Source organism: Crinia signifera, chromosome 4, assembly GCF_055691185.1.
Source record: "Crinia signifera chromosome 4, ASM5569118v1, whole genome shotgun sequence".
NCBI classification, from domain to species: domain Eukaryota; kingdom Metazoa; phylum Chordata; class Amphibia; order Anura; family Myobatrachidae; genus Crinia; species Crinia signifera.
The window spans coordinates 202,456,894-202,598,258 of NC_139220.1; the positions used below are offsets into that span (position 1 = coordinate 202,456,894).

Below are 141,365 nucleotides of genomic sequence, written 5' to 3' on the forward strand. Positions count from 1 at the left end.
TGCCATGACATTAGGTATACAATAATATGATTGTATGTCCCCAAAATAGGTTTAACGCACCCCTCCACTATCCACACCACCCCAAAGCGTGGCGAGCATAGCGAGCCCCACGAGGGGCTGCGGAACGCGTCCTCCGACTCATTACCCCACTATCCACGTCAGCGTGGAGTTGAATTTATATAGTGTGGCGAGCGCAACGAGCCACCGAGCCCGAAGCGTGGCGAGCGCAGCGAGGGGACGTGGAATACATGTGAAGTAATCCGCATCCCCTCGCCACGCTTCGGGCTCGGTGGCTCGCTGCGCTCGCCACACTATATACAATCAACTCCACGGCGACGTGGATAGTGGGGGAATGAAAAGGTCGGAGGACGTGTTCCGCCGCCACTCGCCACGCTTCGGGCTGGCGTGGACAGTAGGGGGGAGGTGCGTTACACCTATTTTTGGGACATACAATCATATTATTGTATACCTAATGTCATGGCATCCATCACACACCCTATAAAATCGCATGCGATCGCATGGTATTTTGCGGGACATGCGATGCAATGCAATACAATATAGTGGGGTACAATGAGCATAGCAAAAATTACATTAAAAAATCGCATTGCATGCCGTTACAATGGCACATGCGATGTGATTTCCCTACAGTGCCTTACGTAGGAAGTCTGGGCGCTGTGCTAGGAAACAAGTACCAATTTATCATTTTCTCTGTGTCTAATAGAGGTGGTAAAGGATACTAGGTTCTGTCTAATCTGTCCCCAAAAGAGTTATGTTTCAGCATAAGTTGATAAATCATGGAGATAAGGCCCTTAGAGGAGGAGCGAAGGGAGCACAATAATTTTATGGTGGACTTCACCAAAGAGTTATGCAAGTGTAGTGTCGTGGAGTGAAAACTGCGAAGTTGCAGGAATTGGAAAAAGTACTGAGAGGGGATATTGTATCTATCCTGCAATTCCGTACGTAAAGAGGCAATATCAGTAATAAGGAGTAAACCTTTAGAGAGCCAGTACAATAAACAAACAGAAATGTCCCAAGGCGCTATCATTACTTGCGGCCACAAATCCGATGGAGGACCACAACACAATCCTCACTAGAAAGTACACCAAAATGAAAAGACGGAAATGTTGGCGCTGAACTGGTCTGTAATCGAACTTCCTATGTGATTTAGGTTTAGATGATTTTTCTCACGATGTCAATATTTGTGAAAAAAAGGAAATATTTTTGTGTAAATTACAAAAAGTGTAAATAAAGAAATTAGGGGGATTCTCCTGGAACTCGTACCAAACTCACAGTATGTGAACGTGAATAGTGAGTAGGCTACACTGTCCATTACTTCCATATATACCAGGGATAGGCAATAAGCGGCCCTCCAGCTGTTGATGAACTACATATCCCAGCATGCCTTACCTTAGTTTTGCTATTTGGCCATGCTGAAACTGATGCAAGGCATGCTGGGATGTGTAGTTCATAAACAGTTGGAGGGCTGCTTATTGCCCACCCCTGATATACAGTATACTGTAAATGTGCCATTCATCTATTATCACTTCTTCACTTTTAATTGTGCACCTAGTGTAGACATACTGTCTGGTCTTTTCAGGACAGATTACACTATCAGGATTTTTGTCCGATTTTTTAATATGCAACGAGACGACCACAAACAGAGGATTAAAAATTGAAGGGCCCTATTACTTCATATTGTTGGGCTTATAAATAAATATAACACAGCTTTAAATGTCAACATTGTTCTGGTGATGCGTCATTATCCGATTTAATCCTTTTTGCACATCACCTGTTATGCTTGAGGATCTTGGGAGACAGGAACTGTCACAACCGATCAAGAAGAAATACACTGAAGAAAGCATGGGGTGAGGCAAAAAAAATTCCATATTTTAAAGGTTAACAAAAAAAACATGGTAAATGTTATTCAAAATGTTCTAAAAGTCCTTAGAATACAGTTTACTTTCTATTGGTTTCATCCAGACATCACACTCTGAGGCAGACAGCTATTTGTGCTAGCAAACGCAGTCCTGAGCCGAGCAAGCAGAAAGCAACCCACTGCAGCCCTATTCACCATTGAGATAGAATCAGGAGGTGCAACTCTGGGAGGCAATGGAATCATCTGCCGCCAGGCTTCTGCTCCCAAGGTTTGAAACAGTTAATTGAAAGCAGTGGATATCGCTTCTGTGGCTGATTCCCCCTCCTAACATAATTTTTCAAGTGTCACAATCTGTATTAGAACCCATGACTATGGATGCCAATCCCGGGGCATTTTTTCAATCCCGGGAATCGGGATTGAAAAATGCTCAATCCCGGGATTCCCGGGATCGGCATCTCTAAGTCAGTTTAGGCCAAAAAACAATAAAATAAGAAGCCCAGTCCCAGTCCCCCCCCCCCCCCCCCCGCTCCAGCCGCCCCGCTCATTCATTTACTTACACCAGCGGCCGGAAGCAGGGCAGACAGAAGCGGGAGGCGTCGGCGGCGGTAGCAGCAGCAGCAGAGCCGACGGCTGATGCTGCCAGGTCCGGTCCAGCGGGCGGCCGACGCTGCCAGTTCCGGTCCAGTGGGCAGGCAGCAGAGCGGGCGGCCGACGCAGTCCAGGTCAGAGATGATTCTGGAGCAGGTATGGGCAATCCGACCTGCGCAGCGTGATGGTCAGAGGTCACGCTGCGCAGGTCGGACTGCCCATACCAGCTCCAGACTGCAGTCTTGGGATCAGGAACTCCTGGGTAGCGTCTGAGCACTCGCTCAGACGCTGCCCGGCATTAGATATGCGCATGCGCATATAATCCCGAAATCCCGGGATTGGAAGATCCAATCCCGGGATTCAAATCCCGGCGTTTTCTAGGCAAAATCCCGGGATCCCGCCGATCCCGATCCCGGGATTGGCCACCCTACCCTATTTTTAAGTTCCATCTTTCAATTCAGTAAATAAACATCCGTTTTCCTCATTTCCATATTCTTTATTTAATGGCACTACAGCAGAATAACATATTGGAGAAAATCCACCAGCAAGTTTATACAGCAGAAAAGGCTTCCAGTCACAGAAGCGACAGATATACAGAATGACCACCTCCGCCGACTTCCGCCGCCAAAACGAAGCCGGAGGGTGTAGCAAGATGGAACCTATCACCTCCGCCGGCTGAATGATAACTTCCGCCGCCAGATGAAGCCGGAGGGTGGTGCATGACGAACCTGTGCATATCAACGCGATATCTTCCGGAAAGCTGACATCCGGGATCGCGTCATTTGCACTTCCGGCACCGCCGAGAGAACTTCCGATTAGCGGTGAAACATTCGGCCGCACCTCCGCAGTTTGGTGCACTATAGTAATCATTCTTGACATTTTTAAGTTTAGGGATTTATATATTTGACAATATATCCATTGGGGTATATTTATATGAAAAGCTCAACACACAGGAAATCACTTCCGGTGCGCGGCACCCGCAACCGGAAGTAGATGGGAGGATATAAGGAGCTCATCATACACACTTGCCTGGCATCCTGAGGAAGAGAGTTTTACCTCTCGAAACATGTTGATCCAGGCATAAGTGTGCAAACATCCGGAGAGAGGTAGGTAAAGTGATCAGTTACCCTGTGTTGAACTTGGTGGGTGATATCCGGACTTGATCCCTCTTAAGAATCACAGTGATGTCTGAGAACTAACCACCCTCATCCGCTTTTAAATTAACCTTTATATTTAAAAAAGTTTTTATTTGGAAAAATTTTTTATTGGAAATAAAACTACATGTTAAAAGATACCTTGATGAGAGTGATCTTACCTTACCGACTGTGAGTACGGGTACGAATCCCAATTCCTTTCCTGTTTAAAGAAACCTTGATGCGCTTTATACCAACCCCACATTCTGTGAGTTTGGTACGCCTTCCAACTATTGTATACCAAAAATCAGTATTATACCTTTAATTGCACTGATACAAAAAACCTAACAATCCTTCACATTGCCATATTTTCTCAATTTTTCATATTCCGATCCCTGGAGAGCGACACAAAATCTGAGGAGAAAAACGTGAAGTGGAACATACGAAAAACACAGAATATAGTCAGGGAAGTAAACATTACTTTCATACTCCTATACTAATACACCTTACTGTCCAAAATAAAAGGGAGCGCCCAGATATCTATACCACCCACCCCACCTAGTCTTATTGTTTTTCGGGGGTACACTTTGGGAAACCCCTCCAGGTATAGATCAGGCAGATCTCTAGTAGGGGCGCCACGTTACTCTACCCAAACCACAAAGAGATAGCATAGCATCCCTGTCAGAATGAGCGTAGTGTTCCTGCGGCCAGCGTAGTTAAAAGTAACGTAGTGTTTCTGCTAGCGTCCCTGTCAGAATCAGCATAGCTTAGTGTTCCGGCGGCCGTTTAACATAGCCAGTGTCCCTGTCAGAGCCAGCATACTGTTCCCACGGCCAGTGTAGTCAGTCAGCAGTACGCAGTACATTGTATTAGTTATGGCTGCCTACAAATTAACCATTTTTAACCTGCCGCAGATGGAGGAGTAGTCAGTGAATTGCTTGCAGTTACTCAACTTTCTCCCTGAGACCAAGACATGTCCTAATGGCCATCCACGTCGGCGTGGAGTTGATTTTATAAAGTGTGGCGAGCGCAGCGAGCCCAATGCGTGGCGAGCTGGCGTGGATAGTGTGGGTTTCAAATGGAGGCATTTGCCAGTATGTAACATGGAGCACTGGCAAATGCCTCCTTTATTGTGCATGAGACGCACTTGCGTCTGCACCCCCTCTTTGTGCAGGAGACGCATGCGATACCGAGCCCCTAACCCTGTCGGGAGGGTTTCTGTACCCTGCTACAATAGTTACTCAGAAGCAGGAGCGTATTAGGCGCTCCTGCTTCTCTGAGCACCTCTCACACCTCTCCGCCGGCGCCCGCATGATCCCCATTCCGCCGAAGAGGGGATCATGCGGGAGCCGGCTCTGTGTGAGAGGTGCTCTGAGATGCAGTTCCCGGCAACAGTACTGAGTAGCTGCCTCACGGGGCACTACACTGACTATGCAGGGTTACTGCGGAGTCATTACACTGACTACGCTAGGCAGCCGTTGGGCTACGCTGATAACGTAGCTTAGGCTGTCGCCATGAAACTACACAAGTAAGGCAGCTGTTGGGCTACGCTAAAAACGTAGCTTCAAACATAGCATAAGCTGCTGCCATGAACGTAGCTTCAAACGTAGCTTAAGCTGCCGCCGTGAAACTACACAAGTACCCAATTGACTTGTCGTACAGCAATAAGAACCATGGTTGGGCCAAGTACATTAATTTAAAACTCCATCATGAGGAAATCCACAAGGGTGAAACACGTATATAGGAGATTAAGGACCTTATTCTGGAACTTATGTGTTCGTTCGCACGGGGCCAATGTTTCTTGTTTGCGTATGCGCACCCATCCTTCTGAGCGGAGGGCAGGGGGGACAGACCATCAGCATATGGGAACATCCAGCTTTTCATGGGCGTTCCCATGAAAACATTGTGCATTCTCATTGTAATGGTACGATGACACGGGTGCGAGGGGTGGGCGGCTGACATCAACTTCCCTCAGAATGTGCACGCTCTGAGCAACCTTAGATCTGCATGCACGTTCCACATCCTTCGATGGTCGTCGACCATGGAACGATGTGGGTATTCCCCCGCAGGTTGCAAATGGATATTTATGTAAAACATCAATTCGCAGCCAGCGAACGTGCGTGCCTTGAAAATGGTGGGCCGGTGTACCACCACTTGCAAGGCGGGATTTGGTTGACACGCAAGGATGCAAATTCGCATCCGAGCGAATTAACCAGAATAAACCTCCTAAATCTGGATTTTGGAGTGAGAGTTCTTTTTAATTCCTCAATGAGTGCTCCTTTGTATAAATTGCTAAATGTTCACATTCTTTTTATTAGTTATTTATTATTATAATTTTGAACTTTCATTTTTATATGTATAATTTCTTTGGCTCTTAATAAGAGGTGTTAACATTCTCTAATGTCATAAACTTGTAATGGGCAGAAAGAAAGGTAGTAGAGATGTTAGGGTAGAACAGAATATACTAAGGCAAAGATTTCCAAACTTTTTTCAATCACGGCACCCTAGAGTATCAGAATATTTTTCAGGGCACCCCTAGGCCAATGTTTGTTACCAAGAATAATTTTATTTTTTTATTTTAATGAAATAAGTTATGCTTAAATGTCATCCTTATTTCCAGTAATGTGGTGAGGAACACGATTCACTTCTGTTTCCCCACATATTTTATAATTGGAAGCCCCATGCACTGATTTTGCTGGTTTCATTGGCCATAAATAATTTTAATTGGTTCTGGACCACCAACCCGAGGCACCCCTGCAAGTACTCCGAGGCACCCCAGGGAGCCTAATCGCACAGTTTGGGAACCACTGTACTAAGGCATTAGGAGTAAAATGCCCACTCGAGGTGTATCATATATATATGACACACACACTGTTTTGTAAGTATGGTTTTATGTTGTGTACCGGTACCGGTATTAGCAGCTACCAGAACATAGATTGAATAGTATACTGTTTTAACATTGCAATCAGCACAAAGAATGTGTGAATTTTTTATCTACCGTATTTTATACATTTACTATCAGAATAAACAGATTGAATATTCGATAAACTATGACTTTTTTGTATTTCTAATACAAGCTATTTTTTAAATATTTTTGACCATCTATGAGCTAGTGGAGAAGAAATCTATTAGTGTAGCTTTGTAACATGTGAAGATTTTACTGCTGATATGTTACCAATGGGGAAAATTTGGACTAGAATATATGTGTTCTTATGTTTTATTTTTATTTTGGCAAAATGTATTTGAGTTAGGTAAAATATGTTTTATGCGACCGGAGACAGCCCAGAGGGACGGACACGAGATGTAGTACTGCACAATGCTTTGTGTTGAGTGTTACAGTACTGCGTGGGACTACCTGATACCACTGATACTGCTGTATGGTTTGAACACTGCTGTGTTTGTTACAATGTGTGGTCTAAACTCCATTTCACATTTCTGTAGGTACCTACTATAAAACTCCTAGGTCAGGCATCCCCAACCCGGGTCCTCAAGGCACACTATAGTGCAAGTTTTAGAAATATCCAACCTGAGGTACTGATTAAGCACAGGTGACTTAATCAGTACCTCAGTTTTTATGATTTAACCTTCTGTGCTGAGTGTGTGCCTTGAGAACCGGGTTTGGAAATGCTTGCTGTAAGCAGTTGCTACCTTCAGCTCACCCTATAACCTGGCTACTCCCTCACAACTTCCTCCTTCCTTCTCCAGATCACCTATTCAACAGGCATATTTCCTTCCCCCTTAAAAAATGCGGTTAAACAACCTTATTAAAAACAAACATACCTTTAGCTCTCCAAGTATTGTTGTTATTCTCTTAACCTTTGACTCAAAAACACTTGAGGGACTTGTGTACAGCCCGAGGAAGCTGAGGCAGCACTGGTGGAATTCAAAGCTAATAACAATCTAACATGTAACAAACATACCCTCCAACATGACCCATTCCATTCGGTACACAATGCTCTATTCCTGGACATCCCTGGTAATGTATGATTGTCATCACCTGTGGTGAAACATCCTTCTCTTCAATTACCTAGCTCCCCACAGGTGCTGGCAATCATACATTACCAGGGACGTCCAGGAACAGAGCCTTGTGTACCGAATGGAATGGGTCATGTTGGAGGGTATAGTAACAAATACTAATAATTGTGGGAGCACAGAGTGATGGGTGGAGTCAAATATACCATAACCCATCACATGTGTAGTCAGCAGTCAGCACATACATGGAAGCATTGTGGGAGCACAGAGTGATGGGAGGAGTCAAATATACCATAACCCATCACATCACATGTGTAGTCAGCAAACAGCACATACATGGCAGCATTGTGGGCGCACAGAGTGATGGGAGGAGTCAAATATACCATAACCCATCACATCACATGTGTAGTCAGCAAACAGCACATACATGGCAGCATTGTGGAGGCACAAACTGATGGGAGGAGTCTGAAGTAACAGACAATTCAACAGATTTATCAGACTCCTTCAATCAGTGACTGAGATTAGAAATGTCATCAGCCTGATGGCCAGCAACATGGAGTCGCTTACCCATGCTGAGAAGGTCGGGACCCACTTTGGGGTCAGGACCCACAGTTTGAGAACCGCTGCTATAGGGTAATGCTGTTGATAATGCACATTACCCCAGCTCAATATTTAATGGACATATTATTCATATAATAGAAAAAATGCTGAGATGCAGCAGGCAATTGCAGTGGCACAATAATGGAGGCCAGTGTCCCTGCCCATAGGTGAATGACAGCTCAGCCACTAATGTGGTCTTCGTTTGCTCACAAGTACTTGTAAATCCTGGGCTCCTCGCTGCTGCAGCTCTGAATGGGATGGGTTGAGCAGTGTCAGTACAATTGGAAGTGTGTGGACCCAGCCTCCCGGTCATCCATAAAAAAATGTGTGTAAGGTAAAGAGACAGCTTAGTTCATCTATAGACTACTGATGTATGTAACACTTGGCTTCTTTTTTGCATGGACAATTTCACAAATACATTTCTTTTGATTTGTGTACATCTGCTCCAAGTCTGTCTGTTGTTACCCAGGTTGTCTTATCACTGTCTACTATTGTAAAGCGCAACGGAATCTGCTGCGCTATATAAGAAACTGTAAATAAATATATAAATAAAATATCATCACACCTTTTAGAAGGATAAATCTCCATTCTCTCCTCACACTTTCTCCTCTGTCTGCAACTGCACTTTTGCCCTCAGAAACTGACAGAGCTAGACTACTGACACTGCCTACTGTACGTAGAGAACGGTTTACTTTTCTGAGTTCAGGTGTGGTTTACACATCAGAGACGATAGGCACAATAACTACCATCATTAACAATATTTTCATACATATCCTCCACTGTATATGCACTATATTGAGCTTCATGGAGTTCAAGGGAAATCATGAACAACATTGTATCATTTGCAGTGTCATCCAATACAGTGCTTCCCAAACTTTTTCAGTCGAAGGCACCCTTAAGCCGGGTGCCGGACAGGGTCCCGACAGCCGGCCACCTGCTATTTTCCGTCGTGGGGGTCCACAACCCCCACAGAGGGAGAATAGGTGGCTCACGTAGCGAGCCACCATGCCTGCAGCGTGGCGAGCCCGCAAGGGGCTTAGTTGCGCAAACCATGCTAACTCTCTCTGCACATGTTACATCAGCCCCACCTGCAGCGCATATGGTTTTGTCCATTAGAGAGTGATTGTGCCTTTCTGAGTGAATCAGAATAATCCCCATAGTGATGCTGAAGCATTCTAATCGATGCTAGATCACTCAGAATACTTGAGCATGATTGCTCAGCACACAGTAATGTGTCAGCGTTGTGTGCTTAACAATCTGTCATGGCCAGTGTTTTTACCAGAGAGCATGTTGGATATTAACCTTTGGGCGATAGCGACGCTATGGCCCCTACATACGGATTTAGGGTAATTTTCTGGGCAATCTAGTGAGAACACTATGTGTGTAGGCTCTATTATTCAGCAAATTACCGGGTTGAAATTTATAATATGTCACTTATACCCCTTTCACATTGCAGATGCCAGTGCACTTTGCCACAATGAACTACAGCTAGTTTAAAATCAAATAACTTTATATATATATATATATATATATATATATATATATATATATATAAAATGTATACACACACTGTAAATAAAGATGGCGACCCTCACGGAATTGAGGTGAAACAAAATCTTTCTTTGGTGAAAAGTTGATCACAAAAACATAGTTCCAACGTTTCGAGGCTGCACGCCTCTATATCAAGGTGTGATACAATATTAAATTCAATGAAATGTGCATACCTTAAATAGGGGGTGAAAAGGGGGAGTGAGGACACCAGACCGGAAAGCATTCTTCGTAGCGCCTGCCCGCTGCATCATGTGTTCTCCAGCGCGTCCTGCGCTGTTTGTTTCCGGGAGCAGAAGGGCGGCACTGGCGGACGTCCTAAGCTTGACTGTTGACTGGATGAGCCACAGTGACGCCTGCTGACCCGTGGTTGTCATGGTGATCCCTGGATGCTTCCCCTCTGGTTTGGCATACCTGGCACTTGGGATACCGCTGCTGCCGCCCGGCTCAATCCAGTCCTGACACTGCTAAAGGACTCCCTTGGAGATGCTGTGAATAAAAATTTTATATAAATGTGCAATGGAATATGGCATATTCCACTGCTAGATTCAGGAGGCGGTCCGCATCTGTCCTTTGCGGTCCAGAGATGGACCCCGGTCCGCCAGTTGCCTACCGCTGGTTTAGAGGAACATGTATCCTAACAAACAGGCTCTTTAAATATATATTTACTTTTGTTTGTGTTTCCTGGCAATTTCTCATTTAAGAATGCACTAGAATAATCTCAAATGTTTTGTCTCGCCCTTTTCCATATTATTTGGTAATTTCCGGGCATTTTTTTTATAGGTCTTCACACTGTTTTCAGGGGAAATGCAGGGCTAAGATACTGTAGGTGATAAAAAAATCCCAGCACCCAAGGTAACAGCGCCTGGAAACTGAAAACCAGCCACATCTTCTGGGAAACTGCTCCTCTTCCACAGGGCTGAAACCTAGGGCCGGGGCAAGAGTACTTGGCATAACCTACCTTCTTACTGAATATGGAGTGGACATAGGCAGCATCTTCTCTTTTGGAGTGTGGTAGGTTCAGACGTCACAGGAAGAAAAAGGTTACGCTGTGCACTGGATTGCAGTGATATCCTATTGTTCTCTGGTAGTAAATATATACAGTAATATTAGATTAATACTCATGTTAGTAGTCAAGGTGGGTGCTATAGACAAAACTGTGTGTAACAGAACGGTCTATGAAAGGAAGTAGAGGAGACTGATGAATAGCGATGTACTTTGTATATTATTATTTTTTTAAATCAAAATTTACTTTTATTATAGCCAATTAATATTAATTACCTCTGTTCTTCTGCCAGCATAATATTAAACACAGTACATAGTTGTAGAGTGAAAACCTTAGAAAAATTATCTAAAAACAAAGTTCTACTGTAGCTCTATGACAATGTAATAGTATCCCTAGTAGTTATAGTCCTTATTAGGGCACGATTTGGCTAGTCTCATTTCTGGAGCCAACTCTTCCGATGGTACTCATTAAGTTCAGAAAATCTTTATATATTTTATAATTATTACACCAAATATTCTTGGCTATCAACTGTAATCTTTGCAAGAGCCATTGAGTCAGACATCTATGATCTGTTTTCCATATGGCAGTGGCAACTGCTTACGAGCTTATGCTAATAAGAGAAGCCACCCTTGTATTGTGAGTATCTATGTGTCGACATGTGTAAGTCCATCCCACCTCCTGCTTCTATATATTCACAGCAGTCTTTTTTTTATAGTATCAGAACTTGCTTCCACTCGATGCCGAGTACAACACATCCTGGGCATGCAGACATAGAACAGGCATACTTTACCACATATAAACTATTATTATAGAATACAGCATATTACCACATTCAATATAAAATACTTCTACTTACATACAAAGCCATGACTCTGACAACAACGTATATCTCTTCGCTTATCTCAAAATATATCCCCAGATCTGAGTCGCTCATTACTCGCTCCCACTTACACTGGCAGGATTTTTGTCGGGCAGCACCCACCCTATGGAATGCCCTTCCACATACATTAAGACTCTCCTCTAGCCTCCAAATTTTTAAGTGTTCCCTGAAAACTCACCTCCTCAGGCTAGCTTCATATTCAGGAACCCCCGCATAACCTCCAGTAGCATATCTACAGTAAATGCATCCCATCAGGATTGTCTTGTAACCTGATAGGACTGCCATGCTATGGAATCCTATCCTTATGTATCCCTCCTATTATCCCTATAGATTGTAAGCACGTGAGCAGGGCCCTCCTACCTTGATTGTTTTTCCAGAGAAAGGGGACATTGACTTCTTAAGCTTTAGTGTTGTGTTAGATTTATTGGTATATTATTTGTGTAACAGTTATATAATGTTAAAATATATGCTTATTTTAATCATCTTAAATGTAGGATTATTGCTAATGTAAAGAGGAAGGTTGCCATTTACCTTATTTAACAATTTTATAAAAAAAAAAAAAAAAAGTTTAATACTAAGGGATCCTTTTTTCATTCATTGCATGTAGTCCTAATTCTTAAAATGCGTGAGAAACCACATTTTTTGAATTTACCAGGTATAATTGAGTTTATTCTTATTATACTATAAAGATAATTTTTTTCCCCCCTGTATTAGATTCTCTGTGTAATGTTAGTTACAAGAACATTTATTTTATAAATATTAAACCAAGCTTAAAAACTCATGGTATTTAAATAAATATACCAATATGATCATAATTAGTGCTGTACCGAAGAAAAAATGTACATTTACGCCTATATAAAACAAACAATTGTTTTAAAGGTTATAACTTTTACTCAGTCATTACATGTAACATTATTTACAGTAAGCTAGACTAGACAGGATTTTTTTGTTTTTTTTTGTTTCTCAAAACATACAGCAGATATGTTTTATATATCTCATACATATCTACATAGAAAATGACACACATAACATTTATAACAGAACATAATAACCTATCATTCACACATACATAGTTCTATTGGATCAGGGATTGATACATTTCAAGAATTTTTTTTTTTTAAGTTGTCTGTTCAAGCAAGGAAGCAAGACATAAAAGAGAATAAAAAGGAAGAAAAAAAAAAAAAAAAAGTACCTTTAACACCATATTTATATACATCATAATTTGCTTATGGCCTCCCAGAAGGCGTCTTCCCCACATTCAGTAAATTGTTTCCAAATATTCAATTTTTTCCGTTATTTAATATTTTCTAATTGTATCATTTGTCTCCATTCTGTATGCATAATTTATTTTATTAATTATCAATGATATTCCTGTCTCCAATACTGGGCTATTGCTGTTTTTGTCACTATAAAAACTTGATTTAAAAAGTATATATTTGGTTGTTTTATACCTTCTGAGGGGTCAAATCCACTTCTTCTCCTGACTTGTAGGATCAATCTCTCTTCTACTCCCCACAAATCTCTTAATCTCTTACAGGTCCAGAAAATATCTATAAGATCTGCTCTCCCCTCCCCGCATCTCCAGCAAACATTTATCTGTGCTGGGCAGATTGTGTTTATTCTATCTGGAGTGTAATAACTTCTATAGAATAGTTTCATATATCTTACAATATGCGATACCGATTTAGTCATCTTATGTATAATGGAAAATACCTTCTCCCACTGATCTTCATCTATTGATATGTCTAGACCAGGATTTTTAATCAATCTAAGCTACTCAAAAAAAAAAAAAAAAAAGTTTAATCTTCTAAAAACACAAAAACAACTCGGATGTAGCAGCGCTGTAAACTGTTATATGTTTAAAAAAAAAAAAAAAAAAAAATATTAACCCCTTCACGACATTTGACGTATATATACGTCATGGCCGGGAAGTACTTCCCGACACATGACGTATATATACGTCATGACTTTAAACTGTCACTGCGTCTCGAGACGCAGTGACAGAGGGACGATGTCTGCTGTCCCTGACAGCAGACATGTCCCTGCATGCCCAGGGGGGGCTGCGATGTCGCCCCCCCGTCGGCGATCGCTGTGATTGGCTGTTCAGTGTGAACAGCCATTCACAGCGTTTTCCTGTGTTACCAGCGAATCAGACGCTTGGTAACACAGGTGTCAATCACCGCCGGGCGTCAGGGGGCATGAGGGGGTCATCGGTGACGATGACACCTCACCCCACCCTCACCCCACCTGCCCCCAAGGCTGTGATTGGTCCGTGGGACCCACGGACCAATCACAGCCAAGGCGCGACATTTAAACTAACGGTGACTGCGCTGCAGACGCCATTCCGGTCTGGAATAGCGTGCAGAACGGTCACCGTGCCTGTCTGCCGTGAATACCGACCTGATCCTTGCTAATACTTACCTGATCCTTGCAAATACCTTACCTGATCACCTGCTCACTGCTTGTAGCGTGCTGGACGCTTCCTGGATCTGACTTCCTGAGACTTCCTGCTGCTGCTGCAGTGTGATAGAGAGATAGAGAGATAGAGAGAGAGAGATAGAGAGAGATAGAGAGATAGTGACAGAGAGAGCTATATTTTGTGTCTGCTACCCCCCCTTTTTGGGGGTGCAGGGGTTTTTTATATATAAATAACTGTCGCTGCTGCTGCAGTGTCATAGTGATAGATAGTGATAGATAGTGAGAGATAGTGATAGATAGTAATAGATAGTGAGAGATAGAGAGATTTGTGTCTGCTACCCCCCTTTTTTGGGGGTGCAGGTTTTTTTTTTATATATATATAACTGTCAGTGCTGCTGCTGCAGTGTCATAGTGATAGATAGTGATAGATAGTGAGAGATAGAGAGATAGAGAGAGATAGTGACAGAGAGTGTATATTTTGTGTCTGCTACCCCCCCTTTTTGGGGGTGCAGTTTTTTTTTTATACATATAACTGTCAGTGCTGCTGCTGCAGTGTGATAGATAGTGATAGATAGTGATAGATAGTGAGAGATAGAGAGAGATAGTGACAGAGAGTGATAGAGAGTGTATATTTTGTGTCTGCTACCCCCGCCTTTTGTGCTGATCACTATATCTGAGGTGATCAGCAACTTTTTGGGGGTGCAGAGGTTTTTTTTTTTTATATATACCTGTCAGTTGCTGCCAGTTGCACCAAAGGTTGTGCACCTGCTGCCCCTCACTGGTAATCAGTGTCGCATCACTGATCACCTTTTTTTTTTTTTGTGGGTGCTGTGTGGTCTTTTTTTAATTTTTTTTTTACACACACTGTGATTTTGTGGGTGTCCTGTGGCCACTGTGCGCTGATCAGTGACGTACATCACTGATCAGCTTTTTCGGCACAGGGTTGATCTATTTTTTTTTTTTTTTGATCAAATTCCTGTTGCCTTTGAGCGCTGTTCAGTGACAGACGTTACTGACCAACATCTGTGCTCAATTTTTGGTGCAGGACCTTTTTTTTTTTTTTTTAACCCCTTCATTTTTTTTTTTTAACCCCTTCAATTTTTTTTTTTTTTAACCCCTTCATTTTTTTTTTTTTGTATAAAGTATTTTTTTTGTTCTGCACTACATACACACAACACACTACATACCCCCCGGGTTGAAATAAAGTTTGTACCCCCCCCTACACTATACACGTGTTGAAACATTTCACTACCAGTAACACAAAAATAAAAATGGCATCCCAAATGTCCTCCCAAATGTCATCCCAGTCATCCAGAAGAATGTATTCAGTGGAGGAGGCATATGCCATGCTTGCCTCTGATTCTGACACAGCCAGTGAGGCAAGCGGGGAATTTGAAGGATTCGTCTTAAGCTCCTCTTCCTCCTCTGGTGATGAGGGACCCCCTCAAAGACGCCCCCGTAGAGCAGCTGAGACCCCCCCCCCAATAATTGATCTCGTATGGACCCCACCACCAGACAATTTTGAGCCCCAGGTTCCTGAGTTTTTGGCCATGCCAGGAATCCAATTTGATTCCACAGGTCTCAGAGAAATTGACTTTTTCAAATTATTTTTCTCTGATGATTTTATAAATTTAATGGTGGACCAAACTAATTTATATGCCCAGCAGTTTATTGCTCAAAACCCCACGTCATCATTTGCTAGGTGGACCCCTGTAGATGCAGTAGAGATGATGACGTTTTGGGGTCTGGTGTTTCATATGGGCATAGTAAAAAAGCCACAAATTAGGCAATATTGGAGTACAGATGTTCTGTACAGCACCCCATTTTACCGTATGGCCATGACTCGGACTCGTTTTGAGGCAATCCATAAATTTATACATTACACCGATAATGCACAGTGCCCACCCAGAGATGATCCCACCTTTGACCGGCTATTCAAAGTCAGGCCGGTCATTGATCATTTCAGTGCCAAATTTGCAGAGCTATACATCCCTGAAAAATTTATTTGTATTGACGAGTCCCTTATACATTTTAAAGGAAGGGTTAAATTCCGCCAGTACCTTCCCAGTAAGAGGGCAAGGTATGGCATAAAAATGTATAAGCTGTGTGAAAGCACCACAGGGTACACCCACAAGTTTAGGGTATATTAAGGGAAGGATTCAAGAATTGAACCGCCAGAATGCCCCCCCTCCCTCGTAGGTGTTAGTGGCAAAATTGTCTGGGATTTAATGCACCCCTTCCTGGATAAGGGTTATCACCTCTATGTGGATAACTTTTACACCAGCATCCCCCTGTTTAAGGCCCTTGGTTCAAGAGGTACAGCAGCTTGCGGTACTGTGCGCAAGAACCAAAGAGGCCTCCCCAAAACGCACATTGCCCAAGTAATGAGAAGGGGTGAAAGCAGGGGAATATGCACCGAAAATATGTTGTTGGTCAAATATAAGGACAAGAGGGATGTCCTTATACTGACAACAATTCATGGAGACAGTACCACCTCCATCCCTGTACGAGGTACCAGTACCCACACCTCAAAACCAAATTGTATCCTAGATTACAATAAGTACATGGGCGGAGTGGATCTTTCAGATCAGGTACTGAAGCCGTACAGTGCCCTGCGGAAAACAAATATCTGGTACAAGAAGCTGGCCGTGTATATCATCCAGATGGCACTGTATAACGCTTACGTGCTATTCCGTTCTACCGGCCAGAGGGGGACATTTATGCACTTTCAAGAGGAAGTCATAAAGGGCCTAATATTTGGGAACCAGCAGGCAGAGGGCCCCAGTACTTCTAGTACTGGGCCCCGTATTGTATCAGGGCAGCATTTTCCCAACGAAATCCCCTCCACTGCAAGAAAGGGCAGGACACAAAAAAGGTGCAAAGTTTGCTATAAAAAGGGAATAAGAAAGGAAACTATTTTCCACTGTGAAACTTGCCCCGACAAACCCGGCCTATGTATAAAGGAGTGTTTCAAAATATACCACACATCGATGGATTATTAGGTTCATCATTTCACCGTGCATCGGGGGTCTTGCTAATGCCACATAGCACCCACCATTCATTCCACCAGAATCTGAGCTGCAAAATCCAAAAATCACTCCTTCCCTTCTGAGTCCTGCCATGCACCCAACTGGTATTTTTTGGTCACATGTGAGGCATTGCCGTACTCTGGAGAAATGGGGGCACAGATTTTGGGGTGCTTTGTCTCCTTCATTCCTTGTGAAAATGAAAAATTTTGAGCCAGAAGTACATTTTTGTGTAAAAAAATGTAATTTTTCATTTTCACAGCCCAGTTGTACCAAAATTGGTGAAACCCCTGGGGGTTTGAAATGTACACTATACCCCTAGATGAATTCCCTGAGGGGTGTAGTTTGCAAAATGGGGTGACTTGTGGGGGGGTTCCACTGTATTGGTAATGCAACATAGCACCCACCATTCATTCCACCAAAATCTGTGCTGCCAAATCCAAAAATCACTCCTTCCCTTCTGAGTCCTGCCATGCGCCCAACTGGTATTTTTTGGTCACATGTGAGGCATTGCCGTACTCGGGAGAAATTGGGGCACAGACTTTGGGGTGCTTTGTCTCCTTCATTCCTTGTGAAAATGAAAAATTTTGAGCCAGAACTGCATTTTTGTGTAAAAAAAATGTAATTTTTCATTTTCACAGCCCAGTTGTACCAAAATTGGTGAAACCCCTGGGGGTTTGAAATGTACACTATACCCCTAGATGAATTCCCTGAGGGGTGTAGTTTGCAAAATGGGGTGACTTGTGGGGGGGTTCCACTGTATTGGTAATGCAACATAGCACCCACCATTCATTCCACCAAAATCTGTGCTGCCAAATCCAAAAATCACTCCTTCCCTTCTGAGTCCTGCCATGCGCCCAACTGGTATTTTTTGGTCACATGTGAGGCATTGCCGTACTCGGGAGAAATTGGGGCACAGATTTTGGGGTGCTTTTTCTCCTTCATACCTTCTGAAAATGAAAAATTTTGAGCCAGAACTGCATTTTTGTGTAAAAAAATGTAATTTTTCATTTTCACTGCCCACTTGTATCAAAATTGGTGAAACCCCTGGGGGTTTGAAATGTACACTATACCCCTAGATGAATTCCCTGAGGGGTGTACTTTGCAAAATGGGGTGACTTGTGGGGGGGTTCCACTGTATTGGTGCTTGGGGGGTCTTGCTAATGCGACATAGCACCCACCAAAATTCCACCAGAATCTGAGCTGCAAAATCCAAAAATCACTCCTTCCCTTCTGAGTCCTGCCATGCACCCAACTGGTATTTTTTGGTCACATGTGAGGCATTGCCGTACTCGGGAGAAATTGGGGCACAGATTTTGGGGTGCTTTTTCTCCTTCATACCTTCTGAAAATGAAAAATTTTGAGCCAGAACTGCATTTTTGTGTAAAAAAATGTAATTTTTCATTTTCACTGCCCACTTGTATCAAAATTGGTGAAACCCCTGGGGGTTTGAAATGTACACTATACCCCTAGATGAATTCCCTGAGGGGTGTACTTTGCAAAATAGGGTGACTTGTGGGGGGGTTCCACTGTATTGGTGCTTGGGGGGTCTTGCTAATGCGACATAGCACCCACCAAAATTCCACCAGAATCTGAGCTGCAAAATCCAAAAATCACTCCTTCCCTTCTGAGTCCTGCCATGCACCCAACTGGTATTTTTTGGTCACATGTGAGGCATTGCCGTACTCGGGAGAAATTGGGGCACAGATTTTGGGGTGCTTTTTCTCCTTCATACCTTCTGAAAATGAAAAATTTTGAGCCAGAACTGCATTTTTGTGTAAAAAAATGTAATTTTTCATTTTCACTGCCCACTTGTATCAAAATTGGTGAAACCCCTGGGGGTTTGAAATGTACACTATACCCCTAGATGAATTCCCTGAGGGGTGTACTTTGCAAAATGGGGTGACTTGTGGGGGGGTTCCACTGTATTGGTGCTTGGGGGGTCTTGCTAATGCGACATAGCACCCACCAAAATTCCACCAGAATCTGAGCTGCAAAATCCAAAAATCACTCCTTCCCTTCTGAGTCCTGCCATGCACCCAACTGGTATTTTTTGGTCACATGTGAGGCATTGCCGTCCTCGGGAGAAATTGGGGCACAGATTTTGGGGTGCTTTTTCTCCTTCATACCTTCTGAAAATGAAAAATTTTGAGCCAGAACTGCATTTTTGTGTAAAAAAATGTAATTTTTCATTTTCACTGCCCACTTGTATCAAAATTGGTGAAACCCCTGGGGGTTTGAAATGTACACTATACCCCTAGATGAATTCCCTGAGGGGTGTACTTTGCAAAATGGGGTGACTTGTGGGGGGGTTCCACTGTATTGGTGCTTGGGGGGTCTTGCTAATGCGACATAGCACCCACCAAAATTCCACCAGAATCTGAGCTGCAAAATCCAAAAATCACTCCTTCCCTTCTGAGTCCTGCCATGCGCCCAACTGGTATTTTTTGGTCACATGTGAGGCATTGCCATACTCGGGAGAAATTGGGGCACAGACTTTGGGGTGCTTTGTCTCCTTCATTCCTTGTGAAAATGAAAAATCTTGAGCCAGAAGTGCATGTTTGTGTAAAAAAATGTAATTTTTCATTTTCACAGCCCAGTTGTACCAAAATTGGTGAAACCCCTGGGGGTTTGAAATGTACACTATACCCCTAGATGAATTCCCTGAGGGGTGTACTTTGCTAAATGGGGTGACTTGTGGGGGGGTTCCACTGTATTGGTGCAACATAGCACCCACCATTCATTCCACCAAAATCTGTGCTGCAAAATCCAAAAAACACTCCTTCCCTTCTGAGTCCTGCCATGCACCCAACTGGTATTTTTTGGTCACATGTGAGGCATTGCCGTACTCGGGAGAAATTGGGGCACAGATTTTGGGGTGCTTTTTCTTTTTCATACCTTGTGAAAATGAAAAATTTTGAGCCAGAACTGCATGTTTGTGTAAAAAAATGTAATTTTCCATTTTCACATCCCAGTTGTACCAAAATTGGTGAAACCCCTGGGGGTTTGAAATGTACACTCTACCCCTAGATGAATTCCCTGAGGGGTGTAGATTGCAAAATGGGGTGACTTGTGGGGGAGGTTTCTAACTTTTAGCACTTATGGTGCCTAGAAACCTACATGGTGCCTAAAAAAAAATCTCATAAAAAGGAGGCTCCAAAATCAAGTAGGTGCTCCTTCTATTATGAAGCCTGTGGTTTGGTCAAAGTGCACACTAGGGCCACATATAGGATATTTTTGAAAACAAAAGAATTGGGGGAATCAATTTTTAGTCACATTTCTCTAGTAAAATCTACTGTATTCGTTAGAAAAATGTATTAAAATTGAAACTCTGCAAAAAAAAAGAAATTTTGAAATTTCACCTACACTTTGTTTTAATTCCTGTGAAACACCTAAAGGGTTAACAAACTTCCAAAATGCTGTTTTGAATACTGTGAGGGGTGCAGTTTTTGAAATGGCATCATTTATGGGGGTGTCTCACATACAAGTCCCTCAAAGTCACATCAGAACTGAACTGATCCCTAAAAAAATCAGTGTTTGAAATTTTCTTGAAAATTTGAGAATTTGCTATTCATATTGTAAGCCTCCTAGTGTCCAAAAAAATTAAAAGGAAGTTGAAATAATGATGGAAACATAAAGTAGACATATGGTCTATGTTAGTTATTAACTATTTTGAGTGGTATGATTATTTGTCTAACAAGCAGAAAATTTAACATTTTGCAAATTGCTAAATTTTCCATTTTTTCACGATATTTTGGTATTTTTCACAAAAAAACACAGACTGTATCGACCCAAATTTACCACTAACTTGAAGTACAATGTGTCACGAGAAAACAATTTCAAAATCACTGGGATAAGTAAAAGCAAAAAAAAGTTATCCCCACTTAAGTGAGACATGTCAGATTTGAAAAAAAGGGCTCTGTCATGAAGGCACAAACTGGCTCTGTCATGAAGGGGTTAAATAATAAGGATTGGACTGATTGTACAATTAAAAACAATAATACATTTATTAATAGAGTGACCAAGTGCTGGTATGGTAAAAATGGGGGAACGGAGATAAAATCAACTTGCAGAACTGTCCATTCCTATTGTGCCGAAGACAATATTAAGTGCAAATGCATGAAAAATGGATAGGGGTTACCGTCCACCTGTAGACACACCGGGGTGTAGCTTGTGCTCCCTGGGACTCAAGGCCCGAGTTGTTGGTAGGGCCGAGTCACCGTCCAGAGTAGGGGAGACACCCGGAGATGGTACTCCCAAAAGATGGTACTGGGGTCCTTTTTGGTGTTGAGTGTCCACGGTAAGGTAAATCCAACGGGGTCCACGGCTGGTCTGGAACAGTTCAGAGATAAGGTATGGAACACCTGACGCGTTTCGCCGGCTCAGCGGCTTTATCAAAAACACAAAAACGTCTGGTACTTGTTTCCTCGAATGGCCACACCGATTTTGATCGGGTCGGAAAAATCGCTTCGATCGCATCGCATGCGACCAAATCGCATGCGATGCGACCGACGTGATGGACCCGATTTTTACATTGATTCAAATGTGAATAGGGTTCCTGGGACCCTATTTTACATTGGATTTAATGTAAAATTGTCCCCAGACCCCAATTTTAACCCCCGATGGCTCAAATGCCCCCATTGTGAACGGCACCCCACGATTGACGCCAACCCGAAGCGTGGCGAGCCTGCGAGAGGCGGCGGTAAGTGTCCTCCGACCTTTTCATACCCCTACTATCCACGTCGACGTGGAGTTGAGAATATAAAGTGTGGCGAGCGCAGCGAGCCCCGCATGGGGACGCGCATAACTTCACAGGTATACGAGTCCCCTCGTGGGGCTTGGTGGCTCGCCACACTTTATATTCTCAACTCCACGCCGACGTGGATAGTAGGGGTATGAAAAGGTCGGAGGACGCGTACCACCGCCCCTCTCTTCGCTCGCCACGCTTCGGGTTTGAGTTAATCGTGGGGTGGCGTTCACAATGGGGGGGGCATTAATTAATAGCCATGACGGGGGCATATAGAATGAGAAATGGCCCATGTTGTTAATCGTGTCCATCGCATCTTGTGCCATTATAATGGCACAAGACCGACGCGATCAACGTGATTACAATGTTAAAAATATTTTAACATTGAACCCTATGGCAAAATCGCATTGATCGCATCGGTCGCGTCGCGTGCCATGTTAGTGCACGCGACCGACGCGATTTTGCCTTTGCTGGCAAAATGGACCTGATTTCAAGGGAAATCGGGTCCATCGCGTTAGTCGTGTACCTTAACTTAAGGTACACGATTACTAACGATTGTGGCCGTTCTAGGAAACAAGTACCAAACGTCTTATATTTGTAAGCATATTTTATAACTCTTCCATCTATTTGGAAGTCATACAATATTCTTCACGTAAATTACAGTAGACAAGTGAAGTTCGTGACTTTGAAATTGCATAATTAGCTATAGGTGTGCAGTGCATTAAGAATATGCAGGACTGGATTGGGGGGAATGTTTGCTGGAAAGGGGGAGATTGTCATTAAAAATTTTCAGTGTATGGGAGAGCTATATTTGTACCTTATCATTGAGACAAAATTTACACAATTCTATGGTATGCACTCTGCGTAATTTCAGGTGAACTTTCTGTGGTCATTCATGTTTGAGACCTTTATTAGTTGCGAATTGTCACAAAATAAATATATTCCTCATTTTATTTTCTTTTGTATTAAGTAGAGTGTAGGAAATTATATTTGAAATGGCTTGTACATATTTCGGTTGTATGTAAATTCATAATGTACAGGATTATTTTTAATGGTGCTTCAATAAAACTTTATGCAGTAGCATTGTTAAGCATTTTAATCTTACCCCCCGAATACACCACCCCTTAACACTCCCTTCAACCAGGTTCATGCAATTCATCACACATTCCCTGTAAGACGTGTGCCAGTCCCCGAACACGTCCTTGGGAACACAGCCACTGATTGTAGCCATTAACCACTTCGGTTGTATGCCCAGAAATTTTCCACAGATTTTATGTGCACCGCTGGTAAATCACCTATTTACGGCATAAGCGCTGCACCCCACTTCGACACTCACTCCCCCACCCATCAATCACCTAGATTATTATATGCAGGGGCCCCCCACGATACTCCCCTCTGCGGTTCGTGTTCGGAACACAAATGCCCCATCATCGGTCAGCATATAGGCTCTGCAAAATCGCTCTGTGTGTATGGCGCTTAACAGTTGCTGCAATATTGGTAAGACAGTGGGTCCAATTTATTCTAATAACTAAAAAGTAGTAGTTCATTTAGTTTTATTTTACAATAAAAACGTCATGAAATGTGGCGTGGCTTGGTGGGTGAGAGGACGTGGATCGCCGGGGCTCCACAATTATCCTGTTATAACCTCCTGACCCCGGATTTCTCTCCCTTCTCCCTCTCCTCCATTTGCATCTCCTGCACGTCCTGTACCACCGTCTCCTGCTGTGATGGCTCTGGCCTTCCGAGTGTGGGACTCTAGCGCACCATTTTTTGAACCTCCGGCGCCCTCTCTCAGAGCTTCCCCGGAGGGTGGTGGCGGTTGGGGATCTCTGGTGACTGGGTCTCTCTGGTGGCTGTCCTCCCATTCCTCTATGCGGTGACTGCTTTTGCTGCCGAGGGGTGGAGGAGCCAATATCTGGGTCCTGTATGTGCCTGCGCGCTGCAGTGGCAGGCGCCATTTTGGATTCCTCCCTTCTCCCTTCCTTCGTCGCTGGCCTTGTCTGCGAACACAGCGGCTGAATTTGATGCTGGCGGAGTGCTGATGCTCCCGTCTGCCTCCCTTGGTGATTGCTGCCCTGATTGAGACCTTAAATTATCACATCTGCAAATTGTGTGGTGTGGTAGCCACCTCTGTGGCCTCCTTAACAGCAGCCTGCCTAATCTTCTTTTCCTTGACACTTCGGCTGTATATAATATGGACATAGTCATGGAATCATATTTTCAGCAAATTATCCAGGCCATTTATGCCTCGGTTGACAGGCTTGTTAAAAAGATTGACGACGTCCAGGAAACAACCCTTTCCACCTCTCATCTCCCTGATAAATGTTCTCTTGGAATGGTGAAGAATATGCCTCGGTGTCCTGATCCTGTAATCCCCACGGCTCCTGTGTTTGCCCACACCCTGAAAATGCCTTTACAGATGAATCTCACTGATTTTGAGGGTACTTGGTACCCTATACCCACATGCTTTGATGTTGCTATGGTTCAACTGAAACTTCCTACATTTCTCCTGATTACAGCTTCACATTTCCGCATTTCAATATTCGACTATCCTGCAATATCCGATTACCTTACTCCTGATATGGTTCATCCATGTGTACTTCATCGGCCTCTGGTGTTAGCTATGTGGGACTTACAATATTGCATAATATATCCTGGAAGCTCTCCTGGTTCTTTCCAAATGAACTGGGCTGTCATTTGCTTATCTCGGTCATTTCGGGAGCTGGAGTCTTGGCCGGATTAGTGACTCTAATCATATAGTCGTTTAAGATACCTCTAATGCCCTGCTTTGGACTCTTATTTTTCTAATTTACACTATTTTCGCTTCATTTAGTTTTTTTACTTTTAAGGTATGATGTGTGGTGTACTTTCACTACATTACCAAATTTCATATGTGCAAGTTTTTCTATATATGGTTAATATGGTATTACTTTGAACCATATTGTATATTTTATTTACCCCAGTGCCGCAAATATTCTTATTCTCCAATATGTGTTTTTACATTACATTATGTATATAACGGATGTGAAAACAGTGGTTATAATTATGGGAGAGTTCTATTTCGATCCGTATATACCTGTGATCTAAGTCCATGCCCTCGGTACATCCTTGCTACAATATCCTGAAGATGGGGGGGGAAGGAGTTTGGTAAATGTAGTATAGTTTAGGAAGTAGAAGGGTAGCAAACGAGACCCAGGTACGCCTCAGTGGGGGGTGGGTTGTACAGGGTGGGGTGGTTTATAGGGGGGTTGATTTGGGCTTTTTGGGGGATTACTTTTAGAGTTAGTGGGTTTAGGGTTCCCAACAGTTGACTAACCTTCTGAAGTACTGCTCACCTATAGTGTTGTAGTATTACTTACAATATTACTCTGTGATTACAATCCAGTATTCGTTTAGTGTATGTGCCGGGATGGCGCCTTCGGGCTAATACGTTATATCCTTAATAGTTAAGGGAGTCAGTATTGTCTAATTTATCTATATTCGCATTCAATTTTGTGTACACTCAAAATATTGTCCATCACTATATGACATTTGTCTTGTGTCCAGGGGCGTAACTAACTATTTAGCGCCCCCCCCCGCCGCACATGGGGCGGTGAGAAATTGGGGGCGCCGCCGGGGGGGCTGCGGGGCTATAGTTACCCGCAGTCTGGAAGGTCCCGACAGAGAGCCGGGCGAGACGCAGACTGCGGGTAACTATAGCCCCGCAGCCCCCCCGGCGGCGCCCCCAATTTCTCGCCGCCCCATGTGAAGTCTTCATTACATCACAAAAAGTCTTGCATTATGGTGCCTAATGACTGACCAATACGGTGAGTCCTAGATGTCAGAGCAAGTAAATCTATGTAGAATTTGGCATTTTACTGGAATTGGACAGATTCATCTAGTTTGAATTTGTGTGAACATCTAGAAATGCTGGGGTCATTGTTTAACTAGATTTTCTTGCAGTCATTCAACATTGGCTAATTATATTGAGTGCATATTGAACAAACTAATTTCTGCTTATATGGGCTGACTCACAAACAAATCTTGTATAAGATATTTTCTTCAGTGAAGCATATTTACTGGCTTATGGAATTCTGCTTTAGCCAAGCAAGTGTAGTTACTTGTACACCACATTTAATTTACTCCACTCTCATAAATGTAGTATCCTCTTAATTTGATAGTTGGCAGATATACAGGATTACACATCACATCACAAAACCAAACCAATCTCCTCCCACTTTCGGATCACACTCTTTAGGATATTAATCTGTTTATTTTGCGGTCCTAAAATAATACTCTGTTAAGATGAATTAAGATCATAAATGAACCACACTGAGGAGACAGGATTACATGTTGCTTGTTATTACAATGGACAAAGTGCACCTATAAATATGTTGTTCTACATTGGTAGTAAGCGCAGTATACAGCCGTTAGTCAACGTGCATTGGGTCAACCATTGAAGGTCAACACCTGAAAATGTCGACATGGGCTTAGGTCGACAGGGTCATTAGTTGGACATGGGCAAGCCATGCGAGGGGACACTGTGCACCGATTCGGTACAAAAACCGTGAAAACCCCATGTCAACCTAATGCTTGTGTCGACCTAATGACTATCGGCCTAAGTCAATGTCAACCTTTTCATGTGTAGACCTAAGCCCATGTCAACCTTCAATAGTCAACACTATGACCCATACCTGTAAGTGCATGCTATTATAAGGGAAAGATCCAACCTTTTCCGGTAGAGCAGAACACAATGCCTTTGTAAGAGAAATGTTGTATATGCACCTGTAAAGCAAAGTGTGTCTATAGGAACATTTAGTCCACTTAATTATCACATTTAAGTACTTCAATATTGCAAAATACCTCAGTGCACGTGTGAATGCAATTTTTACTTATTACAAACAAAAAACTCCACAACTTACCCACAATATACTTTTAGCACCTAAAAGTCTGGTGTTGTCTGAGCACATCAGTCGGTGATGTTTTTGACACCACGATTACTGGGTCCGGCAGCATGAAATGTTGTCCACAGGATATTTTTGTTTGCATGGCACTAGTACTATATAATTAAGTTACCTACGTGAATGATCTACAACAATGAAATTCATGCTGCAAACTCACAAGAGGTTACAAGTAGTGCACATATATTTCACCTTATCATTACTGTCAGACAAGTTATTTTGTTTATTGAACTTACATGAGATAAATACTGATTGGTTCGGCGCAAATGTTGTACCCATTTGCAAGACTAATAGAAATGTCATAAACCGTTGTTTAGGAGAAATCTAACTAATGTAACATTTTTATTCAAGTAATTAAAAATAAAAAATAAATATCATAAGATAGTACTTGTGGATTAGGGCTGTTTAAGGAGCAGCTTTACAAACAATGAACTCCTTTAGAACATCTTCTATTGTACTAGATTTGTCATTAGAAACCAGTCTACAAACATGCTCACCTAACCCGTACTGTCCCAACCCATTAAACAGGTATGACAAGCACAGAGGTAGTGATTATATCATGCATACCAAGGCGGCTTTCTATACAGCAGCACAATTTCTCCTGTGCAAAGCATGAATGGACTCTAAAGGAAAGGATCAGTATGTCATGTTACATGCCTATCTGGGGTGATCCAAAAAACACAAACCAATAAACAAATGAGGTCTGTATGGAGAAACTACATAAAAACCCAGATCTCAACTGCAAAGGTGAAATGGACTGTGATAGTAAAGAAAAAATGGGCAGTACAGATTGCAAGTCTACACTTAATAAAGATCCCATATAATCACGGAACATTCCTATTCAACTGCAGTGGATAAGGACAACAAAATAGGTCACATTTAGTTATTAGCCAATGGGAGAACGTTCTAAAACATTTTGTAATCAGTATGTAATCTAGTCCAGAATAACCACATTTATGACCAGGAACACCAGTTTTCCCATTCACTAGTGACAGCCCAGACGCTTCAGAGGGTACTGTAATATTTTTCAGGTTGGAAAAGCGGTGCATTCTAATACAGACATGTGACATCACGGGGTATATTTATTAAGGTCCATTTTTATTGAGTTTAGTCAATGCTGGGCTTACATGGCCAAAATACACATTTACTTTACTAACAGAGGATAGATTTTTTTTTTTTTATATTCATTGTTAAATGTTAGAAAACACATGTTTTAGCCATGGAGCTTCACATAAATTAAGATCAATCTGACATTTAGTAAATACACCCCCAGCTATGCACTGTATAGATCAGGGTTGGGGAACCTTTGGCCCTCCAGTTATTGTTGATCCACACCAGTGATGGCTAACCTTGAGACTAGCTGTTGTTGAACTACACATCCCAGCATGCCCTGCACCAGTTTTAACATGGCCAAATAGTAAAACTATAGCAGGGCATGCTGGGATTTGTAGTTCAACAATAGCTGGAGTGTCAAGGTTTGCCATCACTGATCTACACATTCCATCATACCCTGCAACCAGTTTAACTTTGCAAAACAGCAAAACTGTAGCAGGGCATGCTGGGATGTGTAGTTCAAGAACAGCTGGAGGGCTTAAGGTTCCCCATCCCTGTTATAGATAATGAAAAAACTCAGAGCAATCCTACAAGTAATTGAGGTTTACTAAAAATTATTAAAAAAAAGACACCACAATTCAAAATCTTTTGTACCATCCAGCAGAATCAAATTTGAGTGAATATTAACAATTAACATTTGATATGCTTGCCCTGTCTGGACGGTCATTTTTTCTTTTTTTTAAATTGTTTATTTAGTATTACTTTTGCTTACCACAAATAAAAATGTTCAGTTGCTAACACCAGGACTGTGATGGAGGCAAATACTGGTACTTAATAAGGGGATACGTTTTACTACAGCTCAAATGACACAAATCATTACAACATCCAGTTATAATGGAGGCCATGGAAGCTGGTATCAAACATTGTGATCATAAAGGCTTCCTGCCAGGAGGCTGTGGTGCTAGTGACCAGAGCTGGCTTAGTCATATAATGAATCTGGCTGAACTCAAATGTTAAAATAATGCATTCTATAAAGAAACTTGATATGGGAAGTAACATTTGTGTCAATTCCTAATTAAAGGGTTGCTCTGCATTACTACATTTCTGGGCATTAGACGTTACGCAGAAAATTTTAAAATAGACTCATGATAATATAAAAATGTCCCATTATATTAGTAATGTAAACACAAATCTAAATGAAAGAGTAGCAACATGTACAATTTACAATAGTTTATTGCAGTGCTGGCCAAAGGTTTATTAAGCTGGTGAAATTTGTGAAGCATCTCAGTTTGGGGAAGGAAAAACTTTACAAGTTTATTTTAAATGAAAATTTTCCAACATGCAGAATATACTGTATATAACAAGAAAAAAAAGGGAAGAATATATGAACAAAGTATAAGTGTGGTGTGTTATTGACTATTTACAAGACAAAGAAAATAAACGTATTCAACAAAATGAATCTATTCATTCACTGTTCAAAATAAAAATGTGTGTGCTTCTTCACAAAATATATACACACTCACATGGACAAAACCACTTGAATCCTTTGCCTTCTAGTGCGTACACATTCCGCAGTATGATAATCCAGTACAGTACCCACTGTTACACCAGCAAAAACATAAGCATCGTCTTAAGTGTATTCTAGTAACTCTCTCCATTTAACACATTGTCAAAGTCTGCAGCTTCATGGGATCCCAAAAAGGCCAACACTCACCAACAATATTTGAATCCACTTATTTTACTTGTTTATTCCTACTAACACAAAAAAAAATCTAAATCGTAAACATTTTTGTAATTTTTTTTTTTTTAAATAGAGGTTTATGTTTTTATGTTCTCCTAAAGATTACCACAACATGGCGTGCACTCAAGATTTCCATTCGACTGCCCATTTATAGCATCAGCTGCCATTTGTAGCTTTTTGTCAGCTATACTCCAGAGGACGTGTAAACTTCCTGTTGAAATCCCCACTTTGCAAATTATTTTTTTAAAATTTGCAGGCAGGTCCCTACAAAAAACGTCAACTAAAAACTGAGCTGCTTGCTAAACAAAGTCATCCTCCTCCTCCTCACTGGATTCCTTCCAGTGTAAGGCCACTGTGGTGGCTCACCAACAAATAGTGCTCACTCTGTGTGTGTGTCTGTGTGTCAATGCTGAAAACGTCTTCTGATCGGATTGAAGCAGAAGTTGGTTTTCCGGCCACTCCTCACTCCCAGCCCTGTCCCAGGTTTCTGTCCGAGCTCTCTCTCTCCTGAACATGCTGCGATACGCTGCTGACCTCTCGCATTATCTGTAGGACTTCACTAGCCCTGTTGTCAGATATAGGGCCCAATGGTATAACACCTGCATCAACGTCTCCTGTGTAATAAAAGAATACCAAGAATTAGAGGAGTGGCAGGCACCCTGTGGCACTCCAGCTGATATGGAACTACTTCAGTGTATGGCAAAGACATGTAACTCATCCGTATTTCACGCTAGTAAATTATATAGTAAGTGAGGTTTATGGTAAAAAAGCATCCCTTTTTTAACTTAAATATAGAAGGGAATACTTGCTATTAAGTAGCATAATAAATAATAGTCAAACGTTCTCTGTAGAATAATGGAGCTACTTACACAAATATTTTAATTGAAGATCCATGACAAAATATACCAAATTCCAATGTGTTTGCAAAATTTCCAAATAACAATTTATTTGTTGTATAACTCCATAATAAAGGGCAAAATATCTGTGTGATGTATGCACATTACATGTTTGACATGGAAAAAATATGAGAGCAAAGGAGGACCGAGGTAACTTCAGTTGCATATCCTCAGCGGGTTTTTTTTTCACTGCTCTATAACTTCAGAAGGACTTTTGGAAACCAGCTCCACAATTATACCTCATGATGTGGTGATGTAGATGAACAAGTTCTATCATACTTCTTTAAAAAAATATATTTTTCTGATAACATTTGTTCTTCTATTCACAATATTTTTCAGTCACCATAAATGTTAAAGGCCTTCACTGCCTCTTATCTCCCGGCCATGTACCGAACCTTCGGGCTAAATTACATAATTTTACACACTCCTTAAGGAAACTATTATTTACAGTTTTATTAAGCTCAATGTTAATTAAGCATTTTAGATATTTCTTCACCATTTCTATCAAAAAACATGCAAGCGACGTGTTGCTGTGTTGAGTTCCAAAGCAGAAATTTTCCTAAGAACATTTTGGTCTGGAACCCAAACTCTGTCAGCAGCTGACTTTTTGAATTAGGTTCTTGGTACTGCTGGGTGATAAAATTGGACATAAAATTTGTTTATGTTTTCTAAACGGATGTCCTAGATTTTCCTAATCCACCAATGTCTATCAACAGGAAGGTCTGTATGTTTCTCGGAGTACAATGTCCGGTAACATCTAATGCTATTTTTCACAACTGGATAAAATCTGAAAGTCTCAGGAATTTTCTGGCAATTATCAAACCTGTCCTTCAACTTTTCTTTCGCCTAACAGATTTCATTACTTTAACAATGAAAGTAATCCCCTTTATCTTCTCCCTGCAGAATGAGTACATTTCTTTAACATTGTGGATTTGGTCTTTTCTTGTTCGATGTAAGCTGGCCTTCGTTACCTCTCGTTATTTTTACTCCATCACATGCATTGATCCCATGACATTAAACACAAAAATTCCATTCAGAATCAAGTCCAAAGTCTCTCCTGTTGCTGCAGATGTCCAAAAAATGCTATTTGGGTACTTGTATTATCTGGGGTCTCATGTTAAATGCACCCCATTTTTTCATACCCCTACTATACAACTACGCATGGAGTTGATTTTATATAGCGTGGCGAGCGCAGCGAGCCACCGTGCCTGAAGCGTGGCGAGCCCCGCGAGGGGACGCGGTCTCTTTATTTGACTTATCAGCTGTCTTTGTAAGACATGGACAACTGCAGTGTTATGTAACAAGTGGTCACTCAGTGTGCAAACACAGTGTTTTTTTTTATGTCAACTCCCTGTTTGTAATAATACACAAATGTATGTAGTAGGATGTAGGATGTAGTATAGCCTGTTCAACTGACCTAATGGTAGCCTTGGATTTCATCTTGGATGATGTAAGTAAAGTTGTCTGCAAGGACTAGATATTCAGAATCCATAAAGTTTGCCTTCTTTTCTTTGAAAACCTGTCCTCGAATTTTAGACACAGTGATGATCTTTCATTTAATCTAATTTCTCAGCCAGAACTTCCAAGTAGTCGTCGTGAGGTTTGAGGACTGCGATCATGTTAGCTCTATCTGTTGTGAACCACTATTGATATTTGATTTGGTCTGACATCACATCATCATCCTCACAATTCATCAGCAGATCAATAAAAGCTTTGTCACATGGACATGGATCACACATATCCATCATGAACATGTATCTGTTCACATCACAAAAAGTGACCAAAAGTTGGTCTACATTTTGGTCACAATTCACAGAACTTGGGGGTATCCAATTACCCCCTATAAAACACCGGGAGTGGAAAATGGCAGTTTTTCGCAAATATATATATATATATATATATATATATATATATATATTTATTTATTTTTTTATTATTATTTATTCTGTTTTTTTTTTTTTGTTAATTTTTTTTTATTTTACTTGTTTTTTTTTTTCCCTTTTTAAGGCTGTCCAATTGGATCGCCTCATATAAAAAACCTGTTTGATTTCACTGAACCGGTGTATTTTCACTGGCAGATGATCAGAAACATTGAATTTATAAGTCATTTTTACTTGGTCTTCTTTGGAAGTATAGCATACTTTTGCTTTAGATTTTTAATTAGTAAAAAGGCTATTTTAAGTAAAATTTACATACAGAGGAATTACATGTAATATTTGGGTTTTCAGCTTGGTTTAACCTTATTCCACATAAAATATCGACCTGTACATTTTTTATTAGTTACTTACAGACTACAATGTATGCTGTGTATTCAAATTTTTTATCATCAGGTACCACACCAGAGATATTAGAGGTCAATGTAGGTGAACAATGGAAAAACAATCAATTTCAAACTGCTATAATAAAAATAAAAAAATAGACAAGATCGATAATTTAAAAACTGTTTGCCAAATCTGAGAGTATAAAGCTACTATTAATGAACTTTGTGTTTACATTTCAGTCATAAGGAAGTGTGGCAGGGAAATGATAACTTGAAATGTGCTTAAAACAATGGTTTTTATCATAGCTTTCTGAAATTTCTGAGCTGAAATATTGCATTCACCCGAAATGTCTGCAACCGCGAAAAATGTCAAATGCCATGATAAAAAATTGGCTGCCATCTTAAAAACAAAACAAAAAAACAGCCAGGCAACCAATAATTTAATTATGTCCCTTTTAATTTGGATTGACCACAATACCTCTCAACATGACCTATTCCAAATTTAGAATGCTGTGTTCCTGAACTTTCCTCTTAATTTTTGATTGCAGTCACCTGTGGTAAATCACCTTTCTAATTTACAACACAGTTCACTGCAATCATAAATTAAGAGGAAAGTCCAGGAACAGAGCATTCTGTCCCTCCTGGAATGAGTCATGTTGGGAAGTATGTTCTACAATAGATGCCTATAATAGTATGCTTTGCTTAGTTTTGGAAAGAGGCTGATTTTGTATTAAATCAAATGTAATAGTTAATTAATCTGGGGGACACTGATTCAGATGTTGAAAGTAAGCATTCATTCTATTCACGAACAAATATGTCTACAACGTTTTTTCCTCTGCTCCTCTTCTGTTGCAGCTATCAAACGCACTAAGAAGGCATTTTATTTGCTGAGTGGAGGTGTTAATGGGTGAAGGTTGAATGGGAAGTTCTTAATCTGAGTCGATATATTGAATGAAAGTGTTCATGTGTGCTGGGAGGGAGAAAATTTTACCAATGAAACTGAAACACAATTTGGTAACTTCTCATATTAAACACTGCTACTTAAAACTATAGAATGCCATTTTGAAAACCCTGTACCAGACAGATTTGGAACAAATGGGTAGTTTGAACCTGGAATTAAAATTCTACACCTAGTGAACTATATGCTGCAGTCTAAAACTCATTTAACATTTGTTAAGGTGCACAAACTCGCAGCGATGAGCGCTGTACCAATGGGAGATCCACTGGCTACCTTTTTTGTTTTCTACATTGTACGAGACCATTTTTTAATTTTTTTTTATTGTGTATAAAATAAACGTGTTGAAACAATATCATACTTCTTCCCTGTTTGGGAGTTTATTTGGTTTAAGGTTCCCTGTTTGAATCATTTGAGGAGTTTCAATTCGCTTTGGAACCTCAAAAACTGATGAGGCCAGATGATTTTTGAGAGGAGGATTGTAGTCAAGGAAGACACAACTACACACGGTTTTCCATTTAATATTATTTTTGTTTGTTTGAGCACCGCATCTAGCACTTTTTGTCTCACCCCACGTCAGTGCATTGAGTCCTGATGAAGGGGCCAGCGAGGGCACGTCAACACATTCAATTGACAGTGTCATATATACTTACTAATACAATATTTTTCCATTAAGTCCGTGGCGTGCCACCTTTTTCTTACGTCCAATGCTTTTGGCAGTAAGGTTGGTCTAGAATTTCCTGAACGCCAATGGGTATACAGTATGTTGTAGTCTACTACAGTAGAAATAATGAACTCTCCAGATTGCCAGTATTGAGTCACCATCACGCTGCCTTGCATACTGCATTATTATAGGTATTTCATCTGTACATGCCATTGCCAGTATTGGGTCACCATCACTCTGCCTTGCATACTGCATTATTATAGGTAATTGTGCAATTGTATTAAGAATTAAAGTGAGTTAGAATATATTAGTGGCTGTGATGGTATGTAACCTCTTACCATTTGTTTATCTGAAGGTTTGTACACACGGGGGAGATATATTGCTCAGTTTCTCCTTTTCATCAGTGAGCAGAGATGGTCGCCGATGAAAGAAAACCTCTGGTGGCGGTGCCGCAGAGGTAATCAGCTGGTCGCAGCAAGCGGCCAGTGAGGGGGTTAAACAGCGAGGATTGCAGAAAACCAGCGATCCTCGCTGTTTAACCCCCGCGCCGGCCTTTCGCTCTATTCAACGTTCCGGGGAAATCCTCGCCGTCACAGGACGGCGAGAATTCCCCAAAACAGCGAGACCTGCGGCTAATGCAGGAAACTCGCTGTATTTAGCCGTGTACGCTGATTTCCCCTCGCTCAAAAAATGGAGCGAGGGGAAATTGGCGTATGCGGGGGGCTGCGTTGAATACTGTCAGGGTGAGTGGTGACAGCGAGCAGGAAGCTCTGCTCGCTGTCGCCGCTCACCCACAGCATTGAATACCTGCTCTAGTCTACATATACCCTGTATAAATGCTTCTAGGGGCCATTTAAGATTTGTCCTTGTTAAATTTATTGTTTTTTATAGCTCTCTCTGCAAAAAAAATTTTTTATGAAAAATAGTCTACTGTAACCATCATCCCATATCATTAAATGCTCATCTTATATATATATATATCTATTATATGGTGTGGTCCATCTACGCTGCCCTTCAAGTTAGTAATTCTACGAATTACAACACTACTGGCATAGTAAAGCAGATGAAAGATGGCTTCATTTTCTAAAAGCAATACTTTTTTCTCATTTAGTGTAGGTTTCTTTTAGTTTTTATTTGTTGTACTGCATATTCAAAAAGGCACCAGTGCGATGCCTACTGTTGATTTGGTGGCTAATTTAGGAAAAAAATTCCTTGGCTTTTTCTACCCAATAAAGAGGAAAGTATGTTTTCTGGACATGTCTTTTCATTATTATAAAATCAGTAAAGGTTGAGACATACTGTAATAAACTCTCACCTGCCACCAGTCTTGAAGATCAGATCTGCATTAGGTGCCCCTTTTGGATGCTGGTACCGAGGGCGGCGCTCCCGGTTTGTATTAGCTGGTGCTGGACGTTGAGCCAGAGACTGTAGCATTTCTGCAAATCAGAGAGCAAAGTCTGTTTGTACAAATCTACTATTTTACATGGAATTAAGCAGTTAGTACATAGAGAAATTAGAGAGATTTCTAATGAGTAATTCTGCAGTAAAAAGTTTCCCGTCTTCTTATTTGTGAGGGCTCTGCATTGTGTATATAAAAGCTCACAGAAAACCACAATTTACATAACAAAAATATATTGTGAATATAACAGTGTATGTGGCATATGAGTGAGTCAAGTAAGACCGAAGAGAAGACAATGTTATAAAGTATGCTTTAAAAAAAAAAAAAAAAACAACAATAAGTGAATTTAAGAAAAAATATAAAGTATTTCTTCTTTAGACAGTGTTGGATATTATCCAACCACAGGAAGTTGTCTCCTTTTCATATGGTTTTCACATGACCTAGTACGTAAGCTGACCATGTTTTTATTCATCCACTCATGTCCAACTCCCGGGCCCCCAGAAATGTGGGCAACACTCCCGGATACTGGCGTCCCGCCCACTCCCCCCAGTAGCATTGTTAATTTCCCTTTGCTGCTTTTCGGTGGCGGGGCTAAAGATGCATATTGCACCATATAGACCTGCCTCCTTCTCGTAGACCCACAAATTGTGGGATTTGCATTACTGGGGGCGGGGCATCATGAAGTCTAGATGAGGCCCCACCCCCGAATTGGTGCTGACTGGCTCCTTTCCGGACTTCGCCCAGAGAGGAGACTTTAAAAGTAGGCAACACTGCTCTAAAATGATAATTTATTAGCCTACTTGTTTTTTTGTATCCATGGGGAAAGGGTCAATTATTTAATAAAGTGTACTCTGGATATTTTATGACCAAAGAAGTAAATAATTTTTCCTGACCCATAGATGACTCACTGGCTAAGTTTGAACTTGTCTAAAATGCAGGACTGTGATTGTTTTCTCAGTACAGAATCACAAAGAATCCCTCCCCTTCCTGATTCAAATCACCTTGCATAGACAGTTACATAGAACACGGGACACAAATGGATATCATTTTTGGTATGCAAATGTGTCAGAGATTGTCCACTATATTAGTCAAATCAGAAGTGATGAGGCTGACTATGAGGAATCTTAATATGACCCTATGAGCACACACTGCAATTTATAACTAGAGATTATTTACTCCTTCCATACTTGGACATAAAATATTTTGTTATACATTACAGATGTGGGAAAACACACACAGCTGTACATAATAAAATGTATAGACGCATGAAATTGTAGAAGAGACAGGTTCTAACCGCTGGCATTTGTCACATACATAGCTTACGTATACTCAAGCTCACTACATTCAACAAAGTAAGTACAAGGTACCCTTGCTGAGCATGTGCGGACACTGGAGCAGGTAGTTTGGTGGAGAACAACACAGCCACATAAGCTAACCCCGTTTTGTCAGTGCAATAACTGGAGATACAACATCTGGGAGTCCACTACTACACTGGAAGACACAATATTTACTGGACTTCTGTACCTTTTTGAGTTGCACTGACATAGTCCAACTCAACATACCTAAGCACTGAAGTAAAAACATAGATAGGGGTCCATAAAGCAATTTCAATAAGATAAATAAATGTGTTACAATAAAAGTTTTGCTTTTAAAACAGTTGTGAACACTAGATGAGAAAGTAAAAGATATTGCTCAGAAGGGCCTTTTTGGGCGATCTATCTTTAGTATCTTGGCAAGTATGCACTTGCCAATGCCAGAACTCTGCCGGAACCTTGCCGCTACCCATATTGCAGGGTACACAAATCAGCTTGTGTGTGTACTGGCTTAAAACATTTTTAAATATTTTCAGATTTCACCTAGGAACAAAAGTAGTTCAAATAAGTATTGTACATTTTTTATTTTATAATCCTCCAGTATATATGTAACATCGTACTTGCAAAGCATAGCTGCTCACCACAACCTCCCTATCTGCTCATCAAAAAAGGTAAACAGCTGAATGGTAGCGCAAAACAATGAAACATTTGTGTGTAGTACATAGACAATAGCTCCTTATTCTACCTGTACGCCTGCATGCTTTTACACAGCTGACAACATCATAGCAGCTAGTCTGTTGTAAAACAAGGTTTAGAGACCTTGGGGGAAATGTTTCACACGTTGAAAATAGGTCAAATGTAAATGTTGTCTATAGCAACCAATAAGAATCTAGCTATTATTCATATAATACAGTACAAACAATAAACTGAAAGCTAGAATCCGATTGCTTAGTATGGGTACAACATCTTCACTTGTACTCTTTAGAGAGTCTGATACAGCTGTGGCCTTTTACATCCTTGTTTACGCATCAAAGCAAGGATGTCACGACATAGTGGCTATGCCATTCAAGTGAATGGGAGCACAAAATGCATGTGGAAAGTGCTTATTAAAGTGGTATGCAACACATGTATATCTGTGTGCAAGGGCCTGTATATGAAGCACAGTGGAACTTGGTATGGAAAAAGCCACGGCAGCTGCACTGTAGCAGTTTGTATACAGATTCAGCTGCATATACATACTGTATACAAGTGTCATATCAAACTAATCAGCACAGTCTCCTGGTGCATCCTAATTGTATATTGGTCAAAGAAGGTGCCCAACGATAGCAGAGTCTCATGAAACATAGAAACATAGAATTTGACGGCAGATAAGAACCACTTGGCCCATCTAGTCTGCCCCTTTTTTTAAACATGTTACTTCAAACCATATTTGATCCTTATTTTTTTGTAAGGATATCAATATGCTTATCCCAAGCATGTTTAAATTGTACTACTGTATTTGCGTCTACCACCTCTGTTGGGAGGCTATTCCACTTATCTACTACTCTTTCTGTGAAAAAATTCTTCCTCACATTTCCCCTGAATCTTCCTCCCTCTAGTTTCAGTGCATGTCCTCGTGTTCTGTTGCTCCTCTTCCTGTAAAGAATGTCTCCCACCTGTACCTTGTTAAAGCCCTTGATATATTTGAAGGTTTCTATCATGTCCCCCCTTTCCCTTCTCTGCTCTAAAGTATACATATTAAGATCTTTTAGTCTTTCCTGGTATGTTTTGTGATGTAGGCCATGCACCATTTTAGTTGCTCTTCTTTGTACAGTCTCTAATGTATTTATATCCTTCTGGAGATATGGCCTCCAGAACTGAACACAATACTCTAGGTGAGGTCGTACCAATGACCTATACAGTGGCATTATTACTTCTTTCTTTCTACTGCTGATACCTCTCCCTATGCAACCAAGCATCTGACTTGCCTTCTTCATTGCTTTGTTACATTGCCTACCTGCTTTCAAGTCCCCTGAAATAGTGACACCTAGATCCCTCTCTTCCTCAGTAGTTTCCATTATAGTGCCATTTATACTATATTGAGTCGGTACTCTTTACCTAGCACGGCGCCCATCGCGGGCATCGCGGGTACATTTATGTGTGCCCGCGACGCAACCGACGCGATGCTCACGATTTCCCATTGAAACCCATGTTAAACATGGAAATCGCGTCGGTCGCGTCGCGGCCGGCCATAAATGTGCACACGATGGCCGCGACGCGATGCCCACGATTTGCCATAGGAATTAATGTTAAAAGACCCGATGGACACGATTTTAATGTTAAATGGCTCAATGGACCCGATTTTAGCATAGGAAACAATGTTAAATGGGCCTTAGAGCCCAAATACTTACCCTGAAATCAGAAATGGCCCCCCCAATTTTTTACGCCACCCCACGATCAACGTGAACCCGAAGCGTGGCGAGCGCAACGAGCCCGCGAGGGGCGGCGGTACGCGTCCTCCGACCTTTTCATACCCCCACTATCCACGTCGGCGTGGAGTTGAGAATAGAATAGTGTGGCGAGCGTAGCGAGCCACCGAGCCCGAAGCGTGGCGAGCGCAGCGAGCCCCGCGAGGGGACGCGGATACCTTCACAGCTACACGCGTCCCCTCGCGGGCTTCACAGGTGTCCGCGTCGCCACGGACACCTGTGAAGCCCGCGAGGGGACGCGTTTACCTGTGAAGGTATCCGCGTCCGCTCGCCACGCTTCGGGCTCGGTGCGCTCGCCACACTATTCTATTCTCAACTCCACGCCGACGTGGATAGTGGGGGTATGAAAAGGTCGGAGGACGCGTACCGCCGCCCCTCGCGGGCTCGCTGCGCTCGCCACGCTTCGGGTTCACGTTGATCGTGGGGTGGCGTACAAAATTGGGGGGGCCATTTCAGAGTTCAGGGTCATTATTTGGGCTCTAAGGCCCATTTAACATTGTTTTCTATGCTAAAATCGGGTCCATTGAGCCATTTAACATTAAAATCGTGTCCATCGGGTCTTTTAACATTAATTCCTATGGCAAATCGTGGGCATCGCGTCGCGGCCATCGTGTGCTCATTTATAGCCGGCCGCGACGCGACCGACACGATGTCCATGTTTAACATGGGTTTCAATGGGAAATCGTGAGCATCGCGTCGCGTGCGGGCATGTTTAGCCCGCATACGACGCGACCGACACGATTTTTTACCTCACGATGCCCACGATCAAGATCGTGGGCGCCGTGCTAGGTAAAGAGTACCATTGAGTCTTTGGATTTCTGAGACCCAAGTGCATGATTTTGCATTTTTTGGCATTAAACTGTAGTTGCCATTCTCTTGACCATTTCTCTAATCTGCCTAGATCCTCAATCATTTGTTTTACCCCTCCTGGTGTGTCTACCCTGTTGCATACCTTTGTGTCATCTGCAAAAAGGCACATTTTACCCTCAATTCCATTTGCAATATCACCAATAAAGATATTAAAAAGCACCGGTCCAAGTACAGATCCCTGGGGTACTCCACTTGTAACCTTTCCCTCCTTTGACTGTACTCCGTTTACTACAACTCTCTGTTTTCTGTCCTGCAACCACGCTCTTATGCATTCAACTATCTTAGAATCCAATCCCAAGCTTTCAAGTTTATTTAACAGTCTGCGATGTGGGACAGTGTCAAAAGCTTTACTAAAGTCTAGATAAGCTACATCTATAGCCCCACCTTGATCTATTACTTTAGTCACCCAGTCAAAAAAGTCAATAAGATTTGTTTGACATGATCTTCCCCCAGTAAACCCATGCTGTTTTGGATCCTGTAAATTGCTGGTTTTGAGATATTCTACAACTCTTTGTTTTAAGAGTGTTTCCATCAATTTCCCTACTACTGATGTAAGGCTCACTGGTCGATAGTTGCTTACCTCTTCCTTGCTTCCACTTTTATGCAGTGGGACTACATTCGCTGTTTTCCAGTCCTCTGGGATTACTCCAGTAGCTAGTGACTGGTTGAATAATTCTGTTATTGGTTTTACCAGCTCCCCTTTAAGCTCTTTTAGTATCCTTGGATGTATCCCATCTGGCCCCATTGATTTATCCACTTTCAGTTTTGAGAGTTCTGTGAGGACTTTCTCCTCTGTACATGTACTTGTCTCTCCCTCAGTTTTCTGACTATACTTGCAACTTAACTGTGGCCCCTTCCCCTCTCTTTCAGCAGTGAATACTGAGCAGAAATAATTATTAATATTATCTGCTATTACATTGTCCCCCTCAAGAAAACTTCCACTCTCTGTCTTCAGTCTAATTATTCCACTTTTTGTTTTTCTACTTTCACTTATATACCTAAAAAAAAAGTTTTCCCCCCTTTACCCACTGACTGGGCCATTTTCTCTTCAGCCTGTGCTTTTGAACATCTGATTACCTTCTTAGCCTCCTTCTGTCTAACAAGATACACCTCTTTGTCCTCATTCTTCTGCGTCTGCTTAAATTTCTTAAAGGCCAACTTTTTTGCTTTCACAATACTTTCTACTTCTTTTGAAAACCACAATGGCTTTCTTTTTCTTGTGTTTTTCCTAACTCTTTTGACACAAAGTTCTGTTGCTTTTAGAATTGCACTTTTTATTTTTTCCCACTTATCCTGCACTCCTTCCAAGTTCTTCCACTCTGCCAAAGAACCCCCTACAGAGTTTCCCATCTCTACAAAATCAGCCTTCCTAAAATCTAACACCTTTGTTTTTGTGTGCGATGAGTCAGTCTCTGTCTTTATTTTGAACCAAACTGCTTGATGGTCACTGGATCCCAGATTTTCACCCACATTTATGTCAGATATTCTGTCACCATTTGTAAGTATTAAGTCTAATATTGCGTCCTTACGAGTGGGCTCCCTCACCAATTGCTGAAGGGATGCTCCTTGCAAGGAATTCAGCATGTCCCTACTTCTGGTGGAACTTGCAACAGGCAGCTCCCAGTTTACATCAGGTAGATTAAAGTCTCCCATGATTATCACCTCTCCTTTTCATGCCATTTTATTGATGTCCTGCAATAGGCTCTTGTCTAGTTCCTCTTCCTGACCTGGTGGTCTGTAGATCACCCCTATACGAAGAATCGCCTTCTCCCCTGTTTCTATGGTCACCCAAAGGGCCTCCGTTTTTTCTTCAATACTTTGTATTAAGGTAGTCTTTATATATTTTTTCACATATATTGCAACCCCTCCTCCAATTTTTCCCATTCTGTCCTTCCTAAATAAAGTATATCCTGGTATAGCTATGTCCCAGTCATGATTTTCATTGCACCATGTCTCTGTAATAGCCACAATATCCAGTTCATCCCTTGTCATTATTGCAATTAGTTCTGGGATTTTATTTCCTAAGCTCCTAGCATTTGCACACATAGCTCTTAAAGTTGTGTTCGTGCTTCTCCTGCTGCTAGCTATGTTCATCTTTCTGCCTATATCTATTCGGTTTTGATCGGCATTATCTTCTGTTGCAGTAAATAGGCTTTCTGTTCCATTTGCCTGCAGAGACAATACCTCTAGGTTGGGGGAGCAGATTTCTTCATTCTTATTTGGTTCACTGCCCCCCTCTGCTAGTTTAAATAGTTGCTTATGAAGCTTCCAAACTTCTCACTTAATATTCTCGTTCCCCTTGAAGATGGGTGCAAGCCATCACTTTTATAGAAGGCTCTGTCTTGCCAGGTAGCTTGACTTTGACCTAAATATCCAAATCTCTCCTCGTTGCACCAATTCCTTAGCCAAACATTGAAGTTTCTAATTCTCAGAGTTCTATCTTCCCCTTGGTGTACTGGCAATACTTCTGAAAAAGTTACAGTGGTTGCCACCTGTTTTAGAGCAGTTCCTAACTTTCTAAATTCATCTTTTACGGCCATGACTTCAGCATTAACCAGGTCATTTGTGCCAAGGTGGACGATGACATCCACCTCCCCATCTTTTCTTGCTGCCTTTAAAATTCTTAGCATGCGTTCTTTATCTCTTGGAGCTGTGGCTCCAGGTAAGCACCTTACTTGTTTCTCTACTTTAGTAGCATTTCCCAGATTAACTCCTCTAATTATGGAATCTCCCAAAAGAAGTGCAGTCCTTTTTGGAGGTGAATTTTTCCTGGTCCTACAGTTAGAAGAGGTAGAAGTCCTCATATCTTCCTGTTCTTTATTGCCTATGTTGGTCATACATTCCAACCCTGCAAGAGCAGCATATGAGTTTTGCAGTGTGACCACTTGGGGAATGTGTCTGATGCCCTCTGTCAGTCTCTGCCTTTCAGAGCCCACAGCAGTCCAGGCAGAATGTCTTCTGGGGGCTTCTGGCATACCAAGAGTAGCCGTTTAGATGTATGAGGACATATCTGCACATCTCCCATCCTGCCATCTAAACCAATTCAGGCGTATTTAAACTACTTCTCAGAACATCTGTTTGAAAGAGTTTCATAGTTTTCACTTCTTCATAGTTGGAATGATGAAGCTGCCACCAATCTCTAACATCTATTCTGCTTACATCACTGATGCTTGGGAGAAATGAAACCGTGCAAATGGTTTCAGCCAAAGCCATCACATAAAAGATATACTACAGACATTAAAAATACAAAGATATTTAGATGATGTCTTTGATATAATAAACACTTTTTTTTTTTATAGAAAGGAAAGAAACTACATCTTAAACCCTAGTGTAAATGATTGTCAGTAAAATAAGATAAAGGGCCAAATGCAATAGGGTGTGATAATCATAAAGTGGGAGATTTTGGGAGAGTTTTTCCAATTTTTTTTAAAGCAGCAATCAATTATATGGCAAATTCAACCTGTTTTTTCAGTGTAATTGTTTGCCGCTTTAAATTTTTTGAGGAAAACTCCCAAATTGTCTTATTATACAGTATAAAAATTATTAGATCCAAAACAAAGAAGCAAAGTAAATTTTATGTGACTGCACAATAACCCAATATCTGCAAAAAAAGGTATAATTATGACTCAGGATCTAATAAAACCATTTTATCAGTACTGATGTAATGGTTTTCAGTATGAAATTAGTCACTTATTTGAAGTATTTGCCCCCAAAAAAGCTTTACATGATGTGGAGGATTGTTGGCTTTCATTTATGACTCCCTTTCCTTCGGCCCAACTACAGCAATTTAATGGGATGGGAACTACACCTGTGTGTTCTTAGGACAAACGTCTTATTTATTTTTATGCACGCTTCAGAGCTTCCAGCATGGTGGACTTAACTACTGTGATCAGATATTGTGGCAGCAAAGCCAACCAAAACCATTGTTTACTCTGCATTAAGACAATACACTCTCACAAATGTTCCATCTGTATTGAGACTGTGGACTTTTGAATTCACTTCAAATTCTTGTATCATTCTGTGGTCTGATCTTGTGGTGAATTTACAGGTTTGCGCATTCCTCATCACACTGGCAATAGTCTTTATTGTTTTCAATTCAAACACAGTAGGTTTCAGAGTAAAGTGATGGATTTCGTAAATAGTCTTAAACACTTCCGTGTCCTGCAAATGTATATTCTACGTGACAAGAAGGTGACAGAAACCCGAGTGCCTCAGGCAAACGACCAAAGTTTCTGCTTCTATCTAGTGGTAGTAGCACTTCCTGGTGATGAAATAATGAAGTGCACTTGATAAGCAGCAGTTACCTCACATTACCTTCTGGATTGCTATTGAAGCAGTAAGGGTGTGCCTACTTTGTCACACATGGCTACTAGATGTTGGCTTGTTTGTAAAATAAATAATGAAAGGCACAAACTGTAACAGAATAATAGAGCTACCAAAATGGAGCATTTGCTGAAAATATTTCAGTCATGATGGATAAATGAAAATAAAATGACAGTTGTTCTTTTAAAAGTAATAGATACACTGCCATAGACCAATTTCTGGCACAGACTCCTCTACCTTCTCTTAGCATGAATGCCCTTTACACGCTAGCACAGCCCTGGTCACTGGAGGAGATTGCTTCAGTTATTGACTCACTCCCAGTTATTGACTCACGAATAAAAACTAATGTTATATAAAAAGTAATAGATACATAAAATAATAGAATGTACAAAAAAGTTTTTACCCTGATAATCCTCCTGTTCCTGCCGCTCATTAATGTCCAGTGTGAGCTTCTTCATTCTCATCCTCTCTTCTTGCTCCGCTTGCTGCTGGTTCCAGTGATTTGCAGCTAGTTGTGAGGACATGGGCACATTGAGTATCTTAAACTGAAAAACAAAAAAGTTATAGTCATTAATGAAATATACTTATGTATATATCTACAGCGATAGAACACAAATGTGACTTTCCCGTGCCTCGAAATCCGACATATACACCTGTATAGCATTCATAGAAAAGGTTAGGATTCTACATTTTAACTTTCCACTCGTCCATAAAGGTTAGGTTCACATCCAAATGTTATGACATTTTCAGATACAGATGGGCAACAATTACACTTAGAACAAACTGCAGGTATTCAACAATATGAAACTATGGCCTACTCACCCCTATCGGTGCTGCAAGAGATCAATAGGAAATGGATCTCTATGTATGACAACTCAGCAAAGCCTTAAATTCCACCTACATGTCCACATGTTACAATATGAAAAGACTATTACTACCCAGTTGTGCCCTTCCATCCGCAAGCAGAGGTGCAACGGAGTTGTGTATTGCCCATAGATGTGTACGATTGACTACGGAGCATAAGCAGTACTAAAATAAACCTACGTAAGAACGGTCTTCAGAATAGACGGACATAGAACTTTGCTTTAGCAGCAAAATCAATGAAACCAATTCTGTGATATTATTAATCTGCTCACTGAAAAGGGTTTTATTCTAGCACTCCAAAACACAATGTTTTTGCATAGTAACAACCACTAATGCGAACGTGTGCAGGCAGTCTGCTTACAAATTTCAGCGTTCAACCAGGGAACTCTGAAGATGGTGTTATTTCATAGGTAATCCTTTTCATTCACTAGGATATCCAAGATCTGTTTTATGAATGTGTTTCCGTTTTTTGTAAATAATACTCTGTGTAAGAGATAAATCCTTCATGTAGAGAGTCTTTATTTGCTAGGACTGCAAGTGCAGCTTAATATGACAAGAATCAGGTAATGTAATACAGTGATACTCATACGTATCCACAACTAGATCTGGAGTCTGTGTAAATGGAATCCTCTATTCTGGGCTGTTAAATTATATTTATCAGTACACAGTCAGGTTTACATTTTCAAAGCAATTCCGTGCCAGCACAAGCTAGTAGCTTTCTTGGGAAATTTCAGTTCCTAACGTCTCATTTTAAGGTTGTTGATGAACAATGTCACAAGACTACACATTAATAACAATAAAAGGCAGAAGGTAAGCATTATTGGAAGAGAATAAAACTAAGGACATGAAGAAAAAGCAGTTAACTTCCTCAGCCAAAAGGCTCATTACGCCCTCCAACCAATTTTCCAACAAAGAGTCTACTCCTTTAGAAAATAAGAAAAAAATAACTTTATTTGACTCTGAATAACTACAAACCTTAACAGAATAAAAATAAATAAATTGTTTAGGCCTTAGGGAGTACCCAATTACCCCCCGCTAATACATTGTTTTCCACTATGTTTTGCCATTTATTCTTTCATAGTAGGGCTTACCATATTGCATGATCTGATAAAAAGTCCTGCTTCAGGAGAGAACACACCGATTCAGTGAAACATGTGTGTTTTTGCAAAGCCGCAGCCCCATTTCTGCTTTTGGAGAAAATGATTGGTCTGTCTAAGGCAGGCAAAGCAAACCCTCGTGCTGACTGATCATGGCTATTATGATGACTATTACCTGCGATCATTGATCATAGGTAACAGGATATCGCCCTCAAACACTTACTTCATGCCATATATAAACACTTGCCTGCTGTTTGTTGCCTCTTCTGGTCAGCATTACAAATGGCATGGTATCGCCGCATTCAGTCTCTACATCTGCAGTTGTCACTATGGGTCCTTTCTTCAGCTGGCTCTTAAGATGTAGAGGGATTGCAACATCAAGCTGGTGCACTTTCACGGAGTCTCCGGTACGCTGCTAAATAAATGTCACAAAGAAAGATGGTAACAAAGCACTAACAACAAAACGTCAGACCAGCAAAAACAGAACAGTTTGTACATTGAGTGAAATGACCTCTCTCTCTCATTTATTCTACTTGATAATGAACAATTTTTTCACAGGACTCCTGGGTCTACAATCAGGTCATGAGAATTTAGGATTTGATATAAACAGCTCTACATGACAAGTATAAGAAGTTTATGATGAAAGCAGGTATTTTCTGTACGAAGTCTTGACAAACCATGATGGAGTCTCCCCAATACACATATGCCGTCCTTTTGCATGCAATGGGGCAGATGTATTAAACCTTAAAAAGAGAATAATGCGAGGGTGATAAAGAGTGATAAATGTTCAGCAAATCAGCACCTAACTGTCAGATTATAAATTATGTTAGAAAATGACAGTTGGGAGCTGTTTGGCTGGACGTTTATCACTATCAACCTCTTGTTTATCTTTTTTTTTTACTTAATACAACTGCCCCAATGTATCATATGTGATTAATGCCTCCACCACCATGGCGGGGGGAACGGGGGCAGGGATCACTGTCCATTGGGGTGGGGATATAGGCATATATTCAACTACAATAGGTCAGAAGAGGTTCCGACCTATTCAATGCTAGCTGGTTTTTGTCGATAGGTCGGAATGTTCCGACCTGCCAGAAGCCAGGTGGATTGGTGGAATAGCCAATGTCGGATAGCGAAAAGATGTCGGACTGAGGCAGGGAGGATGGCACTGAGTGAGCAGCAGCTTACAGCAGGTGCTGTCCTCCCGCCCGCTGCCTCCCACACCCTCCTGCACCGCCACCGTGCCAGGTGATAGCATCTCATCTGGCCCCGTCCCAGCAACCACAAAACCCCAGCCCAGCACCCAATGCAGCGGATTTGGCCGCTGCATTGAATAACCATGTCGGATTCATTCCGCCAAAAGAATTTCAGAATTGGTCCGACATCAATTGAATATACCCCATAGAAGAGAAAAGTTCAAGATTTAGAAAATATTTAAATGTGGGGTATGAACTAAGCCTTGAACAGAAATAAAGTGGACAAAGTACAAACCAATCAGCTTCTAACTGCCATCTTACAGTCTGTGCAAGAAAAATATGAGCCGGGAGCTGTTTTTAACAGCTAAAAACATATTACTGCATAGAAATAGAATCATTTAAAGTGGACTTGCAGACCTGAGCAAAAGACAAATACAAATGAAGAGCCTTTTAGCATGAAAACAATAAAAAAAATCAATGCACTAGAAAAGTACATACTACAAAATATTCTGTGTACAAAATCACATAAAATAACACCAGAGAATAATAGCATCCTCACAAATTGGAGTACATAGCAGCAAACAAATAAGAATTCACGCAGATGAAAGCAGACCAACGTAATTCGCATACTTCAAGCTACAGTGCACCACTTGAAATTTCCTTTTAGATCATCTGGCATTTGATTAATGGACTGAAACTGTAAAAAGAGAATACTTGGCGTATAGCCACATACCTGAAGATTTTCCAGCATCATCTTGTCAAGAGCCTGAATAAAGTCTTCATCCTCCGCACAGGGAACATGTTTTATCCCTCCTCCTTTAATCATCACCTCCTGCAAAAGCCGAACTCATCAATAACAGTAACATTTAGGCTTTCAATCAGATTATTATGGCATATTATAAATAACTAAATTAAAAAAAAAAACAGTACTGTTTTGGACCTTCCTGTTTGCACCTTAATACTGTAGATTCACATTTTTGGTAAAATACCTGCCTTATTTTTCTTCTTATAAAAGAGGAGCTCTGAACCAAACACAAGATCAAGTGATGGCATCAGGACATACTTTATGTTCTAGGTAACTAGACACTATAGGACTGCAACAGATAAATAATGGTAATGCAATTTACTGCAGAAATAAACCCCAAGCATCAAGAAAAACTATACTGTGAACACATTACTTGGTGTGTTGGGCTCTTGCTCCATTCTTGTACTACAGAAGCTGTATTTGCCTGATCATGCTTAATGTATGAGATACGTTACTGTGAAAAACACGGTTTAACATTATTTATAAAATAACAGGATTATCGTGAAAAATACACAACAGTTATGAGCCATCTATCCATCAGTCGCATCTCATGTGTAGGAGCAGGAATAACATCCAGAAGGTCTTCTACAGTTATCCTACCAATGGAAAAGGTTGGCTTACCCTGACTTGGGCATCAGAATGGTAACGCTTGAAGTTGGGACAATGCACTACACTACAGCAGTCCAACAACATGCTAGACTCACTTAGGATTATTTAGGTTCTCTTAACAGAGAACTATAAAGAATCTTCTTTGCAATTAATACAACTGGAGAGAGACCATGGGCTACATACAGTATTCTCTTCATCCGTCTCATTTTCTTTGTTTGAGTCAGTCATGTAATCTGTATTCTCCTCCTCTTCCTCCTCTCTTTCATCCTCTTCATTTTCGGAAGCATCCTAAAATAAATTACATGGCTAGTTTAAGGTTTTATAAAAATTACTAGCAGAGATTGCAAGAATTACCTGAAAAGTTACATACATTTTGAACAGACAGGGTTTTTTCCCCCGGCAAACCAATTTTTATTTGTCATAGAATTGAATACACAGTTTGTTATGCGTAAATTCGGTTAGTCATGGACTTCAGGCGGAAAAGAAATCATTTTTTGTGAACAGCATAAATCTTGTTCAATTGTTCTAAATAAAGAAAATGTCACTTCAGCCAGAAGTTTATTTGCTTAGTCATAATTTGGTATGATTTTTAGTCTTCAAATCTTATGTAATGACCCCTAAGAGAACCTTCAACATTATTGTGTTTCCTGCCTTTCTACATTTCTTCAAAAACAATTCAAGAAAGTTGAAATACAACGAAGTTTTTTTACTGGCAAGACTAGAATCGTCTTATTACTACAAAGAATGTATACCGTATATACTCGAGTATATGTCGACCCGAATATAACCCGAGGCACCTAATTTTACAACAAAAAACTGGGAAAACGTATTGACTCAAGTGGGACCCTGACTCGAGTATAATCCGAGGGGGGCTTTTTCAGCATAAAAAATGGTCTGAAAAAGTAGGCTTACAGTATACTCGAGAATATATGGTAGTTATCGCCAAGTGTCAATCTTTGGGGTATATTCAATGCCTTTTAGGCGAGCTATTACAGTAAGCAGTGCCTATTGCATGCAATCATTGTCTACCCTTGGTATTCAAACCACCCCCTTCAGGGGGATGGATGGAGAGAATGGCTTTTCCTCACCAAAAAAGCCATCCATTCTGTACAAACCCCGCTCACCTGGACCATTGAATATACCCCTTTATGTTTTTTTCTTCCCATGCACTTATTCCCATATTTGAAGTATAAGGAACTGAAACTTAGCACGGATAACAGATTTAGGAGAACACAAGAGAGGATGTAACCATGCAAAATGAAAACCAACGACTCCTTCCTACTAATGCCTGAGGAGCCAAAGACTCTACTAAATGGCAACTTTAATGCATGTTGCTTTTAAATGTCAGAAAACTGGGCTGATTCTTAGTTGACAGCAAAGAAAAAGGAAGTATCTGGGATTCCGTCAGACAATAAAAATCATTACAGGACCCCAGCAAGTTACCACAGAACGTTCACCACACATGTAGTCAGCTGACCGCACATGCATGGCAGCATTGTGACAAACAATTCAACAAATTTTTCAGACTCCTTGGATCACTGACAAAGAGATTAGAGAAGTCACCAGCCTAATGGTCAGCAACATGAAGTTGCAAACCCACGGCTGAGATGGTCACTACCCCTTTGGGGTCAGGACCCACAGTTTGATAATAGCTGTTGTAGGAACCATACATCAGCAATCTTACAAAATATGATGATTATGCGTGTGTGTGTGTGTGTCCCTCTACTTTTAATACAATTTATTAAAAAACATGGTTAGGACTAATTCTGGGAAACAAATATTTAAATATACTGACATCATCTTCTGGTTCGTTCATTTCACTTTCATTTCCAGACTGCTCCTCTGTCTCTGCTCCAGCTTCTTCTTCCTCTTCATCATCCTCATCGTCCAGAGTTTCACCCTCAGCAATAGAATGTTTTGAGTCTTTGTCATTCATAAGACCTTGCAGATTGAACAAACGAGATTTATTAGGATTTACATTTGTTTTTATTATTTAACCATTATCTGTTATATTTAATGGTACAAAGAGCAGATATTTAAAACCTCTGATTGAAAACAATATTTAAAAATATTTTCAGAAAGAAATTATGGTACTTGTTTCCTAGCACGGCCACAACGATTTAGATCGTTGTGGTCGTAAGATAAAAAATCGGATCGATCGCATCGCATGCGATTTGGTCGCATACGATGCGACCGATCCGACCGACCGATTTTTCACCCGATTTTTTTATTTTTTTCACCAGATTATTTTTAATTGCCCCCCCAAATGTTACTAAGTGGGCTAGACCCCACGATAGACGTCAACCCGAAGCGTGGCGAGCGCAGCGAGCCCGCGAGGGGCGGCGGTGCGCGTCCTCCGACCTTTTCATTCCCCTACTATCCACTAGGGCGTGGAGTGAGAATAGAATAGTGTGGCGAGCGCAGCGAGCCACCGAGCCCGAAGCGTGGCGAGCGCAGCGAGCCCCGCGAGGGGACGCGTATAACTTCACCGGTATACGCGTCCCCTCGCGGGGCTCGCTGCGCTCGCCACGCTTCGGGCTCGGTGGCTCGCTGCGCTCGCCACACTATTCTATTCTCACTCCACGCCCTAGTGGATAGTAGGGGAATGAAAAGGTCGGAGGACGCGCACCGCCGCCCCTCGCGGGCTCGCTGCGCTCGCCACGCTTCGGGTTGACGTCTATCGTGGGGTCATGGCGGGCACATAAAAAATGTAAAATGGGTCATATTGGCCCATTTCACCTTTTTTATCATTTTTCCCTATGTGAGATGGACTTAATCAAGTCCATCTCATCTTGTGCCATTATAATGGCACAAGACCGACAAGATCCTCCCGATTTCAATGTTAAAAGATTTTTTAACATTGAAGTCTATGGAAAAATCGGGTCAATCGGTCGGTCGCATCGCGGCCGATTTTAATTGGTCGCGACCGACCGATTGACCCGATTTCTGTCAATCAAAGTCAAAAAAGTGTAAAAAATCGGCCACATCGTGAGGATCGTGTCCCTTAATTAAGAGCCACGATCACTCACGATTGTGGCCGTTCTAGGAAACAAGTACCGAAATTATTTGCCAATAAATTAATACTTAACTATTATATCTAGATCAAACTGAGGGGAGTGTTTCAGCACTTTGATAACCTTTAGGGCAGGCATGTCAAAACTATGGCCCTCCAGCTATTGTGAAACTACAAATCCCATCATGCCTTGCCACAGTTTTCTATTAGGGAAAGCTAAAACTGTGGCAAGGCATGCTGGTATGTGTAGTTTCACAACAGCTGGAGGGCCATAGTTTTGACATGCCTGCTTTAGGGGCATATTCCAATCCCGCCGCTATTTCCGAAGGGGGGGAAAGCGGTGGGTGCCTATTCAATGCAGTCTTTCGCAACAGCATTGAAGAGGCAGGTAGACAGAACGGGTCCAATTTTTTTTAGCTGTCGGGCACGTTTTGCCAAGAAAAGCTGTGAATTGTCGCGACCACGGCCGGATCTCGACAAATCCATGGCCATTTACGCAGACATGCTCCCTTTTTCGCTGATCGGCAGGCGGGACATTGAATCCTGCCTGCCTATATGCAAGTGAGCAAAATAAAAATGTGCCAGGGTCACGGTTGTGGAGACATACAAACAGTCGCGACCCCCCTATATCTCAAGGTGTGGCTTTTTTTACCACAAACATAATGAGAAAGACTAAAATTAGTTTACACTGTGCAAGTCCAAAAACATGTTTTTTAGACATTCTTGGCAGATAATACTATGGTATACTGAAGTAAAATGACTAGCATCATTTAAGTGTCGAAGTCTTTGACAATTACAATTTGAATTTATGAAGTGAAACAATATTTGCAGTGTTTTGATCCTTGTTTTTCAAGACCTCTACAATTCGACAGGGCATGCTGTCATTCAACTTCTGGGCCACATACTGACTGATGGCCACCTATCTTGCCTAATCAATGCCTGGAGTTTATTAGAATGTGTGTTTTTGTTTGTCCAACTGCCTCTTGAGGAATGACTACATGTTCCCAATGGGATTAAAGGTCTGAGGAGTTTCTTGGCCATGGACCCAAAATGTTGAGGTTTTGTTCCCCGAACCACCTAGTTATCACTTTAGCCTTAAGACAAGATGCGCCATCATGCTGGAAAAGGCATTTTGCATCACTAAACTGTTCTTGGATTGTTGAGAGAAGTTGGTTTTGGAACCATCTTTATTCATGGCTATGTTCTTAGGCAAATTTGTGAGTGAGCCCACTCCCTTAGCTGAGAAGCAACCTAAACCTGAAGGGACTCAGGATGCTTTACTGGACACAGGACTGATGGCAGCGCTCACCGTTTTTTTTTTAACCAGACAAGAGTTTTTCCAGATGCACCAAACAATTTGAAAGGGGATTCATCCGAGAAAAGGACTTTACCCCAATCTTTAGCAGTCCTTTGCAGAATATCAGTCTGTGCCTGATGTTATTCCTGAAGAGAAGTGACTTCTTTGCTCCCTTTCTTGAAACCAGGCCTACATTTGCCATTCCTGAGCAAGCTCTGCACAGACGGTGCCCTTATCCCCCAGCTAAATCAGCTTTAGGAGAAGGTCCTGGTGCCTTCTGGACATTCTTGGGCACCTTGAAGCCTTCTTCACAACTATTGAACATCTCTCTTTGCAGATAAATAGTTAAATGATGTGCAATCTTACAAGCAGCAAAATCCTTGTCTGTGAAGCACTTTCTGTCCAAAGCAATAATGACTGCATGTGTTTCCTTGCAGGTAAATATGTTTCACAGAGGAAGAACAATTATTTAACCCCTTCCCGACGGGGCGTTTTTTCTTAACTTTTTTTTGTACTTTTTAATGGTACCATTTACTATACCGTATAATATTCTGGGGAATCAGGAAATAATTCAATGTGGGGTAAAAAGGAAAAAAAAACGCAATTCCACAATTTTGCGCTGGTTACGGTTTTTTTGGAGTTCATAGTTCGTTTAAAATGATGGGTTATCTTTATTCTATGGGTCGTTACGATTCCGGTGATACCAAACTTATATAGTTTTCGTTACGTTTTACCACTAAAAAAAAAATAGAAAATTTTACGGTTTTTCTAATTTGCGTCGCGTCGCCATGTTCTGCGGCTTATAACTTTTTTATTTTTCCACCTACGGACCTGGGTGAGGGCTCATTTTTTGCGGGGTGAAGTGTGCTTTTTAATTAATACCATTATGGGATATGTGCGACTTTCTGATCTCTTTTATTTAAATTTTTTTGGGTAGGCGATGCGACCAAAAAAACGTAGTTTTGGCGTTGGGAATTTTTTCCCGTTTACGCCTTTAACCGTGCGGGATAACTAATGTTATATTTTAATAGATCGGACTTTTAGGAACGCGGCGATACCAAATATGTTTATTTTTTTATTTTTTATTTATTTTTATTTGTGAAATGGGGAAAGGGGGGTGATTTGAACTTTTAATATTTTTTTTTTTAAACTTTTTTTTAAACTTTTTTTTTTTTTTTTTTACTTTTACTACAAGGCCCCCTAGTGTACTTGACCACTAGGGGGCGCAATCGCCTGTACTAGGTTCAGCCATAGAGCTCTATGGCTGAACATAGTGATTTTCAGCACTTCCTATTACATCCTGCCTCAGGCAGGATGTAATAGGAATGCTGACATGGCCAGCACAGGGGTCTACATTAGACCCCTGGCTGCCATGGCAACCGATCGGCACCCTCCGATCTCGCCGCGGGGGGCCCCGATCGGCGCCGGAGGGGGGCGCCCCCCCTCCGATCAGCTATTAAAGCACTGCGGGCGCTTTGCCCGCGGTGCTTAAAGGGTTAAACGGCCACGATCGGCGAACTCGCCGCTCGTGGCCGTGAGAGCAGGTACCTGGCTGTAATATACAGCCATTACCTGCTCTCTTTCAAGCCAGCTCACTCCGTGAGCTGGCTTGATTCCCCCGCAACCGTCATATGACGTACATGTACGTCATATGTCGGGAAGGGGTTAAAGCACCACCCTCCTTTTAAAGCTTCCAGTCTATTATTCGAAAGGTGCATACACACAGGGGCGATTTTGTGCAAAATCGCAGGAAATATGGTCGCTGAGCGACCATATTGCCCGCAATGGGAGTGTGCACCGGCGATATATCGCCGGGTGCGCGCTCCCGTTTTTGCCCCTGTGGTGATCGCTGGTCGCAGGAACATGCTCCTGCGACCAGCTGATTACCACTGCCAGGCTCCGCCCCGGCAGTTTCTTTTTCATCAGCGACCATCTCTGGTCGCTGATGTAAAGTAGAAACTGAGCAATATATCTCCCCCGTGTGTACACAGCATAACTCAATCAGCATGTGAACTCCAGCACTGTCCTCATCAACCCTCTCACCTGTGTTAACTAGAGAATCACTGACGTGATGTCAGCTAGTCCTTTTGTTGCAGAGCTGAAATGCAGTAGAAATGTCTTGGTGATTAAGTTCATTGTCATGGCATTGCCAAGAGGGACTTTGCAATTAATTGCAATACATCTGATCACTCGTCATGATATTTGGCAGTATATACAAATTGCCATCATAAAAACTGAAGCAGCAGAGTGCAAATATCAATATTTTTGACACTCAAAACATTTGGCCATGTATCAATATAATGCCAATATTAGAAATCTGACAGAATATACCTATACATACACAAAGATATCAACCCTCCCAATATCGGAATGATAATAATTACCATCTACCTATATTATTTGTTACTCCATTAACCCCTTGATTGGTGGGATTTTCTGGGGCAGGTTTTTTCAATTTAGTACTAGATTGCATTGTATCTAGTACAAAAAGCATACAATGTGCTACAGCACTGTGCTATTTATACTAGATACGATGCAATCTAGTACTAAAAGCATGGGCAGCACATACTTTATGTGCTGTGCACGGGAGTGCGCATCTCATTGCACTGCCCTGTCGCACCATGTATGGGCACCTTAACTCTGATTTACAGGCAAAAGCCTGGGCTGTGAAGCCCGCCCCTTTCTCTCAGAGGACATGCTACTGATCATACCACTGGGTGTGCAGTAGGAGTGATGGTAACAGCTTCTTTGTAAGCTGAGGTACGGTTTCCCTGACTGGTGTCATCAGGTACCCAGACACCAACTTCTTATTAACTTACAGCCTTAAGTGGCCAAAGGTTCTTCATGAGGTATCCATGTACAGTAGCAGGCTAAAAAGTAGCAGCTGGCTGTCAGCCTGTCCTCAAATGTGTACAGCTGGAGCTCAGCCTTCCGCACATTTCTAAAACTGGGTCTGATGGGGAGAGGGGGAGGAGCTATCACACTTATAGTTTTTTTTAATGTACCATGTGTGATGAGTGACAACATACCCCAATGTCTCTAGCCTCTATTGTCTCCTAGTAAATAAAATAAGGACACAGTTCTAACAATGTAGTGTTTATTCTAGCTCCCTGGGCCTCGTAAAATCCTTGCAGTTCCTATTTCCTGCATGGCATGTTGCGCTCACCTGTGGTATTTCTACCAGTCTGGTTTGTAGAGAGCGACACCCCAGGCAGGAAAGAAGTACTACATCTGTCCCAGGAGTGCCACCTTGTTTGAAGGAGTATTGTTTGATTTGCTAGATTGGAGGCACACGGGGCAGTTGGAATTATTATTGTGGGAGTGCCGATCCGGTTTTCTATTGTGTATCTATCTATCTATATATATTGTATTAAAGCTAATCTGAAGGATTATCTTTCTCGCTAGATATTCATCATCCGTGAATCCGCTCTGTCAGTGCATCCATTGGTTACTTGTATTCTACCGTATTCAATACAACATAATTTTAGGTCAGAAACCAAACTACACAAACATACATCTCTTTGCTTATCTGAAAATATAAGCTCTACAGCTCTAATCCACACTCATTGTCCTGCAATCATGAATGGGAGTGAATAATCAACAGGCTGTACCCAATTCTGAAGAGTGCCCACCCATGCAAAATGAGAGTCCCCTCTGGTCTCCAAACCTTTAAGCGTTCCCTGGAATCTCACCTCTTCAGGCAAGCTTATCAAATTCCAGAATAGCTTCATAGCCTTCATAAGCCTTTCCTATCCAATTACAGCCCCACTGTACAGCCTAAACATAACCTTTTCCATCCTCCTGACCCCTGGCCAATGTTGCTTTGTGACCATATCATACTGCCGACCAAGAGCCTTTGCAATTTGATGGATTCTTCTGCAACAGATAAAACCTCTGTGTGCATCAATTCCTATATCCCTATAGATTGTAAACTTGCAAGCAGTACATTCCTAACTATTTGACTCTCTGTAGCGACCAAGTTTGTTTTATTATTATTTCCAATTATAAAGCACAATGGAATTTGCTGCGCTATATAAAAGAAACGTAATAAAATAAATAATAATAAAAAAGTGTCAATTGTGTTAAATTTTAACTTTTTTTGCATACAAAACACACTTTTCATTTGTCTGCTACCACATACATATACTTAAGCGGGAGCAGATTCTACTGTGTTAAGTGCTTGATTTAATACTGCTTCTTTATTCTCTTATTGGTATTTCCTAAAAGGGTTTGCAATCCCTTTAAGCAGCAGTTGTATTCAACAGTTCATCTGCCTTGTGCCTTTTTTTTTATCATTGTTGGTTTACAATGGATTTGGGACTACAAGATGTGGCACCAAGTGTATCATATACTCATCCCAATCCAGTCCAGCCTGCAGACAGAACTTCCCAGTAAAAAAAAAGAAAACTGCCTCTGTGTACTGTAGAAAACACTGTAGATATCAGGCAGGAGATTGAAATCGAATCTGGATCAAATCAATTGCAGCAGTGAACACATTATATTTGCACTATCTACTGTTAGATTTCCACTAGATAGTCTTGCCTGCCAAGATTTTTTTTTTTCTATTCGATTTCCACTACACGGATTGCATTGGGATCGAATCTACATTGAATGCTAATAAAAGCATTTTATGTGCATTCGATTTGATTTTGCTTCTATAAGTAAAATAAAAAGAAATATAGTGCATATCTCACCATGTGCACCCACTATTAATCTGCAGTTCTAATAATCCATGATCCAAACACCAATTTTATTTTGATCAATTCATACAAATATGCTTAAACACTAAATATGTATCACCATATATCATTTCATTGTTGACACACGTCTTCTAAACCACTCACCTAGTTTAACCAGAAACTCTCGCTCCAGATCCTGAACTTGCCGGACAGCTTCATTTAAGGAGTGGCAGATTTTCATCTTTGGTCTCAGCAGCTCCAGGGTGTCACTTATCATATAGTCAATGTCTATGGGAAATGGATGGTCTTTTGTCCACACATCTAGATTTTTTTTCCACCAGAAATAGCGCTAAAAAGAAAAAACACAGTTTGTAGTGGAAAATATAAACTATATCAATTGTCATATAAATGCCACTTGGTAAAAAATGGAAATGTGCTTAATATGCAAACATTTTGAGAGTGGACTTAACTAGAGAAGCAGGAGACACTGAAGTTTGTACCCGTATATTTAATGAGGTTTCTGATATCAAGTAAAATCTGCATTGTATCTAAATCTGATTTACCCAACCAAACAAATGTATCGACAGTAAAAGCAACACTTCTGCACAAGTTTTCTGAAAGCCACAATAACCACACTATAACTTATTATTAGTCATAGAAATGCCAAATCAAACATGCAGTCAGCCTCATCACCAATTTGCATGCAGTGCTGGCTGCAGCAGCACATTTCACTAAAAGAGTATTGGTCATACAGGGCCACCAGGTGGAGGAGATAGTTTAATTTAACAATAAAAACTGAATAAAGAATACAAGTGCATGTTTACAAACATACTTTCACATCAAGGGGGGAACCCTATTAGCCTGGATAATTCAAAAAATGGTCTGATAACGTGACTTTTGACCAATTGTCAGTATCTTGCTATACAATTAAAGCCTTTTTTTTTTTTCAGAAGAGAAATTTTGGGCGATAACACATGGAATCTGGGAGAAGTACTCAGACCCAGGTGATATTGCTGCTTTGAAGACTTTTTATCACCATTATGAACCAGCATTACCCCAATAAGTGCTAACTATTTGGCCTAATTGGATAGCCCATGGTGAATCCATTCGCCATGGTTAATCGGATAGAGGCCCAAGCCCCTGACCCAGCATATTGCCAAGGCAACCTAGGTCTTGGCTTGGTGTGAATGATTACCTGGGTATGGTGCCCTGAGAATTCGACCCTAGTCATCAGCAGGGTTGAACCTGGAATGGACGTACAGTAGGTAATCTTTAGTGTGATAGCGCAGGTCCCACTAAAAAGGTATGCCAGGAACTGAATCACCGGCGCTGAGATATGTCATATCCAAGTGCTGGCAAAGGGATGACCCCGCAATAACATTGGTCAATCCATCAATTTAAACCACTGGATCTCACTTGTGTTCAATAATCCTGGATTATTGCTTCGAAATGAGAATAAGACAATACAGGAGATGATATTGTGTATTAACTAACTCGCAAGGGTGGAAAGATGGGAAAAGGTTTGAAAGATGTCTGGTGTTTGGGGCACCTTCTTTCAGAATAAAATGAACTTACCACATAAAGCATTCTAACATTATGATCAATTCAAGGTGTTCTATATTTGTTACCAGTAAAACACAAGTAAAAAAATACAATAAAAAACATGGCACCCACACATTTAACTGCTGTATATCTGTGGTTACTAGTCATATATACCCTATATACAGTTTATAATACCTGAAAGTAAACAAGAAAACAATCGAGTTTGCGCTTGCTGGATCCTCGATCAAAATATTGTCCACATGTATCAAGAATTGTGCAAACTAATCTGATCCGAAATAAATGCTCGGGAGGATCAAGAGGACTGGAACTGCCATCTGAATTTACACCGAAAGATGTAAAGCAAAAAAGTGTGCGAAATATAACAGCAGACTCAACCATTCTGTAGTTGTAAAGCTCTCCGAGAAACTTAGCACTGCTTATCCGGCGCTGGTTAAACTTTGGCTGATTAACCTAAAAATTGGGGGTAAAAAAAAAAAAAACTCACATCACAAAATGATATTCACATTATTGACAATTCATAAATAATGTTTAGATTTAATTTCATCTGGTATGATACTATGGGTAAATAGGACAATTCATTCCATTATTTTATAGTCTATGTATAAATCAATACAACTTAAATCACTACACTGCTGGTGCATATGCTAATGTTGTAGAGCTGAGCACATGGTAAAATGCCTCCATCTAAACATATGCAAGTAAAATACATTTCTAACCGGCTAGCAGTAAGGATGTTAATATACCCAGCTCTACATGTGCCCCTTTATATATAATCAACCCTGATGTCAATGTACAAACAAAGGAGGGGCGACAGAGACAGAAGTATTATTTTGGCATTCAGCCTATAATGTCCGATATGTGATTTGGGTTTTCCTAATGCAGCCTTATTAGCCCCAAATACAAGAGTCCACCTGCCCTGCCCATAATCAAAATGCCTTCTGCACCCAGTATGTATTTTGTTCTATTTACCTCCATCCCTAGTCGTATGTCTTCTAGCACACCATCTACCACATGAATCCCAACATCCTCTTGATAAAGCACCAAGCCTGCCAGAAGGTTAGCCACACAATGGATGCTGTTGTATTTCACGTTCCAAATGTTGATCATGCAGCAGATGACATAATCTTTCACCTCAGGGTCCTGCCAAGGTAATTTCCTCATCTGCCGCAAAACCTAAAAGGACGTATTTAATAAGAAAACTTTGGTTAAAACACTTATCAAGCACTAACAAAGCAGTAAGTGACAGTGCCTACAAAGACACACGGTTTTGGAGACTTAGACTAGTGAACATCACAATCAAAAGGCTCCACAGTATCATACTTTGTTTTGGGATGCAGTTAAAATCCCGGTGGTCGGGATCACGGCGTTCAGAATCCCGACGCCGGAATTCCGACGGCCGAAATCCCGACACCTTCTCCCTCCAGGGGTGTCCACGACACCCCCGGAGGGAGAATAAATTAGCGTGCAGAGCGTAGCAGGGGGGCGATCCACGTCCCCCCCTTGTCGGGATTTCGGCGTCGGGATTTTGAACGCAGGGATCCCGACCACCGGGATTTCATACTGAATCCTTGGTTTTATGTGTATTAAGTGTTTATACTTCACTTCTTATTTATATCATGCACACCTACTTTTCATTGTGATGCAAAAAAAAAAAAAAGCCAGATCTTCACTATTAAGTCAATGCCTGGACAACGAACACACGGTTGTTGTTCTAGGCATTCTGCTACATTGGCCTCGTACATCCAGTCATTGTTTGCACTTTAGCTTCAAAAGGCATACTAAAAATGGTAATCCATACAGAAGACAACATAACAGCTGCTGCGTAGTAAATTTCCTCTATATACTATAATCACGCACGACTGACCTTCTCAGTTGTAACTTTAGAAAGGTCTTTATACAGTAGCTTTCTAATGTACTCTTGCAGAGGTGGCCGTTTCTTTCTCACAGTTTTTTCAGCTGGAGGAGGGTTACAGTAGTAGTAGGCGTTCTCCACCATCGTTACATATCGTGCATCCAAATGCATGGCTTGTTTTTTGCGCATCATTTGTTCCTGCAGAGAATTTTCAGAAATATTACTCATTAGTGTAATTGTGTCAATAACTTACAATAATAATATTTTTAAACAATTGGATGACACTGCAGCACTAAATCCTGCATAGTAGGTAGGCATTCCCCTCAGAGATCCCACCACACCTTTTAAGGGTAAGTCTGTGCCGGGAACGAGGGAAGAGGAGGCAAACTAATGAGTTAATACATTTTAGCTGACATGGCTGCGCAGTCTCTTGCACAAGTATTTCCTAACCAAAGAAAAGGGTCAGATATGCTATAAAGCCCAATAAGCAGAGGCTACAGATAAGTGTAACAGGTCCTCTGATGTTGTCATATATTTGTAGGCAGAAACCACATATCATGCTAGAGTCCCAAATTACATGGTGGAAGAGACAATAGTAAGTTACCATAAAGGTAGGAAATGTTAAGGTTCCGATTGTATGCACCTAGGCATGGAAAAGGCCCTTTTCTGTAAATAAAATGGTGTTTATATGGATTAGGCATTTGCGGTGGGCTCTAGAGCGTGAATGAGTATTTAATGCAGTAACTCTGCCTGCCACCCTAGGCGGGTAAAGCCCACTGTTCATGGAGAATGTATAGACTTAATGTCCATTATTTATGAAAATAAAAAGCGTTCATTTATACAGTGATTAATGTGTGTGCACAGTAGCTGGTTATAAAATGTTACACCTTCGGCATCAGTACTATATTATCATACAATAATATTGATCATATTTAAAGCATAAAATGGACAATCTAGAACTGCTGCTAATTTTTAATATAGATTAGATTAGATACGTCTTTATTGTCATCACCCCAATTAGGGTGACAAAATTCAGTTTAGCATCCATCCAAATACATACATATAATAAAATACAAAATAGCCACAGGTAATTACCATAAAACTTAAATCCCATACACCGGTGTTCATATCGCTCTATTTAGGCTCCTAAATCGAAAGTTGTAAATAACTTTATGGCGCGTGTTAAGTCCCACAACATGTAATACACCATTTAACCACTGGGTGGCGAATGCTCCATGTTTAGACTACAGTGCTGAATACAATGCTGTGAAAGTAGACAGTGACATGTGAGAGGCTGGCCAATCACATTCTTCCTTTTATAAAAAAAAAAAATCTCTTCTACAAAATACAATGATCCGCTACCACCCTGTACCAAGTACTGGATTTTAATCACAGATACAGCATTGCTATCTCAGAAAGCATTCCAGGTATTGTTATTATAAAATGGAAAGAAATGTAATCCACAGTAATTCCCACTGGGCTCATTTTATGCCTGTACCAAAGCACCTCCCTCGGCCACGCTGCAGCCCGTTCATGCTATTGAGTCCTGTTATCTAGCGATTTTGTCTTTATTCTGTGTACTAAATTCGGGATTTTGTTCTCAGAATCAACTTTATTATCTCTAAAAGTATTCCGGGTTTCGTTCTTATTAAATGGAAAGAAACATGTAATCCCACTGTACCACTCACTCCTACTGTACAGTATCTCATATCTATGACTTCCACATGGTCTCCAGAGTAAAGGCAGAATCACTAGATAACACCACTCAAAAGCGTGAATGGGTGGCAGCGTGGCAAGGGGAGGTGCTTTGATTCATATATAAAATTAACTCAATGGGAATTCTAATGAGTGATGGTGGGGGTGAGGAGGGTGCAGAAGCCTGCATTGAGTCGCAAGCTGTAGTGTGCAGTATGAAGCTGCCATGACCGGGAACAATACAGTGTGAATAGGGAGCGAGTAGGGTACAGTGGATTGTTATGGATTGATATGTTTACTATGTTGATTTGGTTTTCTTTTTTTTTTGCATTATTAATCGGAGTTTAAAAAAAAAATGTATATTGGTAAACCAATCTTCAAGACCAGATTAACAAATGTTTAACAGAAGGGGAAATGAGGGCAAAGAAATTTCGTAAGGCCAATCAATATTAATGGCAGAGTAGCCTCTACAGTATATTATTTGATCACACTCCCTGGATAAGTGAGGACCTTTAACCATACGAAACACATTTAGAATTCATAAACAAAGTAGTTTCAGGCATACTATTAGATGTGGATAATATGACGAGTTACACTACACAATGGCAATGATAAATGTTGTGCCTGCAGCTGATGATTTTGCAAAACACTTTCCTGGAAGATGCACATTCACAATAATGTTCAATTCAGTCCTGAGGTTCAGGACACATAAGCTTGGCCTCGTTTGACAATAATAAACACACATTTAAAGCTTCTCCATCCACCTCAGCTTCCCATCCCACCTGAACCAAGTAAAGGTTGTTTTTGTGTTAAACCATTTACTGAGCAGATATGCCACCAAAACAAATGGGTGCATGACACCAGAACAGTGAAGTGCAGAATGTTGAGAAGCAAAGAACAGTTTTAATCATGCATTGCATTGTATTCTATTGTTTTCGAACAGGAAAATTCTATGTTAATATCGCTTTCCTTCTCATTTAACGTCTAACCAATAATTTAGATAGGGAATAAAAGAACAAGTCCTGCCTCAAATTATACCAATTTAGCTATGCCCTTAGGTTGTCTTTTGTTGCAGGGCTGCGAATCCTTAGAAAATTTTGAAAATACTTACATGGCACAAATTGTTTAAGTTGGGTCTGGAAGAGAGGCAGACACGTTTCCTTTAACCCCTTCATGACAGAGCCAGTTTGTGCCTTCATGACAGAGCCCTTTTTTTCAAATCTGACATGTCTCACTTAAGTGGGGATAACTTTTTTTTGCTTTTACTTATCCCAGTGATTTTGAGATTGTTTTCTCGTGACACATTGTACTTCAAGTTAGTGGTAAATTTGGGTCGATACAGTCTGTGTTTTTTTGTGAAAAATACCAAAATATCGTGAAAAAATGGAAAATTTAGCAATTTGCAAAATGTTAAATTTTCTGCTTGTGAGACAAATAATCATACCACTCAAAATAGTTAATAACTAACATAGACCATATGTCTACTTTATGTTTCCATCATTATTTCAACTTCCTTTTAATTTTTTTGGACACTAGGAGGCTTACAATATGAATAGCAAATTCTCAAATTTTCAAGAAAATTTCAAACACTGATTTTTTTAGGGATCAGTTCAGTTCTGATGTGACTTTGAGGGACTTGTATGTGAGACACCCCCATAAATGATGCCATTTCAAAAACTGCACCCCTCACAGTATTCAAAACAGCATTTTGGAAGTTTGTTAACCCTTTAGGTGTTTCACAGGAATTAAAACAAAGTGTAGGTGAAATTTCAAAATTTCTTTTTTTTTGCAGAGTTTCAATTTTAATACATTTTTCTAACGAATACAGTAGATTTTACTAGAGAAATGTGACTAAAAATTGATTCCCCCAATTCTTTTGTTTTCAAAAATATCCTATATGTGGCCCTAGTGTGCACGTTGACCAAACCACAGGCTTCATAATAGAAGGAGCACCTACTTGATTTTGGAGCCTCCTTTTTATGAGATTTTTTTTTAGGCACCATGTAGGTTTCTAGGCACCATAAGTGCTAAAAGTTAGGAACCTCCCCCACAAGTCACCCCATTTTGCAATCTACACCCCTCAGGGAATTCATCTAGGGGTATAGTGTACATTTCAAACCCCCAGGGGTTTCACCAATTTTGGTACAACTGGGATGTGAAAATGGAAAATTACATTTTTTTACACAAACATGCAGTTCTGGCTCAAAATTTTTCATTTTCACAAGGTATGAAGGAGAAAAAGCACCCCAAAATCTGTGCCCCAATTTCTCCCGAGTACGGCAATGCCTCACATGTGACCAAAAAATACCAGTTGGGTGCATCGCAGGACTCAGAAGGGAAGGAGTGTTTTTTGGATTTTGCAGCACAGATTTTGGTGGAATGAATGGTGGGTGCTATGTTGCACCAATACAGTGGAACCCCCCCACAAGTCACCCCATTTAGCAAAGTACACCCCTCAGGGAATTCATCTAGGGGTATAGTGTACATTTCAAACCCCCAGGGGTTTCACCAATTTTGGTACAACTGGGCTGTGAAAATGAAAAATTACATTTTTTTACACAAACATGCACTTCTGGCTCAAGATTTTTCATTTTCACAAGGAATGAAGGAGACAAAGCACCCCAAAGTCTGTGCCCCAATTTCTCCCGAGTATGGCAATGCCTCACATGTGACCAAAAAATACCAGTTGGGCGCATGGCAGGACTCAGAAGGGAAGGAGTGATTTTTGGATTTTGCAGCTCAGATTCTGGTGGAATTTTGGTGGGTGCTATGTCGCATTAGCAAGACCCCCCAAGCACCAATACAGTGGAACCCCCCCACAAGTCACCCCATTTTGCAAAGTACACCCCTCAGGGAATTCATCTAGGGGTATAGTGTACATTTCAAACCCCCAGGGGTTTCACCAATTTTGATACAAGTGGGCAGTGAAAATGAAAAATTACATTTTTTTACACAAAAATGCAGTTCTGGCTCAAAATTTTTCATTTTCAGAAGGTATGAAGGAGAAAAAGCACCCCAAAATCTGTGCCCCAATTTCTCCCGAGTACGGCAATGCCTCACATGTGACCAAAAAATACCAGTTGGGTGCATGGCAGGACTCAGAAGGGAAGGAGTGATTTTTGGATTTTGCAGCTCAGATTCTGGTGGAATTTTGGTGGGTGCTATGTCGCATTAGCAAGACCCCCCAAGCACCAATACAGTGGAACCCCCCCACAAGTCACCCCATTTTGCAAAGTACACCCCTCAGGGAATTCATCTAGGGGTATAGTGTACATTTCAAACCCCCAGGGGTTTCACCAATTTTGATACAAGTGGGCAGTGAAAATGAAAAATTACATTTTTTTACACAAAAAGCAAGGATTATACTCACGATAATACCTTTTCTTCGGAATACTTCATGGCAGCCATTACATTGGGTTCATCCCTCTCTCCTCTCCAATTAGACAGGTAGTTTTTTCCCCCAGGATCCAGCCCCTCCTCTTCCTTCTCTATATAATCTGGCACCTCCCCATAGACCATAGTCTTTGACTGTCTCCGTCCTGATCCTAGGGAAAAACACAAATAGGGAGGGCCAACAAATTTTTGGGCTGCCATGAAGTATTCCGAAGAAAAGGTATTATCGTGAGTATAATCCTTGCTTTCTCCTTCATACTTCATGGCAGCCATTACATTGGGATGTACCAAAGCAGTAGGGTGGGCTTATATTATACCTCAAGCCAAAACTCGTTTAAGAATCTCGCATACGAAATTAGAACTTGAGACATCCAACGCATAATGCCTGGAGAAGGTATGTAAAGAAGACCAAGTGGCTGCTTGACAAATCTCCTTGGCTGAAACTTAGGCCTCTCTCGCCCATGAAACCGCCATTGCCCTTGTTGAGTGAGCCTTAATGCTTTCCGGTACCACACGATCCACTTTCTTGTAGGTAAATGCAATTACTTCTCTCAGCCACCTTGAAATTGATTGCTTCGATGGAGCTAATCCTTTCTTCGCCCCCTGGGGAATCGCGAACAATGCTTCTGACTTCCTGAACCCAGCCGTTCTGTGCAGATATATCTTGATAGCCCTCAAGACATCTAACGTATGTAATTTTTCCTCTTTTTTTTTTTTTTTTTTCAGAGGATTTTGGAAAAAACAAGGCAACATAATCTCTTGACTCAAATTAAATGAGGAAAACCACCTTGGGTAGGAAGGATGGTCTGGTCCCCAGTACCACCCGATCCGGAAAAATTTCCAAATACTCTCTTTGCTGACGTTATCGCTACCAAAAATAACATTTTCCACGTCAGGAATTTCAAATTAACTCTGTCCAATGGCTCAAACGGAGCCTTCATAAGTCCATTTAGAACTAAATTAGGATCCCACTGGGGGGCTATTGACCTAACCCTAAGCCGCATCCTCTTAATAGCTTGTCAAAATCTTCTTATCAAACTATGCTCTGCAAGTTTCTTGTCTAGTAGCACACTCAACGCAGAGATCTGAACCTTGAGTGTAGCAACCGAAAGCCCTTTATTAAGACCATCACAGAGAAACTGTAAAACTTGGGGTATACTTGCTTTAGGGAAATCGAATTTGCCTTCCGACCAGCTCGCAAATACTCGCCATACTCTGTAGTAAACCTTTGATGATACCTTCTTCCTTGCTTGGAGAAATACTTCGATTACTTCTGAAGATAAATTTTTGCTTCTCAACTGTTGCCTCTCACTTTCCAGGCCGCTAAATTCAACTTGTGAGGCTCTTGACAATTGACTGGGCCCTACCTGGGCAAATCCTGTGTCACTGGAAGGAATACTGGATCTGCAATCGCCATTCTTTCCAACATGGGGAACCAAGCCCTCCTTGGCCAGTAGGGTAATACGACTATGACTTGGACCCCCTCCGTTCTGATCTTCCACAATGTCCTGTGAATGAGGGAAAATTGGAGGAAAACGTACCCCAGGCGGAATTCCCATCTCTGAGACAGGGCGTCCACTCCACTTGACTCCCAAGTCGGGTACCGAGAGTAAAACTGTGGAAGCTTCTTGTGGACTGCTGAAGCCATGAGATCCACCTCTGGCTGGCCGAACTGCTCCACTATCTTTTGGAAAACGGATTCCTTCAGTTCCCACTCGCCTGGGACTATACTTGTGCGGCTTAGATAATCCGCAAGCTGATTGCTTTCCCCTGGCATATGCAACGCTGACACTGACTGCAGATTTTCTTCGGCCCAACACATGATGCTTTGCACTTCTCCCAACAGCACATGACTCCGTGTACCTCCTTGTCTATTGACGTAAGAGACGGTTGTAGCGTTGTCCGAAAAAATACGTAGGTGTGCACCCTTAATATCTTCGTTGAAGAACCTCATCGCCTTCCATACGGCTCTTAATTCTTTGTGATTGGAGCTGACTCGCGGGGAGACCACCGACCTTGACATGTTTTGCCCAGACCGTGAGCACCCCAACCCACGGCACTGGCGTCTGTGGTAATCACCTTGTATTGGGGACTTGCTAGTGAAGACTTTCTTGGCTTTAGTTGATCGGCTTCCCACCATACCAGTGAAAAATTTTTTTTTTTTTTTTTTTTTTACTGAATCTGAAATTCTTATTCTTCTTTCCAGAGGTACTTGCCTTCTTGTATAATCTAGAAGGAACCACTGTAGAGGCCTCATCCTCCATCTCGCCCATGAGACTATGTCCACCGTAGAGGCCATCATACCCAAAAGGCTCATTGTTGACCTTAGCGGTATGCGATTTTCTTCGTATATCCTAGAAATCAATTGTTGGATTTTCTCGCACCTCTTTTCGGAAAGGGACATCGGAAACCAAACGGTGTCTATTAGTACTCCTAAAAACTGAAGATTTTGCGTTGGTTTTAAACAGCTTTTCTCTCAGTTTACTAGCCACCCGTGTTCTTGAAGAAACTGAATGGTGAATCTCTTGCTACCATCACCTCTTCCTCTGATTGTGCCACAATCAAAAAGATCGTCGAGATATGCCCATATCATGATCTTCTTTTTTCTCAGCACTTCTATCAATACCACTAACACCTTGGTAAAGACTCGAGGCGATGAGGTGAGGCCGAAGGGCAGACAAGTGAATTGGTAATGACCGTGACCCACGCAGAATCTTAGATATTTTCTGTCGTCTGGGAAAATGGGAATATGGAAATAGGCGTCTCTTAAGTCGATGGAGACCATATAGTCGTTCTTTCTTATACCCATCAGAATAGACCTTGTGGTCTCCATATGAAATTTTCTCTTTTTTATGCGCCAATTTAACCTTCTTAAATCTAATATAGTTCTGTAACCTCCAGAACTTTTGCTGACAATGAACAGACGGGAATAAAAACCGGACCCTTTCTCTCCGTCTGGCATCTTCACCACTGCTCCCGAGGTGATGAGCCCTTTTAAACTTAATGTTAGAGCTTCCCTTTCTAACTTCGAAACTGGGAGCTCTGAAACACAAAACTTTGCTACTGTTGGTTTTGACATGAATTCTAGATGATAGCCAGTCTTGACCACCTCCAGAACCCATCTGTCTCGAACGGTCCGTTCCCAGATGTGAGCAAATGCCAATAGCCTCCCTGCTACCGGAACCTGCTCCACCACGGGACCACCGTCACCGTTTCTGCACGGCTCCAGAATTTTCACCCTTTTTTTTTTTTTTTTTTTTTATTGGCGAAAAAACGCCCTGGATGTCCCTAGAGCGTATCTGTCTCTGACCGATCTACCTGGTCCGTATGACCTGGCTTGTCTATAGGCTTGTCCTGAAGAAAATGAGGAAAAACGCCCTCTTCTGTCTTGTGGTAATCTTACCGATTTACCGCCTGACATCCTTTGAATCATCTGATCCAAGCGACTGCCGAAAAGAAAGGCACCTTCATAAGGCAGCGTTGCCAGTTTGTATTTTTGAATGGGAATCTGCCGCCCATGATTTAAGCCATAAGGCCCTACGAGCCACAACCCCTGAGGATAGAGACTTTGCCGCAAAGTCTAACTATCTAAAGAGGTTTCACACATATAGTCCACCGCAAGCTGTATCTGGGTTAGACTCATGCTGATTTGATCACGGGAGACTTTCTTGCAGATCTTTTTGCAAGGCCGAACACCAGATCCTGAGTGCCCGGGAGAGTGAGGCATGGCTACTCCCGACTTTAGCGAGACCGAGGAGGAAAATGCAACCTCTTAAATGTCTTAAGTGATGCCCCATCCTGAAGGGGAATAGTAGTACGGGTAGTCACTTCTGACACCGCTGTATCAACTTTAGGAATGTTACACCATTTAACAAATTCCTTGTCTTAAATAGGAAACATTTTCTGTATTCTCTTTATTGAGCCTACTCTTTATCCACACTGAGCCATTCCTTAGTTAAAAAGTCTTTCAACTTTATACACCGGGAAGGACCTTCCCTTTTTTGATCTGTGTTCAAATAAAGAATCAATTCAGACTTCACAGGTTGCTTATAATTGACGTTCTATAAAGGTTCTTAGAACTGTCTCCACTAACTATACGTTAAACAGGCGTTCATCCTCCAGCACTTCGCCTGACTCTGCTGACGATCCGTCAGACATATCCTTATCCATATAATCATGCATAGATTCATAACCATCATCTCTATCCAGACTAATCTGTGTACTGGACCTCTTATTCCCAGTATATTCATCCTAGAAACAAAATTCTTATAACTATGCTGATATATTCATTCCCCAACAAAGGTTTTATCACAGCCTGGACAGACTTTAGTACTCTTCGTTTTAGCAACCTTTCTTTTTTTTTTTTTTTGGGTACTGGAGGCACACTATAAAGAAAAGAAAGTATACTAACTATCTGACTAACAAAATAAATACAACTGTCCTCAAAAAGAGGACTTACCTGGGCAGCGGTGTAACCGTTTTTGGAGAGGCATCCTCCATGCTCAAATTCACCTGCAAGCCCGACCAACAGGTAAGCAATCCAGCGCCTGTAACACCGATCAGGCGCTTTAGCTGGCTGCTGCACGAGCAGTCACGGCGTCTCCTCCCCCCTGCCGGAAGCCTCGCGTCTCCTATTGACGGACGCGTACTTCCGGTATTTGGAACGCACGCGACCGTGACCCGCACGCCGCGTGCATCCGCCAGAAGTGATGCCAGCGTACTCACCGCGAGCAGAGCACCGGAGCCGCCGGGGAGCATGTTTGCCGGAATGGCGCCGAGGACCACAGGTAACAATACCTAGTCCAACAACACTACTCACCCTGCCGAGGGGGGGGGGGGGGGAGAATCGCCGTATGGCTGAGAACCAGCCGCAGGCTCAAAGTCCTTGCCACCGGCCCCGGACACACATATAGGCTTAAGGCACCGCCAGCCTGACCACCCAGGCCCCCGGCAGCATCACCAGCCTACCGGGCGTTTTTTTGGAAAATAAAGAAATAAAACTAACTAACTACCTGTCACAGACAGAAGGAGACAGGAAAAAGACTATGGTCTATGGGGAGGTGCCAGATTATATAGAGAAGGAAGAGGAGGGGCTGGATCCTGGGGGAAAAAACTACCTGTCTAATTGGAGAGGAGAGAGGGATGAACCCAATGTAATGGCTGCCATGAAGTATGAAGGAGAAATGCAGTTCTGGCTCAAAATTTTTCATTTTCAGAAGGTATGAAGGAGAAAAAGCACCCCAAAATCTGTGCCCCAATTTCTCCCGAGTACGGCAATGCCTCACATGTGACCAAAAAATACCAGTTGGGTGCATGGCAGGACTCAGAAGGGAAGGAGTGATTTTTGGATTTTGCAGCTCAGATTCTGGTGGAATTTTGGTGGGTGCTATGTCGCATTAGCAAGACCCCCCAAGCACCAATACAGTGGAACCCCCCCACAAGTCACCCCATTTTGCAAAGTACACCCCTCAGGGAATTCATCTAGGGGTATAGTGTACATTTCAAACCCCCAGGGGTTTCACCAATTTTGATACAAGTGGGCAGTGAAAATGAAAAATTACATTTTTTTACACAAAAATGCAGTTCTGGCTCAAAATTTTTCATTTTCAGAAGGTATGAAGGAGAAAAAGCACCCCAAAATCTGTGCCCCAATTTCTCCCGAGTACGGCAATGCCTCACATGTGACCAAAAAATACCAGTTGGGTGCATGGCAGGACTCAGAAGGGAAGGAGTGATTTTTGGATTTTGCAGCTCAGATTCTGGTGGAATTTTGGTGGGTGCTATGTCGCATTAGCAAGACCCCCCAAGCACCAATACAGTGGAACCCCCCCACAAGTCACCCCATTTTGCAAAGTACACCCCTCAGGGAATTCATCTAGGGGTATAGTGTACATTTCAAACCCCCAGGGGTTTCACCAATTTTGATACAAGTGGGCAGTGAAAATGAAAAATTACATTTTTTTACACAAAAATGCAGTTCTGGCTCAAAATTTTTCATTTTCAGAAGGTATGAAGGAGAAAAAGCACCCCAAAATCTGTGCCCCAATTTCTCCCGAGTACGGCAATGCCTCACATGTGACCAAAAAATACCAGTTGGGTGCATGGCAGGACTCAGAAGGGAAGGAGTGATTTTTGGATTTTGCAGCTCAGATTCTGGTGGAATTTTGGTGGGTGCTATGTCGCATTAGCAAGACCCCCCAAGCACCAATACAGTGGAACCCCCCCACAAGTCACCCCATTTTGCAAAGTACACCCCTCAGGGAATTCATCTAGGGGTATAGTGTACATTTCAAACCCCCAGGGGTTTCACCAATTTTGATACAAGTGGGCAGTGAAAATGAAAAATTACATTTTTTTACACAAAAATGCAGTTCTGGCTCAAAATTTTTCATTTTCAGAAGGTATGAAGGAGAAAAAGCACCCCAAAATCTGTGCCCCAATTTCTCCCGAGTACGGCAATGCCTCACATGTGACCAAAAAATACCAGTTGGGTGCATGGCAGGACTCAGAAGGGAAGGAGTGATTTTTGGATTTTGCAGCTCAGATTCTGGTGGAATTTTGGTGGGTGCTATGTCGCATTAGCAAGACCCCCCAAGCACCAATACAGTGGAACCCCCCCACAAGTCACCCCATTTTGCAAAGTACACCCCTCAGGGAATTCATCTAGGGGTATAGTGTACATTTCAAACCCCCAGGGGTTTCACCAATTGTGGTACAACTGGGCTGTGAAAATGAAAAATTACATTTTTTTTACACAAAAATGCAGTTCTGGCTCAAAATTTTTCATTTTCACAAGGAATGAAGGAGACAAAGCACCCCAAAGTCTGTGCCCCAATTTCTCCCGAGTACGGCAATGCCTCACATGTGACCAAAAAATACCAGTTGGGCGCATGGCAGGACTCAGAAGGGAAGGAGTGATTTTTGGATTTTGGAGCACAGATTTTGGTGGAATGAATGGTGGGTGCTATGTTGCATTACCAATACAGTGGAACCCCCCCACAAGTCACCCCATTTTGCAAACTACACCCCTCAGGGAATTCATCTAGGGGTATAGTGTACATTTCAAACCCCCAGGGGTTTCACCAATTGTGGTACAACTGGGCTGTGAAAATGAAAAATTACATTTTTTTTACACAAAAATGCAGTTCTGGCTCAAAATTTTTCATTTTCACAAGGAATGAAGGAGACAAAGCACCCCAAAGTCTGTGCCCCAATTTCTCCCGAGTACGGCAATGCCTCACATGTGACCAAAAAATACCAGTTGGGTGCATGGCAGGACTCAGAAGGGAAGGAGTGATTTTTGGATTTTGCAGCTCAGATTCTGGTGGAATGAATGGTGGGTGCTATATGGCATTAGCAAGACCCCCGAAGCACGGTGAAATGATGAACCTAATAATCCATAGATGTGTGGTATATTTTGAAACACTCCTTCATACATAGGCCGGGTTTGTCGGGGCAAGTTTCACAGTGGAAAATAGTTTCCTTTCTTATTCCCTTTTTATAGCAAACTTTGCACCTTTTTTGTGTCCTGCCCTTTCTTGCAGTGGAGGGGATTTCGTTGGGAAAATGCTGCCCTGGTACAATACGGGGGCCAGTACTAGAAGTACTGGGGCCCTCTGCCTGCTGGTTCCCAAATACTAGGCCCTTTATGACTTCCTCTTGAAAGTGCATAAATGTCCCCCTCTGGCCGGTAGAACGGAATAGCACGTAAGCGTTATACAGTGCCATCTGGATGATATACACGGCCAGCTTCTTGTACCAGATATTTGTTTTCCGCAGGGCACTGTACGGCTTCAGTACCTGATCTGAAAGATCCACTCCGCCCATGTACTTATTGTAATCTAGGATACAATTTGGTTTTGAGGTGTGGGTACTGGTACCTCGTACAGGGATGGAGGTGGTACTGTCTCCATGAATTGTTGTCAGTATAAGGACATCCCTCTTGTCCTTATATTTGATCAACAACATATTTTCGGTGCATATTCCCCTGCTTTCACCCCTTCTTAGTACTTGGGCAATGTGCGTTTTGGGGAGGCCTCTTTGGTTCTTGCGCACAGTACCGCAAGCTGCTGTACCTCTTGAACCAAGGGCCTTAAACAGGGGGATGCTGGTGTAAAAGTTATCCACATAGAGGTGATAACCTTTATCCAGGAAGGGGTGCACTAAATCCCAGACAATTTTTCCACTAACACCTACGAGGGAGGGGGGGCATTCTGGCGGTTCAATTCTTGAATCCTTCCCTTCATATACCCTAAACTTGTGGGTGTACCCTGTGGTGCTTTCACACAGCTTATACATTTTTATGCCATACCTTGCCCTCTTACTGGGAAGGTACTGGCGGAATTTAACCCTTCCTTTAAAATGTATAAGGGACTCGTCGATACTAATACATTTATCAGGGATGTATAGCTCTGCAAATTTGGCACTGAAATGATCAATGACCGGCCTGACTTTGAATAGCCTGTCAAAGGTGGGATCATCTCTGGGTGGGCACTGTGCATTATCGGTGTAATGTATAAATTTATGGATTGCCTCAAAACGAGCCCGGGGCATGGCCATACGGTGAAATGGGGTGCTGTACAGAACATCTGTACTCCAATATTGCCTAATTTGTGGCTTTTTTACTATGCCCATATGTAACACCAGACCCCAAAACGTCATCATCTCTACTGCATCTACAGGGGTCCACCTAGCAAATGATGACGTGGGGTTTTGAGCAATAAACTGCTGGGCATATAAATTAGTTTGGTCCACCATTAAATTTATAAAATCATCAGAGAAAAATAATTTGAAAAAGTCAATTTCTCTGAGACCTGTTGAATCAAATTGGATTCCTGGGATGGCCAAAAACTCAGGAACCTGGGGCTCAAAATTGTCTGGTGGTGGGGTCCATACGAGATCAATTATTGGGGGGGGGTCTCAGCTGCTCTACGGGGGCGTCTTTGAGGGGGTCCCTCATCATCAGAGGAGGAAGAGGAGCTTAAGACAAATCCTTCAAATTCCCCGCTTGCCTCACTGGCTGTGTCAGAGTCAGAGGCAAGCATGGCATATGCCTCCTCCACCGAATACATTCTCCTGGATGACTGGGACGACATTTGGGATGACATTTGGGATGCCATTTATATTTTTGTGTTACTGGTAGTGAAATGTTTCAACGCGTGTATAGTGTAGGGGGGGGTACAAACTTTATTTCAACCCGGGGGGTATGTAGTGTGTAGTGTGTATGTAGTGCAGAAAAAAAATACAAAAAAAAAAAAATTGAAGGGTTCAAAAAAAAAAAAATGGAAGGGGTTAAAAAAAAAAATGGAAGGGGTTAAAAAAAAAAATGGAAGGGGTTAAAAAAAAAAAAGGTCAAAAATTGAGCACAGATGTTGGTCAGTAACGTCCGTCACTGAACAGCGCTCAAAGGCAACAGGAATTTGATCCAAAAAAAAAAAAAAAATAGATCAACCCTGTGCCGAAAAAGCTGATCAGTGATGTACGTCACTGATCAGCGCACAGTGGCCACAGGACACACACAAAATCACAGTGTGTGTAAAAAAAAAAATGTAAAAAAGACCCCACAGCACTCACAAAAAATAAAAAAAGGTGATCAGTGATGCGACACTGATTACCAGTGAGGGGCAGCAGGTGCACAACCTTTGGTGGTACTGACAGGTATATATAAAAAAAAAAACCTCTGTACCCCCAAAAAGTTGCTGATCACCTCAGATATAGTGATCAGCACAAAAGGCGGGGGCAGCAGACACAAAATTTAGCACTCTCTATCACTCTCTGTCACTATCTCTCTCTATCTCTCACTATCTATCACTCTATGACACTGCAGCAGCAGCACTGACAGGTATATCTATATATAAAAAAAAACCTGCGCCCCCAAAAAGTTGCTGATCAGTTAATTTATACTGATCAGCACAAAAGGGGGGGCAGCAGTCAGTTATATAAAAAATATATAGCACAATCTGTCACTATCTCTCTATCTCTCTCTCTCTATCTCTCTCTATCTCTCTCTATCTATCTATAGCTCTATCACACTGCAGCAGCACAAAATATAGCACTAGGCCTCTCTATCTCTCTCTATCTCTCTCTATCTCTTTCAGTTATATAAAAAATATGGTACTCTTTACTTAGAAGGGCGCCCATCTCGGGCATCTCGGGGATTGAATGCACTAAAAAATCGGGTGAGATCAATCGACGAGATGCCCGAGATTTCCCATAGGGAACAATGTTAAATGTCTCAATTGACCCGATTTTCCTGTTCAATGCCTCAATTGACCCAATTTTTCCATAGGAAACAATGTTAAATGGGCCACAGAGGCCAAATAGGCAACCTGAAGTGAATAATGGCCACCCGAATTGTTAACGCCACCCCACGATCAACGTCAACCCGAAGCGTGGCGAGCGCAGCGAGCCCGCGAGGGGCGGCGGTACGCGTCCTACGACCTTTTCATACCCCCACTATCCACGTCGGCGTGGAGTTGAGAATAGAAAGTGTGGCGAGCGCAGCGAGCCACCGAGCCCGAAGCGTGGCGAGCGCAGCGAGCCCCGCGAGGGGACGCGGATACCTTCACATGTATCCGCGTCCCCTCGCGGGCTTCACAGCTGTCCGCGTACCCTCGCGGGGCTCGCTGCGCTCGCCACGCTTCGGGCTCGGTGGCTCGCTGCGCTCGCCACACTTTCTATTCTCAACTCCACGCCGACGTGGATAGTGGGGGTATGAAAAGGTCGTAGGACGCGTACCGCCGCCCCTCGCGGGCTCGCTGCGCTCGCCACGCATCGGGTTGAGGTTGATCGTGGGGTGGCGTTAACAATTCGGGTGGCCATTATACACTTCAGGGTGCCTATTTGGCCTCTGTGGCCCATTTAACATTGTTTCCTATGGAAAAATCGGGTCAATTGAGGCATTGAACAGGAAAATTGGGTCAATTGAGACATTTAACATTGTTCCCTATGGGAAATCTCGGGCATCTCGTCGATTGATCTCACCCGATTTTTTAGTGCATTCAATCCCCGAGATGCCCGAGATTTTTTACTAACGATGCCCACGATCAAAATCGTGGGCGCCCTTCTAAGTAAAGAGTACCAAAAATATATAGCACAATCTGTCACTATCTCTCTCTCTATCTCTCTCTCTCTATCTCTCTCTATCTCTCTATCTATAGCTCTATCACACTGCAGCAGCACAAAATATAGCACTAGGCCTCTCTATCTCTCTCTATCTCTCTCTATCTCTCTCTCTCTAACTCTCTCTCTATCTAATAAATCGCAGCAGCACAAGATGTCACAGGATGTCACAAGATGTCACAAGCATAAGCAATATCAATGATCAGGTAAGTATTTTGGATGGGTTCTGGTCAGTATAGGCGGCAGCTGGGCACGGTGACCGCACTGCACGCTATTCCAGACCGGAATGGCGTCTGCAGTGCAGTCACCGTTAGTTTAAACCCCCCTCCATGGCTGTGATTGGTCCGTCGGTCCGACGAACCAATCACGGCCTTTGGGGGCGGGAGGGGTGAGGTGGGGTGACACCAGTGTCACCCTTACACCCCGCGGTGATTGGTGCTGTACTTTACAGCACCAATCACCTCCGATCCCGTGTCACCGGCGAACGTTATTCGCCGGTGACACAGAAAACGCTGTGAATGGCTGTTCACAATGAACAGCCAATCACAGCGATCGCCGACGGGGGGGCGGCATCGCCGCCCCCCCTGGGCATGCACGGACATGTCTGCTGTCAGGGACAGCAGACATCGTCCCTCTGTCACTGCGTCTCTAGACGCAGTGACAGTTTTAATCCATGACGTATATATACGTCAACGGTCGGGAAGTACTTCCCGGCCATGACGTATATATACGTCAAATGTCGTGAAGGGGTTAACAGTCCATATTTCTGCAAAAATACTGGATAAAACTTCAAGAGGCATCCTTGGAAATGCAATTATGGGTAGTAGTTGATTTTTGTAACATTTCGCAAATAACCAATGGGTGAGCTACCAAAACCAGGCTGTGACCCTAAGGAGTGCCAAGGAGCACCAACAAAATGGTACAGAAATCAAATAAAACAGGATAGTGAACCAGTGGTCAGGAGGAGGCGGGATTGACAATGCACTGGACAAGCTTGTGTGTGCGTAGAAATTCTGGAGCACTGCCAACATAGAAAGGAGGAGTCAGGTCTGAAGGTGTAAAAGACTGAGGCCCCAAACATGCTGGGATTTCAATCCCAGGATTAGAGTTTTCAATCCCAGGATTTCGGGATTAGACTGCACAGTCTAATGTTGGGCAGCATCTGAACACTTGCTCAGCCGCTGCCCGGCTGTTTCCAATGCTTGGCCTGTTGCTCTGCACAGTGTAATGGTCACGCTGCGTAGGCCGGCTCTCAATTGCGCCTCCAGCTGCCCGACCGTCTCCCAGCTACCCGCGCCCGACCGCACATCCTGCAGAACAGCTACCCGGCCAGGTTCCCAGGTGCCAGGCTTACAGCCAGCCGCACAGCTCCCCAGCTGCTTCCGCCCCCACGATAAAGGTAAATATGCAAGCATATTTTTTTTATTAGGGAAGCCAATCCCGGGACCGGGCATTTTTCAATCAAAAATTCCAGGATTGAAAAAAATGCCCTGGGATTGGCAACCCTAACTAGGGGGGAGATGTATCAAGCCTTCTAGAAGAGATATGCTTAAGAGGAATTTATCAAGTACATTCTATAAAGACTATTCTGTATATGTTGAATGCTTTTACAAATACCAAGTCCTTAAACGCTTTAATAAATCTTACTCTAAGTCATGCAGTGACATCACAGCAGAAGATCAGTAAGTAGCCCCCCCCCCCCCCCCCCCCCCCCCCCAAATAAAAGTAGTTTTTATTCTTCAGTTCCTATGAGTGACAGTTAATAGTATGAGCAGGCTGTGTCGGTATCAGTTGAAAAAAAATCCCTGCCCTCTACTTTGAATCATTCCAACACAACATTTTGTATAACTCCTACACAGAAATGAATGACAGAAAATTCCACAAATTCAAGAGTAAATTCAATCGTGTCTGAAAAGATGTTAAACATTAAGAGCAGTAATCAATTGTTTCAGCCAATTCCCCAAATGCAATGCGCACCTGCTGGCAATATTATTTCTGCCAGCGGGCAGCGCCATCATCATTTTTATTCGCTACTCCCAGGTGGCAAGTTGAAATGCGCAAAAAGTCACCCCATTTGAGTCATCAATTGGGACTTTTCATGTTGTGCCCATTCGTTTAGTCAGGCTTCACCGCTATGCACAGCTAAACCTCACCATAACACGCATGAAAAAAATCAATTGAATAGATCTCCTGTCATTTTAGATGATAGATCAGACAGGGTATACCAAATTGAATACCACCCTAAGAGGCTTTGTGTTTTTTTTTATACTTAAATGACCTTATAACAATACGGTTACAGACCTACATATTCCATTTAATCTATAAAAGGTTCTAAACACAGTTTAAAGTTGGGGGTCACATGCTTGTAAGATTCCTCATAAATGATGCCATCATAAAATAAAATAAAAGACCAATAGAGCCAATAAGACTGCTATTTACTGGTGTGCAGTGTGGTCTACAAAACCCTTCACCTCCATTCTACCTGCTACACAATGAAAGGCTGCTGGATAAACAGCACACTCAAGACTGATATTTTTTTGTGAATCTTTTACTGGGCTATGTAAATACTGACAGATGTTTACAATAAAGATAAAGACTGTAGTTATGCAAGTTTAGGGTCATCAGGTAAAGAATCTATGTAATGAAAACATAAAGAAATCAGAATACCTAAACTCCAGAAATGGGTAGGAGGGTAAAAGTAAACTATGCACATTACGGACATGTTGACATAGAATTGTGTGAAACAGAATAAATAAATTAGAAAAATATAAAATTAGCTGCTCTTGTGCATAATAACAAAGTGAGTATCGACAGATGTTTACAATAAAGATAAAGACTGTAGTTATGCAAGTTTAGGGTCATCAGGTAAAGAATCTATGTAATGAAAACATAAAGAAATCAGAATACCTAAACTCCAGAAATGGGTAGGAGGGTAAAAGTAAACTATGCACATTACGGACATGTTGACATAGAATTGTGTGAAACAGAATAAATAAATTAGAAAAATATAAAATTAGCTGCTCTTGTGCATAATAACAAAGTGAGTATCGGATCAGAGCCGGAGATTGCAAAGGCTGCACGTAGGATTTGATGGATCCCACAGCACTTGTGGGGATCGCATACAATATATAGAATGCAAAAGTGCTGCATATGATAAAATGCATGCGATCCCGCCACCTGGGAGCCCAGCAGCTAGTTGGTGGTGTATTGCATGAGAGGGAGGCATGCGTTACCTTGCAGTAATGTCTGTTTTTGGTACTTGTTTCCTAGCAGCACGGCGCCCATCTTATGCCATCGCATACCACTAATTAAGGTATGCGATGGGACCCGATTTTCGGGTCCTAAGAGCCGCACTGTACAATTTTAATGTCGCATCGCATGCCATTACAATGGCATGCAATGCAATTTGTAATTGTACAGGCACCCTGATGGGTGATTACTAGAGACAGGATTATATGCATTTGCATATTTGCATATGCATTTGCATATTTTGCCCATTCTCACTGGTTATTGCATATTTTACCTAAAATCTAGTGATGGTGCATATTTTAGGCCCTGCCACCTTTCCACCCGCGAGTCACAGCACTGCTTTGCCCTGCTGCTGCTGGCCAGGTAGTGGTAGAGTGTGCAGGCTGGGGCAATATGTACGCAGTGTGGGGAACCTTGGATGTATGCTGTGTCTGACACTGCTTTAGGCTGCCAATCCATGTTGCTAAAAGTCAGTCAGGGCAGATGCCATTACGAAGCTCCTGAACCTATGCCTGCTCCTGGCCTGGGACTTTACACCAAGAGACAGACTTCTGCAGCAGAGGAGGCGGACGGAAGGGTTGTGACATCAAGCGTTGCGGAGCAAATGCCATGTCACAGTGAGTATGCGGCGCAGGGAGGAAGCCTTCCACTGCGCCGCCCTCACACGCTATGCTGACATTTGATCCATCAGCGCTGGAGATGAGGGTCCATGTAGTTGATGCAAGAAGAGCTTTGGACGCTGCAATCTGCTGTAGCAGCCATTAAGAAAAACAATCCTGTGTATAGCGCTAGACATTTGCAGATGCTGTGGGCCTATTTTTGAGGTTTATTTGCAATTAATTTTATGCTGATTTTTAAATAAATAAGTCAAAAATTACTTTTTTTATTGTTTAATGTAGCATATTTTAACACTTTTCATGCATATTTTAAGTATTTTTCATGCATATTTGCATGCATATTTCAAGCTTTTTATGTTGCATATAATCCTGTCTCTAGTGATTACTATGTTAAATGCACTCTCACGCCACCCCCACTATCAACGCCAACCAGAAGCGCGGCAAGCCAGGCGAGGGGCGGCGGTACACGTCCTCTGAACTTTTTTATACCCCCACTATCCACGTCGGCGTGGAGTTAATTTTATATAGCCCGAAGCGTGGCAAGTGCAGCGAACCCCACAAGGGGATGCGGAATACATGTGAAGTAATCCACGTCCGCTTGCCACGCTTCGGGCTCGGTGGCTCTCCACACTATATATAATCAACTCCACGCCGACGTGGGTAGTGGGGGTATGAAAAGGTCGGAGGACGCGCAAGGCCGCCGCTCTCCACGCTTCGGGTTGGCATTCATAGTGGGGGTGGCGTTAACAATGGGGGTGCATATAACATAGTAATCACCCATCAGGGTGCCTGTACAATTAAAAAATTGTTTTGATCACATCGATCGCATGCGATGCGATAAAAACGATGGCATAAGATGAAAATCGTGGGCGCCGTGCTAGGAAACAAGTACCCTTTTTTTTCTCTAAACAAAGAAAACAAAAACACAAGTATAAACTCCATAAAGAGCTTGACAGGATATTTTGTGATGCTGGGACACCAGGATACTCCATTGATACTAGGTTTATTACTTCCAATTTGTCATTATCAGCGTCCGGCCTCTGCCATGTACAGACTTCAATACATAAATGCTAATTAATTTTTCTTTTGTATCAGTTTTGCCAGGGAAAGTAGGTTACAGGCAATTTAGAGACTACTAGGCTTCAAATAACATACAATTTATGTTCTACCTAGTAGCAAAAAAATAAAATAAAAAAGTTGCTGGTACAAGGGGCGTGATTCTGGTTGACTCGCTAAGCAGTGTAAATTCACTGCTTAGCAAGCCGACTAATGCCTCTGGCCGGGCGAATTCCCCCCCCCCCCCACTGCTGAGTGTGCATTCTCGGCGCATTATGAATGGATGTTTAGCCTAAACATCCATTTGCAGTGGTGCGTACGGGGCAAAATCCTTTGAAAGTCACCGACCATGAAATGATTTTTCCCCTGTATATGCAAGTCTTGAATAACCTATATTTGCGCTATCCGGTCTAAGAACAGGGCAGTCTGTAGGGTTACCACTTCAGCCCTTGTAACCTGTGTAATGAATATGTGTCCAGAATTAAAGGGATGAGGTAGTAACCCTAGCAGTCGGCTGAAGTCCTGTGATGTCGGTCACCCGCGTGCGTTCGCAGGGGGATGCTCAGAACTTTTCTGGTTGCACCCAGCGCTTTCGTGAGTACGCCCAGGAAATGCTGGATGTCCCCAGTGCTTGGACATAACCCCGACATTGACACAGTGGCTCACGTTGCAGCTTTCGCTCAAAGCCACGCCCCTTTTGCAGATGCCTAGGTACTTTTTGTGGTACTCTTTACCTAGAACGGCGCCCGCGATTACAATCGCGGGCGTCGGGGGTAAAAAATCGCGGGCATCGCGGGCACATAAAAAACGGGTGCGACGCGATGCCCGCGATTTTCCCATAGGGATCAATGTTAAAAGTCAGATTGGACGCGATTTTAGCGTTAAATGCCTCAATGCCCGCGATTTTTACATAGGAAACAATGTTAAATGGGCCACAGAGCCCTAATAGTCCCCCTGAAGTCTTAAATGGCCCCCACAATTTTTAACGCCACCCCACGATCAACGTCAACCCGAAGCGTGGCGAGCGCAGCGAGCCCGCGAGGGGCGGCGGTACGCGTCCTCCGACCTTTTCATACCCCCACTATCCACGTCGGCGTGGAGTTGAGAATAGAATAGTGTGGCGAGCGCAGCGAGCCACCGAGCCCGAAGCGTGGCGAGCCCCGCGAGGGGACGCGGATACCTTCACAGTTATACGCGTCCCCTCGCGGGCTTCACAGGTGTCCGTGGCGACGCGGACACCTGTGAAGCCCGCGAGGGGACGCGTTTACCTGTGAAGGTATCCGCGTCCCCTCGCCACGCTTCGGGCTCGCCACACTATTCTATTCTCAACTCCACGCCGACGTGGATAGTGGGGGTATGAAAAGGTCGGAGGACGCGTACCGCCGCCCCTCGCGGGCTCGCTGCGCTCGCCACCCTTCGGGTTGACGTTTATCGTGGGGTGCCGTTAAAAATTGTGGGGGCCATTTCACACTTCAGGGGGACTATTAGGGCTCTGTGGCCCATTTAACATTGTTTCCTATGGAAAAATCGCGGGCATTGAGGCATTGAACACTAAAATCGCGTCCAATCTGATTTTTAACATTGGTCCCTATGGGAAATCGCGGGCATCGCGGGCATCGCATCGCACCCGTTTTTTAGTGCATTCGATGGTCGCGATGGTCGCCGTTCTAGGTAAAGAGTACCCTTTTTGTTAAAAAAAAAATAACACACATTTAAAAGGGTTCCCACATTGTAAAACCTTACTTAAACAAAAAGTAATGATCATGTACAAGTCATGTACATTTATTCTTAGAGCGGCAATTCAACACCAGGCAATATATCCTATAACATCAGTGATGTCTGGTTAAGCATATTTCTGCCTTTAACAGCAGCTCGTCATTTCTAGGATTTGCATAAAACTAAATTGCTGTGTACCATAATGGTTTGTTCACACCGGAGATGAATGGACCAAACAGAATCAATGGGGTTTATTTACTGAGTTCTATTAAAGATGGGGTGTTGCTATGGCCAACCAGATTCTATCCATTATCTTCCAGAAGGTGCTAAATAAATAAATAAGGAGCTTTTAAATTGGTTACTATGGGTTAATTTATTATCATCATCATTTATTTATATGGCACCACAAGGGTTCTGCAGTGCCTGACAATACATAGATGAGCAAAAGAACAAGAAAATAGTGATTTACAGTACAAATGCAAATTAGGACAAGCACATGGTAAATAGAAGACAGCTGCAGCAACGGACACTGATACAAAGAAGATATGTATGGGAAAAAAAAGCGCAGAAATTCAAACGAAACTTGCTTGTGAATCGGGACACGGATACTGTGCTTAAGCGGGCTTAAGTAACCACACTTACATTATATTCCCAACTCGCGTTCACATAGCAGTTTCTTTGAGTATATCCACATCACAACCGATCAGCATCACAGGTTTCTTGTGTACCAAAACAGGTGAACCAAACTTACATTGAATTTCTGTCACACATGCACGTAACAGTTTCTTTAAACTCCACTCCAAGATCACAGTAAATTAATTTATTCAGAACAAGGATCCACAGGTGGATATCCACAAGACATTAAAAACAGCAAACAAGACAAGTGTCACCGCGATTTTCTGAGTCAGCTGATGTTCCGTCTCCCTGGCGCTGCAGACACTGGAGGGAGAGCTCACTCACAGGACACGGTCCGGCACTTGCACATAGACTTCTGACGGCAGGTGACGTCAGGATAGTCACGTCAACGCGTTTCGGAGTACCTCCTTTCTCAAGACGTCTAGAGAAAGGAGGTACTCCGAAACGCGTTGACGTGACTATCCTGACGTCACCTGCCGTCAGAAGTCTATGTGCAAGTGCCGGACCGTGTCCTGTGAATGAGCTCTCCCTCCAGTGTCTGCAGCGCTGGGGAGACGGAACATCAGCTGACTCAGAGATTTGCGGTGACACTTGTCCTGTTTGCTGTTTTTAATGTCTTGTGGATAGCCACCTGTGGATCCTTGTTCTGAATAAATTCGTTTACTGTGATCTTGGAGTGGAGTTTAAAGAAACTGTTACGTGCTTGCGTGACAGAAATTCAATGTAAGTTTGGTTCACCTGTTTTGGTACACAAGAAACCTGTGATGCTGATTTGTTGTGATGTGGATAAACTTAAAGAAACTGCTATGTGAACACGAGTTGGGAATATAATGTAAGTGTGGTTACTTAAGCCCGCTTAAGCACAGTATCCGTGTCCCGATTTACAAGCAAGTTTCGTTTGAATTTCTGCGCTGGTTTTATCCCATACATATCTTCTTTGTCGAATTGCCTGGTTTGGAGGATTGATGGCCTCCTGAGGAAAAAAACCTAGCTGCTTTTCCCTATAGCGCCAGTTACAAATCTCTTCTTTTTTTGGTGTTGTGGACACTGATACAAGTATAAAAGTAACAGATCTAATCTTAGAAAAGCACATGAAGAGAGAGGGCTTGTGAGAGCTTACAGTCTAAATAGAACTCCCATCTTAGTAAATAAACCCCAATGATTGTTATAATGTTACCGGTATAATAAGCATTTTCTGTTTCACAGGTTATATATGAAAATACCAAATAGCTACATGCTCTAGATAAATGCATGATACATACTGTAGGAAGAGCATGCTTACCAAAAGTACACTAGTTCGCAAGTGGGAGTCTGGAGATCGGAAAAGAAATCTACCACAAGTTTCTAGTAGAGTACAAGCCATTTCAATGTGGTGATGTGAAAAGTCTGACAGCAGCATCTGTGTGGATAAAACGTAGACATGTGAAAACTAGTCAATGGTTATTTTTATGTAACAGTTTTAAACAAAGCATTTAGGATCACTTCAAATACAGAGTCCCTTATTGATGCAAGAGCAGCTATATGACGCACTTACAGTACCTCTGGATGTAGGAGTTTTTGTTTGGAGCCACGAGGGAGGACAGTTTTGTTGCCGCTAGCACCATTTCACTGGCAACTCCCCCCCCCCCCCCCCTTCCCATATCCAGTTGAATTTACCCCTATCTTTAACCTGCAACTACATTCATTTCTCTCATATATGACCACAAAGTGCGTATTTACCACCCCAGCATAAAGAGGCATTTCTAGCTATAAGATATAGAACTCCGATTTATGTGGGAGAAAAATTTGATTTTTTTTTTACTCTCTTGGAGTCCATCTGGGATAAGCTGTGCCATTACTCTGGGGTGTTAGGAAGTGTGCTATTACTCTGGGGACCTCCCAAAGCAAGCTAAGAAAGGGTGGGTCATATCCAGCAAGGCCGCATACAAAAATCTGTGCCCCACATGGACATCCTCTACTGTGAACCTATGGAGCCCACAGAATGCACAGATGACCAGCAAGCTGCCCTACACAGCTGTTCCACAGAAGTGCAGACAAAATGCCCAAGAGGCACCAACAAATATGGATAAATGAAAATACAGCGGGCCTTGAATGTTGATTTTACACAAATTATCTTTTTCCTCATGACAGTCTATCAAGACATTGTATATCACACCCAGTGATACCCCCAACCTTCACCACCCCATGACTGTATACTTAATCTGTTTTTAACTGGTCATCTACCTGCTCAAACTGAGGTCTCTGTCCCGTTTCTAGCTGCATTTGAAGCTGTTGGAAGGGAGGTGAAACAACGCTCCCAGCGTGCATTTCATATCTTAACTTAGATATATATACAAATCTGTACATACCCCCGTACACATAAATAAAAGTAAATATACTATAATACAAACCTTTAAACAATGCAGAGTGTCTGTTCGGCTGAACATTTTAAACTTGGCAAGTTCTCCAATGAATCTCACCGTCTTGTTCTTGGTTTCAATGTTGATCTGATCCTTCTTTCTCACCTAAATATGTGCAATAGGTTTTGTAGGATTATTACTATATTTTTTGAGAAATTACAATCTTATAAGCAATTCCTATCACTTTTTTGTTAAACAACTATGCCTGCTTTTCTCTAAGAATCTCGGATTGGTACAGGCTACATTTTAAAAACAAGATACAGTACTGTATGTTGTTGGTTCAGAGGAATTTTAGTTAAATTAAACCCTAGGTCCACCTGTAGAGAAATATTTTCACATATACAGTATAAAATGCAAGAGCACCAAGTTGTTGATTCAATAAACTTGCCCCCACAAATCCATGTGGCAATATCCCGCACTTATGATAGCTCTGGGCTCACGGATTTTGTGGGCTGAGCATGAAAATCAGAGTCCGGTGTGAGATTAGGTAAAAAGATAAGTGAGGGGTAGTGCAGTTGGCTGTATTTACACACACTGTTGCAATGGTAATTCACCCCCTCTTTGCTAATCTACTTGACCTCTAAGTATGAAAGCATAAAGCTTAACTCACAACAAAAAGGATTCACTATTGCTTTTAACATACATCTTACAAAAAAATAAAGTTTACAACAATAAAATCTAATTCCTGAACTAGCCAGTGGCCACCGTTAAGATGAATGTCAGACTCCCTGGTGTCCAGGTGATAAGCCCCGCCTCAAATCACAGCTGTCAGCAAAGCTACCCAAAGCTAGGAAGATACACACAGGACACTGCTGTGATACCAAGGCAGGTCCTCCACTTGTGGGCACCAGGAGAACAACCAATGTGTAACCTATCACCTCAAACCAAATGGGTATTCGATGCGCTAGTCAGAACATCCAATTAGCACTGGGGTGCTGTTCTAGTTATCAATTAGAGAAATATACAAAACACAAGGAGGGAGTGCTGCTTGAACTGAATAAAAATGTATAACAGTCTTGCAAATAAAATAATTGTTACCTATTAAAAAGGCAACACTACATCAAGTTACCAATATTAAACACATTAAAATAATCTTCAATTAAAACACTTCAATTAAAAGTGTTGAATGTGTTTAATATTGGTAAATGGGGATATATTGTTGCCTTTGATAGGTAACAATTTATTTTATTTTGTAAGATTGTTATAAATAACCCCTTTCATTCAGTTCAAACCGCGCTCCTTATGTTTTGAATATTTAGCACCTCTCCTCCTGCTCCCTCAGAAGTCACCTCAGCGCTGCTCTCCTATATCCTCCTGGGTTTGTGCATCACTGTCCCTACTGACGCCTATTTTTAACTGTCACTGGTCATGTGACCTGTTCCTTATTGCCTGTGCAACTGCCGGGACAGCTGGGATTGTTTCCCCTGTGTAATCACATACACTATAATGTATGGCACATTGATATACGTAATACATTGTACAGTGCAGTATTACACATGTTTATGGAAGACAAGATAGGCCAAGTGATTCTTATCTGCAGGCAAAATTCTATGATTCCTAAGCTAAGTACACACTAGGCTAAAAATATGGGATGTCGCATAAACACTTACCGATCATTGGGCCAATGTGTTTTGCCTGATATCACAACTGGGTGGCATTTACACGTGCCTGCCCAATTGTTCAGCCAGTCACCAGCAGCCATTGCAACAAGTGGCAGCCTGTCCTCTCTCTCCCCCACTATCCGGCTGTGGCGTGCGATCACACCCTCACAGGTGCCCGGGGCCTGGGCAAGCTGTCTGCACCCCTGGCAGCACTTTGTCTCGATTTAAATCCGATCGACGGTGGAACTTACGGCGGTGGTCCGGGGTCCCAGTGGCGGAGCAGCGATCCAGATCTGCCACAGTTGTAGTCAGGGGTCCCCTTGCGGCATAGTGACAGCTGCAACTTTTTTTGTATTTTAAAATGGCCATGGCCAGCCAATCACAGCTCGCCAACTCATCACCCTCCTATATTAGCCAGCGTAAGACAGGGGGAAGGCAGTCTAACAGTGGTGGAGAAGAGCTCCTGAAGAGGCAAAGCCCTGGAGAGACGGCAGCCATGCAAAAGAGCTTAAAGGCCGCTGGCCCCAGGTGAAGGTGCAGATAAATAAAATATTAAAACTAAAAAGGATGTGCGTGGTCATTTTAATACAGGTTGAGTATCCCTTATCCAAAATGCTCGGAACTAGAAGAATTGTGGATAACGGATTATTCCGTATTTTGGAATATTTTTATATTTGAATGAGGTATCTTGAATGTATGTTGCACAAACACATCACATACATGAAAAACACACAAATATATTTTATTTGTGCATGAAACAAGGTTTTAAAGCATGAAACAAAAGTTTGTGTACAATCTCAAATACTGAATTTGAATGCCAAGCAATAATGTTCTTGCACATATTTAGTGCCAGTTACATGTTACTTCCCCAGTAGTACCAGTTACATGTTACTTCCTCAGTAGTGCCAGTTACAGATGTAGCCAGATGTTTTTAGCAAAAAATACAAGTACATTTTGGCGACTATGGTTTTCGGAATAATTTGGATACGGATAGTCAACCTGTATTGCCTTTGCAGGAGGACTATAAGTACCAGCAGGCCGTTAATGGCCCACATACTGGTATTTGTGGTTCTCACACTGTAGTCCCACTGTAAAGGACAATATTACTTTATGCACAAGCTATCAACCCCACACACAATGCCCTGTGGTATGCAAAGACACTTGGTGCTACTATGGCGTGAATCGATAGGCTGATTTTTTACGCAAGAAGGCTATATGTATGCACATCTGTATGTTACGTGCTTGATATTTTTTTTTAAAAAAGGTCAGATGTTTAGATTATAAAATGAAGACTCAATTTCAATAAATGTTTTCCTAGGTCTTAAAAATCACATTGCGGAAAGAGTGCCCTATATGCTAGCTAATGTCTATCAACTGGAGGCCCCTACATTCCTGACTGAAAAGTAAGAAAAGGTTTATATGTATAGTAATTTGCTTTATTACCTTTTTTATGGAGTTATTCAGTAACCTATAAATCATTAATATATTTTTTTTTTATAATTGTTTTCTAAAATCTCCATACAGCATACCAGAACAATGTAATAGGAATAAAATTATACAAATAAAAGGATTAATCATTTACTATAGGTCACCTGAATTGTAATTTATTTTTTCCCAAAATGGACCTCAGAGACAAAAAATATTGCAGTAGCAGTCTCTCTTAAAAGCATTAAAGAAACGTTCTGCTTTACAGGAACAAATATGGGATACTAGCAACTAAATATTCTGATACAATTAAGTGTATGGTGACAATGTGAGACTTGCGTGAAATTGCAATATATACTATACTTTGGTCCATAAATTGCAGCAGATGCCAACTTACATGAAATTTGAAATCCCCTTTCAACATGGAACAGAGGTCTTCTGCAACATCAGACATGCATGGGTGCAGGGTGGCAACCAACCGCGCATAAAATGGCAATAGATCCAACCTGAGAACAAGAAAAAAAATAAAAAAAATTTAACTGGTCAGTTTATAGGTTGCTCTACTTAATTTAATACAGGAAGCTAAAAAAAGAATTTCGATTATATTATTGTAACAGATGCTTGCCCCGCTAATTTCTTTATATGGAGCCACAATGTAAACAATTAGCAAAACAAAGTTTGCACTACATGTGGCACTTGATGTGATACGTTTAGATGCAACATTCAGGATACTTTTGATAACTATTTAAAGGTTACCCATCCAATATCTCCCTTCTCCTGCAGAAACCATAAAAGATGGGAGAAGCAGTCTTACCACACCACTACCAGAGAAAGAGAGGTGTCTGTAAACAAAAACTAATTTTTCACAGGACTACCTTTTTAAAGAGGTATTCAATCCCAGCCACTACTATCGCCAGGAGGAAATATTGTCTGTTTACCACAAGATTAGGTCGATTATTGCCATTTTGACCTGTTCAATGGTCAGGGCCATTTATCCGTGATGGCCGATATTTCCGCCTGTGCAAAATATCTGCCAACATTACATTGAATATCACCCTTAGACCAACTTTGTGCACTTGAATGCCAAGCCAATTTACAGCAAATCTGATATTCTACCCACAATCTGAGATAGACCATACTACATCATCATCGTTGTGTAACAGTGTTTATCTTTTGTATGTGTACTTTTAAAATTAAGTACAAAGCCTAGCCCAAATTTTAGATAGTATAAATTACTGAAATTCAGTAGAGCTGTTTGTTTGAGGTTTTTGGTTGTATTTGGCATTGTTCAAAGTACAAGTACATAATTACACCACATTTACGTCAAATAAATATTTTTTTTATATTATTTGTAACCTTAAAAATGCAAAATATACTTTGCAGAAGCAGCTTTTGCTGATAAAATAATATGCACCATGCCTATATACTGTATATAAGTGTGTGTGTATCTGAATAAATAAAAAATTGTTATGCTACAATGTTTTCCAGCCAAACACCATCACATTTTGGTATGCAGATTCAGTCATATAATGATATGCAACATGCCTATATTCTGTATTTAATAATAACATATGACTGAGGGGGCGTATACCTGGACTAGCTTGGTGTAGGACAGTGATGGCTAACATTGACACTCCAGCTGTTGGTGTACTACACATCCCAGCATGCCCTGCATCAGTTTTGGCATGGCCAAATAGCAAAACTGTAGAAGGGCATGCTGGGATGTGTAGTTCACCAACAGCTGGAGTGTCAAGGTTAGCCATCACTGGTGTAGGATGTGTACGCCAGCTCTCCCACTCCTATCCTGATAATATATCCTTGTTTCAGCCCTACAGGAACGGTCTAAACTACTTCAGGGGTAGTCCATGCCTTCTGGCACCCTCTGTATCCGAAGCTGCATCTCGGGGGCCTGATCCTGCCTTTCTGCTGACCCGCAGGTGCCATCATAAGTGTTACGTTGTGCCGCCAATACTCAACCGCAGCTTCTATCCTGTTCTGGGCTGGACACAGGGGCACCGCCGTGAGCCTGGGGAGAGTCAGCGGGTGATGAGGCGGGCACCTTGGCTGTCTCTGCTGCCCTCTGAACGGTTCGATCCTGCTGCCAAGTGAATGTCGCCATTTTGGGTGAGGTGGCCTGAATGGGAGCATCTCTCCTGGCTTCCCTGCCATTCTACTTCTGCCCCTGCAATACACCCTGGCCCTGCCTAACTGTAGATGACTCCTGGCTCCACTGACTTTGGCTGGGCATATATTCTGTACTGGTATCCCTTCAGCTTTTTGGTGGTGTGCTAGAAAACACCATTTTCCTCTGTGCCTCCCTACAGCGACTGGCTTGCTCTTTATACTACCCTGCACATTTTCTTGGAACTATGGATGTCACTAAGTTGCTCAGGCTATATATGCTTCAACGCAGAGGCTTCTATAATTGTTACTATGCCAGTGGATGCTGTGCATTACAATGATCACTTGGCTGGTGCCTCTCCAAATGGGCTATCTACTACTACTGTGACCCCCAGTGGAATATTTTTTCCTTTATATCTGAGCAGAGTGTCCAGAGGATTGAGGGGACTTGATGCCTCTGCAATGCTTGCACCTCGTCCAAATCTATGGCTCCTTATTTTTCCATCTCTGACTACCTCACTTCTGCTATGGTTCATCCAGATGTCCTTCATTGGCCTCTGGAGCTAGCTATGTGCTACTTGCATTATTGGATAATATACCCTGGACGCTCTCCTGGTCATCTCCAAACACATGACTACTGAAGAAAATATTAAATACTAATAATGCATTTTGTTGTACCTTTGTCTGGGAACAATGAAAAGTGCTCGGACCAGTTTCCTTCTGTTTGCTTTGGTGTTCATATTCATACAGAAATCCATTGCAGCCTGAAATGTGTAACACAACAAACACTATAAAATATCTAGAAAAGTATAAAGCTATAAATATGAACAATATTTAAATAACAAACTTTTGAAATTGAAAGTGGAGCCCAGTATATAGGATACTGTGAAGAATGTGTCCCATGGCGACATAATGCATAAAGTATGTCACTCAGGAGCACATAATATTATATCGGAACATTGGTACTTTGATCTAAGCATAAGAAGTACTGCAGCATATATTACTTTGATAGCTCTAGAGGCACAGCTTTATAGAGAACGTTAAACCCACACTGTAGTGTTTATAAAGTGTTTCAAACTTTAGGTTTACAAATCTCTATCACAATGCAAAAAAAACAATAATAAAAAGTACAAATTTATGCAAGAAAATCAACCACCTAAAATAATGCAAGGTTTATCCATGGGTACACTGTAGAGACTAAGGGGGCTATTCAATCACAGTCGACCATCTCCCGATGGGATAGATGGCCGCCAGGCCCTATTCAATGCTGTCTTCCCTGACAGCATTGAACAGGGGAGCTCGGCAGAACGAGCCCGACTTCACAAGCTGTCGGGCTCGTTCTGCCGAGAATGGCCGGGAAGTGACGAGCTTTCAGCTGCCACTCACCCCCTTCCCGCTGCAGGCGGGACATTGAATCCCGCCTGCAAATTCTCGGTCGAGCTGACCAAGAACGGGACAGGGACACGGCTGTCGAGCGTGACCCCAGATTGAATACCCTCCTTAATGTGCATACACATGCAACAATGTTGGAAACGATCCGACACAGTTACCGATGGTTTTAAATTGTTCATCGTGTATTGTTCAAATAGCCATAGCTTGGATGAGTGCGTGTACATCTATATCATGCATCTCGGTAAAAGGAATGCCTAGTTACAGCTCTGTGAGACCCATTTTTTAGGTGCGTAGCCTACTTTAAGCTGCTGCAGACAATGGTTTGAGACTGCTGCCAAATATGGTTATCAGGTTGAAGCTTGCTTTTAAGATAAACATCAGATGGGTTACCTCAATTCTAAATTCTGATTCAAAGCCTTTGGCTTACCCACGTGATTCGAAGCCTTTGGCTTACCCACTTTGTAGAAATCTTATCAGACACCCTTATATCACTCAATATATTATCTTGTTATTATTGAATGCAATTATTTGACTTGTTACAACATTTTCAAATATTCCTTCTAAAAATGTTAACCTGGATCTCACAGACAAAGAAGAAGGAATAACACACATTTACTTTTATACAACTGTATTTGCCAAATCATAAGAATTGCAGTTTATTGCAAATTTGGTACTTATGTAATATCTGGGCTCCCGGTTTTCTTATGAGACCGTGTCCGCTCGCCACGCTTCGGGCACGGTGGCTCACTGCGCTCGCCACACTATATAAAATCAACTCCATGCGTAATTGGATAGTAGGGGTATGAAAAAATGGGGTGCATTTAACATGGGAGCCCAGATAATACATAAGTACCGCAAATTTATATGTAGTTTGCTGAAATTACACACCTTCGTCCAAGATTTTTAAATATTGCCATTATTAAAAGAGCAAAAAAAAAGGTATTTGTATGCAAACAATACAGACACACAATGGAGGGTATTCATTCATAAAGAAAATATAAAAATAAGTAATGTGTAAAAAGCTACCTTATCTATCAGATCACGATTAACACAGTTGGGCAACTGCTGGATGAAGGCATCAACAATGAGCTTCAAATGAGACCCGGTGCTGGCTTCTTCATCTTCTTGCTCTAGTGCAAAAAATAAAACTTGCAAAATCAATATTTTATGTAGAAAGTAACATCAAAACAAATGCTGCAATATGCACCACTCACATACATGATCAAAATTACAATACTGTACAGGTTAAACTTTGTCTCACACAGTGGCAAAATGGTATTGCACCTCAGTGTAGAAAATAATCATTGAAGGCGTCAGGTATTTCTGATAAACACAGGTGACCAATTAAATAGGCTATGGCATTATCAAATAGCAACTGGAAAGGACTCTGGAGGGTCTTCAATGTGGGATTTCGGCTGCAGGAATGTTCCGACAGTGGGAATCCCGGGCCATTTTCGGTCAACTCGCATGTAACTCTAACAGGCGAAATTTTATGTTCCTCCTGTCGAGTGGCAAAAAGTGGTTGTGACAGCAAAAACTTCCGTGGATTGTCGAGCAATGGCAGTGAATTCGACAATCCATGGCCGTTTCTGAGAAAACAAATCAGTCTTGTTTTAAAGTCGGATGTGTTTTGCTGAAATCTGCCTTCAATGCTGTTGGAAATGGATTATAGCAGATAGGCTTAGATCACACAATGCAGTATAACACATTTTATCTGTATAGCAGATATTAGAACCAACAAATAATTGATGGAAACAGGTTGTTGGGCTATTTACCAAGTCTTGAAGAGACAGAGTTGATTGAGATAAAAGGACAAAAAAAACAGCTCGTACTATAACTGTCATTTTTCAAACATGGCCTGTAGCTTGGCTATTAAGGTGCCCATACATGATACAATATTCCCGTGTGTTTTGAACTAGAACACGTGATTTGTGTGCGATTTGCGTACAATGCGATCGGGACCTAGTTCAAAAATCACGGGCTGCAGAGACTTTATGTGCTGTGCGATGGAATGCCCGCGGGAGCGTGCATCGCACAGTACCATTTTACCATGTATGGGCACCTTTAGAAGCAGATTGGCTGGTACTTTATCTCTCTACAAGGCTTAGTAAACAGACCTCTTCGGGGCTGGCATATTAACCCTTAAAATAATAAACACAAGGGCGATAAAAGAACAGCCAAATGGCTCATAACTGTCCTTTTTTAAACACTGCCTATAACATGAATGTTAGAGACTAACTGGCTGGGAGTTTATCACTCTTTATCACCCTCAAGTTTAGCTCTTTTTTTTTTAGGTGTCATTTCTCTGCCCTTTAGTTTGCTAATATGTTGCAGCAATACTGTGTTCCAGACCACCACAAACCCAAAACGGTTTTCCCATCTGACTTTGAAAAGTATGGTGCACTTATTTCTAACTGACACTTTATAAAGATCGTGTGTGGGTTTTTGTCTGCTCAAGGGAGGGCAAACATAAGACAGAAAAAGAGCTTTGTGGGCGCACTCTTGTATTTGTAAATGTGAAATTAATTTAAAACTTAACATTTATTTCGATCTTTTAATATAGAGTAACCAAGATTTTGAAAATTATTCAAGGTTTTGCAAAAAAAATTTTTTATATTGTTAGTAACAATGATAGGGAAAGGAGAGTGAAAGGGGTTGGAAAAGGGTACCAGTAGTATGCAACATATAATATATCAAATGTTGTGTGATGGCTCTTTCCACTTTTCACACTTTACTCTCCATTCAGCGCACTACGTCCTTATCATCATTGACATGTGGACAATGTGATTATGGGCGAAAATGAATGGTTTTAATCACCTACAGGTTCGAATCACCAGTAGGGATATAGATTACCCCAGCAACAGTGTATTGGTATTTTCACAGCTTGTATTGCTCATGCAGTAGGCGTATCCAATGCAATTATCTTAGGGATACCTCTGGACTGATACCACACCAGATGTTCTTCAGGGGTCCCCCACAAGAATACTATTCTGGCCCGTCACTGCTTAGCTTCCAAGTTCGGGAAGTGTTTGGGCAGTTCCAGTGAGGTATGGTGGTATTTTCTGAGGTTTTGCCTTTCCCAAAATAAGAATTGCCTGGTTAACCGCGGATTAGAGCATTGATAGCTGACTGGATACCCAACTTGTGTGGCCACCAAGGGATTTGCAGCTAAATATATATCTCTTCAAAAATTGCTGCAGTAATGACATTACAGAGGGAGAAAAGAGACATAAGGAGGGAGGGGGAGGGGAGAAGAAAGATGGGAAGGGAGGATGGGAAAGGGGAAGTATTAGCAATTTGTGATAAATGAGGCAAAGTTGCCTATTTAATATAGATGATATTTAGGATTAATTATGGCTGCTAGTTCTGGTGAACAAGGGGTTAAATACCTATGTACCAGGTATGGCCTGCCTGCTTAATTCTGGTGGTCAATTCCTTTTAGCAGAATAGGGTTATCCAGTATCCACAATTAGGTATTACAACACTGCTGTCCCACAAAGTATCTCAGTTCCAACACGGGGTTAAATACCTCAGTACCAGGCATAGCCTGCCTGCTTATTTCTGATGGTCAATTGTAATTAGCAGACAAGGGTTATCCAGTAGTCACAGTGAAATATAGCAACTCTGCTGCCCCACAAGGTAGCTCAGCTCCGATGCTGGCCACTGCAGGAACTTGCTGATAATATCAATTTAGACACTAGTTATTATGTGTACACATCTAATTGTAGCAGTTCCTTTGAAAAAACGAAAGTGTCACTCCTCTGCCAGACGCAGATGGAGGACACTGGTACCTGGGACGCCTCCGGGCGTCAGAGCGTGGAGTCCGGGCAGGTCTGAGGTACGGCTGGTTGGGGATCGCAGTGTGGACGGTCTCCGTGCAGGTAACGCCGCTGCTGCTGTCGCTGGGGTGTCAGTTTAGACACGTGTTTCGCCGGGATCGGCTTCGTCAGTATGCGCCATCTTGGTTGAGGGCAGTTTGCCCTGACTCTTGTACGTTGTTCATCCAATCACCATAATGCTTTTTTTGAGTGATGTCTCTACTGGCCTATGTGGAGGCACTTGTCACTGATTAGCCTGAAGCTGATATACTGCATCACATGCGATTGCAATATCCTATACATTGGGATGACAAGCCGGATGCTAAAACAACGTGCCCTTGAGCATCTAGGGAACATTCGGAATGCCCAAACCGATATAAAAAAGATGAAGCAATTAACAACTGTAGCAAGACACTTCCATCTGAAACATGCCGGAAAATCCACCAGCTTCAAGATATTTGGCCTCGAGCAAATACATCTGGGCCTCAGAGGTGGGGACCTCAACCAAACACTGCTTCAGAAAGAAGGGAAATGGATTTTCCGTTTGGGATCCCTAGCACCCAATGGCCTTAATGAAGACATCAAATATGGGGCATTTCTCAGATAAAACCATTTTTTTGTGAATCATGCAGTAAGGTTCCATCCCTTCCATCAATATATAGCTGAATACCAACGTGTCATCCTCAGCTCTATACAAATTTTATCACCATCACCTAATTTAACACGCTAGCACGGTCAATTTTAGTCCTCACCAGGTTGGAGCACCTACACTATCCAATCACCCCACTTCAATTCACCAGCATCTCACCTGATACCTTAGCATCAGCACAACGGGTATCCTGGTAATACTCTTTATATTGGTAACCGTACCAATGAATTACCACCAGTCACTTATATGTCACAGCATCCTGGGTACCACACCATCACAAAATATATATACTTCATGTATATATTTCTTTTTCCTTTCACATCAGTTAGGTTTTTTGTTTCACGCTTTTTCTTCCCCTCACCAATATTTGTCACCTTCACATGGCCATACCCAGGACCCACACTCATTAATTAATACTAATTGTCACTTTCACTATCATGCCCATACCCACATTATTCACTGGGCCATTCATCGTTTCACGGGTTTCACACTCATCTTTTATATACTCCATGTTTTATTTATAACTTTCACTTTTTCAATATTTAATATATATACATATATTTTTTATCAAATATTTTATTAATCCTTTAATCAATTTTCTATTGATATTCATCAATTTAATGAAACAATACATTTTTTTAATAAATAAGTTTTTTTTTTTAAATAATTTTTAAATTTTTTAAATAATTAATTCTTCACTCTATTTTCTATTCAATTGAATTTTCATTCATATTTATATTTATATGTCCATCAAGAACTTCATTGTTAATATAATTCATAAAATGTCCCTCCTTTTATAATGAGTCCCTTACTATACATTGTAGACAGATGCGTCCTCTATAATAGACAACTAATACAGCATCATGTTAATACAAACTCTCCAGGTATCTCATCAAACTAATTAATCCCTAATAAATAATTTTGGGAGGTGAATGCATACACCCCATATCTGGTAATTCTAACACAACCATTATACAATTCAAGTTGTCAAACTCCTACAAATAAGGCTACCACGCTACTTTCATACTGTTACTAACTAGCCTTAATAGACTATATTAAACACAGTGGAAAACGGCATTTAACTTCAGCCACAGCTTCAGGCTAATCAGTGACAAGTGCCTCCACATAGGCCAGTAGAGACATCACTCAAAAAAAGCATTATGGTGATTGGATGAACAACGTACAAGAGTCAGGGCAAACTGCCCTCAACCAAGATGGCGCATACTGACGAAGCCGATCCCGGCGAAACACGTGTCTAAACTGACACCCCAGCGACAGCAGCAGCGGCGTTACCTGCACGGAGACCGTCCACACTGCGATCCCCAACCAGCCGTACCTCAGACCTGCCCGGACTCCACGCTCTGACGCCCGGAGGCGTCCCAGGTACCAGTGTCCTCCATCTGCGTCTGGCAGAGGAGTGACACTTTCGTTTTTTCAAAGGAACTGCTACAATTAGATGTGTACACATAATAACTAGTGTCTAAATTGATATTATCAGCAAGTTCCTGCAGTGGCCAGCATCGGAGCTGAGCTACCTTGTGGGGCAGCAGAGTTGCTATATTTCACTGTGACTACTGGATAACCCTTGTCTGCTAATTACAATTGACCATCAGAAATAAGCAGGCAGGCTATGCCTGGTACTGAGGTATTTAACCCCGTGTTGGAACTGAGATACTTTGTGGGACAGCAGTGTTGTAATACCTAATTGTGGATACTGGATAACCCTATTCTGCTAAAAGGAATTGACCACCAGAATTAAGCAGGCAGGCCATACCTGGTACATAGGTATTTAACCCCTTGTTCACCAGAACTAGCAGCCATAATTAATCCTAAATATCATCTATATTAAATAGGCAACTTTGCCTCATTTATCACAAATTGCTAATACTTCCCCTTTCCCATCCTCCCTTCCCATCTTTCTTCTCCCCTCCCCCTCCCTCCTTATGTCTCTTTTCTCCCTCTGTAATGTCATTACTGCAGCAATTTTTGAAGAGATATATATTTAGCTGCAAATCCCTTGGTGGCCACACAAGTTGGGTATCCAGTCAGCTATCAATGCTCTAATCCGCGGTTAACCAGGCAATTCTTATTTTGGGAAAGGCAAAACCTCAGAAAATACCACCATACCTCACTGGAACTGCCCAAACACTTCCCGAACTTGGAAGCTAAGCAGTGACGGGCCAGAATAGTATTCTTGTGGGGGACCCCTGAAGAACATCTGGTGTGGTATCAGTCCAGAGGTATCCCTAAGATAATTGCATTGGATACGCCTACTGCATGAGCAATACAAGCTGTGAAAATACCAATACACTGTTGCTGGGGTAATCTATATCCCTACTGGTGATTCGAACCTGTAGGTGATTAAAACCATTCATTTTCGCCCATAATCACATTGTCCACATGTCAATGATGATAAGGACGTAGTGCGCTGAATGGAGAGTAAAGTGTGAAAAGTGGAAAGAGCCATCACACAACATTTGATATATTATATGTTGCATACTACTGGTACCCTTTTCCAACCCCTTTCACTCTCCTTTCCCTATCATTGTTACTAACAATATAAAAAATTTTTTTTGCAAAACCTTGAATAATTTTCAAAATCTTGGTTACTCTATATTAAAAGATCGAAATAAATGTTAAGTTTTAAATTAATTTCACATTTACAAATACAAGAGTGCGCCCACAAAGCTCTTTTTCTGTCTTATGTTTGCCCTCCCTTGAGCAGACAAAAACCCACACACAGTTGTTATACTGAAATCGTGGGCGCACCACCAATCAATGACTATTAGAATTTAAATGAAATAGTCCCTATGTTGGTCATCTCAATGAACTAATAACTAATTTATTCACGTCAGTGCAGCTCCAAACCTTATCCCACACTTTATAAAGATCAACAGGTAATCTGGAAAAATAATGAACAGTTAGTAGTCCATGAGGACCAGTTCCTCCTCTAGAACAATGTGCCAGCTGTGCTACAATACAGTAAACAGATCTAATGGCTCCAGGCAGGTGAGAGAGGGATGGCTGAAACACCGCCATCGGATGGGATATTCCGTAAGCCAGCAAAAAGTACATGTTGTTCAGAATAATTTATGTCAAGCATACACACTATGCAATTTGTAGAGAACTTGAACTGTATGAAATATTTCAGTCATTTATTGGTCATTGTTAATTATTACCTGCTAGGGTGCAATACCCTGCCAATAAAAATATTTGCAAGCCTTATTATTGGCTAAAAGATTTTAGACTCCTACCTATGAACAGATTTATCTTTGCCTGGTAGGGAATATATTAAGTTAGATGCCATATGGGTTTTCTCCAGACATCTTGAGGACTCAAATTAAAGATGTGTATATTCACGGTTTAATCTTTCTGTTGTTTTACCTTGCTCATCAAGAAGTTTTTTGGTGAGGTCTTCTGCTTCCTCAACACCTTCCAGCTCCATTGTATCATCATTTATATCCAAAGTCTCCAATTCCAATTCTAACTCCTCAGTCGTGGATACCTCTCTTTCTTTACAATCCTTGGAATCTGACAATATTGTAAACATTTTTTCTTTTACATTTCAATAAGCAATATGCCAAAGCTTGTGTGATGGAATAAAATAAAAAATATATCATTGTATGTTCTCTTTCCAGAAATCTCATACATGGACACCGCACACATATTTAAAACTACGCTTTTACAACAACATTGGCAATCAAATACCCAAAGCATTCAGTTTCATTAAACATAGGAGTTAAATGGGTCACAAATAGAGTGAAGTCTATATAAATCACACCAAGAGAGAACAGTAGCAGTATAACCAATGAATGATCCATCTGCATAAACAAATCTACAAACACAGTGTACAAGGTTGTGTGGCTTGGACAGACATAGAACAAAAAAAACTGGAATTTCAGCTGCCTAAACAAAAGGTTTCAACAATCTTGTGACTGCTGGCTGTCTCCTGTGATGCTATCTACTTCTTGTCATGTCTGCCTGCGGTTGGCCTTTCCATCTGTGGCAGTTAGGTTTGTGAGTTTCCACTCCATCTGCTTAGTGCAATCTCTTTCCTATGTCAGCATTTGGTTGCCTGCCTCTATGGTGGAGTAGGAGCTGCCAGAGCTGACCAGAGGACACTGGGAGATGCTTATTTTGGTCTTCTTTCCTAAATATTTTAAATATTGAATAATTCGGCTTGGATAAACGGTTGAAGGGATTGCTCTAACTCAATTCTGGCCACCATCTTCACCTAATTGGATTTGGCTTATAGCTCCTCCTTTGTCTGACCACTGCACTGCAACACCTTGCAGCTCCTTTTGCCTAATATTAATTACATCTACCCTTTGGATCTCCTGTTGATCAGGGTAAAACAGTTCTTGACTATTTCTTATGGCTTCTAGAAAAGGCAATTTTAGATTTACAAGATCCCTTCTCTTGCATGTGTCTTGTTGGTGGAGTCTGTCCTGTGGTGCTGAAAAGTGTATATTTCTGTCCTCACACATTTTCCTGCAAGATCCATCTTACATTTAAATTACTGCTATTTCCTTAAGCTGGCCAAAATTTGCAAGCATCAGAAGCTACATGTCCCACCTTTAGACACAGCGTAACTATGGAACAGTTACATGTAATAACTGCATCCCAGTAGAGGGTGGCTAACAGTATTATAAAGTACAAGTACTCCATCATTAATTTATGAGGATATTTATAGAATGAAGGAGAGCTAGAATTAGTGAGACAGATAACTATATATCCTTATAGGGGGATGATGCATCTCCCGTGCTAGGTCAACTGACCAAATCAGAGTCACAGATGGTTGTTTGCCGTCCTTTTTCTAAGGGGTCGACTTTAAGAGAAAAATGGCCCGTTGGTGGGGCATCTTGAAAAAGCAGAGGGCACCCAAACTGTGGATTTCTAGGACTCATGGCTGGCGAAATTATAGAGTTGAAAGGTAGTAAATCCCTAGTTTGCTGTAAAACAAGCCCATAAAATTCCGTCATTTCTAAGATCGGAAAACTGGCAAAAAGGGTCCCTATTGGAAGTCATGTTCACAATTTGTTCACATTTATAGGTGGCTTTAAGACCTCCAAATCCCATACTACGGTCTGAGTGTAGTTTCTTGGGACAGGAATGTTTGATTATGTACGCAAGTCTGCATCCTGGTTGCATCATTTAAGCTCCTGACTAAATCTTCTGAGTTAATCCTGGTGTGTGGAAATTCTCTAATGTTATTTTCATGCTCTTAGTTGCTACTATGTTAAAGCTGGTTTTTATATTATATATGGTCCTGTCTCACAGCTTGGGTTTGGGATATGTGGTGGGGAGTTGTTTGGGATCAAGGCATATGGAATAGGGATCAGAACTATTTATAGAGGTACTATTTTTTAGGTTTATTTAGCGAATTCTGGTCTTATAGTTGGGGTATTTATTTTATTTATGGTGGTACGATCCGTTGACTAGCTTTATTGGCAGGTGTTAGGGTAGTTTGTTTTCTTCTGTGGAGGAGTTTCTTGGCATTTTCATAATATATTTTATACACTATCTGTAGACAATCATTGTTTTAACAAGCAGGCCCTTAAATTACGTATATCTTGTAAGACAAATGCCACTTTAGGCTTATGTCTCTTCGTGCTCAGTGCTAAAGGCTGTTTTTTTTTTCCGTATAAGATTTTTCTATCATTTAAAAAAATATATTAAAAAGGTCCTTATTACATACTACTGATCCACAAATTATTGAAATAATAGTTTTATTGTAGCTTCACTTGTTGGGAAACCCAGCACCTTCTAACTACACAACAAATATTTGGCTTGCCTAGGGTCTCCACTGATCACCACTCATAACACGGACCGTCATATATTGCTGTATTCACACAAAGTAACAGCTGAATGATCTGCCATCATTGGTAGCAGATGGAGAAAGCTCATTAATTCTGACTGCTGAACAGAGCTGCAGACCATGCTATAGCTGCATTAGAAGCAGCAGCAGTAAACCCAACAACAAAAACAACAACAAAAAAAGCTGCATTTCTGTTGCTGCAACCACAATGGAAACAAACACCGGCGAAACCACAATTGCTAATTGCATCAGCCCTAACACAATCTGTATCTGGAGCACTAGCGGTCAAGTTAGGTAACCTTCAAATACCAACTACAGTACTCAATGATGCTGTGCACAACATGCAGGGAATTCAACTGTTGGCAAATCGCCATATCCAGGGCATTTAAACGCCACCAAAGGCATCCAGATTTTTTCCCCTCTCCCCAGCCAAATGTCTGATTTGCCTAAAAGTGCTCGCTACCCTACCGTAAAGTGTGTCAGGTGGATTAGCAGGGCAAGTGCGCCCAGCACTTTATTGAAAGCTCACCTAACTTTATTCCTTTTTTACGGTGGTCTCCTTAAGACAGATTTGTGCATGAATGTATCGGAGGACAACACCATTAAGCACTACAATTGTATGGGATAGTAATGAAACTAAGGAACCATACTAATTATTGTTTGGTTCAATAAGCCCATGACATTTAACCAGCGACAGCTGGGAAATTCACAGATGTAATAGTACACCCTTATATGAAAATCTGCTAATTTTTAACAAACTGGTTTGTGTAATATTGAACATAAACTGGTAAGAAACCAGCATATACGGAACTGTGGTATCATTGTCATTGGATCATGATCTACAATTCTAAAAGATACCTCATATTATTTATAAATAGAATAGAAAATTTTCTTTGCGCATCAAAGTGATAAAGTTCTTTGCTTAGTATATACTTTTACCTATGTTATTTTATTGCCTATTGTGCGACACAGGCAATATACGTGGTTTACCTTTACTTTTGGTGGTATTACAGTGGATTTGACAGCATTACAACTTTTTTTTTTTAAATAGCACAAATTTACAAATTATAACTGAGTAAGATTAGCCCACTATGCGCATTTTATAATCTAAGTGTCTCTACATCTTAGACAACAATGGCATGAAGTCTAAATGTAATAGGATATTCTGACCCAGGCACTTTAAAAATATGGATATACCACTGATACTTCCACACTCAAAAACTTTGCCACCTTTTCCTGGCATTGAACATTGGAAGACATAATAAAATGTACCTTTTAAGTCATCTTTGCCAACGTCCTTGCCTTGGGCGCTCTTTTCGTTATCTTTAAACAGAATTGCAGGGACAAAAGCTTTAAGGTCAATCATGTTTTCGTAGAAGTTGCGGGCATCTTCATCTTCCCATATGCCACCATCCAAATCATAGTCACCAGGTTTTCCAGGTGTAAAAATGTCAATGCCTGGCCCATGTTCTGTAAAAAGTACATAAAAAGGGTATAAAAAAAATTACAATTAAAGCTAAAAAAAATCATTACAGAATAAGCCTAACAGGAGAATTCAATTAAAAACAATTTCGATAAGCTCCAGGGATAAATGCCTGGAACTATTAAGGTTCCTGCAACTAGCAGAGCTCTAGCTACATCCTCATTAGTTGTGACATCACGTCGGGCACTTACATTACACAATTCAGTTTACCTTGACTAAGCACCCGCCATTAGTTGTAGTAAACAGCTTCTCCTGACTTAAGTGCCAAGTGTGATGCAGGCAATTAATTAGCGGAACAGTAGTTCTCACACAACACAAACCCCACAAAAACAGTGCAAAATGTTAATTAGTTTCTGAAAATATCCGTTTTTATTCATGTAAAAAAAAAAAAATTTACTAAGCATTTGTATTCGATTATATTTATTAGGATTTTTTTCCATTTGCACCGACAAATCTAATGCCCTGTATACACTAAATTATGTGTGGCAAAAGGAGGTTTGCCTCATTTTAACATGTCAGAAATATACAAAAATCCAGACATGGAAATTTTACACATCAAAACAGCTAGACAAAATTAATCAGATTTTCAAACTAGTTTACATTAATAAATAAAATATATATATAATCTTTCTACATGAGCACATACCTTCTGGTACAGGTTTATCTTGAGGAAGGTCAGGCATATTCTCATCCAAGAGATCAGCAAGAGACTGTGAGTTTGCCAACAATTTCTGATAAGATGTTGCAAACTCTTCATATTGCTTGTGTCTGTCTTCGCTCAATTCTCCCTTTGTGTGGAGGATGCGCCTGCCCAAAAATAAAATCTCAGTGCATTACTCATTTTATGTTTTTTCTTAGATTTAGGGATTACAACCCCAATTAAGCTCCTAACTAACACAGCTGCATGAGAGGTGATGGGACTGCAGCCAGTTGGGCTTTTGCCATGCCATTCTCCCTAAAATCTAAATGGATTTTCTAAAATATGTTTTCAACAGAAATAAATAAAAAGACAATATTTGAGGGTCTTATAATACCAATCAAGATAAGTGGTTAAAAAAATAATTCAACACAGCTTGGAAAACATTACACTACTCTTACATTCATCTGAACAGGAACAACGTCTTAAGGGCCCCATACATCAGCAATTAATTGTGACAATTTTCAGATATGGAGAGGATTGCCACAATTAATTTTAGATGTGTGGGCTCCCCCTTTTGGCAATCCCAATCAAAATCGCCAATCGATTGCTTAATCAGGTTTTTAAACATGTTTAATAGTCTGGTATTATCTGGAGATCTTTTTTATATGTGTGGGCATTCCCAATTCGTCTTCTTCATCGATTTACATTATGAACAGCAATCGATTGGGCAATTTCCAGATATGAAGATGCAATCTTTAGATGGAAAAATCTGCCAATCACTGAAATAAATCTGTAATGTGTGGGCAAAGTCAGATAGATTGTAAAATCCATTTATCTGGCCAAAAAATCCCTGGATCTGGAAATCCATAAATTGTGATTGCTGATGTATGGGGCCCATTAGATAATGCAAAATGTGACAGGGATTTTGTAATTTTCAAGTGCAACCCAATTTACATGGGCTAAATCGACAGTCAAAAGGTCCACATGGGGTTTTTCACGTTTTTTTACCCGAACGTCGACATGGACACATGCTTCGGGGCTGGCACACTTTTATTATCCCACCACACCCTAGTGCACTGTTTTTCAACCACTGTGCCGGGGCACACTAGTGTGCCTTCAGCTGTTCTCAAGTGTGCTCCCAGATCTAGAGATGCCCAAACCAGTTTACAGCCACCACCAGTTCAACTGTTATTTTCTAGTCTCTTCTTTTCATGTATAGGGCCAATTTATTTTATTTTTGTGTGATTGTTTTTTATATGGGGGCCAATAAGTTTGGTTTTTTTCATGATGTGCCTTGGCAATTTTTAAATCTTATTTAATGTACTGCAAGGTAAAAAAGGTTGAAATCACCGCCCTAGTGGGTGGTAGGGCATGAAATACCGCCTGTCGGGTCAAAAGACAGTGAAAAATCCCATGTGGACCTAATGACCCATCGACCTTGTCCCATATCGACCTAGACCTATGTCAACCTTTCAGCATGTCAACCTAGTGGTGTCGACCTAATGACCATATCCCATTTACATGGCATAGTGCACAATAAAGGTTTATTTAAAAACCCAGTGCTTTTGGTTGTGTTTATGTTGTTATCTACCCTCACGAACAGCCAGCAGCAGTATTAAAAAGGAGTGTATTCAATGCAGTTAAGGGTTGCAGGCAACCTTAATCCATAGTCTTCCTATGGACCCTCTCCTCACACTTACACAGCCCATCGCAGTTAAAATCAGCAACTAATGTTAATACTAGGAAGGTTTCCAGTGCCTTTGATGAGAATGCATTGTGCCAAGTAAAAAAAAAAAAAAAAACAGGCTAAAAAGGAAAAAAAAAAAGTTAATGTCTAAAGATTAGATTTTATTTAAACCAGTGGTTCTCAACCTTAGTCCTCAAGGATCACCAAAAGTGCACGTTTTCCAGGTCTCCACACAAAGGTACAATAATTAGCTCCACCTATGATCTTTTCAAATGTGTCAGTGACTAATGAGTGCACCTGTTCACCTGCCAGGTGACCTGGAAAACGTGCACTCCTGGGGGTCCTTGAGGACTGAGTTTGAGAACCACTGATTTAAACCACTAAACTACATACAAAATTGTATAAAACAACTCTAATAAAAACCTAGAGAAGACAAAATCTGCCAAGTTGTTTCATACTATAACCAAATACAAACCAGCATTACTCAGTTTGCTTCTACAACTGTCCGTTTCTAACTTTCTCTTACCTGTTCTGGCGCTCTGTGTTCTGCAACTCTCTGTGGTCCCTTTTCAGGTGCTTTGTTAAAGATGTGAAGTACTCCTTTAGCAAATTTTGAAAAGGCTGCTGCTTCTCTGGGCTGATGATCTCGCTCGGTGGGAAGTTTAAATTAAATTTTTCAGATACGTACTTCACCTTTCTTGGAACCAAACCTGCTATATCATCACCACAATGACGACAGAAGCTAATAACTACTGAAACATGAGCGTGAGACTCTCGATCAGCATTAATGATGTTCTTCAGCTGCTCATAGATTAACGAAAGACCTTCTTTGTCCGTGAAGATGCCTATTATGGTTAACTCAGCAATAAAGCGCAAATCGGTTCTCAGTTTAGTAATGTTGGGTGTTTTCTCTTCTTTGCGGGCCTCAAAATGCTTTTTCCAAACCTGAAGAAGAGACTGGGCAAAATCAACATATCGCTGATGAAAGAGAGAACACAGGTGCACCGCACAGTTAACGTCAGAAATTTTTAATTTTGCTTCTACTACTGAAGCTGCAGCTTCTGCGATGTACTTGCTTAAGTTAAGGCCATTGAAATCATGTGACAAGGAATCCCTCTGTTGCTCAGTAATGGTTTTCAGCTTCTTGACAAAGGCAGTGTTTTTCTTCAGACTAGAGTCCAGCCTGCTAAAGAAGTGCTCTTCGGGCCGGTGTTCTGGAGCATTCTGATTCTTACTGCGTAGTTCTTTCCTGGCCTGATGTCGTTCCCATGCTTCCTGGTGTAGTTGATGTGCTTCTTCTTTCTCTCTGTACCAAGAAATAGAATGTTTATAGATCTATTAAAACCATTATTCTGTATTAAAAGGCCCATACACCTGTGGTATATAGAGGCAATCCCCTGATCATCATGCCAGGGGAGATCAACTTTTTAAGTGCAAAAATCTGTTAGAGATGTTAAAAATATCGGCTAAAAATGCCAGCGTCGCTCACATATGTTATAGTGTTCCCTCTAGGCTGTTTTCATCGCCCTGCCCAATTATTAACAGGGCAAAATGCACCCTGCCTCTCTGGCAGCGCCCCGCTAAAACAGCCTGCCTTCCATTCCTGCAGGTGAGACCGGGGAAGCCCGGCGCCGCTGTAGATAGCAATGCCCGGTGCTTCCCCGGAAGTGTAAAGCATTTGGGACGGCCGGGCCCGCCCCCTTCTGTGATGGTGGAACCGCCCAAAATAGTGAAGTCGGCATGCCAGGTCCGCCCCCTTTGAAGCGGCGCCCTGCCCGCCGAAGTTCCTAGAAGGAACACTATGTTATATAAAGTCAAATAAAAATGTTTAGTAAAAAATATGATTAAAAATTTTTTTTTTTGCAATTTTTACACCTATTTTGACAAATTCACTTGGCACTCAAAAGGTTAAAACATGAGTGAAAATCCCAATTCCCCCAATCCCAGCAGGTATCAAAGAACTGGGGCTTTATTTTACTTGCTTAATGTCCCGATCGGGTCAGGGAATTGGGGTAATGAGCCCTTCGATGTATTGGCCCCTTTGAGACAAAGTCACAGTATTTTTATGATAAAAAGGGTTATAAATTACTATTTTATCTAATAATTAATTGCAGTTCCTGTATATTTAGTAAAGGACACACGCAAAACTAAAATATTATAAGGAGTTGACACTCGAAAAGTATGAGCTATACTGTTGTAAAGCGCAACAGAATCTGCTGCGCTTTATAAGAAACTGTAAATAAATACCGTAAATAAAATATACATAAGGGTCTGGATGGAATCACTTGATTAACCACTGATCATGATCATTTAGATGCCAGTTATCTAGATCAGTCCCACCTTGACAAAGCAGCCAATGAGAACCACACAAGTGATTGACTTTGATGATAAAGCCAGGTGGTTGCAGCAATAACGATATTCCAGGATTGGACACTAAAGTCCACTAAAGCATCAGAACCACAGTTTGTTTAGATTATAAGAAATGATACTTATGTAATATCTGGGCGCCCGATTTTTTCAACGGGTCGGAAAAATCAGTTGCATCACATGCGACCAAATCGCATGTGATGGACCCGATTTTTACATAGGATCCAATGTTAAATGGTCCCTGAGACCCGATTTTACATTGGGTCTAATGTGAAATGCCCCCCAGACCCCATTTTTAATTGTATACCCATTCTGATGGGTAATTACTATGTGAAATGCCCCCCCATTGTTAACGGCACACCACGATCAACGCCAACCCGAAGTGTGGCGAGCGCAGCGAGCCTGCGAGGGGCGGCGGTACACGTCCTCCGACCTTTTCATAGCCCCACTATCCACGTCGGCGTGGAGTTGATTTTATATAGTGTGGCGAGCGCAGCGAGCCACCGAGTCCAAAGCGTGACGAGCACAGCGAGCCCCGCGGAATCCGAGCCCGAAGCGTGGCGAGCGCACGCAGATTACTTAACATGTATTCCGCGTCCCCTCGCCACGCTTCAGGCTTGTATTCCGCATCCGTTTGCCACGCTTCGGGCTCGGTGAATATCAGTCTGTCCCTCATGTTTTTCCTTAAGAGAAGTGGCTTATTTGGTGCCCTTCTTGACACTAGGCCATCCTCCAAAAGTCTTTGCTTCACTATGGGCCTGATTCAGACCTGCTCAATAGGCATTGTACACTCAATGCCTAGCGAGCAGATAAGCGCCACCCCAACGATCTGATAAAGATGTCAGCTGGTCCTTTTGTGGCAGGGCTGAGATCCAGTGGAGATGTTTTTGGGATTAGGTTCATTGCCATGGCAAATAGGGACTTTATTGCAATTCATCTGATCACTCTTAATGAAAATCTGAAGTACATGCAAATTACGATCATAAGAAATGAGGCAGCTGACTTTGTGAAAATGAATAGTTGTATCATTCTCAAAACTTTTGGCCATGGCTGTAAATAAACCCCTATATGGTGTGGCAGGGAGCCAAGGATGTCCTACCGGGGGCGTAACCCTAGAGAGGGAATATGCGCCAGAACCAACTTTACCAATGCGCACACTAACCTGCCTAAGCTCCCACCATGGTTTCGGCAGCTGTGAACATCACCACACAAGTATTTCCACTGTGCATAAGGCCATTGCTAATTTACACTTTATTCTAGTAAAAAAAACATTGCCATAGTACAGTATCACTGGAAATATTCACTCCACTTTACCAAGGTCGACGGAACGAGATTTAAGACCTGGGTTGATCCCTTCACACCAAATAAATACCCATGTTATTCAGCAAATTGCCAGATTGACATTTTTAACATAGCAATTTGCACATTACCTATTAAATTTTTTACAAGCATATTCTTTAACAGAATTCCACTATCACTAAATGCTACTGGGGAGCAGGTGTCACGCACAATCATTCATTATGAAGACATCTTTCAAATGGAACCAGATTTTGTCATTGTAAATAACAAAATATTCTTACTTTAATTGGATCACTGCTTGTTCTTTATGCCCAAGCTCTTCATCCAGCTTCCTTCTATCCTCTTCTATGCATTTTTCATCCTCTTCAGTTTTCACCAAATCCTCCTCCTTCTTACTATCCTTATCCTCCTTCTTACGCTTCTCCTCATCAGTTTTCTTCTTCTTGTCCTCTGTTACTTTAGATTGGTCTTTCTTGCCACCCAACTTTGTATCATCTTTGGCTCGCTCTCTGCTGCTGGCAGGTCTCTTCTCAGGGCAGTCTCTCTCCTTTGACACGGAGGTAGATTCTCGCTCTTCCATGCTTGGATTGTTACGCTCTGCTGGCATTATTCAATCAAAACCAACCTTTGAATAAAAAAAGTGGGTTAGGAAATATAAATAACTGCACTTCAAAAGTAAAAAAATAAACACTGCTGCAAGAATTATTTTTCATAAAAGGTCTAAGTAGTGTAAGTATGTATATAAAATAAAACTAGTGACACCAAAACTACTTAAAAAGCCCAGAGTGCTGTCCTCCTCTTACAATGAGGAGAGTGACACCAGCTAATGTACAGTATACAGAGAATAAGATCATTTCTAGGAAGCGCTGGAACAGGCCATATTTGGGATTAATGTAAGTTTTGAATGAAGTAAATGTGAAGCACAAAATAAAGGAGACAAGTACTCCGACTTTTCAGTGAGAGTTAATTGGATTACAAAAGGAATTCGCAGAGATCATGGCATCTCGCACCTAATTGGATTGACCCCTTAAAGCGCTAGGCTCCAACACAAGCTATACACCAGCGTCACCATCCGGATGTAGAAGTAATGCATTATACTGTATTTAAGTTGAGAATTCTGACAAACGTAAACATTTTCAGTTAAGAAAATAAAATAAAAATGGGTCAAAAATGATGTCAATGTCCCAAAAGACAGTCACTTTATATCACACTGACACGCTTTATCAATACCTGCTTCCATAGAAACTGATCAGAAATTATCCAGTTGCTTGTTTCAATGCATGAAGAATATATCTGTAAGTATTCAGTTTCTGTAGAAAAAAATATGTACTGTAAACAAAGGTGACACTTCACATTACATCACTTTCCTACTATTTTCTGGTCATGATAAAAATCAACTTTTCACACTATTTATTAGCATTTTCTTGTATAGTGCACACATATTCTGCAGCGCTTCACAGAGAATATTTTGAACATTCACATCAGTCCCTGCCCCAGTGGAGCTTACAATCTATATTCCCTACCACATGTACACGCACACACAGACATTCTAGGGTTAATGTGTTGGGAGCCAATGAACCTACCAGTATATTTTTGGATTGTGGGAGGAACCCGGAGTAAACCCACGCAAGTACTGGGAGAATATACAAACTCCGCACAGTTAGAGCCATGGTGGGAATCGAACCCTTGGCCTCAGTGCTGTGAGGCAGTAATGCTAACCATTACACCATCCGTGCACTATGCATGAGCAATACATGCACATGAGATGTATTTAACACTTAGGACTTCCTGCATTAGGGGATAAAGAAGGGGGTGGGAGGGGACAAGCAGATGTGGCCTAAACACAGTAAATACTAAAGCAAAATATTGGCAGTTTGAGCAAATGGTTGATCTAACGCAGGGGTGGCCAAACCGATCCTGGAGAATTACCAATGATCCACGTTTTCCAAATCACCTGGCTGCTGCACAGCTGTAGTCATTACTAACTGTCACATTTTCGTATCTGGCTGTGAACACTTGCCGAGATGTAGGGATGGGATATAGATGTCCTGACCGACATGTTGACTAGCCAAACAAGAAGTGTATATACGTGTACCATAAATGATACATTTGTTTGAGGTACTCGACCTGTAGACACAAACATTATGTATGGAGTCCACTTACAAACGAACAAATAATTAGTGGGCTAAGCAAAAATTATGAAAATGTAGCCTATAAACCTGGCATTGTATGTAGGAAAATGGTGCAATCAGATTCATTTACACTAAATATGAGATTTCTTTGTAGTGGTTATGCTGCTTAGTAAAAATAAGATTTTAGTTTTAAGACTTTGGGGTTTAATAATGGTATAACCTGTTAATTTCTCTTTGTATTACATGTAGACTGCGGGGTCAATCCAATTAGATGAGTTTCTTGCAACCACACTCAATCAAAGCTGTGTGCAGCCCCACATGGCTGTGAGCACTTATGAGATGCAGCTCCATTGCTGGCATTGCAATGCCACTGTAACTCAAGCCCTTCTCGTCTGATTGGATCAACCCCTGTATCATGCCAGTGGCCTTGAACTATATCTGACTACTTCAGGAGAACAATTTCCTATATGCCAAGGGAAACTGCAGCAAGACAATTGCATTTAGGAATGGCTGTATAAAAGGGTGACAAAAATTGCTATGATGTGTACTACTAAAGAGGTTTCAGGTTCCCCAAATGTATGTCGGTTTATAGCTCTACACTTTGATAATGTTGTTTAAAGATCATATATAGCGCCTGGCATATTTCTCTAGAGACCAAACATCCTGTCCTAAAATATGTATCTGCAGATCAATTGATCTACAGACAGATCGGGCAGTGTGTTCTGCATACACATTGATAGATCCAAGGTGACTAATGCCAAAACTGGGCATGTGCTCCCAGTTGTCAGTCATTGCCGGCTTGTGCATGGACGGTCGTTGGATTACCCATACACACAGCACAGTGCACTACCAGGGGGTCATTCAGACCTGATCGCACAGCCGCAGATTTGCAGCGGCTAGCAATCAGGTAGATAGTGTAATCCCGCTTTGCAAATTATTGTACACCTAGCAGACTTCACAGCCGAACCAAATCCTGTAGGAAGCCGATCACCATTGAATGATTTTACACTGGTCACCACTCATTGCAAGATAAAAGTGACTTAATTCAGCGGCTGCAATAAATACCGGCTTATCCGGCATCTGCGATGAATAAAAGGATTATCCGGCCTGGAGCAAACGTCACACCCTCCGCTAAAAAACTTGGGCATGCTTGTGTATTCCCTGTGTAATTCAGAGACATTTAACTTGATGAAGGACATTCAATTGAATGGCTGACAGATCAGCCAGTGTATACCCATTTCCTCCCAAAAGCCAGAAAATGGACAAAAATAGTCATACAGATAAATTGGTTATATTAGATTTAATCTATTTGTTTGAATATCCATTTTTGTGTGTTTTTTACAGTGTTTGAGAGCAAAATTTCAAGTCATTTACTCAACCTGGAACCACCCACATAACCTTCAGAAACCCCCCCCAGCAGGCATACACACCTGCATTTGCCTGGACATGCCTTGCATTTTGTTGGGGGAACCATTTTTGCAGGCTCGCCCTTGAAATGGCTGGGATTCACCCACACACGCCCACTCCCTGTCAATCACGCTGCCAACGGCTCACAAATAGAAATATTTGCCAAAGTCAATTGCAGCCAGGACAATGCGCATGGGCAGTAGCCCTAACATTGGCCAGCATTCGAATTCGGATCTGGCCTAACAAGTCTTAATCGAGCCCATAATGTGTTATGCTAAAAGCAGCCATTACAAGACAAATACTATGGTGAGGCAAACTATGGAGCTCGGTGTAGAAAAAAGATTCATGTATCCGCCTCCATTGTCTCAAGAAGATGTAGGGGCTTATCTCTACTTCATAATGATGCTTGGACTAGATGCACTAAAAGCTGCCTCAGAAAAAAAGCTTTGGTAGCATGAAGATTCAGTGGGAAAAACGAGGAGAAGAATGTTAAAATCCCTTTTTAATGATGGTCAGGATATCGCACTGCAAACATACTAACCACAACAATCATGCCATGGTGTTTCAGTTCTTACCAACGTGCTACTGGACAACATGATGTCTGGCTGTGAACATAAACATTAGATAAGATAACTATGGCTATCACAGACATATAATTCAGACCTCTAAGAAGCACTGGTGTGGGGTATGCCCCACACATAGGGCCCGATTCATACCTGACTGCTGGGCTGCTACTCATTGCCGCCTTCCACACCCAAAGTGAAATTCCGCCCCTGTGCATGGCTGCGAATGGCATTGCAGCCAACAACTAGAGAGAAATCCATTCACAATCACTCACCACTAAATGGATTACCCACTCCCCCCATGTGCAGCAGCACAACATAGACTATGTGATGCATTCTGCGGTTTTCTGTGCCACTCCCATAAAATGCCGGGGTGCCACCCACAAATGATGGCTACCTGTCACTCATTTGTTTCAATTAACTGATCTGTCTAAAGTGGAAAAATGCTACTATTGTGGTGAAAATCATGCTTTGAATAGGGCATAAAATCTCTAATTTTTCTCACCTGCTAGACAAGTGCTACTAAAGAACGATGCTCATTGAAATACTAAGAATTGACTTCGTCTTGGCCTTCATTCCCCTTGTAATAATGTGTGAAGCAACTCCCCTTTAAATAAATCTCATCGTTAGAGAAAAATAAAATAAAATATGGATTACTTAACAAAATGACATCATCATAAAAAAAAACTTTTAAAATTCAACATGGCAAGATATTTTCCACAGAATCCTAAGCTGGGTACACACTATGATTGGTGCCAACAGGGACCCGGCAATGTGGCGGCATCTGCAAGTGAATGCACACTTGCCAATGATGGTGACTGGGGGACAACGCTGCATTCTGCAGCATAGTCCTCATTAACGATGTCCTCCCTCGTCTATACATGCAGGACACAGTTAACGACAAAGGGGAGTGCGCATAGTGAACTATATTTTGCATACACATTAGACAATGTGCACAATGATATTGTTAATTATCTTTATTGTGCATATCGGTAAATTATCATCTACTGTGTACACAGCATTAGGAAAGGCGTTCATAAGTGGAAACCGAAAGATGAATAAATTCTCCAACATCTTATTAATGTAATGTCATAATGACATTATGTGGTAGTACAACTTGGAGAGGTGTATGTGAACTACAGTTCATCTGTGACCGGTTTCTTTTCTACTCTGTAACCCTATGTCCAGGCTGTTTTATGCCAGTCAAAATGCCAGTAATGACTATATATTGCATCTCCTAGATCAGCGGTTCTCAAACTGTGGGTCCTGACCACAAAGTGGATCTCGACCTTCTCTGCATGGGGTCACGACTCCATGTTGCTGACCATCAGGCTGATGACTTTTCTATCTCAGTCAGTGATGTTGAATTGTCTGTTACTTCAGACTCCTCACATCATTTGGTGCCTCCACAGTGCTGCCATGTACAGTATGTGCTGTCTGCTGACTACACATGAGATATGATGACCTTTTGCAGTCACTTGCTGGGGTACTGTAATCATGTTTACTGTCTGATGGGGTCCCAGAGCAAAACAGTTTGAGAACCCCTGTCCTAGATCAAAGCAGGGAAAGACCGGTTGAGAGATAGGTGCTGGCAACCTCATACATTCAGAATAACACCTTAACTTGCACAGCAATCTCCTATTCACACATTAAGGCCCCCACACACACAAAACAATCTTCAATATCTTCAGTTTTGTCTCTGAACTCCCAGACCAACAACAAGGGTGTACACACAAAGCGATTTTGACTAAGCGATTTCACTAAATGTACCAGCGATTTTGACTATACTAGAATTAACATACTTGGTTGGTATTCATTGCAGATCGCCTAGCGAATATTTCCCTCAGCAGTGAATACCAGCGATTTTGAGTAGACAGTCAGCGATCTAGTCAATATATTGTTGACTGGCAACTATTTTTTACTAAGTGATATTATAGGGCGATTTGTCTAACCTTGACAGCGATCTTTACTAACCTTCTAAACAATTTTGACTATGTAGTCAAAATCACTTAGATTAGAAGGATCGCTCCATATGTACACCCCTTAACACCGAACAATATCATTCAGTGACATCACCGTAACTGCTGAACAGGCAGGTCTTTGGCTATATAGCCAATTTGAACTGAATGTTCAGCAGACGCCAGGGGTCGTTCACAATGTTGATTGGACACACTCAAGAGGATATAGCTCAGAAGGCCCTTTCTGAAAGATTTATTTTACAATAACCTTTAGAAGCAATGCACACAGGTTATGCATCACCTCTCAAACCCACAGCAGCACCCTGCCACTCACATCCTGGACACAAAGCAGACCCTGCCACTCACACAGCAGTATCCCTGCCACTCACACACACCCCTCCCGGGCAAACAGCCGTAATCTGCCACTCACACACCAGTACCCCGATACTCACTCCACAGAACATGACAGTACCCTGCTACTCACACTCCCAAGCAGTATCCTACTGGTGCGTACACACGGTAGCTTTGCCGTACTATGCTAGTCCCGATGCGCTCAGATCGCATCGGGACTCGCATCGCACGGCATGCAGTCAGTGGCACAATTTTAGACTATATAGTGCAGATCTGCACTATATAGTCTTGCCTGCCCTTTCTATCTGACTGCTGACTTGCACTCACACAGGAGCGCATATCAGCATGCGATATGGCTTCCGATGTTCACTATATCGGCAACATCGGAAGCCATATCGCCCCGTGTGTACACACTATACCACTCACATCATCCAGGAAATAGAATTATCCTCATACTGCCACTCACATCCCCAAGAAAAAGGCAGTACCTAGTTACTCATCTTCCAGGGCACATGGCAATACCCTGCAGTCAGTCACACACCCCCTTCTTAGTTCACAGCAGTACCCTGCCACTAACACCCTCAGGAATTTGGAAACAGCAGTACTTACACTCCCTCCAGGGCACTTGGTAGGGTAGATCCCTGTTATTTACACACACACACAATATCCCGGGCACAAGGAAGTACCCTGCCACTCACACCCCCAGGAAACACAGCAGTACCCTACCACCCACACCCCCCTCCCGGGCACACGGAAGTACCCTGCACAAGCACCCTCGTACAGCGCGGAAACCCCTGTGCGGCCCAGAAAGTGACAGGGCGCAAGAGAACCGCGAACCTCAGCTATGTGATAGAAAACAGCCCCGCCAGCAGGAGGGCCGGTACAGGGAGCGGTGGCGGCACCGTATACGTTACACCGAGCTGTTGCCGTTACCTTTGAATCTGTAAACACTCCGCCACTGCTAGCACGACTCCTACACGAGGACCCCGCAACTCAGGCACCTGCAGGACCGCCTGTCAGGAAGCGATGCACCGTCACTCCAAGAAACGCGGACAAATAGTATGCACGGCCGGCTGTAAACAGTGATTACTTTGCTAACTATGCAAGATAGATCATTTCGGGCGATCTGTGTGCAATCAGGCAGTACGTAAGACAACTGGAAGAAGGACCCTTTCCTCAGGTCTGTAGTGTAGTGTACTAGGTGATGGTCATCCGATCTGTGCCGATTGCGGCATGATACATCGATGTTAGTGACATGGATACAGTAGTTAGTATACGAATCATACTCACAGGAGCAGCAATGCATCCATCTTGGCTGGCGAGTACTGTTTGAGCCAGGGGGCGGGGCCGAGACGCTGACTGACAGCTGAGCTCCACACAGTCACACTCACGTACTGCGCTCGGTGCTCTGTAATATATGTGACGCTGTCGCAGGGCAATGACTCAAAGATGAAAAATTATTATGTCAATGTTATAATGAGTGGGTTTTTATTGACAGTCCCTTATTTTGTCATTGAAAATCATTTTAATGAGCATTTCTTTTAGTGTATGTGTGCTATAGGAACATACCTATCCGTTAAAAAATAAATCATATTTGTGTGCGATATAGTTTACAGATGCACAGAAAATATTATATTTGTATAGTGAACATCACACTTATCTAGGGATGGGCATCAACCATCGATGATTAGAAATCATTGATGGCTGATGTTGAATAATTTTGACATTGATGGGAGAACCAGATGGTTTCCAACAATAAAGTCCATCCATCTACAAGCAAAATAGGTGCAAAAAGCATATGTACTGTACAAAACAATACCTCCTAACATTCAAAACAAACAGAGCGGGACACCTGCGCCAAGTAATCCCAAAACGGGGGTGTGACCTTGGGTACATTTCTGGCATTGTATCCTTTTATCCTCTCGTCCAGAGCACATATAAATCGGGGCACATTTATCAATGATCTTTAGCTCAGGGTTGCCTATCCTGAAAATCGGGTCCCCCAGAAAGGTGGGCAACCCTCACGGATTCTGAGGGACCCCCGCTCCCTCCCCCCTGATTGCGGCTTCCTCCCCCTGACAGCGGCGTTTAAATAACCTGATCTGCTGATCTCTGAGGAGGGGGCAGGGCTAAAGGCAGTGGTGTAACTATAGTCCCACAGCCCCCGCGGTGGCGGGGAGGCGCTGAGAGGGTGTGGGCTATTGTTGCTCACTGCCTTCTGCCACCAGCGCTTCTGTCTTCGCCGGGTCCCGGCTCTTCCGGCTACTGCTGCAGCGCTGTTAATACAAAAAAGTGACACTTGGAAAATGGCTGCCTCCATACTGCAGACATTTTCCGAGTGTCACTTTTTTTGTATTAGCAGCGCTGCAGCAATAGCAGGAGGGCTGTGCGATGCCTGCTGAGGGCTTGCCCTATGCTGCTTGGGTACTTATGTAGTATCTGGGCTGCCGATTTCTAAATCGGGTCGGATCGGGAGATCGCATCGCATCGCATGCGACCATGCGATTCGATGCGATGCGATGCGATGACCCGATTTTTCCATAGGAATCAATGTTAAAATGGACTGAGTCCATTTTAACATGGAATTCAATGGGAAAAATGGGTCCTTTTCATACCCCTTCTATCCAAGTGGGCATGGAGTTGGATATAAACCTGTGGCGAGCGTAGCGAGCCACCGAGCCCGAAGCGTGGCGAGCGAAGCGAGCCCCGCGAGGGGACGAATACCGTCCCCTCGCGGGGCTCGCTTCGCTCGCCACGCTTCGGGCTCGGTGGCTCGCTACGCTCGCCACAGGTTTATATCCAACTCCATGCCCACTTGGATAGTAGGGGTATGAAAAGGACCCATTTTTCCATAGGAATCATTTTAACATTGATTCCTATGGAAAAATCGGGTCATCGCATCCGATATCGCATCCGATATCGGATGCGATGCGATGCGATATCGCATCGCATCGCATCTGATTGTATGCCTTAACTTAAGGCATACAATCAAAAAATCGGCAGCCCAGATACTACATAAGTACCGCTGCTTGTCTATAGGGAGTACACTTACAGCGCGGGAACCGGGCTCTGACTTCTCCTTACTGCAGGGGAGTGTGAGGAGCCCGCTGCTGGCATGCGGGGGGCTGAAGACCACCCCCGGGCTGTCTGTCATCCGGCTTAGCTAACAGAGAGCTAAGAATACAGTCCTGGGGGAGCAGAAGCTGGGACTGGATGCTGTAGCACTGTGAGTACACGCTCCCATTATTACTGCTTCTATAGCAGCCGGGGGGCCCTGCATTTTCGGCGGGGGTGCGCAGAATTAATAGTTACTCCACTGGCTAAAGGGTCATAATCACATAATTTTAGCCCCACCCCCTCTGCAGAGATCAGCAAATTGGGTCATTTCCCATCCTGGGGACAGGGTGTTATGATGTCACACTCAAGCCCGCCCCCCAAACTGCTTCTGAAAGTCTCCTCCTGGAGAAGCCTACAAAAGTCTGCAACACTGCTTTAGCTAGTTAATACATACTTGCCTACTTTTGAAAACTAGTTTCAGGGAGATTATAGTTGGTAGCAGAATTTTGCACAGCGCCCCATTGAAGGGGTGTGTCATGCTCCACCCAAAGGGCGTGTCTAGTTCCATATATGAAGAGATTGTGAATGTGGCACCCAGAATCTTGTAAAATTACATATCTAAATGTAGATGAGCCCTAAAGCAGTTAGTAAGAGCTACTATACTTGGTAAAGTGCTGGGAAATGGTGCTGATGATTCAATGTAAATGTATCTATCTCTCATTCCTTTTTTCCCCCAAAATGTAACCGTGTAATGTGGGTTAGGTGAAATGAGGGAGATTGCTAGACTAATGAGGGAGAGAGGGAGATTGCTGTTATTTCAGGGAGTCTCCTGCAGAATGAAGGAGGGTAGGCAACTATGGTTAATACTCATTGCATATGATAAATGGTGCTCCAGCCAATCAGCTCGTGTTATGTGGTTGGGAAAATGGCAGTTGGCTGCTGATTGGCTGAAGCATATATGATACATTTTAAATAGCAAAAACTTTTGAGTGATGGGCCCCAAAGTAGACTATGTACTAAGACTTGGAGAAAGATAATGGAGATGGATATAAAGTACAAACTAATCAGCTCCTACCTGTATTTTTTCAAACACAGCATGTGACATGACAGGAGCTGATTGACTGGTTCTTTTATCTATTACCAAACACTGATAAATCTCCCCCATGTCCCCTTGGCATGTATGTGGCAGTTGGAGATGTTGCCCCCATATCTCAGCAATGAAATGATGCAATTTGGTATTTTGCAGATGATTGTGTAAACAATATTTACAATGTATGGGTCACAGATTTTAGATTCTAACCAAAAAGTGATTGGAATTGGTAAATTAGGTTTTTAAACATGTTGAATGTAACAGATGAATTGAAGCTATAGGACTGCTAATTTATGGTAACAATCAGCAGATTTGCAGGCGGCAACTTGTAAAATGATGAGTCAAGATTCATTAGATCAGTATTAGCTGAAAATGTCCTGAAAATCACTGGAACATGTACTCAAATATAAATGGGTGGTTGTATGGAACAGTCATCCATTTATCAAAGGGATTTTTTTTGTTTAGTTTTGAGAAAAGTTACGTGAAATGATGGATTAGATTTAAAATGTAACTTTTATTAGGTTCTGAATAAAATATAACAGTCACCTTCTGGTGGCTGTGATACACACAAACATACCAAGACGACACAAACAGTTATTTAAAAATTGCAAATGGGTCCTGTATACACCAGTGGGTAACTATATGTTTCTCTGGAACCTGAGACATGGGTTAATCAATTTTCCAAATAAATCCTAAATCATAATAGGTTGAGATATTGATGTATGCAGACCATAATATTGCATGTGTGATGGTGTGTTATTTTAACATACAACATTTTTTTTTTACATTTATTAAAATAACACCACCATCACACTTGCAATATTATGGTCTGTATACACCCATAAAACGGGCACGGCCGGAACACTACTAAGCTACACAGTTCTGCATATCCAAATTAATATGAGTTTTATGGTTTTTCATTGGGTACCCAATTATCTCAAAAAGTAGAGCCTATCTGGCCAAACCAATGTCATATTCAGAGTCAGCACCCTCAAATTACCCTAGTAAGACTTAAAAATTCTTGACTATAGGCATGGTATTGACCTGTGTTATTGCTTGGTAAATCAGAATTATATCACTCTTTGACCACAAGGTGGTAGTAGAGATCTTACATAAAAATACACAACACACTCTTTGCATTATATTGATACATCCTCCCAAAATCATTATTATTTATTTATTTACAGTTTCTTATATAGCGCAGCAGATTCTGTTGCGCTTTACAATAGTAAACAGTGATGAAACAAACTGGGTAACGACAGACAGACTTGGGGGTTAGAGGGTCCTGCTGCAAGCCTACAATCTATAGGGATATAGGAGGGAAACACAAGGACAGGCATCAGTAATACCGTGTTTCCCCGATAATAAGACACTGTCTTATTTTTTTTTCCTCTCAAAAAAGACCATAGGTCTTATTTTCGGGGGAGAGCTTATTTTAATAGACCCCACATTCTTGATGGCCCCAAACCTTTCCACATGCCCCCACATTCTTGATGGCCCCATACCTTTCCACATGCCCCCACATTCTTGATGGCCCCAAACCTCTGTTTGCTTACCGAGACAGCCAGAACTGTATTGATGGCCCCTGTGTGCTGTCGGCGCTGTGTGCTGTACAGGCTGTACTGTTCAGCAGCCGCGTGATGTGCGCGGTGTGACGTCACACCGCGCCTACCGCAATGCATCCCTGGGAACGGGAGCCACGGTATTATCGTACAGGTACAGGAGAGTTGAGCGGGGCTGAGCAGGGCTACATTTTAATAACTTTAATAAAATCTATGGGAAAATTCATAGGCCTTATTTTCGGGGGAGGGCTTATTTTGGACAAATGTTCCAAATCTGGGGTAGGGCTTATTATCGGGGTAGGTCTAATTATCGGGGAAACACGGTAGCATAGCAGTCTCACCAAGTTACAAGTCCAGAAGGGAAGCTATAAAATACACAAGTGCCTCAGAGGGTTATGCTTGTGGTACTTAAACATGATAGGCTTGCCTGAAGGGGTGAGTTTTCAGGGAACGCTTTAAAGTTTGAAGGCTAGTGGAGAGTCTTATTGTGCGTGGAAGGGCATTCCATAGGCATTCCATATATTACCTGATGAGCTTAACAGCACTGAGCCTGAAGGATATGAGGATGGTATGACAGAAAGATATTGGACAAGATGTAATAGGGTGCGATATTTTTAGGTTCCTAAATAAATTGCACCAAATAGCACATCGCATATGCGGTTTTCAGCTAAAAATTGCAAATGTAATAGGGTGCGTGTTTTTTTTAGACAAAGTTGGAATTCGCATGTTGTTCTATAGCTGAGACCCGATGACTTCACCAGGTCTCTGTCCCCACTATTGAGCAGCCTTCGTTCGCAGGGTGATGAAACCCTGCGGGTGTTTGGGGGTGGAAACGCAGCATTTACTGGTAGTGCCCCAGAAAACGCAGGTATTCCCTGGCTGTTGGGAGGGAGAGCTGCTGATCAGCTTTCTCCCCCATGACCTTTGCAGCACAGAGTGAGTCTAGACTTACAGTGCTGCAAGCAGGGGGGAAATCATTTGATGGTGAATGATTTCCCAATGTGTGCACGGCTGCGTACGCATATAGATAGGGCCGGGGGAAGTGCATTTACCTGCTCGCTGGGCTCCAAACATTCACAGCCCAGCGAGCAGGTCTGAATCCAGCCCTTAAGGTCCATACAAGTTTTGGGGTGGTGCTGGCGCTCTGTTGTTGCCGTGAGGGGTGGATAATGGCTGTGGTCGCTGGTATAAGGATCTTTAACAGTGGGCAAAAACTGTAGGCTGGATGTTGGGAGAAATAGACCGGTTTTGATCTGTTGACCTTTAGTAACCTGTCCCACGATGAGAGATGTTTAAATCAGGGGGACTTGTGGCAGGGAGTTGGATGTGGGTCTCTTGCTTCTAGGCTGTGATCTTGACACCTCAGATGCAAGGGGATGAGTCAGAGTAAATCAATTTAAATGCAGATGTTGTTGTAGTGACTTATCCTTAAGTTTTGTTGAATCAGACTGCACTCCTTTCCCTTAAGGTCCACACACACTGGGTGACTATGGTAAATCAGAATTATATCACTCGCAGTAGCGCAGTGCCATGCTTTCCTGGCGATGTTGAGGCTGAAAGCTGCTCAAAGCTGAAAACATGCTGTTTTGTCCTTAAGCCTTGTCCCCTTGAGAAGTTTTATACCTAGCTTAATGCATCTGCAAAATCTTTCACTACTTCAATCACAAATGGTAAAGCTAATTATCACTGTATCTTTATAAATGGGATAATGTAGCTAATGTCAGCTAAAAAATGAAACACTCCGCGTAGCCCCGCCCTCCACACTGGGAGCACATGTGAGAGCCCACGCTTGTCAACGCCGTGCCCCCAGAACCAACCAATCTGTATCAGGGGGAGAGGTGGCTATCAGAACGTACCACGCTGGTGGCGCTGCGGCTGCGCACTACGTGGAGGTACTGTTTGTGCCATTTAACACATTCGCTGCTGCGGTGCCAGCCGGCTGGCTACTGCTATTGCCGTACTTACAGAACGCTACCATGTCGGCCTGCCTCAGTCACTCGGTGCGGGCTACCACCAGACTGTGGCGGCCAGCTGGTCGCAGGCTTTATCACACGGAGCGCGGGGTGTACGGATACCGACCCAGAAAAATCGGAACCAGTGACCTGCGGGCACAGAGCGGCGAGACAGCAGGCGGCAGTGCAGGTACGGGGAGGGCCTGGCACCCACTGTCAGTGCATATGCTCTCTGCACGCTGTGTCTGTCCCGTTACCTTTAACATGGCTTACGCTGTGTGTGCCTGCTTCTTCCCACAGACTGCTCCCAGCTGCCCCTGAGACTAACAAATCTTCCTACCTGTAGCGTCTTCGTAGTTCCCACAACCCTTGCCTCTGTCCTCCTGGGTAGAAGGCAAACATTTTGGGGGTAATAAATGCCAGTAGGTATATGTAACATTTTTTGTTCTTCCTAGAGCAGTGGTTCTCAAACTCGGTCCACAGGACCCCACACAGTTCACATTTTCCAGGTCACCCGGCAGGTGCACAGATGCGTTCATTACTCACTGACACATTTTAAAAGATCCACAGGTGGAGCTAATTATTTCGTGAGGAGACCTGCAAAACATGCACTGTGTGGGGTCCTGAGGACCGACTTTGAGAATGTGTCCTAGAGTGTTACGAAAAATCTATTGCTGCCAACCATAGTGTACCTGTCATTCTAATAACATAGCTATAACAATGTCTCTGAAAGAGTTGCCTGCTCTATTTATCTTAATATGCTGCCCCTGGACCACAATTGGAATAGCTGTTTATCAACTCACTAGTTACAAGCCTGTCAAGATGATGCAACAGCATAACCATAATGTCAGGTTTAGGTGTAGATCCAAGTTTGCAAAATGTCACAGATAGAGGAGCAAAGTCTGAAGCTGAAAATGTACCCTTGCGGGCTTGCTTTGCTTGCCACACTTTGTTACAAAAGGCAATAGTTAGTGGTGTGGTTAGACAATGTGAGGCCATGGCCTTTCTCAACCACCTCGGCATAAACGGCCCATTCTCAGACTTGGATCTAGCAACTACCGTAATGTCAGCGGCGGCTGTACATGCTTGAATGGAGCAACACTTTAATTGCTCCACCAATGCCATCTAGTAGGTATGACCATCAACACATCCCCAAATGATGGTTGCCATCAATGGCTTTTAAAGCAGGAGCCATTGATGGCTATAAAACATTCTATCATCCATCGATGGTTCCTGCCATTGCTCAGCTGCGCATGCGTGCAGAGTAACGGGGCGGGTGTAGAAACTTGTACTAAATTATCTTAATCTAAAGTTTTGCTTTATTCTGCGCATGTACGCACCTGCTGGCTGCATCGCTGGGCATACCATAGTCTGGTATCACTGAGAAGAAATTAGAATCTCCGGTAGTTGGGTGCCAGACGACTCACAGACAGTCATTACCCCGACGTTGGAATCCCGACTGCTCCCTCGTGGGGGTCCACGACCCCCATAGAGGGAGAATAAAATAGGTGGCAAGCACAGCAAACCAGCAAGGGACTTCGTTGCACTCCCCCCGCTGTGCAGTCGGGCTAATGTCTGTCGGAATCCCGACTGTCGGTGTGTTCTACCACACCCAGGTAGTTGGAGGGGGGAGACTGGCAGTGGAATCGTGATTGTTAGACTGAGGGGTGTGTATTTTTGTGAATACATACAGCCGAGCTGCAGCCACCAGCCAGCTATGCTGCACACACAGATGGCCATTCCAACCAGTGGGTGGGGGGTGCTGTCCATCTATGGCATAAAAGTATTCGACCCTCATCTATTGATGCCCAAAACATCGAGCACTAGGTCCTGACCATCAATGTTTTGTTTTAGTCAATGGCCATCCCTACCATCTAGTAGCTGCCTGTGCACACAACACAAAGATTTCCTTCATAGCCTTTTATTATACAGATCTCAAATGTGATTGCCAATGTGTCCTGTGCATACTAGGTTTCTGAGCTGAAAATGTTGATTTGAAAATGTATATTTAATAAAGAAGTTCGCTAACAATTTACTGTGGTACTATCTTCTCCATGCATCGCATCACATCATAAGGATGTGCCCATCACATGTCTCAACCCCAATAAATCACATAACATACACAGAAAGTGACATTTTCTCATAAGGTTACAGCTCTATTCTTCTGGCTATCATTGCATAGAAGCTAGTTGACAAGCAGCAGTAGTAACTGGATATGGCCTTTCCAGAATAACACTTTGTTATACTAGTTTGGTCTCCATGATTGAGAAACCCATTGCTAGCTAGCTAGTTTGTGACCTCTTCCAAAGAGCACTTGCTGAGGCTGCACTTCAGTCATTTGAACTCCCAACAACATCCCTAGTTATGTAATACAGATTCCAGGAAACCAACTGGGGTAATGACATTTCAATGTTGTAAATAGAGTTTGTAGTATGTTTTATTTGTTTATCTTGTTTATGGTGTGTATTACATTCTTATTTTATACATATTAATTTGTTTTACAAGTCTTAAAAAAAGTGTCTGAAAGGCTTCTTATTGTACAGATTATATAGCTTATTTTCAGTTGTTAGATAACCTTTTGTGATACTGAGTTCTGTACAAAGAACATTAAATGTGATCTTTTTATGTGATTGTCATATTTAGGAAAATATTCATCTATATAATTAATAATAAATTGTATGCAGATGCTGACTATTAATTGGGTGTTTCTTGTAGACCAATTAATGATCAGGATTTGTATGTCTTGTAGTGGATCATGGTTTGGTGCGACTTGTCACTGCTTACCGGGAGCATGGTCACAAAGCTGCAAAAATCAATCCACTGTTTCCTGGCAAATCGGTGGTGGATATTGTACCAGAGATACAGATGCTAACAGAAACACTCCGTGGACCTTTTCCTACAGCAGGTAAGGCTGTTTTGTTGACCTGTTCTAAAGATAAGATCAGGAGGAGGTGCAGTTATGCAATGTATTTTCTAATTCTCAGCTGGTCGGTCTGACAATTGCACAGTGTGCATTCCACATACTGGGCCTACTGTAGTTCAGCATAGATCACTAATCATAGAATTTTCAGTGGACTGTGAAGAGAATCCCGCCACCAAGCTGAAAGAAAAAACTCCCCTTGCAAAATTGCTAATTAATTGTGAATGGATCTCAAATCGCCATCAACTCGCAGATGTATACGCAAATCCCGAAACATCAAAGAGAATTTGTGCCCTCTGAACCAATGTGAGTAGGTCAGAGGCTGCTACTGATCTGCAACGGAGATGGGCTGGAAGTGGATATTGCTGATGTCAGAGACCCTAACCAAAAATGCCCTGACACGTGTTTTTTTTTTTTTTTTTCAGACAGACCCAGAAAATGTCATGTTACTGCCCCCAATACCAGCTGTCAGTCAAACTGCAGCTACACTATGCGTTTATGATCCATATGGGTTTTTTTTATTTATTTTTTTTTACACATATGCAGTTGATATTTGCAAATTCTCTGATTAGCGATCCATGCTGAATTAGGCCCTCCGTCATTCACAAAACCAGTTGGATCTTCTCCCAACATTAGGGGAGTGGTACAATGTTTGTCAGTCCCTGTGAGAGCATATCCGGAAACAAATGCAGTGTGTACGTCCTACAAAATGCCTTTTATATGTCACCTCAATGCTGTTTATGGTTCAGATAATAATAATAATTGTAGAATGTGTACAGATTTTTTCCCTAAGTTTGGATTGTTCATCTTAGCTGTACACATAACCTGGCCAGTGTAAATAATTTGTTAGGAAGCCAAGAGCATGTGGAAACACTCAGTGTGAGTGTTCTCTTATCTGCACCGCAGTAGACTGTGCAGGTCTCCAAAAACATGGTGCTTACCATGTTCCACGTCTTTACTGCAGTTTACTTCACTGGGAAAATGGCTGTTGCACCATTTTCCGAGTGATTTCTGCTGCCGAAGCAGTACCGGTGGAGGGGAGTACTAGAACGTGGGTGCGGGGGGTGTGGTGTGCCCCTCACCACCCCCGGATCCAGGACCCCGTACTCCACATACACTGCACCCATTATAGATGCTTGTGACTGAAGCAGATGTAGTATCGGTCCTACAAAGGGAACAAACCAGAGCAGTAAGTTATAGACCTGCTCTGGCTGACTTTTGTCATAAGTTAATTTATATCATAGATGTGATTCAGAGTACAAAATAATTTGTAACACCCAATAAACATGAATGTACGTGATGAATAACTTAACCACGTTGTGGTTTATTAACCTGGCAGAGTATGTTCCAGAATGGAAATGCATCATGTACTACAGATCCTGCCAGCAAGGTGTGGGGGTTATGTGAGGTAATATGACTAATAGGCAGAAGATCAGAAGTTCCTTGAAATTTAATATGATAAAATATGCCAACAGATCTTACCCTCGGGCAGAGCTCCACCTGTTCTCCTCAGCCGTTCATATAAAAAGCAGTATTAGGCTTGGCAGGTTCTTTGACTGACACTGTTGGATCAGGAACATTTGTTTTGAAATTGAAGCTTTTCTCACAGATAGATATAGGTGGAAAATGCAATTGCTCATGAAGGGGACAGGTTGCCATGTCCTTTTAAATGCCGGTATCAGTAGCTCAGCTCGCACCCTTCATCTATCTGTTTCACCCCTGATTTGCTCAGAAGTCCTCACTGCTCTATTGGGTAACTAACATTTTTCGGTGAGATCCTGTCATTGGGAGATCAAGTCATTTAATTCCTCCCATATATCGAGTTTGGGTTTCAAAACTACTGAATCAATCAGAATGACCTATGTGCTGCCTTGTGGCTAATCATTGATCTCTAATACCGCTTTCACACAGTAGCAGCTGAATAACCCGGCAATTACCCGTCATTTAAAGCACCGGGTTATTCGACTGCTCGCTGTCAGACCCCCTTCACACAGGAGAGCAAATTTCCAGGGCTAAAACACAGGTTTTTAGCCCCGGGTCTCAAACCCTGGTCATTTGCAGGCTCCGAGACCTGGAGTTTGAGATCCGGATTGACCCTTTCACACAGAAAGATGACCCGTGTATTTCATGAAATTCCTGGGTGGAACTGCTTCACCCAGGAATTTCATTTTCTGTGTGTAAGGGGTATAAGTGAATAGCATCTGGGTGCATTACCCGGGAGAAGAGGCCTGTGGCTAAATTAAGCTACCCCTTTATTGTAATATTAAAAGAAAGCAGTTGCCCATATTTTAAGGTGCCTTTTTGAGGAATATAATGGAAGTTCCAATCTATCTCCATAAAATAGTATTGTGATAGCAATGTGAAATGTTTGTATATACCATAAATTATTTGCTTTAATACATGTGCTGGCTATTGCATGTTGGGTGCTTACCAGTTCTTCTTCTGCTTATAGTTCTGTATGTATGTTTAAAAATAATTATTGATAAGATTTGTCTCCAGTGCCATACTGGCTAATGAAGGGCCCACCATAGGAAAGCAATAGTAATGACGCGTGGCTAGCCGTTAGGTAGGTGTGATCATCAACTGGAAGGACATGATAATTCCATAAAGGACACAGACCTACATTTGTGTGTGTGTGTGTGTACTCAAGACCCACTACACCACACAATGGGCCTAATTCAGAACTGATTGCTGGACAAATGTGTTCTCAAAATGGGCAAAACCATGCGGCACTGTAGGTCGTGTAACATGTGCAGAGAGTGTTAGGGGCATACACACAAAGCGATTCAGACCCTTTTCTAAGCCATCTGACTAGATCACTTAAAAAAGGAGCATGGAATGCTTGGTGTGTATCACCTGCGGGGAAGCCAGTGCTTTCACTGGCTTTCCCTAGATCGCGGTACTTTGCTATTATAAATATAGGCAAAGCCCCGCTCGGCAGAAAGCATCGCAGTGAGGGACCCTTTATCTTTGACAAGGGATCCCCCCTGCTGCTGCTGTGGGTCTGTCACATATGAAAATGTCTCTTCTAAAATGGCTGCTGCCTCCTCTAGCATCCCCACTGTCTCCTCTAAGACCACAGCTGTTTTGGGAGGGACTTTTTCAACAGGGGCAGGCGTGACAGACCTGTAGACAAGTATCTGCAGGTTCAAGCAGGGGTGAAGCAATAGCCCTTGCAGACTCCCAGGACCTACAAGCCACCCAGCCCGGGGTCTGTGGGTGCTATTTTTGAACCATTGTTGCTGATCACTATACACAGGTCATGCTGATGTTATATATCTGACACACACTGATCACTATACACAGGTTATATCAATATCACACACCTAATACACGCAGATCACTATACACAGGTCACACTGATATTGCAACTGACACACTCTGATCGCTATACACACTTCATATTGACATCATATACCTGATACTCAGTGACCACTATACCTAGGTAGGAAGCCACTCCCTGCCTTTCATACAGCCCAACCCGGCTTCTATGGGCTGCAGCTGATGCAGTCCATACAAGCCAGAGTTTGTGCACACTTCGGCTTGTTTGCAAGCTGTGCCTGCGGGATTCATTGCAAAGGTACCTGAACTTGGTTATCTCCTTCCCTCTCCTCTCAAGGCACCAAGGTAGTGGCAGTCCCTTATAGTTAAAGGTAGCAACTGCTGCAGCTTAGGGTGCTTTCCTGGAAATTAAGTTACTGCTAATTGTCAATCCTTGTGTTATATTAATAATTAGAGAATTGGAGAGTCTTTCCCACTTCAAACTTTAAGCTTTAATTTTAATATATATGAACAGGTTTATTAAATATCGGAAAGGAGGACGCAACACTTGGAGAGGTCTTGGCTTACTTGGATCACATTTACTGTGGAAAGATTTCCATTGAAACAAGTCAGTTACAATCTTTAGAAGAAAAGGAGTGGTTCTCTGTAAGATTTGAACAGCTGAAAGAAGAATCATTTTCCACAGAAGAGAGGAAACATTTGTCCAAACTTATGCTGGAATGTCAGGTAAACCAGTATTTATGTGATCTGGCACCATGCTCTGTTTTCCTATAGTTCACAGAATATCATGTTATGTAACATGGTGGGGATTGTCTCAACAAGATGATAGAACTGGCGTTTGCTACTAAATTTTAAAACTGCAATCATTGATAAGGCCGGTTTGCATTATGACTGAAAGTCATTTGAAACTTAATTTTTCATTTACAGAATTTTGGAGCCTATTAAATAACTACCCCGAAAAATTTGTTATGGTTGAAAATTGCATGACAATCCACATGTTTTTTTGTCGCAATTGCGGCCGTTTTAGACTTTATTTTTATTTATTTTTTTGTATTGTTTTGCCAATGCAGTTTAGACTTTTAAAAAAACCCTAAAACTGTATTTGCAAAACATGACTAAAAGCTGGAAGAAACTGGCCTAAATTTAAGGCTGGCCGGGAAAAAAAAACTGACTTAATTGAATACCCCCCTTAGACTGACTCAGTGGGTGAGATTTAATAGGATGAGAGATTCAGAAAGTGAGAGATTTGGTAAGAAATCTCCAGTTTTTTAAAGCGACAATCATTTACACTGCGAAATCAAACTGGTTTTGCAGGGTAAATGATTGCCGCTTTAAAAAAACTGGAGATTTCTCACCAAATCTCTTACTTTCTGAATCTCTCATCCTATTAAATCTCACCCAGTATCTCATGCATGTCTATAACTTTGTTATTGAATTTTCGCTTTTTGATCTACATATTCACAGGTTTCCTTCAGGTTTACAGTATAACCAACATAATTTGAACTAGCAGAACTTTTTTAATAACTCACAGGTAGAGGCTAATTGTAAACCAGGTGTTAGTTCAATATTTTTTAAATCTGTGTGAACCTGAAGTTTCCACAGCATTGTAGTTGAATAATTGCAAAAAGCAATTTCCATGTTTATTATTATTATTATTATTATTATTATTATTATTATTTATGTTTTTTTTTTTTTTGGTGTTTGAAAAATTGTCTGAAAAGTCTACTAATTTGCAAACAAATACATAAAAAATCGGCCTGGAATAATCTGTGTCATTTGTAATACAGATAAATCTGTAAAAAAAGAAAAAAATTATGTGTTTGAATATTTGCAAAACACAAAGTTTTTAACCCCTTTTTTCTTATAATGCTATTTATAACTCTAAACATTATTAAATTAATACTTTTATCATATTTGCTTTTATAAAATGAGGTAAATTCATGTGTACTCATTGCTATGTGAGAAGATGGCGTACCGACACACCCTTCAGTAGTTGGCCCAGGATATAAATGGAGCAGTGGCATAGCTACCTTTTTATGCGCCCCCCCCCCCCCGCCGCAAATTCTTCGGCGCCCCCCTCCCCTTGCCCTCTCCCTTCCCTCTGCGCGCCCCCCCATGCCCGTACCTGCCCGCCTGGCCGTATCTGCGGTCACGGTCCCGTCGCCGGCTCCTGCTGCTATAATGAAAACTGTCTCTTAGAAAATGGCTGCCCCCATAATACTGCAGACAGAAAACTGCCATTTTCTAAGTGACAGTTTTCATTATAGCAGTAGGAGCTGGCCACTGACGCCGAGAGACGGAGAGACACTGGACCATGACGGCAGGCAAGACAGCAGCGGGTAACTATAGCCCCGCAGACCCCCAGCTCCCAAATGTTCCCTGCGCCTCCCCGCCACCACGGGGGCTGCGGAGCTATAGCTACGCCACTGAAATGGAGTCCAATATTCACAACAAGATGTGGCTACACATATACCAGGTGTGTACCCCGCTCCCAAATTCGTTGTTGGCACTAAGGGCCTTACTGGACAAAACCATGTGCACTGCAGGGGGAGGGGGGGGGGGGCAGATGTAAAATGTGCAGAGAGAATTTGATTTGGGTGAGTTACTTAGTTTCTGTGCAGGGTAAATTCTAGCTGCTTTATTTTTACACTGCAATATAGATCTCACTATGACGTAAAACCCCACCCAAATCTAATTCTCTCTTTACAAGTAGCATCTGCCCCACCTGCAGTGCACATGGTTTTGTCCATCTAAAGGTGCGTACACACTGGGTGATATATTGCCGGGCGGAAGCGCGCACCCAGCGATTTATCGCCGGGGCACACTGCCATCACTGGCAATATGGTCGCCAGCTATATTAGCAAACATCGCTGCCGTGTGTACACGGCTTTTGAAGGATTTTGTCAGAGTGAACTAGAATAAGGCCCTAAGTTTTATGGTTTCTCAGTATGGGTCTTTGGTTCATCCTTTGACGTAACGCCATGTTTTAAAGAAATAATAATGGTTTCTCAGTATGGGTCTTTGGTTCATCCTTTGACGTAACGCCATGTTTTAAAGAAAGTGATGGGTGAAAAAGGAATAACATAATTCAAATATTTAAATCGAAATGTACTTCTGTTTTCCTTAATTTTTTATTTATTTTTTTATTTTTTTATATAATTTTTTTGGTATATGTTAATTTCACTTTGCACAGGAATTAGATCGTTTTCTGGCTACCAAATTTTCCACTGTAAAGCGTTATGGAGGAGAGGGAGCAGAGAGCATGATGGGTTTCTTCCATGAGATGCTCAAAATCTGTTCTTCTAGCGGTGTGACAGATGTGATTATAGGAATGCCTCACAGGGGTAGACTCAATCTCCTCACAGGGCTTCTACAATTTCCACCTGAGGTAATTTTGATATACTTGCTCTTTACATTTATTCTTTACAGGCGTCCTACACTGTCCATACACTGTTGGTACATTGGATTTGAGTACAAGGCATTTACATGTGTGTCCTCATACCTAGCTTTTTTGTGAAATACGTCACGAGACATCAGGGTGCTTGTACAATTAAAACCCATTAAAGCATTTAATCAGTGACGCCCTAAGTCATATTTACAGCTTATTCTGTGTATTGCAGTCTATTAATGCCTACCAACCTTCAACCCTATAGTACCCTCCCTATGTCCACTCCTTATCTCGGCTGTGCCCTCTCCCAGTTAGAACATAGTCTCCCGTTAGTTGGATTCTCTCTATTCTTTGTTTTCATGTCTGTAGTTAGAGAACTTTCTACCTCTATGGTTTTCTGTAACTACCCAGTTTTGATTGATCACTATTTCTAAATGTAAAGCGCCACGCAATTTGCTGCGCTATATATGAATCTGTTATTAAATAAATGTATACCTGGTTCATGCATGCTACGCAATGTATTATCTAAAATAATAAATTCAATTATTTTTTTTTTTTCAGCTAATGTTCCGAAAAATGCGTGGCTTAAGTGAGTTCTCAGACAGCTCCCTGGCTATAGGTGATGTTCTTTCCCATTTGACTTCCTCTGTAAAATTAGATTTTGGGTACATCAAGCCTCTACATGTCACTATGTTACCAAATCCTTCACATTTGGAAGCAATTAACCCGGTTGCTGTTGGCAAAACTCGGGCAAGACAGCAATCTTTATCGGATGGAGTTTATTCAGCAGATAGTACTGCACAACCCAGTGATAAGGTTGTATGCCTTCAGGTAAATACCATTTTTGCTATCATTTATAGTAAAATTAAATGTAACTGCTAATACAGCATACCAGAATAAATTGCACCCTTTTCTTATGATACAAAAAATTGCCTTTTTGCCAGTAAACTTTTGAGCCTTGTGTTTGTAATTATTGCGGCTTGTGTTCCATTCGGTTGCTATTGTTTTTATTTTCCTTTTTTAAGGTGCATGGTGATGCTGCTTTTTGTGGTCAAGGTATTGTTCCTGAAACCTTTACCCTTTCAAATCTGCCTCATTATGAAATTGGTGGCAGTATTCATTTGATTGTAAACAATCAAATAGGATTTACTACTCCCCCTGATCGGTATAGATCCTCAGTATATAGCAGTGATATTGGTAAGTACCTACCATTTATACACATTACAGTTCAGGTGTTTTATTTCTTAATGTGCACTAAATTGGTGCTTTTAGTATGATGTAAGAATATAGAGTTCAGTCTAGATTTGTCCCAACTATACAGGAATTATGTCACGTGTCCCATTTACAGTGTCAAAGAAGCTGTGTTTTGTGGACTCGGCTGGAAGTCTCGAGAACCGACTTGGTTAGAGTTGTATGTATTGTTTGTGCATAAAGTAGAGATACAAAAAACAGTGGTGCGACCCAAAGCAGGTGCGCAGGGTCTAACACGTCGGGTTTTCACCAAAAGCCCATGCACTCCAAGAACCCACGTTAGGAGGTGTGGACGTATGCGGTGCCCAAAGTGCAGGTTGCAGACCTTCTTTTTTTTTTTTTTTTTTTTTTATCCCCTGAGGATTTCTGATTGGCTGCCAGCCACTGCTACAAGGAACTGGCTCATTTTGATCATGTGAACAGACAATGTTGTTTTTGTTGTTTGTTGTATTTTACTTAACAAATACATACCCTCCAAGATGACCCATTTCATTACAGTTACAGAGGTTGGACTCCAGCACAGTCCAAAATTCAAAGAGTGGGGTCACATCAACTGCCAGTGAGTCCAGAACAGTAATGTTGCATTAGGTGTGGCTTCCCTTTTTGAATATTGGACTGTGCTGGAGCCCTACCTCTGCAACTGCCACTGGTAAGGTCCAAAAACAGAGCATGTTGTACCTAATAGAATGGGCCATATTGGAGGGTATGTAAATAGTGTTTATGTATATATACAGTACCACACTTTTTTTTTTTTTATAGTTTTCTGATGGTATAACTATTCTTTAAAGGATTTTCCATTTTGGCTCATTACCTTGATTTCCCTTAAATAAAGTGGAGGTCCCCCTTGAGTACTGTATCCTCTGTGCTGTAGGATATATCCTATAGGTATCAGAGCTCCACAAATTAGAGCCCAATTTAGGCTAGGCTGCAGCAGATTACTATATATGCTACGAGCTAATGATATTTGTAGTCCCAATGTCAGCTGTTATTGTGCTGACGCCACATTCTGCATTTGGGTTTTGCATACCTATTTTTTGTTTCCTGCTTAAAGTTTTTTCATAACCAATGAAGGAAACAACTCCTAGACTTTCAACTGAAGATATAATCGGTGCTGACCTTATTTACTAAATAGATCACATTTGCCCAAGTTTGTAGATATAAAACCGTATTTGTTTACATGCACAAATATTATTTGTGTTCTCTGTGAATTTAGGTAAAATCGTTAGTTGTGCCGTAGTTCATGTTAATGGAGATGATCCTGAGGAAGTTCTGCGAGCAACACGGCTAGCAGTTGAATATCAGAGACTCTTTAGAAAAGATGTGATTGTAGATTTATTGTGCTACCGGCAATGGGGTCATAATGAGCTGGATGAGCCATTCTTTACAAATCCTGGAATGTACAGTGTTATCCGGTGAGTTTTTATTGTTTGTTTATTTTTATTTGTTTTGGATCGTTACAGAAGGATAACTTGGTACAGGGGCTATGATTTTATTCGCTCCCTGTGACTCAACCTTGCTGTCAAGATACTGTTAAGCTGTCCATACACTTGTGTGATTTTGGGCCAGATGTACTAATCTTCAAAAGTGATACAATGGAGAGTGATAAACAACCAACCAACGGGCTCCTGCCTGCCATTTTTCAAACCCAGCCTGTGACATGGCAGGTAGGAGCTGATTGTTTATCACTCTCAATTTTATCACTTTTGAGGCTTAGTGCATTTGGCCCTTTACCCGATTTCACACAATTCCAACTCCTTGGACAGAGAAATCAGGCAACTCACGTGTTGTTGTTTTTTTTAGATCCGATCCATGTGCGGTCCTGTGTGTATCGGGTTGTAGCCCCTAGATCGCAAGTGCTGTATGTAGGATCTGTCGGATTCGACAGCTTCCGGCAGATATTGCTGGGATTGCATGATATATATCTATCTATTTATCTAGCTATCTATATATATCGATCACAGCGGGGAACCCGGCACTCCTCTCGGTCAGAAATAATGTGTAGGTTTCCGGTGCCTCTCTTGGACTGGTGGTCCCAATATAGTAGCGAGGAAAGATGGCCCTTGTCAGACTTCACAGGAGGTAAAATAGCAGCTTTATTCTAACATGTTTCGGCCAGATGCTGTCGTAAGGGAACAACTTAACATGTGAGTTAGACACATTTATTCACATACAAAGACACCCTTTCACCAATCAGAGATTGGATGAGCCTCCCCACGCCTCCCACAGCCTACCTGTGAATTAGCACTAATTAGTGCGTACACCTGTGTCTTCTGCGAAAAAGCCCGTGGGCTCCAACCAATGCCTGTTACAAAACATTATACATATACCCAAAATTTACAATAAAAGTGGTTGCATAAGATAAATCGAAATACCAATTATTTGTTAAAGATACCGTGAACTGTGATAGTCATATCATTTATTCAATAAGAACTACCAACTTTATTGTATCAAAAAATATTTTATCACATCCTGCCTGTAATCCAGAATTACAATCTAACTGTGACATGAGTATGACATATATATGATCCAATGAACATAAGAATGGGCTCTCATAAGAAGCAGTGTAATGCTGCCTTCTCATTAAGACCCTTCGGTGCCAACGCATCTAAAGTGAGTATCCTTCTGCTTTCCAATCTCAATAAGGCTTTGCCCCTATCACCACCGCTCTTTAATGGGGGTACATGGTCTATTAGTTTAGTTCGCAAACTAGCTACTGTATGTCCCTTCAATGCACAGTGGCACGCCACTGGCTGATCATTTATACCAGCAGCGATCGCCGCCTTAATAGAATGGCAATGATTGGCCATTCTTTCATGGAGTGTTTTCTCCGTTTTGCCCACATACAAGTAGCCACATGGGCAATATATGATGTAAATGACAAATCTTGTAGTGCATGTTAGGACATATTTAATAGTATATTTCTTCACACTGTATGGGTGGAAGAAATGATCTCCCGTTAGCAATGAACCACAAGTAGTGCAACTAATGCAACGATAACAACCATTTGCTCTTATCATAAAATTTATACCGTTAAAAGTGCCAGTACTAATAGATACATAAAAAAATGATGGCCTACTATTAGCACTGATAGGGATTTGCCCGCATTGCATAAGTCGATTGATGCCAGCCTATACGCGTGGACGTAATCTTCGTGATAGACTTGTAAAAATCGAAGTCACAGAGTAAACGAAACCTGTAGCCCCAGTCAATTTTATGACTAGAGCAAATGGTTGTTATCGTTGCATTAGTTGCACTACTTGTGGTTCATTGCTAATGGGAGATCGTTTCTTCCACCCATACAGTGGGAAGAAATATACTATTAAATATGTCCTAACATGCACTATAAGATTTGTCATTTACATCATATATTGCCCATGTGGCTGCTTGTATGTGGGCAAAACAGAGACTACACCGTGAAAGGATGGCCAATCATCGCCATTCTATTAGGTCGGCGATCGCTGCTGGTACTAGTGATCAGCCAGTGGCATGCCACTGTGCATTGAAGGGACATACATTAGCTAGTCAGCAAGGCCACGTGTAGGGGTGTGGCCTGACTGACAACGTTCGGAGCGGAGGAGAGAGAAGTGATCCAGGGAGTTGTGCCATGAGTTGAAGCCATCCCTGCACACATCCAGTGTGCAGCCGGGGAACAGTGAGTGCACTAAAAGGGTCCCCCTCTGCCCACATTGTATGCTGTTTTGCCAGTATGGATTTCATACTATGCCACCGCTGAAGAACTAATTGGTATGCTTGATGTACTTTGAAACTTTAAAATTAATTTAAATAAATCAGATGATGCTGCACTATTGGGCACCATCCGAGAAGCTCCATGGTGGTTCAATGGGGATCTGCTGCGACTACTTCTCCCCTCGGAGAAGTGGCAGTAATGAATAGGGGCCTTTAGTTTGCCATCCTCGATCCTTACCTGCATCATTCCTAAGTACTATAATATGAGGTTTAATGCTCTGTGCTGATTCAAAGATATGTTAACTTACACTTCTTGTATTTCACCATGTGTGTGTGTGTGTGTGTGTGTGTGTGTGTGTGTGTGTGTGTGTAGAAACTGTGGCACCTTAAATATATGAGATTATCAAATAATTGAAGCAGCACTCATAAAGGATTATGATGCAATGTTAGAAACATGACAGTTAGGAGTTGATTGATTGGTACTGTATCTTTGTCCACTTTATCTTTCTCCAAGGCTTTGTACATAGAACTCTGTATTTGGGTACAATGTTCACTGCAAAATTCTGAAAAGCACCCCCTGGATGCAGCAGGAATAGGCAGGCATAGCACTCATGTTTTTTGATGAACAATATTTTATTTGTATCAAAAAAGCATGGTACAAAAAAAAATGCAGTTTGTGCCCGTTGGCTATTTTGCTAACCTCTTAGTGATTTTCATCAGGGGCCAGTGGTACCTGTAAAGGTCCATACACACTAGGTGATTTTGCCCAGTGTGTATGGACCGTGATAAAGGAGAAAATTGCTGGGCTGAAAATCGTTCAGTGCATACACACAAAACAATTTTCGCCCTTTTTCACACCTCGTTGTTAATCTGCATCGGCTATGATGTGGGAGGGCGCATCAGCGCTCACTTCTCATCGCTGGCCCATACAC

At 41.9% G+C, this 141,365-nt stretch overlaps 2 protein-coding genes and 2 pseudogenes across 7 annotated transcripts in view; 2 read left to right on the forward strand and 2 right to left on the reverse strand.

The window, feature by feature from the left end:
* Positions 1-29,002: 29,002 nt before the first annotated feature.
* Positions 29,003-119,616, reverse strand: UPF2 (UPF2 regulator of nonsense mediated mRNA decay). Of its 6 annotated transcripts, none has more exons than XM_083183463.1 (23): positions 119,535-119,616; positions 113,064-113,143; positions 112,115-112,458; positions 108,694-109,473; positions 106,487-106,647; positions 105,630-105,827; positions 101,924-102,070; positions 95,099-95,202; positions 93,359-93,444; positions 90,957-91,065; positions 87,525-87,638; positions 86,417-86,533; positions 61,664-61,849; positions 60,769-60,972; positions 59,974-60,249; positions 58,402-58,585; positions 51,043-51,188; positions 49,431-49,535; positions 48,567-48,665; positions 46,885-47,052; positions 45,080-45,221; positions 35,619-35,739; positions 29,003-30,142 (listed from the first exon to the last, which is right to left on the reverse strand). In XM_083183463.1, exons 3-23 carry the CDS (start codon positions 112,438-112,440, stop codon positions 30,133-30,135), a joined length of 3,783 nt encoding a protein of 1,260 aa, XP_083039589.1. In that variant the 5' UTR covers positions 112,441-112,458; positions 113,064-113,143; positions 119,535-119,616; the 3' UTR covers positions 29,003-30,132. The 6 variants fall into 6 exon arrangements, with proteins under 6 accessions (XP_083039589.1, XP_083039591.1, XP_083039588.1 ...); XM_083183465.1 differs by lacking the exon at positions 119,535-119,616 and adding an exon at positions 119,178-119,441 and having other exon boundaries at positions 46,885-47,049; XM_083183462.1 differs by lacking the exon at positions 119,535-119,616 and adding an exon at positions 119,178-119,439.
* On the reverse strand, positions 97,014-97,133 carry LOC146076185 (5S ribosomal RNA; annotated as a pseudogene).
* On the forward strand, positions 100,653-100,772 carry LOC146076186 (5S ribosomal RNA; annotated as a pseudogene).
* A 6,218-nt stretch (positions 119,617-125,834) lies between the features above and the next one.
* DHTKD1 (dehydrogenase E1 and transketolase domain containing 1) overlaps positions 125,835-141,365 on the forward strand; it is a 36,663-nt gene continuing 21,132 nt past the window's right edge. Inside the window, exons 1-7 of the mRNA XM_083183468.1 lie at positions 125,835-126,095; positions 128,655-128,810; positions 132,622-132,833; positions 135,301-135,495; positions 136,057-136,326; positions 136,521-136,692; positions 137,960-138,158. Of these exons, the coding sequence (XP_083039594.1) occupies positions 125,930-126,095; positions 128,655-128,810; positions 132,622-132,833; positions 135,301-135,495; positions 136,057-136,326; positions 136,521-136,692; positions 137,960-138,158 (1,370 nt within the window). The 5' untranslated portion in view covers positions 125,835-125,929. The remainder of the gene's footprint in view (positions 126,096-128,654; positions 128,811-132,621; positions 132,834-135,300; positions 135,496-136,056; positions 136,327-136,520; positions 136,693-137,959; positions 138,159-141,365) is intronic.

What these genes read in the sequence shown, in the direction of transcription:
- UPF2 (XM_083183463.1), bottom strand. Translation starts at nt 112,440, where the DNA reads ATGCCAGCAGAGCGTAACAATCCAAGCATGGAAGAGCGAGAATCTACC. An exon ending in CTAAAGTTACAACTGAGAAG is followed by an intron (nt 60,973 to 61,663) that starts GTCAGTCGTGCG and finishes ACGTCCTTTTAG; the next exon opens with GTTTTGCGGCAGATGAGGAA. An exon ending in GGAACAGGAGGATTATCAGG is followed by an intron (nt 35,740 to 45,079) that starts GTAAAAACTTTT and finishes TCTGATTTGCAG; the next exon opens with AAATGCTACAGTCTCTGGCT.